The sequence below is a fragment of the Physcomitrium patens genome, chromosome 1 (genome assembly GCF_059467195.1).
Source record: "Physcomitrium patens ecotype Gransden chromosome 1, ASM5946719v1, whole genome shotgun sequence".
In the NCBI taxonomy this organism is placed as follows: domain Eukaryota; kingdom Viridiplantae; phylum Streptophyta; class Bryopsida; order Funariales; family Funariaceae; genus Physcomitrium; species Physcomitrium patens.
In genome coordinates, this window is record NC_143410.1 from 10,166,139 (window position 1) to 10,310,317 (window position 144,179).

The following is a 144,179-nucleotide window of genomic DNA, read 5'->3' on the forward strand; positions in this document are numbered from 1 at the left end:
CAAATCCTAAATTTTAAACAACTCTAAATAAATTCTATAGCAAATAGAACATCAAAAATTAATAATCAAACTATTGATGTCAATCCAAATTTTCATACTTCTTAATGTCTTAGTTAGAAATAATTACAAGAATAATGAAATCAATCACAGTTATCAATTGAAAGAAAAGTAAGATAATCTAATTAGGTATTAAGGAGCATCTTACTCCAATCTAAATGATGAACTTCTAGCACCAATATTTCCTTCTTGAACCATTGAATTACTCCAAAATTTTACCTTAAATATTAAAAATCAAGTTTAATATTTATACATAAAAAATTTCACTTCAATCCAATTGATAGTTTGCTGGAGATCTTAAAAATACTGACTAACCTACAAACTCCAATTTTTGAGACATCAACCCACAAAAACCTTTATATTTTTTGATCTAATTGTTTAATTGTCTTCAAAAAAATTCTACACATTAACAACTAAAAATCCAACACAATGCCTAAAATGAATCTATATATATACCAAAAAACTCAAGAACACTTCAAATTTATAAATATATTTTTATTTCTTAAAATCCAAACCAACTAAGAACATTACTAAATTTAAAAATCTCCCAAAAATTTAATATTGACTCGATTGATATAAAATCAATGCCTAAAAAACTTTCTTCAAGTTTTTTCTCAAATCCTACTCTTTAATATACCAGGAGCTTAGGAATCACCATAAACACATGGTTTTATGCCTCAAGGTCTGATTTCAATCTAGGTTGACAATTGGTTCTCTTTGGATATCAATCCCTGACTTCTTAAAGTAAATCTTGCTAAAAACTATTCTTAACTCTTTCTTACATATGCTTATATCATTTTTTATTTATTTACTTTGATTTGGCTTATTTATTTTTCTACTAAGTAAATAGAGGTTCTTTCTATAAAATGGCAGCATTAAGATTAAATCTTTTATGACCTTTCTATCATTTATCTTTATTTTTCTACTACATATTTCTACTAGATTCTTTTATAATAATATCCATATTTTTATATTTCACTATATAGTCATATTAACATATGACATCCATCCCCTCTAAACTTGTGCATCTTTTGATATGCACCAAATAATCCAAATCTTATATGATTCATATTATAATCTCCATATCTTTATTCAAATCTTCTTCATTATTTTTTTTATGTAAGACAAAATAATCTTCTTGTATTAAAAAAATTATCTCTTTAATAAAATCTTTTATATTTATTTTTATTTGTCTTTATTTGAATACCTTCACTCGCTTCTTTACAACTAATATTTTTAACCTTGTTCCATCTAGTTTTCATAATAAATAAGTTATATTATCATGTATAATTGTTATTATATATGATTCAAATCATTGTTTAAAAAACTTCTTTAAAATACTATATTGATTGCCCAAGCTACTATTATAGATTAAAATCCAATCATCTTCTTTAATTGCCTTAAGTCTCAATGAATGTTGCTTATCAAACCGTGTTTTATTTTATAACCTTGTTCTTTTTAACCTTTCTAATATTATTTGCACATCTTCTAATCTCTACTCAAGTTGTTGAATTCTAATAGCTAAAAGATCATCTCTTATCAATTTATCTTCCTATGGTAGCACACTCCAAGTAAGTATTTTTTTTTCAATTTTCATGATAGGTTTTTGATCTGTCATGAGCTCAATAAGCATATATCTTATTACAAAACTATAAATCATTCAATCAGCTTATAATGCAAATAGCAAAAGTTGGAGTTATTTTTTAACCTTTCTATTAAAAGCTTTAATTAATGCTTTTATAATTGGTAGATGATCATGTTTACTTTTTGCTTTTCCTTCATGATTATAAGTAGTAGTCAATGATAACTTAACTCCACATCTTTCAAAGAAATCATGAGCTTCTTAAATATTTAATTCTTCATGATCTGCAGTGATTTTTTCTACACATCTATAGCAACAAATAACATCTTCAAGTAAAAATCTACAAATCTCTTCTATAGACTTTGTTTTCAATGCTCTACCTTCTATTTTTTTTGATAAATTTTCATGAATTAAGACCAAATATCTCATTTTTTATAATCTAATTAGCATAATGATCAAATCAATAATCCATTTAAAGTAAATAATCAAATGATATATTAGAAGTAGACCATCTTGATGTCATACATTAGAATATGTTTGATAAGTTTCACATGATTCTATAAATAAAAACACATCTTTCATCAATATCGTTCTTTGAGTTTAGTAAAAGTAGCCCAAATTTTCCTTTTGCCTGCCTTTAAACTATTGTAAAAACTTTTTAGTAGTTGTTTTTGCTCTTTCTTATTTCCTATCACTTGTTATAGTATCTCAATTTCTTTCTTTCATCTCTTCTATAAAACCCTTCTTGAAGCAAAAATTCACATGTTTTTTTTCTTATTTGTTTAAATTTTTCTATAGAATAATTTTCTTATTTATTCAAAACACTCAAATAACAATCAATATCCAATAATTCTCATTTATAAAGCTCTTTAAAAAATATCTTATCTTCTTTACTAAGATTTGATATTAAATAGAATTTTGATTTTATATCATCAATGGCTTCAACCATCTTATTTGTTTCTTTTATATTTGGCTCAAGATAACATATCCACCACCAAATTGTCTTTTCTAACAATATGACTAAATTCTAAATTTAATGATTTTATATAAGTAATCCATCTTAATATTATAATATTTGGTATTGAATAATTGGTAATCATCTCAAGCAATGGCAAGAAATCTCTTTAAATTACTACCTCTATACCAATTAAATAATCTTTTTTTAACTTTCATAACTAAAACAACTTTCTATAGTTCTCTTTTGACTTGTAAATATGTACGTTGATGAGTACTTAAAAATTTAGCTCCAAATCAAACTGCAAATCTATTTCCACTTGAATTGTCTTGATCTACAATCCACCTAATAGCAATTGAACTAGTATCTACAATAAGTATTACTTGTCTATTACACTCATAATCAATTCTTCTTAAAATTGGAGGTGTCAATAATAACACCTTTAGTTTTTGTATTATTTTTTTATACTTTCTTTTCCATTTAAATCAACAACCTTTATATAATGATTCATACAATAGATATGTTATATGAGCATAATGAGGAATCCATATACAATAAAGTATACAGGCTCTTAAAAACCTACACACTTTCATTAAAAAATCATATATATCCTTCATCCTTTCAATTACATCAACTTTGCTTGGATCTGATATTCTTCCATAAAATCCACATAAATGTCTAACAATGATAATTTTTTGTAGTCCAAATATAAATTTTTCTTCCAAAAGTGTAAGATGAACTTCTTGAAGTCGAATTAAAATCTTTTCATAATCTTGTATATAATCAACAACATACTTATAATACCTCCTCTCATCTAAAGTCCCATCTTTTTCTTCTTCTTTATATCTTTTGATAGGAACATTATCTAAGAAAGGCATAGTTTTTTTAAAAATAAAATCTCTCAATATCTTATTCATCCCATTTATCATATGTACAATTGAGTTAGTAGCACGTTGTGGAAGAGTATGCATTTTAAGTAGTCTAAGTAGTGGTGTCATTGTTGTTAAATTTCTATTTCTATGTGCAAGTTGAAATTGATCATAGCTCAAATATAAATCACTCATTGAATAAATTGTCCTTCTAGCAAATACTTCTGTAAACTCATCTACTAAAGGTCCTATACTTACATTTCTAATAATTATTGCATTCATAGTTATTAGCTGCATATCTTGAATAAAACATAATAATATATTTTTTTTTAGGCATTTTAAACCAAAGACTAGAATAAAGAGAAAAAAAAGTCTCCAAAATCTTTATTTGCATCTTTTATTTAATAACTCTATCAATTTAGGTGACTGTATCTTTCGCACATGAATTGGCCTTAAGTTCCAAGGAACATATGGTATTGTGAAGATAACCACAGAAGTAATAATATTAAGATCTAAACACCTTATTTTATAAGATCTAAAAGCAAAATATTTATCTTACAAAGCAAGAATTTCTTTTAAATATTTAATTTTTATTGATAATAAGAAATCATCACAACTAACCTTCAATTCTTCAAAAGTCTCTTTTATAAATTGATGTCTAATATTCTTGGGATTCTTTAAACTCTCTTCTTTTGCTATTTCTTCCATTTGTTCTATAAAATCTTTTGATAAAGGTCTAGTAATCAATTTTATCTTCTTATCTATGGTTTTATATTTTGTCTCTATAATAACTTCAAGTACTTGAAAAGATTTAAGTATAGAATAAACTTACCTTGAATGAATTTTCACAATCTTATTATCATTCCTTAATCCAATAGATGCATTGAATCCAAAGAATATTTTAGTCTATTTTCTTTATAATATCTAAAATGCTTTCATCATCTTTTAATGTCTCTAACCTATATAACTCTTTTTCAATATTATATATTCTTTTTCTTTTCTTTTCTTTTCTTTTTTAAATCATCAATTTTTTCATATATAATACTTCTATATTCAAAAATGCTAATAAAACTTACATCAAAAGTACCTACATCTTGGAAGAATGTATCTTCTTTTGTACCTCTATAATCTTGCTTAATAGTGGTACTTTTTTAAAATCGTTAAATCCTTCAACAACTCTTAGCAACGGCTTTTTTCTCAACCTATCTTAATTTTATTCATGATTAGGAGGCACAATTAGAAATTGTAGTTCTTTCTTTCTATCTTTACTATGTATCTATGCATAGGCTCATCTATCATTAAGCACTTTTGTTTTGATCTGTGTTGCCATAATATATGGTTGTCATATAATCATTAGATAAGATGTTGTATCTTGAACAAAGAAATGTTGTTCTATTGCAATATCTTCAATCTAGATTTTAATATCTAGGTAAGTTCCATATAATTCACCTTATGTATTATTAGCTACTTATATTGTCCATCCATACTCTATATCAATTAGCTACCTCCGCCTCTTTTAAAAATCTTTAGACATAAGATTTATCTTAGAATTGTGGTTGGCTAAAGTAATAATTAGTTCTTTTATATCTCCCACCTTCACCAATACTTCTGTAATTGGCCTTGTTCAATGCTTTCAAATATAATGGCTTAAAGTTTTTATTTTCTTATTACTATAATCTTCGAAATATATCCCTTGATTATAACCATTCTTTTAATTTGGTGGATGCTTGTAATAATTATTAGCCTTTTCTTCATCCTTGTATATCTTTGCATCAATAGCATAGCTCATTCCAACTTCATCCATTAATTGTCTCTTTTTTTTAATATTGTCAATAATAATATCATAAAAATTCTTCTTTGCAATCTCCAAAATCTCTCTCAATGTGAACTCTACTTTAACATTTAATATATGTTCTTCCAATACTTCTTTTAAATCTATTATTACTCCAATATCAAAGAGTAATTTATAAGCTATTGATTTATTTTTAACTTTTTTTTCTTTGATTTTTTCTTCTAATACTGTTGAAATATCTTTTATAGGTAATTCTTGTGAAGCTGCCTCACAATATTATGTAGTAACATGACTACATGGTTAAAAATAAAAACATGGATGTTGTTATAGAAGAGCCTAATAAAAAGATATAGTAAAAAAATAAAGATAAATAATAGAAAGATAATAAAAGGTTTAGTATTATTTCTGCCTTTTAAAAAAAAAAAGCTTCTATTTGCTTCAAATGAGCATAAATACCTCAAATCAAAGTAAATGAGATAAGAAATTGATAGAAATATTTAAGAGAGAGTTGAAAATATATTTAAGTAAAAATTACCTCAAATTATCAAATATTGATATTCAGACAGAACCAATTGTCAACTTAGGTTGAAATCAGACCCTCAAACATAAAACTATGCACATATAGAGATTCCAAAGTTTTTGGAAGATCAAAGAGTAGGATTTGAAAGTAGATTTGCAAATAGATTTTTAAACATTAATTTTATTCAATCAAGTTAATATTTAATTTTTGAAAGACTTCAAAGTTAGTAATATTCTTGATTGATTTAGATTTTGAGAAATAAAACTATATTTATATATTTGAAGGTTTCTTGAGTTTTTTCATATGTATATATATAAATTTTGGAAAAAATATTGGTTTATTATTTGTGAATGTAAGTTCAAATTTTGAAGTCAATTAAACAATTAGATCAAAGTAAATGAAGGTTTTTGTAGGTTAAGGTGTCAAAAATTTGGAGTTTGAGGGTTAGTAAGTATTTTTAAGATCTTTAGCAATCTATAGATTGGATTGAAGTGAATTTTTTTGTATAGAAACAAGACTTCATTTTCAACAATTTAAGTAAATTTTAAAAGCTATTTAATGGTTTTAAAAGGAAATATTGGTATTGGAAGTCCAACATTCAGATTGAAGTTGGAGGTTAGCTCATATCCTAGTAGAGTTTAGGATTGATCTTCTAATTAGTAGGTTTGATCTTCTTCAAATTTTATGTGTTTCTTACCAACTTAGTTATTGAGAGGTATCTAAAATCTTAAGCATGATCAATAATATAATGAATAGATATTAAGGTTCTAAATTTTTTTAGAATTAGATTAATTTAATTAAGGTTTGGTTAGGATTTAGGATTTGGTTTAAGATTTAGGAATTGGTTAGAATTTAGGATTTATTTAATATTTAGGATTATTTGGGATTTAGTTAGGATTTGACTTAGGATTTAATTAAGGGCTACTAGGATTTTAACTAAGATTAAATTAATATTTGGTTGAAATTTATTTAAGATGTATTTAGGATTTTATTCTAAAACTTCTTTTGAATTTCTTTAGGATTTCTTCATACTTCTTCTATAATTTATTTAAGATTTCTTTGGATTTGATTAAAGCTTGATAAACATTATTAAGGTTTAATTGGAGTTATTTAAGATTCTATTAAAATTAAAAACTTATTAATATGATTTTCCTTCTATCTTCCACAATGAAGTGCTCGATGCATTCTCAAGCAAGTCTTCACATAATACAAGAATAAGCTTTATTTCCTCAAGTTTTCCTCTTGGAAGAATTATCTTCTCTTATATCATTAAAATTTATTTTGTTCTTTTCTTCTATTAAGTTTTTCATATTGCTTCTTAATAATATATGTATAAACTGAAAGAGCCTCTATATAATCTTTTCAACTTGTTACACCTCGTATTATAGTTGCAATTTTCAATAATGCTTCTCAAGATGTCTTTTCTTTTTACATTATGGAAATGGCCAAATTCCAAAATTTACTTGTCTTTATATTTCCGTCAAAGTCATCATCTATCTTAGCACCATAACTTACACTTTCTTGTATTGCTACTCCATATACTACTAAATAGTCTTGAATCAATGTTCTCATACTTTCCTTTTCAAAATTGGTTTGAAGAAGGTCTCTTGTATCTTTTAATTCTACCTTCCAATCTTTTCAAAAATAACTCTTTATTGTACCATATTATAAAATTCACTATAATCTTTTTAAGAATGAAAATCATCATGATACCAAATACAACTTTGTATGTATTCTTGCTTAGAAATAACCTTTGAATTTATTATAAAAGTCTTCTTTTTAAGCCTTGCAAGTTTGATTTGAAGATCTTGCATTCCATACATAATCTCTTCAAGTTGCATGTTTTTTTTTTGATGTAGCCCTTGGATGTTAGATAATAGATATTTTCAATTTTGAAGTAGATACTTCAATTTTAGATACTTGTCCAATTCCTTGAATTCCAATTGTATCCTTACTTCTTTCTTTTTTTTACAAGTAATTCTATAATATCTTCAATTTCTTTCTATTTTATTTTAAATCATTTATTTTTTTATTTATTCTCAAGAAAAATTTCCAACTTCTCTTAAAATTTTTTATCACCTACTTGAAGAAAATATTTAACCTTATTTAGCTTTATATTTAATTTTTCTATCATTAATAATTGAAAATATTACCTTTTAAACTCCATCAAAAACTTTACAATTTATAAATTCTTGTTAAGTTGCTCAAACCATTCCAAAAATAATTTCTTGATAATGCAATTAGTGTCATAAAAAATATTTTTTCTTTAATATATGTGAAAATATCTTCCATGAATCTCAAAAATGCTCCATAATTGATTTAACATATTTTCTTATCTCCAATATTGTAACAAGTCCGAATAGTTCAATCATTTTTTTTTTGAAAATCCAATTCAATTCTATTTTTCATACATAATATTTCAAATACTTTTAAATATCCCTTCCATCAAATTGGTCAATTTTGCTAACCATTGCTTGCAATGCTTTGGTTGTCAAAGCCTTTTTGTGATCATTGCCTTATTATTATTGCATAAACAATGTAAATACTTGAAACGTATTTGTAATATTTGGATCAAAGTATACACCTTATCTATCAATAGAAAATCTACTTGAAGCTCTACTTGAAGATCTACTTGAATCTCTATTCAAAGCTCCATCAAAATTCCAAATCCAATCTTCTTGCCTTCTTTGACCATCAATTTTAAATAACTAAAAATACAATCTAATACCTTCCACCTCAAACTTTCATGTTGGATTTACCATTTATGTTGTAATATGTATTTTCTTATTTAGAAATGCACCACGTACCTCGCTGTAGAAGGTGAAGTTGTGTTTTACAAATATCCAAGAAACTCTAATAGGTTTCATCTATATACAAAGATTGTAATTCGATTTTTAATTTGAAAGTACTTAAAGCTAATACAAAGTACTCAAAAATACTATTCTAATTAACTTCAACTATATATAAATTCTAATTGCCTTATTACTTTTAAAATTAGGCAATTTTGATTTCTCTTTGTAAGTCCTAATCCTAATCAGTGAGTTTTGGCAAGCTGTAACTTCTAATCTGACAATCTACTTCATACAAAATTTTGCATACAAATTTCACTATAAATCTTCTATATACTTAGAAAAATTTAGTCCAATCCAATAAACAAATTGTGAAAAAAAAATCCAAAAATTGCATTGATATTATTTAGTTGCCAACTTAAAAGTTGATGTAGTTGTATCAATAGCAATTTTTCCTTCTCCAACTATTAATTTCAACTCAAAATTGGTATATAGCTTGACCTTTAAGTCTTCTAATATTACATCAAATTTAACCTTCATCCAATAAGTAAATCTTCAAATATCATAGAAATCCTATCTAACTCTAAACTACCAACTTCTAATACCTTCTTGTACCAAAACCCAAATATCTTTCAATTACATAATTAGATTAACACAAAATTTTACATACACTTAGCACATCCAATCAGTCAAGTACTGTCAAATTTTGAACTATAGTTGTGACACCAATTGCATGAACTACTCAAGAGTGCTAACTCTATTTATATTGCATAAATCCTAAGTCATTGATACAAATCCTAATTTTGAATAATAGTTGCAAAGTCATTTTAAATCCTATGAAAAAAAACATTATATCTCTAAAATAAGCTTAATTTCTAATCTTTGAATTAATCCCTACTTTATCTTAGGCAATCATTTCAATTGCTAGAGATTTGATTTTGACCCTGTTCCATAAATGGTCGACACTTAAATATCAATCTAGCCTATCTTAGGAATTTTCTAGCTTGATTCTATCTTCAACTTAATCTTAGTATCAACTATATTAAAAAATATTTCTTCTATTCTATTTTTATTAATTTATGGCTTTTCTAAGGTACTAAAAGAAATTCTACAATCTAAAGGATAAAATTATTAATCAACTTTTAATCTATTAGCTATTAAGATAAAAAAAAATAACTAAAAGGCTTTTTATAAAAATCATGTTTAAATTTTTTAAATTATTATTAAATCAAGATGAATAAATATTAATTAAAATTTTATTTTTTATTTTATTTTTATCAAATAATTATATTATAATACAACAACAATTGTATTCAAAGAAGATAGTATATCAAAAAATAAGTATGTTGAACTACGATAGGGACCATGTACTTGGAATCTTGTATAATACCTAGTAAAGATTCTATTCTCTTTTGAGAAACCTCTCTTTGTTTTACAATAAATATTATTTTAGGACCTAAACATTATAAACTCTCTACCTTGTTAGATTCAAGAGCCTTAATATATTTTTTAGATGAAAAATTTGTTAAAAGAAATATCATATTTTTAATTAAAAAAAATAAATTTGTTTACGTAAAAGTCATAGATAGTCATCTATTATCTTCAAGAGATATTATTCATGAAACTCTTCTTATAGAAATAACAATTAATGATTATAGTAGCTTTATAATATTTAATATTATTAGATCTCTTTCTACTTCAGCCATTTTAGATTTATTATGGCTAAAAAAATATAATCCTAAAATAAATTAAATTTCTTAAAGTCTTGATTTTTTTAAAAAATATAATTAATATTATAATTAATTAAATAGAAATTTATAAGTCTAGTACAACTAAATCTATATTTGTAGATGCAAGAATTTTCATCCATGCTACAAAAGAAGAATTATTTTATGTCATTTATGTCGCATCTATTTCTAATGGTAGAAAGACTTCAAATAACATTCTAAGCCAATATCAAGATTTTTAAGATGTATTTGAGAAGAAGAATGTGAATACTCTTTCAAAATATTTTTTCTATGATTGCTCAATTAACCTTCAAAAAGGAGCTCAACCATCATTTGGACCAATCTAAAGTTAATTATAAAATGAGTTCACCAAACTTAAAAAATATATTGAAGAAAATCTAGCTAAGAACTTCATATGTTATTTCAAATCTCTAGAAAAAGCTCCAATTTTATTTTTAAAGATAAAAGATAGATCATTGTGGATGTGTATTAATTATCAAAGATTTAACAAAATTGCCATCAAGAATAAGTATTTGATATCTTTAATATCTAGACTTCTTGATCAATTGAATCAAGCTAAGATCTATACAAAAATAGTTCTACAAGGTGCATATAATTTAATACGCACCAAAAAAATAGATTAATGAAAGATTATATTTTGAACTAAGTATGGATATTTTGAATACAATGTCATGTCTTTTGAACTTATAAATGCAGCAACAGCTTTTCAACATCTTTTGAATAATGTCTTTTGAGATTTTTTAGATGACTTTATTATTTGTTAACTAGATAACATCATAATCTATTCTAAGAACACAAAAGAATATGAATTTTATATTTGTTGTGTGCTACAAAAATTAAAAGATACAAGATTCTATGCCAAGATAGAAAATTATATATTTTATATCACTCAAGTTGACTTCTTAAAATATATCATTTCAAATGATGAACTTAAGATGGATCCTAAAAATATTCAAACTATTATAGATTGAAAGATATTAAAAATGGTAAAAGAAATCTAATATTTTAAAGATTTATAAACTACTATTGGATCTTTATCAAAGATATTTCTTAGAATGAAATTCTATTTATTTGTTTTACTTATAAAAATAAACTTCAATGGAATTTAGAAATAGAAATAATATTTGAAGCTTTGAAAATAATCTTTATTTCAGCACTAATTTTATATTGCATTGACTTTTTTATACCACTCTTTATGGAAACAAATTGTCAAGGATATAATTTTTTTTTAAATCTTTAATAAATTCTTGTGTCATTTAGAAGAACTAAAAAGTCATTCAAGATGATATGATATTAAACTAGAATAGCTATCATCAAAGATAAAAAGACTAGAAAGTCTTGAAATAAGACTAAAAACTTGAAAGGCATTGATAAGAGTGAAAAGGCTTCACTCTTACTTCTATATATATTCTTAACTAGGAACTATATGACAATATCCTATAAGACCTTTAAAATATATTGACTTTGCAAGATATGTATCTTAACTTCTAAGGTAAGTTTTTTATATGTATGCCATATAATTAACTTATTTTGTAAGCTATCAATACGTGATTAACTAGGATTAATCTAAGATGTGGATAATAGTATTTTCCATATACTTTAATCTTTGTTCTCTTTAAAGATAGTTAATAGGTCCTCTTAGCCATCAATGATATTTCATACTATACTGAGAAGACTACCCTATTATTTGATTGTTGTTGAGGCCTTCATAACTTCCTTCAAATAAAACATTTAAAACAAGGTCAGGAGTTGTTTTTACCTCTAATAAAATTACCAAACATCAAGAGTCTCTTCTAAGGTCATGACACTAAACATGTTGTATTTTACCATCTATTTGAAGCAACACATGCTATTCTTGACGATCTTCATCTTGATTATGTTGTCTTATATGTTGTAACAATCACAATATCTCATTTAGTAAGGAGGAAAATAAAAGCTCTTAAGTTGACATCTGCAAATTGTTGATTCTCCATCTCTTTAACATCACAAATACATAGAAGTTACGAATAAGAGTAGAAGGTAGAATGCTATCTTTCTTGGATCTTATTTCTTTTATAGTAAAGATTTACTATCTTTTATCTTAATTTTGATGGATATTATCAATAAAAAGCCTCAATTTTCTTTATTGCATTTGCAAGATTCTTTTTTGGCTTCCATATATATTTGTTAATATTATATTTGCTCCAATAAATAAGATATTCTAATCTATTTTGGCATTTTCTTAAATCTAGGACTTCTTCCACCTCGAATGTTTGATTAATATATATTTCTATAAGAAGAGGTGGCATTTGTCTTCTTCTTGAGATATTTACTATCATATATGGCTCAAGAACAGACACTTGAAATACAAGATGGATCTTCATAGACTATAGTAGATGTAATCAATAAGCAATAAGATTAACATTATCGTATTGTAACATGATTATATGGTGAAAATATGATTAAAAATGATCTTTAATTAATACTCTATTATATTAGTTCAACAAGAATTTGAAATATTTTAATATTGTTTGGATTATTGGGTGTGCTTAAGGTATACAAAATTTTGTGATAATCTAATGGTGTGGTTTCGACATATCTGATTTTGAGTACAAGAGGATTTCAAAAGTTGGCACTTTGAGGTTGGATAGGGTTTCTATGTTATCTAGAGATATACTAGTTGGATCAAGGTAAAATTTGGCATGGTATTGAAGGACTTGAAGATCAAGTTGCACACCAATTTTAAATTGAAGTTAATAGTTGAAGAAGGAGAAATCACTATTGGAACTTTTGCTTCACCTTTTAAGTTGGCAGCCGAGTGATATCAATGTAGTTTTTTGGAAGTTCTCTCACAATCTATAAGTTGGATTGGGCTGAAATTTCTTAAGCATATAGAAGACTAACATTGACAATTGCATGCAAAATTTTACATTAAGTAGATAGTCAGATTGGAAGTTACAGCTTGTCAAAGCTCATTGATTAGGATTAGAACTTATAAGAAAAATTAAAATTGCTTAAATATGAATGTAATTAGATAATAAGGATTTATATATGATTAAAGCTACTAAAAAGACTATTTTTTAGTACTTTTGAATTAAAATTTGGATTATATTCTTCTGATGTGGATGAAATCTATTAAAGTTTCTTAGATACTTGTAAAACACAACCTCACCTTCTACAACTAGGTGCCCAAAGCATTCTTAAATAAGACAACACATAATATGACAACGTGTTCACAAATAAGAAAAGATTCATGCCTATGATAGTCCAACTTGTCATAAGGACAAATAATCTTAATATTATGATGGAATAATCTCATTATTTACTTAATGAATCTTAAGACTATGAATCAAACTTGTTTTGTTGGAGATTAAATTTTGACATTTTAGAAAACCTCCAATTTAATGGCATGGTTACCAATAACAAAAATATAATCTCTTTTGTACCAATATTTGTTGTCTTTGTGGTGTCAATGTTCTTTGTAGGGCATCAATCTCTATTGGCATTGATTATTATTTCATAGTATTAGTTAGCAGCATAGGACTTCGTTGTATAGGTAGTATCCCACAATTTTTGAAATCTATAGTATTGATCTTCTCTGCAATCCTAATTGCTTCTTCAAACATTTGTAGGTCCCTTAATTCTACTTCTTGCTTGATCCTAAGTTTCAAACCTTATAGAAATCAATCCATCATTTTGCCTCTAAATTATTGCCCTTACAAAGTAATTATTTGGCCTAAGAAGTACTATATTAAAGCCTCCATGTGGAATTACTTTGTCATATCTCTCATGTTGTAATTTCTTTACTGGACTCCACTATTATAATGCCTTTTCATCTTCTGGTTGACTTTTATAGTTCATAGTAGTCTCAACATAATATTTACTATAACCATAACAATTGACCTCAAATTAGATGATGGCTATTGATATACTCTGCAACTTCAAGACAAAAAATAGTTTAATACTTGGTCTAATAACAATGAAACATGACCAGTCTATCTTAAAAGTCTAAAACTCTTTTAATCCACACCAACATAAAACCTCATCACAAAGTAAGATAAAATGGATTAGAACAAAATTGAATAGAATTAAATAGAATAAGATATAAAAGACAAAATTGAGAAAACCAAAATAGAACAAAACATCATTGAACAAGAAGATGTAAAATCAAACTTTACTAAGATAGAAGGTCCAAAGTCATACTTGATCAAATGCCCCATAAGATCCTCACTACTCCTATTTATACATGTTCTATAATATTAGACTTTCTAAAATATTCCTAGATTATAGACTCTACTTAAATAACCGCCCTAAATTCCTTCTAGAAGGTTCCATGGTGGATCCTATATAGTCCACTTACTTAGCTCCAATTCTAAAAACTTCCATAATTTCTAAAATATAGTTTCAACTATCTATTCCTATATGTCAATAATACAAATATTTTATTTATATTTTTTTACAGTGGTTGTTTTAAAAAAGATAATAGCTGAAAAAGTTTATAAGATTGATGGCGAAGAATTTTGGATCTTGAATAAATATCACATGATTGTACAAAATCTTTCACTACCTTCTATATTTGAAGCTACTAAAAATATTTCAATATTAGCTCCAAAGTCTTTTTGTAACAAAAATATCTAGCTTCTAAAAAGTCATGACAAGCTTGAAGAATATGTAATTGTGTCCCTCTTTTTACAATGTATAATCATCCTTTGAAATAGAGTAGGTTGTTTTTGAACTCAAACTTAGAAGTATCATGAGATTTAAAAGAATTATTTTTGATATCATGGATAAGAAATCATAGGACATACTTGATTGAATTTGCTTGATAAAAGTTGAATCAATAGTCAATGTTGATTTTATTACTCTAAAGTAAAAATGATCCCGCTTCAAGAAAATTATTCTTTGTTGATTAAAAGATGCATCTTTTTTTTTGGTCCAAGATAAGAACATCTAAAAAGAACATTTGACAAATCCAATTATTTTTTGAATTGATAAGAGATCTTGAAAGCAAATCTCGATAAAAATATAGTCCAATGAGCTTAAAAATGATTCAAATTACATGTTCTTGTAATTTGTATATATGATAATTAGACCAAATGTGCCTTCTAAATAATAATATCATTCTTAAAATTAATCCATAATTACAAAGAACTCTTTGTTGTAGATTTCATAATTGATCTTGGCTAGTGAAAATAGAACAAAAAGCTATTAGATGGAGTTTGTCATATGCTCCTATTTACCACAATATTATAGCTAAGGAAAAGTTTGATGCATTTTTTTCCATGAAAAATGCCTTAAAAAAGCCAATATGATATAAGATTGGTACAAAAATAAACTCATTTTTTAAAGCATTGACCAATAATTTTACTTCTTTACTCCACTCAAGTTTTTTTTATAAGTCAAACGTGTAAGTGGAGCTATAAGTTGAAAAAAATTCTTGATGAAGATCTGATAGTAATTGACAAAGTCCAAAAAGCATTACAAATCCTTTACTATTCTTGAAATCTTTCAATCTATGAGAGTCTGAACCTTCTTTAGATCCATTATTAGTCCTTTGTTAGAAATGATGTATTCTAAGAAGTCAACTTGAGTAATGTAGAATATTCAATTTTCTAATTTGGCATATAATCTTACATTTCTAAGTTTTTATAATATACAACAAAAATTAACTTCATATTCTTTTATATTCTTTGAATAGATTAATCTATTCAATTTAAATAATTAATAAAAAAATTATCAAAAAATTCATAAAAGATATTATTTATTAGATGTTGAAAAGTAGCTAGAATATTTTTGAATCCAAAAGACATGGCATTATATTCAAAATGCCCATATCTAGTTTAAAACACAATTATCCACTCATTTCTTTCTTAAATGCATACCAGATTATATGCTCTTTGTAGATCTATTTTTTTATAGATCTTTGTTTGATTTAATTAATGAAAAAGTATTAAAATCAAAGATAGAGGATATTTATTCTTGATGGTAATCTTGTTCAGTCTCCAATAGTACACATACATTTACAAAGATTTGTCTTTTTTCTTCACAAATAAGATAAGAGCCCTAGTTGGAGATGTAGAATGGCGAATGAAATTTTTAGCCAAATTTTCATCAATGTATTCTTTTAAATATAGCTAATTAATTTTGTAATAGATTATAAATTGGTCCAAATGATAGTTGAGCTCTTTCTTGAAGATTGATGGAATAATCATAAAAAAAATGCTTTAGAAGAATATCTACATTTTTTTTTAAAAAAAATATCTTAGAAATCTTGATAATAGCTAGGAATATTACTTGACCTCTTTCTACCATCAAAAATAAGCATGGCATATAAAGCAAAAGATGACCCTTCTTTTGCGACATATATGAAAGCTCTCAAACCTACTAATAAAGATTTGGATGTATTAAACTTATATATTTTTACTTGACTAATGAGATTTTTGGATTAAACTATTAAAAAAATGAGATTACAAAAAATCCAATCTATTTGAGAATTATACTTTTTAAATCAAGATAATCCTAAAATAATAGGATTGAACAGAGGTCTTATTACATTAAATATTATTATGCTATTATGATCTTTAATTGCTACATCTAAAGGAATAGTCTCATGCATAACATCTTTGGAAGATAGCAAACAACCATCTATGACTTCTACATGTATGGATTTAGTTTTTTTGACTAATAATATCTCTTATTTTTTGACAAAATCTTTGTCTATAAAAGTCGCTGAGGCTTATAAGTCTAACAAAGCTAAGACTTTGTGATTTTTTGGTCCTAAATAAATTTCTATTGTAAAACAAGATAAAAGGTCCAAGGAGAGAATAAGACCCTTACTAGGAATTTTGCAAGCTTTTAGCTACATGGTCCTTATTGTAGCTAGAGAAACTTGTTTTCCAACATATCAACTTTTTTGGCAACCATGCTTCTCATTTTGTGGTTGCATTGTTTTTTTGGATAATGTTGGATAGTGTATTTAGCTTCTCTACAATATAAGTATAAACCTTCTTAACATCTTTGAATATTTTTCTACTTTGTGAGGAATTTAAAATGTATCATATCAATTTTTACTTGTTCTAGCTTTCATGAATAAAATTCTGAAAACTTACAAGCTACCATTATTATTTGTTCTTCTTTAGCCAAGTCTTTATTTTTGACATCTTTTAAATAATCTATTTTCATATGTAATGGCTTGAGCAATAAATTATTCTAAAGATTTTACATTTAGTATTATCAACAATAAATCTTTGATATTATCCTTCAACTCAAATTAAAATTTGTTGATAAGGGCTTTGTTATTTCAATCTATATCATAAGTAAGAGTTTGTAATTTAACATGTATGGTGGTTGACTGTGATGTTTGTCATAAAAATAAGAGTTTGATCTTTACTACTCTTTTTTATCACTTTTTTTAAATGTGATTATAAATAATTTTAAGAATAAATTCAAATTATAAAATAATTACAAATCCTTTTCTATTAAAGATAAAAACCAATACAAAGCACTTCCTAATAGAAGTGCACTTATAAATCCGACTTGAGTAAATCCATCAAAATATTGGAAGATATGCAACCTTAAATAGAGCTTGACATGTTGCAAAAATCTTCAAAATTTTGATCTTGTTTCATTAAATTTTTCAAGCATACTAATTCTTTTTTCTATGATACATGTAAAAACAAAACTTCATGGATTTAGTTGTAAGGTCGATCTACTTGTTTCTTTGAACTGTACAACTTCTTAATGCAGACTTTGAACTTCTTCCATAGGCATAGGAATAGTGCCTCCATGATTTATATTAGAAATATATGAGATTTCTATTCTTAGAGTACTAACAAGTTCATGAAGATTAGCAATAGTTATAAATCTATTCTCACTTCTATTGAAAGTAATATCTATAATCTTTCTTTCTATAGACAATTCAAAAAAAATCTTAACATTAAATTAGAGGAGGACAATTGTATCTCTAATATCAAATAAAAATTTCTAAAAAGAGGGATAATTCACTCTCTTTATAAAAAAAAATCAATGTAAGAAAACAAGATTGTTTGTTTAAAAGTAGATATTATTCACTACATAAAATCCGTTACCTTCGCCGAGCATCATTTGAACAAACTCATCGTGGAACGCAGCAACCGCCTCCAAAGGAATAAGTAAACCCTGTGGTATCGAAGCAATGCCGTCAATGTCGCTGCTTTGTCTACCGATATTGTTTAGTCTCAACTCGAAGCCCTTTCCGACAAGCACACTTTGCGCAGTAGCGCCACTCCTATGGAAGAAGATCCTGTGTGAACATTCTGCCTCCTGGAGTGACAGCGGCTTTAGAGATAGAAGGGGCGACGCTTGAATCGATCCGGTGGTGATCATAATAAACAGTGGGCGTATTAAATTTTCCTTGTGGTGAACCGAGTGGCTGTTTCCTCACAGGGTATATCAACGTTGAACCTGCTGCACTTTTTAGTAGTGTTTGGAGAGGAACATCGCGTGATCCGGACTCACGACTCAGAAGAGGAGCTAGAGGAACTTGCATCAACATAAGCTCTGGACCTGTGGCGGTGATAATGTGACAGGCGATCTGAGGGTTATTTGGGCGTCCAATCCTCTAATGTACTACGAGAATAGCGTGATGAATTTCCTGAGCTTCTCGAAGTCATTTCGTCATAAATCTCCTTTACAGGACATGATGTACATGCAAAATTTGTCACTGGGAATATGGCGGGAGGAAAACGACGAAAAAGACTTATTTTAACGCCCAAAAAAGTATGTCAACAATGAAGCTTGCCTGGGTTGTAATTAAGTGGTTGCGCACTGCACAACGTGAATAGCCATGCAAAGTGACTGAGCATTGTCGGCACGATCTGTATGACCATAGAAGCCTCCAGCATTTCTTCATTCCCCTACAAAGAGCCCGGTAACATTCAGATCCTCGTGGCACTCTAAAGAAGTTTCAAAATACCTCAACCAACTTGCACAAGACAACTCACTTTTGGCTTTTTTTCTATTGAAAAACTATCTTTATCTCCTTGGCACTATTGTGCTTCAATATCATAATATCTAATTTAATATGCTCACTCCTCCAAGTGATGATATCAATCTCTCATCCACAATTTTCTCCGTGATCAACATCAATCTCTCATCCACAATTTTCTCCGTGATCAACATCAATCTCTCATCCACAATTTTCTCCGTGATCAACACTGCTCACCTCAGAAATACTGTAGATAATTTTTCATCTGATCCATTGTAGCATCTAGACATTCTTAAAATTACTAATTTTTTGGTATTTCCTTCATTACAATAACTATTTCTTTTAATTGAGCATCCAATTTCGACTCTCAAACCCGACATTACTCCCTTAGCCACTTTGCAATTTGTCAAGGATATAAACTAGAAGAAGATGCATGAATCTGAAAAGTCTATGTTAAAAGAAAAGTAAAAAAATAGTAATATAGTAGTATATATATTAAAAAAAAAGTTGGATGCCAAAAGACAAGGAAACTAGAAATTCTTAAATCTAGACTAGAAGCAAGAAAGGAATTGACAAGAGGGAAGAAGGCTTCACTCTTACCTCTATATATACTATCTAACTAGTAGCTATGTGGCGATGTTCTATAGGACCTCTAATATGTGTTGACTTTGTAGAATACATGCTTTAGCTTACAAGGCAAGTTTTCTATGTGGTGGACCACATAATTAGCTTGTTCTTCAAGCTACCAACTTGTGTGGAACATGGCCAACTTGTTGACCATGTTTCTAACCTAAAAGGTCAATTATAGACACTTGTAAAGTAAAAATAATGTCTATAAAGCTTCTAAGAAGCTTCTATAGAAGATATTATGGAATCAACTTACTTTTATCTATTTTTATCTAATCATATAGATAATTATTGGTTTACAGGTATATGTTCATGACATTACCTCTCTTTCAAGGGACAAGTTCTACAAGAAGTGATTATCATATATTGAAAAAAATCCAAGATGCCGCAAATTATATTTGCTACATATTCTAATCTTTTTTTTCTTCAAAGATGATTAATAAGGCCTTTCAACCATCAATAATATCCAATACCAGGATAAAAAGACCATGCAGTTATTTGATCATTGATAAGGTCTTGATAACTTCCTTCAAATAAAACATTTGAAACACCGTTAAGAGTTATTTCTACCTCTAATAAAATCACCAAATATCAAAAGTCCTTTCTAAGGTCGTGATACCAAACATGTTGCATCTCGCCATCTATTTGAAGAAGAACATGTCGTTCTTGAGGATCTTCATTTTGATTGCATTGTCTTGAAGAATATGACAATTGTAATGTCTCATCTGACAATTCAGCAAATAAAGGCTCATGAGTCAAATCCATTGGTTGTTAATTCTCTATTTTCTTAATGTCACAAATATACAGAAACCATAAACAAAGATAGAAGATAGAATAAAATCTTTCGTATACCTTATTTCTTTTATAGCAAAGACTTATTATTCTTCATCTTAGTTTTGATGGATATCATTGATGAAAAGCCTCTACTGCCTTTGTTGCATTTACAAGATTCTTTACTCACTCCCATATACATTCACTAATATCTTATTTATACCAATGGATAAGATATTTTAATTTATTTTAGCATTGCTTTGAATCTAAAACTTCTTCTACTTTAAACTCTTTATTATTGTTCACTTCTATAGAAGAAGATGGAGCTTGTCTTCTACTTGGTATATTCATAGTCTTATATTATTCTAGAAGAGACACATGGAACATAGAATAGATCTTCATTGACTCCGAAAGATGTAATCAATAAGCAATTAGATTGATTTGTCCACAAATAAGAAAAGGTCTAAGTAGTCTATGGTAGTCCAATTTATTTCAAGAACAAGTAGTCTTAAAAATATGATGAAGTAACCATACAATGTCATTTACATTGAATTATGGTTGTTCCTTTTGATTGACATCCACGTTGATCTTTTGTCATTCTTGAGCTTTCTTAAATTGCATCTTCATTGTTGCATGTAGCTTTGACAAATAATTTGCCAAACATTCTACCACAAATTTATCAACTTTTAAAAAGTCAAAGGTATCAAATCATGGATGATAACCATATTTTATAAAAAAAAAGTGTTTATTGCATAGAAAAATGCATCATATTATTATAAGCATATTCTACCAATGGCAAGAAGATTTTCCAATCGTCTTATTGATAATTGATGGTACACCTTAAATATTACTCCAAAACTTGGTTTACGGGCTTTGTCTATCTATCAATTTGAAAATGAAAGATCGAAGAAAGCTTTATGTTCACCTTTAAAATTTTAAAAAGAATTCTCTAAAATCTTGATATAAATTGAATCTCCCTATCTAATATAATATCTTTTGATAATCTATAATATTAATAGATATTGTTAAGGAGAAGCTTAATAGTTTCTTCACTTGTAATAGATTTTATATATAATAAAAAATATGCTATTTTGGTAAAGCGATCTACTATTACGAATATAGAATCATACAATCCTGAGATTGAAAGATTCATAATAAAATTCATAGAAATAAAAAAAAACTATGGTTGTTTTGGAATAAGTAATGGTTGAAGAAGTCTATAAGGTCGATGACAAGGAATTTTTGACCTTGAACAAATGTCACATGATTGAACAAAGTCTTTTATAGCCTTCCACATTTGCGGCCACTTAAAATCTTTGAATATTAACTCTAAAGTCTTGTTGTATCCAAAATGTCTTGCTACTAGAAAGTCATGACATGCTTGAGGAATATGTAAATACGCTTCTTCTTCTCGTATATATAGGCATCTTTCAAAATAAAGTAGGTTGTTCTTGAATCCAAACTTAGAAGTATCACAAGACTGAGAAGAAGTATTTTTGATATTATGAAGAAGAGGATCAAAGAACATACTTGATTGAGTTTGTTTGAAAAAAATTGAATCAATGTTGATTTCACTACTCAAAAATGAAATTATTTTGGCTTCAATAAAATTTTCCTTTGTTGATCAAAAGGTACATCTCATTCTTTAGATACAAAATAATAACGTTTAAAAAGGGCATCAGACAAACCTTATTGATTTCTTGGCCAATAAGTGATATTAAACTCAAATCTTGACAAAAATATGCTCCAATAAGCTTGGCAACGATTCAAAATACAAGCTGACATGAAATACTTGAGGTTCTTGTGATCCATATATATGGTGACTAGACTGGAATCGTCTTCTAGATAATGACGCCATTCTTGAAAAGAATCCATAATTGTAAGAAGATCTTTGTCATGAATCTCATAATTTATCTCAATTATTGAAAATTTCTTAGAATAAAAAGTTATTGGATGAAATTTATCATCTATTCTTATTTGTGATGATACAACATCCAAAGCAAAGTTTGATGCACCCATTTCTATAAAGAATGCTTTAGAAAAGTCAAGGCCATAAAAGTTTGGTGTAAAAAAAAAGGCTATCTTTAAAGCTTCAATTGTTGCTTTTTCTTCTTGATTCCATTGAAGTTTATCTTTATAAGTCAAATATGTAAGTAGAGCTCCAATTCAAGAGAATTCTTTAATGAAGATCCGATAAAAGTTAGCAAATTCCAAAAAACATTAGACATCTCTGACTTTTTTTTAAATCTTCCAATTCATAATAGTTTGAACTTTGTTAAGATCTATCATAAGTCCATCATTTGAAATGATATAAGCTAAAAAGCCAATTTGAATAGTATAGAATACACACTTTTCTACCTTGGCATAGAGACCTTTATTTTTTAATTTTTGTAACACACAATGAATATGAAGTTCATATTCTTTTGTATTCTTAGATTAGATCAAGATGCCATCTAAATAACAAATAATAAAATTGTCCAAAAATTCTCAAAAAATATCATTCATAAGATATTGAAAAGCTGTTGGTACATTTGTAAGTCCAAAAGGCATGACATTATATTCAAAATTTCCATACTTTGTTCAAAATGTAGTCTTGTCACAGACATACTCATAATTATATATACAAATATGTAGAAGTAAGTAAAAGTAGGTAAAAGTAAGTTAATTCTATAGTATTTGATATGAAAGCTTCCTTGAAGCTTCATAGACACTGCTTTGACTTCATAGGTGTCTTTAATTGACTTTTTGGATTAGAAACATAGTCAACAAGTTGGCCATGTACCACACATGTTGTTAGCTTGAAGACCAAGCTAACTATGTGGCCTACACATAGAAAAACTTGCCTTGTAAGTCAAGGCATGTGTCCTACAAAGTCAACACATATTGAACGTCCTATAGAACGTCGCCACATAGCCACTAGTTAGATAGTATATATAGAGACAAGAGTGAAGCCTTCTTCACTCTTGTCAACTCATTTCTTGCTTCCAGTCTAGTTTCAAGGGTTTGTAGTTTCTTTGTCTTTTGGCAATAGCCATTCCAGTTTCTCTTTCAATATACATACTTATTTATTTATATTTTATTACCTTTCTTTGAGTGAAGGCACACTTGTTTGAATTATTTTTTCATCGAGTTCTTGTCCTTGATAAGTCTTCTGTTTATCTCCTTCTTTGATGCATACCAAATTATATGCTCTTTGTAGATCTATTTTTATATAGATCTTATCTTGATTTAACTGATGAAGAAGTCTAGATATTAAAGGTAGTGGATATTTATTTTTAATGGTCATCTTATTAAGTCTTCAATAATCAATACATATCTACAATGATCCATCTCTTTTCTTTACAAATAGAATTAGAGCTCATGCTAGAGATTTGGAATGGTGTATGAAGTTCTTGGCAAGATTTTCTTTAATTTACTTCTTGAATTCAGTCAATTCATTTTGTAATAAATTATAGATTAGTCCAAATGGTGGTTATGTTCCTTGAAGGTTAATTGAGAAGTCATAGGGACGATGTTTTAGAAAAGTATCTACATTCTTTTTCTCAAATACATTTTAAAATTCTTGATATTGAATTGGAATGTCACTTGAAGTCTTTATACTGTTAGAAACGAATGTGGAAAAAATGACACAAGGTGATCCTTCTTTTACAATATGCAAAAAAGCTCTAGCACTTACAAACATAGATTTAATTGTACTAGACTTGTGATTTTTTCTTTGATTAATTATACTCTTAATTATACTTTTAGAAAAGTTGAGAATACAAGAAATCTAATCTACTCAAGAATTTTATTTTTTTAAGCACAATAAATCTAAAATGATTAGATTAAAGAGAGATCTAATGATATTAAATACCATAAAGCTATTATGACCATTGGTTTTCTATAGGAAGGTTTTTGTGAGTAACATCTCTAAAAGTTAATGGACCACCATCTATAACTTCTACATGAACGGGTTTAGTTTTTCTTACTAAAAATATAGTAAGACTTTTAAGAAATTCTTCATCTAAGAAACATGTTGAGGCTTCTGAATCTAATAAGGCAGAGCGTTTGTAATATATAGGTTTTAAAATAATATTTAATTTTTTTTTAAAAAATGATTTTGAGGAGATAATAGGACCTTCATTAAGTATTGTACAAGGTTCCAGCCGCACGGTCCCTATTGTGGTTGGACAAACTTGTTTTTTTGATATATTATCTTCTTTGACATTTGTACTCCTCATTTTATAATTGTGTCACTTTTTTAGATAATATTGAGCAATGTGCTTAGGTTCTCTATAATATAAGTATAAGCCTTCTTAATGGCAATAAATCTTTTCTTGCTCAATACGAGATTTGAAACATACCACATCCATTTTCATATCCTCTTTTTTCAAATGTATGTGTTGAAGAGGCAATGGTGTTGCCATTGAATTATAGTAACGTTGAAGCCTACTTGTTTGACTCTCAAATCAACATTTAAGAAGTCAATTGTCACACTTTATAACAAAGTCAATTGCTTGACTTAATGTTTGAAGATCACATAAGTTAAGCATCAATTTTTTTACCTCATATTATAATCCATAGAAAAATTTGCTAATAAATGCAACATCATCCCACTTTATATCAATTGTAAGTTCTCAAAATTGTGAAGCATATAATATTACGGATTGATTGTCTTATCAAAAAATATGCATATTATTGGTTGTAATATGAGTTGCATCATGTTCTCCATACATAGATTAAAACTTTGTTAAAAAAGTCTCCAAATTATCTAATATTAAAATTGTTATTTAAGAAAAGATAAAAACCATGATAATACTGAATTTGAAAGAAGTGTACCAATGAATCTGACTTGTGATTCTAGAATTTGATAGCTTTGGAGTTGAAGTTCAATCTCAAGTTGTATTTGATTGATAAATCCTCAAAATTTGAATCTTGTGTCATCAAACTTCTCAAGCAAGGCAACTCTTTTTTTTTATAGTACCAAAAGGATGTTCTACTATAAGAGAAGGGACATGATTGGGTGTAGATGTTGAAGTAGCTCCAATCATATCTATATCTTCACTTCTTGCTATTCTTTTTACTTTTTGCAATGGTAAACTGAATTGATGTTACGGACACAGAATACAGACTTGATATCTACCAAGAAGTTCAAGAAGAACTGGCAAGAACTAGATTAATCAGATGAATACAAGAACAACACCAGAGAGGTGAGCTAGAGCTCCAAGAGATGTGTTGTCGAGACTGAAGAACTCTTCAGCCTCGATTCCAATATATATTCCTATTTAGGAAGCTTCTTAAGCAACTTCTACCAACTAAGAAGCTTCTAGAAGGTTCCAGAGACTTGCTTTTAGAAGGTTCTAGAAACTTATCTCTAGAAGGTTCTAAGGATTATGTCCCTAACATCTTCTACTAACTAAGAAGCTTCTAGAAGGTTCTAGAGACTTGCTTCTAGAAGGTTCTAGAAGCTTATCTCTAGAAGGTTCTAGAAACTTGTCTCTAGAAGGTTCTAAGGACTATGTCCCTAACATCACCCCCTCCTTTAGCTTCAAGGTCTCTGAGAAGCAATGTTCTTGTCAATCAGTACCAATGCAAGAAAATGAAGATCTGTCGCATAACGTCTGCTATGAACTCCAACTGTTGTTCACGAGGTAAGTGATTCATTGGCCCTTGAAGCCAACAGTAGTGGCCCACTCCTTCAACTTCTGACCAAGCATGAACTTCCGTGTCTTCATTGTGAAATTGTCCTACAAATATGCCTTCTGATTGACCATCGTAAGTAGGCTCGGACTCAAATACAATTACCAGTGATTGGTTACTTGGTATCCTCCGTCGTCGTCGTGGTGCAGGTAGTTCTTCATCTCGGGGTCGCCTTCGTGAACTAGTTGGTTGAGATAATCTGACTGGCATAGTATCTATCTCTTGGCTATCCATATCAGAAGACCAAACTATGGCTATTGAAAAAATTCTATTTTATCTTGGAGAAAATAACTACATCAACTACGAATTTTAGTGGTGCTCTCCTCCTTTCTTATATTCTTGGGTGAGCAAGCTTCAGAAAGAAGCTATTGTCGAACCGGCTTAGGTTTATGAGGATGTTGTTGATGAAACTCCTGTACCTTTTGTGGTGCATTGGTGAGATTTTTAGCTGGCTCCCACGTTCGCTCATTAATGTCGTAGCCGCACCAATAAACAAGATACTCCAACTTGCCCCACTTACGTCAAGAATCCAGCACCTTTTCAACCTCGTATTCCTCGTGGTTCTCGATCTCAATACTAAGTGGCGCACATTGCACTCTTCTAGAAAAAGACGACTCTCGATAAGGCTCCAACAAAGAAACATGAAAGACTGGATGTACCTTCATAGAAGTCGGTAATTCTAGACGGTATGCCACTGAATTGATTTGCTTTTGGATGATAAATGGTCTCAATCTTTCATAGTCCAACTTATCACATGGTCGCTTGGTCTTGATATTCCGTCGAAGAAGCCATACTTTATCTCCAATTTTGAAAGTAGGTGCTTGATTCCGAAATCTATCTACAGACGCCTTGTAGGATTCTTGAGTGGATTGTAATTGAAGCTTCAATGTATTTTAAAGCTCTGATAGTTGTTTCGCAAATCCTTGAGCTGTTGGATTATTATTTGTTAATGGACTCAATAAATCAAGCTTTGGATGGTACCCATAGTTGGAAAAGAATGGTGTGTATTGAGTCAACGCATGGAGGGTGTTGTTATATGCAAACTCGGCTAGCGACAGATATGTGGTCTAATCGTCTTGCTGATAATTGATGCTGCATGGTAAGTATTGTTCCAAGACTTGGTTCACCCGTTCCGTTTGACCTTCAGTTTGAGGATGAAAAGCCAAAGAAAGCTTGATATCCACCTTCAGTATCTCAAAGAGAGATCTCCAAAACTTTGATACGAATTGGGTTCCTCGATCTGATACGATATCATCTGGTAGTCCATGATATCAATACACATTATCGAGAAAGTGCCTTGCTGTGACTTCATTGGATGATGTCTTTTTGCAAAGGACGAAGTGTGCCATTTTTGTAAGCCGATCTACCACGACAAAGATGCTGTCAAATGAGTTCGATGATGGCAAGTCTGTGATGAAGTCCATGGAAATTGAAGACCATGGTCAACGTAGAATCGGCAATGGCTGTAGGAGTCCATAAGGGCGATGCCGAGGATTCTTGGATCTTGAACAGATGTCATAAGAGAGGACAAAATCTTTCACATCCTTCCACATTTGGGGCCACCAAAAATCTCGAGAAATAAGCTCCAAGGTCTTGTTGAATCCAAAATGTCCCGCAGCTGGAAAATCGTGGCGAGATTGAAGAACTCGGAGTCGTGCTGGTCTTTTTGGGATATATAACCGCTCTTCAAAGTATAAAAGATCTCCCTCCACCTTGAACTTGTTGTCATTAGCACGCTGCTTAATATCAATGGCTACTGAATCTTCAATGGTTACGGCACGTACTTGATTCAGGAAGTCAGCATCAATTGGCATAATAGTAGCGCAAAGTTGAAATTGCTCTGGTTTCAACAATGTCGTACATTGTTAATCAAATGCTGCTTCTCCAGCCTTTGGTACAAGATACAATCTCCTCGATAAGGCATCAGATAGTCCTTGCTGCTTTTCAGGTCAATAAGTGATAATAAAATTGAATCTAGATAGCAACATACTCCATCGAGCTTGACGTCGATTTAAAACTCGAGCCGACATGAAATACTCCAAATTCTTGTGATCTGTGTATATGGTTACTGGATGTGCAGCTCCTTCAAGAAAGTGATGCCATTCTTGGAAAGAATCCACTATATCAAGAAGTTCCTTATCGTGGATCTCATAATTGATTTCAGCAGCAGAGAACTTTTGAGAATAGAATGCAACCGGATGGAGCTTCTTGTCTTCTCCCACTTGTGAAAGTACAACTCCCAAAGCAAAATCCAAAGCATCAGTTTCTAAATAGAAGGCCTTTGTAAAGTCCGGATGTACCAAGATTGGAGCCGTAGTAAATGCGATCTTCAGGTTTTGAAATGTCTTCTCTGCTAGAGGTCCCCATTCCAGCTTATCTTTGCATGTCAACCGAGTGAGAGGAGCAGCAACTTGAGAGTAATTCTTGATAAAGATCCGATAGAAGTTGGCAAAACCAAGAAAGCATTGTACGTCTCTAACCGTCTTCGGAACCTCCCAAGATACGATTGCTTCCACCTTCTTGGGGTCCATCTTCAAGCCTTCCATAGTCGCAACGAACCCCAGAAACTCCATCTCTATTTAGTGAAATAAACACTTCTCCAACTTGGCATATAGTCCTCGCTCGCGTAATTTCTCCAATACCAAACGAATGTGTTTTTCATGCTCTTCCTCATTTTTTGAGAATATCAAAATATCATCCAAATAGATGACAACAAAATCATCAAGGTACTCTCGGAAAATGTCATTCATCATATGTTGAAAGACCGCTGGAGCATTGGTAAGACCAAAGGGTATGACATTATATTCAAAATGGCCATACCTTGTACGGAACGCTGTCTTCCATTCATCTCTTTCCTTGATTCGTACGAGGTTGTAAGCTCCCCTTAGATCAATTTTTGTAAAGATCCTTGCACGTCCAAGTTGTTCTGAGAGATCAGAAATCAAAGGTAACGAATAACGATTCTTCTTTGTTACCTTGTTGAGGCCTCGATAGTCCACGCACATCCGCAATGAGCCATCTTTCTTCTTCACAAATAAGATGGATGTTCCAGTTGACAATTTTGAATGACGGATGAAGTTCTTGGCTAGATTCTCGTCGATGTACTTCCGCAACTCCACCAACTCCATCTGCGATAGATTGTAGATAGGGCCAAAAGGTAGTTGTGCTCCTTCCTCTAAGTCTATGGCGCAATCATATGGTCTGTGTTCCGGTAGCATGTCGGCATTTTTCTTTTGAAACACGTCTTAAAAATCCTTATATTGCTCCGGTATACTTGCTGTCGAGATCTTCTCCCCGGTAGTTGAAGCCGCATAAATGACAAACGGTGTGTCTTTCTTGGACAATCTTATAAATGCTCTTGCTCCAATAAATAAAGATTTCTCTATTCGGGGTTTTCTACTAGGCTTGCTCTTGGGTGGTTTTGTGGAAAAGGTCATCTTCCGCAACTTCCAATCTATGGATGGGTTATGCTTTTCCAACCATGAAAGACCAAGAATAATAGGATTTGATGGAGTTCTAATAATATTGAAAATAATATGACTACTATGGTCCTTACTCGTCACTTCTATAGGTTCTGATTCATGGATGACACTACCAGACAATAAAGGTCATCCATCTATGACCTCAACGTGAACAGGTTTGGATTTTTATACTAAAGGGATCTTATGACGCTTTACAAATTCTTCGTCTAAGAAACAAGCAGATGCTCTTGAATCTAATAATGCTAAGGTTCTCAGTTTTTGAGGGCCAATAAGCAAAGGAATTGTAAAACAAAGGGCAGGTTGAGCGGAAAGAAAGGAACCTGGTTGTTATTGCGATATTTCACTGTCCAGCCGCACGGTTCCTATTGTGGCTGGGCATCCTCGTTTTTCTGAATAAACGTGCCCCTAGTCTTGATAATATGTCGATTTTGCTTCTTGGGACAGTTTCCAACTTTGTAGCCTTCTTCACCGCAATACAAGCATAGACCTTCCTCCATACGCCGCTTTATTTCTTCTAGAGTAAGAGATTTGACACGTACCGCATCAATTTACATATCTTCTACCTCTGAATGTGAATTCACGCTACTTGCCGACATAGTTGGGGTGTGGCGAACCATATGTTGTCTTGAACGTTGGTCTTGACGACGTTGGAATAGGTAATTATCGCACTTCACAGCTTGGCTAATAGCTTCGTTGAGCGTTTGCGGATCAGGAAGAGTTAACAGCAAATCCTTTACATCGTCCCTTAAACCCCAATAGAATTGACTCATCAACGCTTCTTCGTCCCAATTGATGTCACATGCTAATTGCCTGAAGTTCGATGCATAGACTGATGTAGAACGTATCCCTTATCGTAGTGACCGGATCTTTGTTGTAGCCCATCGAACCTTGTCGTGTTAACCAAATGCTTCCGCAAATGCTTCCAAAAAGGTTTCAAAGTTGTTTAGTATGGACGATCGTTTCTCGAACAAAGGAGCAAACCATGATAGACCTTGTCCTATAAGTAAGGTTCGAATAAGCCCAACACGTGACTCCTCCGTTAGATAGCGTTCGGGCTGTAAAACTGTTATCAACCTGATTTGGTTGACGAATCCTCAAAACTTGGAACGTGTACCATCGAACTTGTCCGGAAGGCTAACTCGGGGTTCCTTATGTTGTAGAACCAACGGTGCTTGTCGAACCTGAGGTAAAGTTGCTTCTCGAAGTGTAGAAGTTTGAGGCTGGTGCAACCTAGATTGTACCATCCCAGATGCTCCATCATTATGAAGCCTTGCCATGACTCCTTCAATCTCTGCAGTTCTTTGCGATAATGTAGCGAGGGCATTCATGATAGCATCTAACTTGGACTCTGAACTTTCCGTCATACTAATGTCTTGGCCCCCGACTATTCTAAGAGAAGGCCAGAAATGACTCTACAAGAAGACAATATTGGTTTAGAGGAGGGTACTCCGCAACCTCTAAAATGCCTTAAGAGCTTCAAGAAAAGGGGTAATCCACTCTCTCCAAGAAGAATAAGACTCCAATATTGTAACAAAAGAAGTATCAATTTAGAGGAGGGTAATCTGCAACCTCTAAAGTGCTAGTACACTTCCAAGCAGAGGGGTAATCCACACTCTAATAAAGAAGAAACTAGCTCTGATATCTGAGGTGAGTGAAGTCTCGACAAACTGTCACGGACACAGAATACAGACTTGATATCTACCAAGAAGTTCAAGAAGAACTGGCAAGAACTAGATTAATCAGATGAATACAAGAACAATACCAGAGAGGTGAGCTAGAGCTCCAAGAGATGTGTTGTCGAGACTAAAGAACTCTTCAGCCTCGATTCCAATATATACTTCTATTTAGGAAGCTTCTCAAGCAACTTCTACTAACTAGGAAGCTTCTAGAAGGTTCTAAAGACTATGTCCCCAACATCTTCTACCAACTAAGAAGCTTCTAGAAGGTTCCAGAGACTTGCTTCTAGAAGGTTCTAGAAGCTTGTCTCTAGAAGGTTCTAGAAACTTGTCTCTAGAAGGTTCTAAGGACTATGTCCCTAACAATTGATGCATTATAAGCATTAACTTCCTCAATTTCTCTTGTATTTGTATTATTGCGCTCTTTATTTCAAGAAGCTCTGCCATGATAATACTTAAAAAATAATTATCTAATATTGCTCAAGACAAGCAAAAAAGGGGACTTGAGAACAAAAAAGATACTAAGAACAAAATTTGTTTAGAAGAAGATAATCCACAACTTCTAATCTACTCTTAATCAAGAAAAGACAAAGCTCTAATATTGTAAATGTACTCTTGTCAATCTGTCAACAACATGAATTAGAAGAAGATGCATAAATCTAGGAAATTTGTGTCAAAAAAAAGTAATAAAATATCAATAAAGTAATATATATATATATATATATATATATATATATATATATATTAAAAAGAAACTAGAATAGCTATTGCCAAAAGACAAGGAAACTAGAGACTTTTAAATATAGATTAGAAGTAAGAAAGGAATTGACAAGAATGAAGAGGGCTTCACTCTTATGGCACATGGCCAACTTATTGACTATGTTTTTAATCTAAAAAGTCAAATATATACACTTATAAAGTCAAAGCAATATCTATGAAGCTTTTAGGATGCTTTTATAAAAGATATTATAGAATTAATCTATTTTTATCTATTTTTATTTAATAATATAGGTAATTATTGATTTACATGTATATGTCCATGACACAGCTTTATTTGGAGTTCACAACTACAACGGCCATGACATGACAACTATGGAAAACTTGGAGTCTCTAAGTCATTATAAATTTAACATGACTTCAAATATCTATGAAATATGTAATTCCAGTCATTAAGAACTCTAACATATGGCATTGCATATTGGACCATATTAGCACAAGCTACTTAAAACAACTAACTAAAAATCAAGCTATCATTGGCATACCTTCAACAACATGTTTTTTAATAAGTGTGTTCCACATGTACTCATGGCAAGCAAACGACAATTAAGTTTCCTAAAGTTGCTACAACTCATGCTACTCAACTCTTTAAAGTGGTACACTTTAGATCTAAGTGGCTATATTATAACATCAACTTTTTCAGGCTATGAATACTATATTACCTTTATAGATGATTTTTATCGCTATACCATGCTCCAACTTCTTTGTCCAAAAAGTAAGATCTTCCATGTATTTAAGATTTTTTATACTTACGCTAAAACTCAAATGAGATATAAACTTTGTATTCTCTACTCCATTCAAGTAAGAGAATATCTATCATTTGATTTTGACCAATATTTAGAGGCCTATGGCATACAACTTCAACTCACCACTGCTTACATTCCACATCAAATCTATGTTGTGGAATGAAAAAATTACACTCTTTTTAATGCTACCCAGTGTCTTCTTCATGAATCCAAGTTATCAAAATCTTATTGAGATGAAGCAGTCATTTGTTCAACTTATTTGCAAAATTGCTGCCCCACAAAAGCAATTCCACCCAATACAACTCCATTTGAACTTTGGCACAAACAGAAGCCCAACATTGCATTTGGCATGACCCATGTTTGGACTTGGAGTTAATGCCACATCTTGGCAAGCATCCTCAGCTTCCAAACCCTGCACCAACTCACCACAATACCCTCAGTTGATGTGGCCTATGTCCCTCTCCGCCAGTCTACCAGCACAACAAAAGGGGTTCCCCTCCAAGGGACCCCGATGAAAATTACAATCCAGAGACACTCAAGTCATGCTCTAAAAAATCAGGACGTCCTCCTCATGCTCTGATTTTAGTCAAAGAGGTCCCATTGGAACTCGCAACTTATGTGCAAGCACTCAATTCTCAGGAGGCTTCCAAATGGAAGATGGCTATTGCGAAAGAATTAAATTGTAGTAAATTCTACGTGGACCTTCACATATCCTCCTCCTTATCGGAAGCCAATTACTTGCCGATGGATTTTTAAAATCAAGTTAAAAATTTCAGGACCGTGGACCGCTTCAAAGCTCGACTTGTGGCTCGCAGCTTCAACCAAATTCAGGGTTTGGATTACACTGAAATATTTTCATCCGTTGTTCGGATTCAATCCATTCGCCTTATTTTGACTCTCGCTGTTCAACATGACCTCCATGTACTCCAAATGGATGTTAAAACCGCCTTTTTAAATGGCACTCTTTAAGAAGAATTTTACATGCAAGTTCCGGAAGGTGTCACTCCTCCACAACCCCGAATGGTGTGTCGTCTTCATAAAACAATCTATGGGCTAAAACAATCTCCCCGCAAATAGTTTAAGGTGATTAACACATACTTGGCTACTCTTGGATTTATCAATTCGACAGCCGATGGCAATGTATATTATCTCCATCGCAGTTCCGATTTTGCCATTCTCACATTATATGTGGATGATACTCTTATTGCAAGCAACAGCCTTCTGTTGCTTCACACTATTAAACAACAATTGCACTCTCGCTTTCTTCTCTCCGACCTTGGCGAAGTGCATCATATTCTTAGCCTTGAAACCACAAGAAATCGTCGACATGGTTGGATCAGGGTTTCACAACAACTTTATCTCACACAGAAGCTGCTGGAGTTTGGATTTTTGGATTCCAAACCAGTCTCTATTCCAATGGCTCCTGGAACCCGACTGTCCAGCGCGGACTGCCACTCCACGCAGGAAGACCGCCGCCCCAGCTCCGAATTCTTGTATGCAAATGCAGTGGGGTCCCTGAACTTGGCCGCAATTTGTACGCGGCATGATATATCTTTTGCCACAAGTGTTCTCGCACAATTCATGCACGGCCCGGGTTCTGCCCGTATCCGTGCATGTAAACATACGTTTCGCTATCTCCGCGGGACCTTGGCGCATTACATTGAATATCGACGCTCTGTTTCGACGCCCGCGCCGCTGTATGGGTTCAGCGACGCAGATTGGGCAGGGGAGCTCGATGAAAGACGGTCCACTTCGGGATACTGTTTTATTTTGTCGGAGGCCGTCATCGGCTGGAGTTCCACTCGACACCGATCGACGGCCCTCTCCAGCATAGAGACGGAGTACATGGCAATGGCGACGGCCGCCTCCGAACTAGACTGGCTTCGTCAACTGCTCCACGATCTACACCAAACTGAAACTTTGAAATACCCCACTGAGATCCACTGTGATAACCAGTCAGCGCTTGCGTTGGTAGACACAACCAAGTTCCATTCTCGTACGAAGCACATCGCGATTAGGTACCACTTTATTCGACAGCTCGCGAATCTTCAAAAATTTAAGCTTCGACACTGCTCCACTCACCATATGCGCGCCGATCTGTTCACAAAGTCTCTGTCTGGGCCGAAGCTTGCCCAGCACCTACCGTTACTTGGCATTCTTGGAGGAGAAACCCCAGCGACATCGTGATACAGTTAAGAGGGCGTATTAGATTATAGAGTTACTAATATAGTAACAGTAACTCTAATCAGATGAAACGGTATAATCATTCAGTCGTAGAGTTGTGTGTTCAGTAACAACCCCCTGGAATGGATAAACAATGTGCATACATTATTATCTATAATAAATTATGCAACTATGATAGCTCAGACCTTCATGTAATTCTATTAAGCCAATCTCATTTGCGAGTCCGACTTCAATCTCACGTCTTGAGTATAGCCATAATCAGTAGTAGACCCGACCTTTCTAAATCAAGTCTAAACCTCCTATTGCTGTAAGGCGTGCTCTCCGAGACTGAGGGTGATGTTCTCAACCCGGACTGACGTCTTGACGACGAGTCAAACTACAGATTCGGTACAACTTGTAGAGGAATCCTTCCCTAACGTGTTATTGCAAAATCCAATAACGGCAGTGATCCCTGAGACACTTCCAGTTCCTCAATTTCTAATATCAGACCCAGATGCGAACTCTTCCGGCATGATTCTGCACTTTATAATCAGATAAGTCCACCGACGCATACAAGCTTAGTGAGAGGTTCTGAATTTTACTTTAGAACGTCCCAAACTTCAATATCTGGTTCCAGATCTGGATCTAGATGCTGAATAATCAATACCCACATAGTTCCAGACGTCTGAGTAGCAACTACAAACTCCTCGGCGGAGGTTGCTCACGCGGGCTTGTACTAGAATCTCTGGAGACCATACGAAACTTCTACTCAAGAGACAATCAAGAGACAGTGTATTCCGCCCCTCAAGCACGCCATTTTTGGCTTAAAGCTCTCTTTTCTCCCAGCTTGTGTAATTCGAGTGATGTTCTACACTAAGTTGATCGACTAGCATCACTACTTCTTGAGTTCGGTGGCAGATGCCAGCCGACCGTAACCGTCGCTCATAATAATCAATATAGGCCTGTATTCTTCTTACAATACTAAAGTTCCGTACTGTATAAGTTTTCATTATATGTATACAATAAATTAGTACGAGTAAACATAGGTGAAACTATAAGTAGTAATCTCTATAAAGAAGAGTATAGTAAGTTTTCTTTTTCTCCAAGATGACCGGATTTTGTTTTGATAATTTATTGATAAATAAAGTTACATCCTTGAATTTTATTTTTAAAAATAATTTAATAAATATTAATATAAATTACATTATTTAAATTTTATTTTAATAAATAAAATAAAAGCCACAAATTTTGAATTTTTGTGCATAACACACAGTTACAATATAATTCACAATTATTATTAAAAGTCTAATACATTTTTCTGGATATTACAAAAAAAATCTAATGAGTGTATTTAAACCAAACAAACATAGCTTGAGTTGTAAACCTCCATTTTTCAAATAAAAAAAGGACACAATCCATGTAGAATTGGTTCATACGTCTTAAATTATTATTTTTTTGCTAAGACTCCACCTCCATATGTGGTCCCACGATCGAGCTTTGAAGTTACACAACCACGAACAATCCCACTATCATGATATCCACACATTCATCTACTTTGGTATCTAATCATCCACACTCCGTCCGTCGGTCCAACCGTCATTTCGTTCGTTCGTCCCTCTGTCCGTCCATCCTTGGTCCATGCAGCGGCATTGCAGGCCTTGCTGCCAACATGGACTGAGTGATTTGACTCCTTCAAAGGCGCCCCATCACTGTGGGCTCTGTCCCATCACCACGGAGTACGACAGGGAATGCCTTGAGCTCCATGGCCGTCCGGCCTTGAGCTGGTACAAATTAAGCAAGCCTCGTCTGTGCCGGTGTGAACGCGCTTCACCACCAATGGCATACACAGCCTTAGCATGCAGTGGGCCCCACGCAAAAATATATCGCAATGATTATGATGCTCGTTCAGGGTTCGGGCACCCTGCCCGGGGAAAATTTAACTTACAATGGAAGGAAAACAATATAATTTAACTGGGGGGAGGCATTTATGAAACGTGTAAAGGACACGTGTAAGCTCTAACTATTGAATGGGTACTTGATTCGCTGCATATATGTGGTTTTAATAATAATAAAATCAATAATCTCAAATTAAGCACTGCTTCGAAAATTTCAGTCAATATCAAATTCTTTTAATATATATATATATACTTCGAATCTGGGCTGATGTGAATAAGTAAGGTGATTGTATGTACAAGTGAAGGTGGTCGTTATTGTTCTTATTATTTATCAATTGATAATTAAAACAAAATGTTGCATAACGCCCACAGTTTGTATTATATTTTGTTTCGGCGGTGCATTTTGGAAGTGAAAAAGTTTTTACTGCTTTTTTTGGAATTCAAGCTGAATTAGTGTTGTTTTCTTCACGATTTATCTTCCAGCATTTCTAACCCACATTTCTAACGTCAACTTGGGTGGCATCTTTTAATTTATTTTTATTTTTATTTTTATCAAATAATATTGCATGCATGCTTTGCATGGCAATCTCATTGTTCATGCTGCTGCTGTGAGTGTTTATGTTGCTCCTTTTCCATTATTTTATTATTCAAAATTTAATATGTAATTTAATTCACTAGTATCTCTTGTTGCAAATGCAACACACAAAACACGAGCTTAATAAATTTTACTATGAGGGGGAAAAAGTAAAAAGAAAAAATAAGAAAAGAAAAAAAAAACGAGAAGCTAGATGACATGACGTATATTTGTCATCTATTACATCAGGAAAAAACATATAAAAAGTACAGATTTTCCACAATTCCACTGTCCATTATTTTTGCAGTCACTTATATATGTATATATATATATATATATAGATATATAGATATAACCTGCACAAGAAGTGAAGAACACATTCTATTCCCAAACTTTCACCTTCATCCCACAGAAAAATAAACCTGGAAAAATGGAATAATAAAAAAATCAAAATTATAATTATAATATAAAAAAGCAAACGGAGAGGGAAGCCAGAGAGCAAGACAGCAAGAAAGTAGAAAGAACTGAAAAGCTGATCAAATCTGAAACAGATCACGTGCAAATCTGAGCCACTGTGTTTTTAATGGGTATTTGCAACGAAAGAAGCATCCGCCATTTTCATATCACCATTACTCACCACACCCCCCAATAAAAAAGGAAAAAAAAAGTAAAGAAACGAAAAAGGAAGAAGAAAAAACACTCTCGCACTCTCTCTCACTCTCTCTCACTCTCACATACACACAAAAGCATACAAAAAATGGGACAGACATGGACAAGGAAAAGAACGCCACGGTAATAGGGACGCCACGGTGTGAAGGCGGAGGGGGCGGAGACGGAGGGTAACGAGAACGGAGGCGGGCCAACGGGGAACACGGGCTAGTGCTTATGGCAGAGTCCCCAGCCCTGGTGCACAGAAAGGGCCGGGCCGGGGCGGGCTGGGCGGGATCGCAGCGTCGTCATGAAGACCATCTGACTTCGAGAGAGAGCCCCACAGTGAGGGACCCCAGAGAGTGTGACACGAGTAGCCGCGCTTACAGCGACGGTGCGCTGATTTTTGCTCACGCTGCGTGCGCCTCGCTCGCTGTATGTGATTGCCAGCTTTCGAGCTGTGTTGTGGGCTTTTCTGCGGCATTTGATGACATTCGACAGCATTCGATGATGAGAATGAAGATGGAGATGGTGGTGGTGGTGGCTGTGGTGCTGCATTTTCTGGTGGTGCTTCCGGCTTGTGTTGCGTTCAATGCCACACTCGGGTGGCAGACAATCTCGAGTAAGTTTTCGCGCTGGAGTGTGGTGTGGTGTTGGTGAGGCAGCGTGAGCTGGTTATTTTGGGTCAATTTGGAATAGATGGAGGTTGTGAAGGTTGTGGGTTGTGAGGTTGGCGATAGGTTATGGAGCATGGGAGGGTGGAGGTGCAGGTGGAGGGGGCCGCTCCTTGTTGTTTATTTGGGTAGAGGTTCTGGACCTTCGAGGAGTTGGAAGAGCGGATAGTGTGTGTATTGGGTTTGGATTGGGGTGTGAGCTGCGGATTGGAGCAATACAGTTATGATTTGGTGGCGTGCTGTCGAGTGTGGGTGGTGCGAGGCAGTTAGTGTGAGAGGCGGGGTTGTGTTGTGATTGTGCGTAGTGGAGTGTGAAGTGATACAGGCAAAGGGGACGTCATATTTGCTCGGGAGTCGGTGTAGTAATGTATTTAAATGCAGAGCTAGCAGGCTTGTTGCTGGTTGGTAATGGCGAGCGCTTCACTTACCTGAACTGTTGTCACAGCTGAGGGAGCAGTCAGCGTATCATGTCTAACCTTAGTTTAGTTTAGGAGTACACTGGCCGAAGTTGTGTCTTCAACGAGCAGTTAATTTACTTACACTTTAAAAAATATATATTCTGCTCCCAACCACTGACACCTGTTGCTGCTAAAAAAAAAATATTTAATTGGAACAAGACCACTGTCTATGACGGATACGTTTAGGTCTGGAACTCGTTTTGCAGAAGGCCTTGGTTTCTACCCTTATTCAGTTGTCTCTCTTGTGGAAAGCATGTTAATCAAGTGTCCAAGGAGGACTGGATAAATTTTACTTGACAGCCACTTTCTTACTAAAGTTTTAGTTTTGGTTGAGTTTTCAGTAATCAAGGAAGATCTGTCACACCCGTTCACAGTCTGCCACGATATGAATGCTTCTTTCTCTCTTTCTCTTCGTAGAAATCAAGGAAGCTTACGGTTTCCAAGAATTATTAAACTAATAGTATTTTTCCACCTGGGATAACACTTGTAAACAGTTGAATTCTAAGTAATTTACAGTTTTGAACAATCTTCTGTATAACTTCCTCCTCTTCTTTTCTCAAGCGTAGCTGACCTTAATTTCTGACTTCGTCTGCTAAGGAGACTAATAAATATAAGTTATAGTGTCTGGTCAACCGTCCCCTGTCCTTCTCTTCCGACAATTAAATCCGCCTTTTGATGCGATGCAGAAGGACCTCCCTTGGTAATAGCGAATGGTGGTACATCAGGCCTTTTCCCAGATCAGACATTTTTAGCCAACGCGGATGCTGTCAACAGCACCAGTTTTCCCATGGCACTATTGTGTGACCTGCAGTTAACCAAGGACAATTTTGGTATTTGTCGCACTGGCTGGAATTTGAGTGATTCAACCGATCTAAAAAATATCGTGTCAAATGCAACCGTGATGAGCACTTATGCTATGAGAAGAGAATCAAGGACTGGGTATTTTTCAGTTGATTTCACTTCGATAGAACTTAACAAAACTACAGGTAAATCCCAAGCTTTTCAACTTAAGGTTTAGCCATTTTAAGTTGGAAACAGATGCTAATTAGTGTTTCTTTGCACCATTGAGTCCATGTGCTGCATAGACCCTGTATTTCTTCGCAGATTGAGCTATCATCTAGAGTCTCATCGTTTCATACGTCACCTGATATTTAGACATAATTATGCAAAGTTTACGGTAAAGGATTGATCAGTGTAGAGCTTTTTCTTGCACAACGTGCTTGAATTTGCCTCCATCATTATCGGTGCTTATCATTGTAGCAGTAATGGTTCTAATTAGTTTTCTTTTTGTTTGTCAGTGTGATACTTAAAATATATAAGCAATATTTAAAATTTTAATAAGAGCAAATTTCGTCATTGCTGGTATGATCTATCCAGTGTTCTAAGCTAACGTTCGTCTGTGCAGCGATTCAGTCTAACCCTTCGCGCACACCTGTTTTTGATGAAAATTTTACTCCCGAAACACCTGAAAGCACTGCGCTAAACTCCGCCAACGGAGCACAATATGGGCTTTTCTTTTGGTTAAATGTTGAGGTACAGCTTGACCCAGCTAAAGAAACATCTTCAACGTAAAAGTCTTTGTGATCGAGTTCTCGTCTTTCGTCCGTGAACTTAGCATTTTGAGTAATTATGTGAATCTGTTTATGATTATCTGTGCAAGAGAAGAGCTCATTGCTCCACAAATGGTGAATTGTCAACCAACACGAATCGTTAATTGTTTGCAGTATCCAACTTTCTATCAGCAACATCCAGGAAAGAACAGTCTTGCCAGTTATCTGACTACATTTTTGAAGGAATATGAACCAGAATATCTGTCTGCTACTGAGATCGGCATTTTGAAATTGCTCAAACCGACTGCCTTAAAAAGTGAAACAAATCTTGTCTTGAAGTTTTTAGACGCTGGCCTTGTCGAGGAGAGCACAAACACCACGTATGGAGAAATCATTAAAGATTTGCCCAGCATTGCTACTTATGCTCAAGGAATTTTAGTCCCTAAAGAATTCGTGTATCCAATAATCACGTTTACAAACGACACATCCTACGGTTACTATTCAGCACCTGCTACCACTCTTGTCCAAGATGCACACAAGGCGGGCTTGGAAGTTTTTGTTTATGGATTTGCTAACGATTTCTTTCCATCAAGTTATAACTACAGTTTTGATCCTATTCTTGAAGTTTTGAGCTACGTGGGGGACACCTTCACTGTGGATGGGGTCTTAACAGATTTCCCAACCACCGCTGCTGAAGCAATAAGTGAGTGCATTCACCTATAGACTTCCGGGACATTTGTATCGCAGAATATTATACTCAGTGAACCGAAGAATCGTAGGGGAACACAAATAACAAACTTAATAATCGAATTAGAATACAGAGCTCGTTTTGTAGGGTGATTAGTTTAAACTGTCAGCAGTGTATTGTAGACTCACCTAACTTCTGCTTATTGACTGGTTCTACTCATAATTGTTGCCGCAGATTGCTACCCCCGTGGTTATAAATCACCTTCAACTCTCAGAGGTAGATTATTCACTTTGTGTTTTGTCACATTGTCAAGGTTACCATCAATGTATTTGTTTTAAACGCGCCTTACATGAAGTTGCAACAGTGTGGGAGATTGTAGACTCTTAGCGTACCATCTTCACATATTTTTCACTATCAATTCGTTTTTAAATATTGTGTATACGCATTTGGTAAGATTTAAGCTACCTATTGCTAGCCTGAAGTGAAGCTTTGCAGTGTTAGTAGAGGACGAGACTGCCACCATAAGAGGCTTATTTCAAGAGTGCTCTTCTTGCTCAATTATGGTGTTAAACAGGTCCAGGGGTTTCAATTAGAGAGGAGTACTTCCCAATGGGCTGATTTAGTCAGAGCCTCGACCATATGTTTTCTGTTCCCAGGAGTTCATCATTCTCTATATTGAACATTTTCATTTTTTATTGCCGTTCCTTCAATTAGGTATGGTGTCATCAAACTAAGGTTGGGTTAGTACACCCAGCAGATTTCACATCCACTAGGCAGATTTCTAAAAGTGCAATATCTGTGATCTTTTTCATTTGTGCAGCTTCCACTATACCAGTGCAGAATCCTATTATTTTATCACACAATGGTGCAAGTGGAGACTTCCCCGGCAATACTTTGCCTGCATATGTGGCAGCTATTAATGATGGTGCGGATTACATCGATTGTACAGTGCAGATTACTAAAGATGGAGTGCCTGTGTGCCGAGAAGACGTCAACCTAATTAAGAGTACCAATATAGACAGTGTTTCAGTGTTGTATGAACAGTATTATGCATCCTATCCCGAGTTTGGATCAGGAGTGTTCACCTTCGATCTACCCTTGAAAGATATCAGGACATTGAAAGGTATGTAATATTCCAGCATGTTTTTTTTTTCCTTGTAACCCTGAAACCCATCTATGGTTCCAGCGGAAAGTTTGAGGCGTCATCTGTAATTTCTAGTTCAGTTTGTTATTGCAATTTGGAGGTATTGTGTCTGCAAACTTTTACTGCCAGTGTTCTCGTCCAGTTATGCTGGTTGTAAGGTCAGAGTCGCTTTGCCTTATGAGCTATTTGTGAACAATTAAGACAGGTGTGACATGCAATAATGCCGATCCAATGGTTTACTTGCATCATTTTTTTTATTTTTTTGAACCTAATTGAGGAGCTACGAAGTAGCACTTCTGATTGCCAATTAGGGAGTACATAAGTTTGCCATATTTATTTCTTATCAAAATTTTAGCACACAGTAATGTGAGTGGATGTAGATTTCAAGACGTAGATCAGTGTGAATAAAGTACTGATCTTGAACTTGTTACCAGATATTTGTACGCCATTTGATGTCATGAAACCTTCGTCAACGAAGGTAGTATATTTGTATTCATGTCACTTACATATTCAGCACTGTGATTGTTCGCAGCGAAGATGTACAGTCCTTGGTCTGAGTATTTTGTCAGACGCGACCCTTCAAACGATGGGAAGGAAGGCGTGCTGACTTTGGATGAGTTCTTGGTTTTCGCCAAAAAAAACTCAGGCGTTGGTGTGTATGTGAATCTTCAGGTGAGTCTTATATCAACCAATTCCTTGGCTTAGTAACTTCCAATGTAATTGTCAATATCTTGTGATTCTCTTCTGTTCTGAAGACTTCTCCACTGGGTTACTGGTTTAAACATAGATGCATTCACACCTGTTGCTTGAGAGATGTTTTGGTGTTGAACCTCAGAACGCCCACTATTTGCGCACTCAAAAGAATTTGGATATGGTTGATGCGGTTGTGGCCTCCCTCACCAAAGCGAATCTTACAAATGGCAGCCACAAAGTCTTCGTCGCTTCAGAAGACAGTTCAGCTTTGGCTGCAATTCAATCATCAATACCTGTAGTTAAGCGCGTGTATGTTGTTCAGTACGACGAAAAGTCTCCTGTTTCAATCACGACTTCTGTACTCACGGTGTGTTTTTCCAGCTGATCAAACGATATCGCCTTTGTCGCCTGTTTCCTGTACATGTTGCTTGAATTCAATATAGTCTTCTAAATTCCCAACTAGTTTTCCCCAGCAGTACTTTGTATCATGGTCCCCTTCATAAACTTTATCTTTTGAATTCTTGTATGGTTCCTCGATTAACTGTGCAGTCTTTGCAAACGTAACTAAGCTATAAAATTATTGGTTGAGGCTTTGTTTTTGAACTTGCCTCAATGTCATGGGCATACTCATCTCTTCTCCTGAAACACATCGTCTTAATGTTCGGATTGTTGCTTGTCCTGCAGGAAATCAAGAAGTTCGCAGATACCATTGCACTGGATGGTCGATTTGTCGATCCTCTTGACATATTCGGATCCTCTTTCCTGTCTTCAACGACATCCGTGGTGCGCTCCGCACAGTCACTCAACATGACAGTGTTTTATTACTTCCTGTCTAACGAATTCAATAGCCGCGCTATCGATTATAGATCGGACCCAATTCTGCATATTAATTCTCTTGTCGGAGAATACAATGTAAATGGCTTCATCACGGATCACCCGGCCACTTTGTACAATTTTCTTTACAGTAAGTGTCTTGTATAACATTCCATGTCGATGATTTGGTATGCAGGGTGTTAGATCTCTGTATAATCAAACTCAGTGTATAGCTTCAGTAGTTCCTAGCTTCTGATCGATGATCCAATTAACAGATATGACTCTAGCAGTTGAGGCTTTGTTCTTACGATAACCCTCATTGTATGATCAGATAACTACTGCTGGCAACCATTGGGAGGTGCAACAGATGTCAATTTATCGACGCAGCTATCTCCCATATTCCCTGTCGCTCCTCTACCAGGTGCACTCAGCTTACCACCCAGTCCTGCATTATCGGTTGCCGAGTCCCCAGTGTCGTATTCAGCCCCTCTTCAAAACGGTACCGGTCCCCTTACACCTTCGTCCAACTTCAATTCAGCAACAAAGCCTCGAGCGAGGCTTATCTCCTCAGTGGCTCTCATCTTCTGTCTAATCTTCTCACTTTACTAGAGATAGTGTGCGGATTTAAACGTGGAAGTCTACCATTGATTGCCAAAACTTGCAATATTTCTTCATGTTACAGTTTCTGGATTATTGTTCTCAGGTGGAAAGAATCACGTGATACAATAGGTCATATGCAGGATATCAGTCTCCACAATTCCAGAGATTGAGGTCATTTCTGAAGGGGTTTTCTTAAGGCTTTGTCCCACCATAAGTATGTTTGGTGTGTAATCATGTGTATAAACCGAATGCAACGGACCCCTCATCGAGGTCTTCATTGTTTGTAGCACCATCTGTGCAAAAGCATCCAATGTGAAGCCTCGACAGGTTCAACGTTCCAGACCTGGTGATGAAAGCTTGCTGTTGATTTTTTGTAAACTTGTAGCTTCCGGTGTGCAGACTTATGTCGATGCTCATGGATTTGTTTCACTGAATGGAAAACTTTTGCTTGGTCAGTGCCCAGTTTTCGCCCTCTTGTTAGTGTCTTCACTACCGACACCAACAACAAGGTCCTGCAGTGAGTCTGTTGGATTGTATACATTGATTGAATGTGTGTGGTATTTGTGGGTTATTCCTGCTGTTTTTTCTGACTGTTGCTGCATGGAAGAGCTTCACAGGAACCTTGGCTTCATGGCAACATAGCAACGTGTGCCTCTTGGAAACCAGATGGTGATGAAAAGTTGAGGCAAGCAAGGGAAGTGAATCTGGAGTGGGGTTGCTCTTGTGCTGTGCTGCCGTTAATGCCATGGAAAAAGCATTGCATTCAGTTGAATTTCATCACAACAAATACACATACATATATATATATATATATATATATATACACACATTTATAGATTTTCACTAGAGGGATTGTATGCATTTTCTGTTCAGGATTGTATTTTATTTTATTGAGCTTTCTAAGCATAGATTATTCAACTGCATCTAATTAGTTCAAGAATTCAACTTGTGTGGTTTAATTTTTAAGCTGGTAATTAACTTCATAATTTCTGAAATTTCAACGAGTAAAAAAAAGAGTTGGCAAAATATATATATATATATATATATATATATATTTAATTTTATGTTGTTTGATTTTATTCAAGAAAAATTCTTTTATATTTTAGACAAATTTTTAATGTTCACATGTGATGTGAATGTGAGTTGATTATTATTGTTTTATTATACAAGATGTTTTGAAATTCAACGAGATATTGAAAACTTCATTCATAGATAGTTGAATATTTCGGTTCATGGACACTCGATTTTATATTATGTATTATACATAAAAAAAATCAAAATAATGAAGGCACTAATTTACCAATGATAAATTTTTTTAAAAGTAATAAACATACTTTTTAAAAGAATCCATAGTACTTTAATGAACAACTTGAGTAAGGGAACCTATTGAAATGCTTTACACTAACAAATTTATCAAGTAACAACATTGTAACTTAAGACCATGATTATATTCTACAACCATATCTTAACAAGGACATTAAACACTTAGATGCAGAAGACACAATAAAGACCTCATAGCCACATTTAAAAGATAAATAGACAAGCCTTATTTATACTACTTTTTTTTTTCTATTTCATGTTATATCTTCCACATACCCAAATAGAAAACTAAAAAATTTAAAGCGTGCCAAAGATGGAAATTGCTTGTCTAAAATAAAACCCATTATACTGGTCTCCCCTTTAGATCGTGCCCACTGAACGGGTCAGCCGCCAGCGATGGATGCCAGCCGCGATGCAAACGCCGTAAAGTTTCCAAAGTAGCGTCAGGGGCCGCGATCAGACGCCGAACATGACCGCTACACCCCCAGAGGAGGGGGAGGGGGGGACTTGGGAATGGAGTCCTTGCTTCCGAAGAAAGCCCGCTTCCAGCTCCCTCGTGCAAGCCGCAGATCAGCTTCGATGGCGCCGGAACTCTTCTTAAATGGAAATGCCAGGACGCTGCCGAGATGAGGAAAACTTTGTGCTCCTGACCCACATCGTCACCCTTGAGCGGACGCACAGACGGACAAAGAATATGACTGTTTGAGCGTGACTCCAGTGTGCATGTTGCGCATGTTGTTGAGATCGCAATAGGCCGCAGTACCTGTGAAGAGATCACGTAAGATGAACAGTTCAAGTTTCGCTGAGGAGTCGTTACTGGTGTGATTGTTTGCGGGCACCGTTGTGGGAGGAATGGAGGGCAGGAATCCAGTGTGGTTTTAGGGAGAGATAGAATCGTTGCTGCGCCGTAGCATGGGAACTATCCGTATGAGAATGTGTGGGAATAGTCGATTCCTCCACTTGGTGCGAATGCCAGTGTTGGTGGCGCTGACAGGACTGCGAGCCAAGGTCGTTGAGCATGGATCTTTGCTTTCAGCGGACTCGGCGGCTATGTGGAATCACCAATTAAAGCATAGTTGCCAGGTGAGCAAGTCGGCTCTCCCCGGACCTCCGGTTAGGTGTCCTTATTTTTAGCCACCCAGTTGCAGATTGCGACATCCGAGCGCTCAACGAGCCAATTGCGTGGCTTCCGCAACCATTGTAGTTCGGGATCGTCCCATGACCCAAGGTACATGGGCTTCCGGGTGTCGGATTCGCAGCAATGACCTTTAGCATGCGGAAGGTCCGGTCCAGGGCTATTGCTGATTTGCTGCGCCACCCTGGACTCCGCAATCGGCACCGGCGGTTGGGTTGCAGGAACTGTTTCGCTTTGTGCACTCAATGCCGGCTTGATATCTGGTTTCTTGAGTGTTAAACAGAGATTTTGTTTAACGAGTGTGTGATTTGTGCCTCTCGCGAGGTGGTTGTCCCTGGATTGTGGTGGTTGATGTATGCGAAAAGCTCTTGCAATCTTTTTCAGTTGGGTGCGTAGATCGGAAGCACATCGGTCGTTCTCTCTCTTCTTTTTTTTTTTTTTTTTCTTTTTTTTTCATTTCCCCTTTTACGGTGGAGTCTTTGTAGAGACTGTAACTGTGGAGATCCACCTGAGAAAGGCAATGCTGAGGGAGAGGTTTCACGAATGTACCGCATTGTGCACCAGGAAGTATTCCTACTCCGCTTGCGGTATGGATTCTGGTGCAGTGGCTGTGGTCCCAGTTTGTCGGTGAGTGAATCATCGTTGACAAGCATCAGAGTGGACTAGGTTTGCTCTGCGCGCTTCCTTTTGAAGACGTTGTCGCCAAACACAATGATGGGGGCATTTGGAAGTTTAAGGTACACCGCTGTCTATTAAATTTGTGTAGAGTTGCATGTGTTGACACGGTGCTCTGATTATTCATGATGGCTAGTTAGTTTTCCTACAATTTCTCTATTGCAAGGTGTAAATCATTTACATCGTATGGCATAGGTCATGTAGAGGAGCAGCGATGGCAACCCAGTTTCCGAGGGGCAGGCGAAAGCAGAGGGACATGATCCTGAGTGTGGCTTTGATTGTGAGCCTCGCGCAAATAGTGGCTGGTAAAGATTATAATGCAGCTTTCCAGAGGAATCTGTGCGATGACAAAAATCAGCTGTGCTATCAAACTCGCGAGATGGCGCCCAACTTTTGGGGTTTGATTGTTACGCTTTTGAGTTTGACAACCGATGCTTGGGGGTTCGCATCTTCTTCGGAGTTTGCATGGCGGCTGCTTTTAGTGTTCGTCGCGGGCCCGATCATGCCCGTCTGGAGCTTAATCGAAGTTCTTGGAAAGGCATTTGTAGGCATGAATCTAACAAAGAAGCTCGGTAGATCCACGGTTACTGTGGCTAGAAGTAATTCCGCCAATATCATCGCACAATGCGACGTCTTGTTGGGAATGAGCGAGGACGCCGCCACAAGGTTTCCGGTAATGCACACGGAGCAAAACTACAGTATTGATGTATTGCTGACACCGCTTGAGGTGGGCAATCGGCGTGAAAGCGAGGCATTGGTGCTTCTCAACGACAGAGGCAAGGAAGCTCTTCTTCGAGCAAATGTGCTGCCCAAGTACGAACAACTACGGTTCTTGCACGGCTACAGTGGCCTCGCAATCGCCGTTACAGCATCGCAAGCAGTTGGATACATTTTTGGCGTCGTATCCCGCGCAAGTCAAAGCCTAAAAGTAACGCCCATCGAGAGAATCTGCATGGCTCTGAGCTTCATCGTCTTGGTGAAAGCTGGCTTGTACACGATCGCTAGCAGCTGCCACCACCCACTGCTCCTCCACGTATCCTCTGAGCATGAGGAAAGCGTTATTGAGGCTTGCAAGGACACCAAGTATAACGAAAACGATGAATTTACGGTGGAAATGAAAACCCTCCTTTGTACGGAACTGGTTCTCGCCATTCTCTTGGCTCTCTCCGTTGTGGCCATTTGGCATGTCATCCAGCAGAATGTTTTCGACTCCTTGCCTAGCTTTTTCTTCGCCATAGGCATTTTCTTGCAGATGGTTATCGCGCTCCTCATGTTCGGCAAGTCTATCCGCATTCCTAGTTTGCTGCGAACCAAGATCTGTTCCATTTTCATTGTTGCCATCTGCTCGCTGGTAAACCTTGCCGCCTACACGCTGGCCGTAGTTTCCACCATCAAGCATTGGCACAGTAGCGGCTTCAGCTACAAGAGCAACATGTCGGACGCATTGCCGCACATTGGTTAGGACCTCCATCGGATTTGCTGGTCTCAATTTTTTTATTTTATTTTTATTTTTTATTATCACATGTCAGCAAAATTTGAAATCCATGTGTAGTGATGTCCCTTGTAAAATGGTGGGACCTTGGTACGAGATTGAACCGTGTGCCTGCGAGGCTGCTTTCTAGCCAAGCTTCATGAAAAGTATTCATGTAGCGTTCAGCAGAGTGTAGAGACGGTGGTTCTTCATGAACAGATAGTCTAAAATTGTATCTTATGTCGAAGAGACTACAATTCATTAAATTTCACCTGATTTCTCTTGCCTAGCTGTGAATGTAGAATCGATCTTGAGTATATTGATTCTCCGTATTTTATTCAGATTGTAGTGGAATGTTTATGAAAAGGATACCTAGCATAAACCTATCTAGTGTGCATTTTTTTTTTTTTTTTTTTTTTTTTTTTTTGGCACAAGTGAAAATAAATTTTATTGCAGGAAGTAACCAATACAGATCCGGTCTAGAATAGAGTTAAAAAAGCCCAGACCAGCGGACTTGGACCAGTGATTCGAAATAAAAAGTAGTAATATAATCCTTGAATTTGGGTAGATAAGCTAACTTAGAAGCTGAGAACTAAAACTATGCTAACATATTCTAAATTTCATTGCAGGGAGTAACCAATACAAAACCAGTCTAGAATAGAGTTAAAAAATCCCAGACCAACGGACCTGGACTAGTGATTCGAAATAAAAGTAGTAACACAACCCTTGAATTTGGGTAGATAAGCTAATTTAGAAGCTGAGAACTAAAACTATGCTAACATATTCTATTCCTTATCCTGGTGCAGAGCACCTAGTTTATTTTTCCCAAGTATTATCAAAGTGTTTAAAAATGAATTCTATTGGGGCTTCATCACCCTTGTTCTCTAAACCTCTATTCAATACTACCATAATCATGTAGATGTTACCATATCCTAGATGTAGTTTGTTCCAAAGACCATTCTTTGGCATTAAATACCATTGTGTTTTGTTCAAATCAGAGTTCCTATAGGATAACCTTTCATAATAATGTCCAAATGATATTAAATTTTCCAAATTGCTTACATAGAGGTTTAGAGAACAAGCATTGCTGCCTACCAAATGTGAATGGATTCACAGGAGTACTTGGCTTCCTTTCTAGTGCATGAAGAAGAGAGCTACACCATTGTTATGTATGTATTGCCTTTGGACACTCACAAAATCTGTGCAAGATAGTCTTTAGGATGTTGGGGCAGAATAGACATGACATGTCTACATTGGACTTAATTTTGCCCTCCAATCATTGATTGCAATTGCTTTATGATAAATACTCCATATGAAGGCTCCTTCCTTTTATGCACAACGCTTGTGCGAGGTGTTTTTCCAATTAAATTTGATATTCAAGGAGAGTTGATTTTTCCATTTAGAAGCATGTAGATCCACCAGATTATTTGGCTTTGTTAGATTAGCCCTTATTGCATTAGTGGTAAAATCCAAAAAAGAGATTTTTTCTTGCCATTGGTACCATATAAGATCAAACTTGAGCCCATCAATCAAACCATAGAAGAAGTGAAGTTTTTTTTTTTTTTTTTTTTTTTTTTTAATGATGACCTCAAGCTAGACATTTGGCTTGCTTTTTCACTTGTCATGGAAAACATTGAAGGTGGAAGATTTCAATGTTTGTGGTTGCTTGTAGCCATTGTTCCATGATTGAGGTTTGAAACCATAGTCTAATGTTTTAGACTTTAGATAAGTGATGTCAGATTGTTGTAATAATAAATAGATCTCTCTAAATGTCTATTGCATGGAGCCTTATTTCTTGATCACATTGTGGAAAAAAAACTTTATCTTGTATGTAAGATTAAACGTGGAGTTAGATCCATCAAAGAAAAAAACAAACCCAACCATTTCTTAGCACTAGTTGCTATGACTCTAGCATTAAGTTGATTATCATATGAATTTTGGTTAGCTATGCAAATTATTTCTCAACTTGTTTTTTTGGGTTCAATGAGAAAAAAAATTATTTAGCTTCTTTCTATAAAAATAGACTTTTTGAGAGTTTGAACCAACAATCATTAATTCTTTGTAATCCACAATTAAATTGTCGTAAGGCTTAATGATAAGAAAAAGCAAGCCAAATGGATTGCTAAAACTCTTGATTGTATCAGAGTTCAATATTTAAAACATCTTCAAATATGGTTGGATATTTATTTTGAGATGTCTTACAATCTTTTTCCATGCTTGAGTAACTCAGTTCCAAATTTTGGAACTGGAAAAACTACAATGATTTTAATTTAAGGAACCATAAAGGATTAACTAGCCACTTGTCTTTGTGTCTTGGTTGGAATTAAGAAAGTTTATATTTCAAAAAAAATTGAAGATTAGAGTCTCTTGGCTCACAAGTACAAATGATCCATTTGTTAAGTAAAATATTCATTGCATTGACTTAATTTGTGAGACTTAATCTCCCTAAGGATTTGTTGTAAATCATATATAGCAAGCTACTCAAGTATAAATTTTGTGTTCATATCCAGTCTATAACTAATTTTGCAGGAGGCTTTTAATTTTCTTAATAATTTTTTTGGAACCCACTTATATTCTAATAAAATACCAAAGATTTAAAAGTAAGACTTGATTAACAATTAGTTATCCTTCATCTAAAAAAGCTTATCTATGCTCCAAAATGTAAGTTTTTTCTAAATACAATTAAGTAAAAATTCACCGACATCAAATTTTGATCCTATATAGTATCAATGACAAGAAATTTTCTTGGAGAAATTTCAAGGTAGACATAGTATTCAATAAAAGAAAATTTCTTAGTATAATTCTAAGATAGACATAGTATTAAATAAAAATTACCAATTAACTCTATTATATGCCTTAGAAAAGTCTAACTTAAGAAAATAGAATTTTATTTAGATTTCTTAGTCCATGTCAAAGTCTTGTGTGTTAATAAAATATTATCTAGTATAAAATGATTGAAAAGAAGGCACTTTGATCATGAGATATAATACTACTACAATAATCTTGAAGTTGCTTTTGTAATATTTTTGTACAAATTTTGTATGACACATTAAAGAAGGTAATAGGTCTCCAATTATCAAAGATATATTTATCTCTTGTTTTTGGAATAAGAATAATAAGGCCTTTAGTTACACACTTTAGAAATGACTCCTAATTAATTGCGATTGAGACCATTTGTACAAAATTTGAGTTGATGATTTGCCAATAGTCTATGAAAAATTGAAGTGTTATACCATCAAGTCCAAAAGCCCATTCTATAGCCATATAACTAATAGGTGAATAAAGTTCCATAGTTGACATGTATTTCTTTAATTCCTTAGTCAAAAGTAGAAAAATTTGTTTGGAAGAGCTTCCAAGATCTCTCCTTCAGTTGCTATTTCTATTGCAATTTGAGGCACTTCATAATATAATGTAGAGAAGTATTCTTTGTACTCCTATATTATTGTAATATGTCTTGTGATGCTAGTGCATGACTTCTTTAGCAATTCAGTAATATTGGATTTGATAGAACTTTTACAAATAATAATAAAAAAAAACTCTTTATTCATAGAATTGCCTATAAATTTCCATCAAAGTTTCAATCAAATCTATTTCCCTATATTCTTACAAGTTTCCATTGTAAAGAATTCTTCATTGCAAGATTATACCGAATTTTGTAATTTAGGGTTATAGGGATCTTTTTGTAATAATTCTTGGACTAAGTAGAAGGCTAAGCAGTAGGATTTTTCATGCCTATGAAATTCATCCATTTTTTATTTGCTAAAAGCTTTATATTTTTGTATAAATTGTCTAAGCCTAATAAAAAAAAGATTAATGAAGAACAACAATTGGCTTTCCAAATATGCTTTACTATTTCTTTTAAAGTTGGATCTTGTAAATAAGAAGTATTTATTTTGAAGAAGCTCTTGTTGCATACTACATCCTCTAAAATAAGCTCAATGCAAACTAATAAGTGATCAAAGAGTGTTGAGTCTTCCAAAATTTTGTAATTGCGCATAGCCTCCCATAAGCTAGGATTAATATGACTTAAGATATAATGTTTGTCTAGATGTGCCATAATTCTACTTCCATCTTTTCTTCTATTGTCCTATGAAAAACATAGCTTATCTTGGAATTGGGAGCAATCAACAAGATTAAATTGATTTCTGAGTTGTTCCTATAAAGCTTTTTCTTCCACCAACAAAATGCAACTACAATGGGAGGTTATATCAATTGTTTTTTCCACCATATTAAAATCACCACTTAATTGCCAACAACAGTTTAGTGGTAAAGAGAATGATATTTCATTCCAAAACATGGTTTGCTCATTGGGGCATACAAATTGAGAATGTCCAAATCACCCCTTGAAAGACCACTAAATTGGATCCAAAGTACTTGATTATTCATGATAACACCGCTGCTAGTGACTAGTGGGGCAAACTCCACCTCTTCCTAAGACCCTCCGAGCCATCTATATTATAGCCAGGAACTGCTTATGTAAACCATTGTCGTAGTGGGGCTATAGCAAGGTTGGCATTGAAATCAATGTGTGGTAGGTGATCCCACGTGAATGCTTGAGCTTGTTGTGCCGCTGAAAAAGAACTCGCTAGGTGCATGTCAACTGCGGTGATGGGAATTGGGCAGGAATCCTCGGCCTGTTGACCCTCTAGTCGTTGAAGCAGGAAGAGATGTACTGGGGATGCGGTCAGACCCATCAGTGGGGTCTGATCTTGAGTAACATTGACATGGTGGCTTGCAAATGGAGTGACCAGTGCAAGATGAAGGAAAGCTTGATCTTGAATAACGTTGATATAGGGGCTTATTGATGGAGAGACTATCGCTGGATGAAGGGAAGCCTGCTGTGGTGGTGGAGGCTGGCCTTCAAACGGCGCTGCTACGGCGGGTTCGGATTCAACAACGTCAAGAGAGCCGATAGGGGAGACCTGGGCAGAGGACATAGAGTTAGATGTAGAATTTGTAGGGGACATAGTATATAAGGGCTCATCCCGGAGTGGTAAGTTTGTAGTCAGTGTAGTAGCGGGATCTTCGAGTACCGTTGGTGGGGTATGAATGTTGACATTGCCTACATTGGATTGAACTTCGTTTGCAAGGCTGGGCAGAGTCGCTGTCGTGGGAAGCGGTTCCAAGGGAAGCTTGGCCTGTGGCGGTGTCCATGGCTTCCCTTCATGACCGCGGCCGCCGACTGTTATAAATCCGTCTTTATCAAGTTGTGCATGTCGTGGGTGCAGTCCTCTTCTAGCATATGTCGAGGAAGGACTTGGCTTGTGCTGAGGGCCTCCTGTATCGCAGTCTGGGGATCGCTCATCTCGTGGAATGTGTTGACCCGCTCCAGATCGGTGTGGGCAATCTCTAATTTTATAGGACACCGTGAGATAGAGTCTGCACCTGATTGGTAAATGGGTATAGTCTACCAGGATGGTAATTAACCTTTGATTAATGTGATCTTCAATTTCCAATTCTGTTTACCAGCCATTGGTTGTATCAAGGACTACACAAAAGCATTATTCAACAAAAAAAGTATTACCCGCATCAGCTGCAAGCACTTTGCCGAGACTGCTTGCAATGGTGGATGCAACATAGGTGAATTGCACGGGAAGTTTTTTCAAAGTTATCCAAGTAGGTACTAGCATACCTTTGTGCGTGGTAGAGTCGAAGGTGGCTGTCCATTGCTGAAATATACAGAGGACACCAACCAATCGATATGTAGTCAACACAAGCAATTGGCGTGCGACTTCCGAGCTGGAAGCTTTTAAGCAAAAAATCCCTTGCCTGAATCATCACTAGCCATGACTGAGCCTCCTCCCAGACTTGCGTTCAGAGTAGAGAGCCATTTCGCAAAGAGAGGCGGGGTGAGCTTTCCACCTACAAAAGTGGCCACCATCATATGGTCTTCGAGGTGCCGTGTTTCAGCAGCGACAACTTTCTGTAGTACCTATACTATGTGGGAAAAAGGTAAGCCGATCTCACCGCAGGATTGCTGGTGCTCCTGATTTCTGAACTGAGGGCACCCTCATAGAATTCCTCACTCAACAGGGAATGGTTGCGTCTTCGTTTTTATTTTTTAATATTATTATTGTGTGAACTTTTTGGCTCTTCCACTGAAGGATGCATGAATCCTACTTCCTGCTGGTACTCGATGATACCACTACTGTTGAGCTGCTGTGGGTTTATCCATCCGCCCACCTGTTTTGGGAGCTTGTCCTTGAGCCAAATTATCTTAAAATCTTTTTGACTGCATGCCGCGTCTGCTCGGTGGACACTGTTGACAATCTCATCAAAATTCCGCACTACATCCTGGTTGGACGGTAATGACTGGTCTACGCAGAACCAGGCAAACCACCAAAATTGCCATCTGGCAGTCCACTTCGAAAGACCGAGGAGCTCTGGACCAAGTAACACCTAAGATTCCTTATAAATTTGAAGCAAACACACTCACTGCGTAGGAATTCAATTTGTGAAGACAGATGTTGTACCAAAGCATTTCAAATTCCAGATCGTGTGAGGATTCTCTTGTGATTGGTGGTGTACAAATTCCAAATAACATGGAGCGGACGCCGTATCACACAATATGGCTGTTTTTAGTCGTTGCTGTGGTGGTTTGCTTCGCAGGGGGAGCTGACGCAAGGCGGTCACTTCTCCAGGCAAGTTATGCTTGGTTTTCATGTCGACACCTTTCTCCATAGAAATGTTTGGTGGTTTCCTCCTGCAAGTAGCGCTGCTTCGTTTTTCTTCAGTTCTTCTTTAAAACTGCTGTGAATGAAATAGTCGGGTGGAGCTTACCGACAAACGTTTCAGTGTGTCTAAGATGTGCTTGCCAATTCGTGGTTCACGAATTTCTAATTCCGTTTGCCTTTTAATTTTGATGAACTCTACCGACAACTTGGATGCTTCCTGTCGGGATTATGGGGATGGACGCCCTTTCCGCACTCTTTGAATCAGACTTTCTAGTATTGCTCACGACAGTGCAACACTCAAACCCGAATTCAACACCAAAGGGCACTGAAGGATTTGTTTAGAACAGTACATATGTGTCTATTTTTTCAGCGAAACACGCCATTCTAACCAAGACGGTGGACACAATTACACTATTTGCAGACCACCTGCGCTAATCCAGCCCTCCCCAACGTCGACCTACCGTCATACCTAGGCGTGTGGTACGAGATCGGAAGCACAGCTCTCATCAAGAGCTTCACAGAGCAAAACCTGGCATGCATAACCGCAAGATACTCTCTCATCGAAGCGAACACCATCCGCGTCCGTAACGAGGGCTACAACACGAGCTCAGGCGAATTCTCCACCATCCTCGGTACTGCCACCGTGACAAACCGCACCTTGACGGTCTCATTCGGCGGCCCCGTAGCCGACTACCGCATCATCTACGTGAGCGGCGAAGCAAGAGAAAAGTACGAGACCGCAATCGTGTACAGCTGCGACGGCGAAGCTGGTGGGTTCCAGTCCCTGTACGTGTTGTCCCGGAAGCCGCAATTGGACGACGACACGCCGTTGCCCGACCTCCTCACCTTCGCTGCATCGCAAGGGATCACTCTAGAGCCCAACAACCAGCTCGTTCTCACCCCACAAGACGCCATCACTTGCGGCAGAAACATCGACTGATCCATCATCATCATCGCAAACCCTAGCTCGCAATCCACTGTCGATCCCTCGCAACAACAGTGTAAGCCCTGCACACTCCTGCGGCGCTTGACACTATCGGTGTTGTTGTTGCGAGTCTCTCTCTCTCTCTCGCTGTGTGTGTGTGTGTGTATTCTTCATGCGACCCACATGTTGATGGTGAAGCAGATTCTGATCACCATGGATTGTTGGATTTGTTGAAGTCTAGCTTGCCATGGTGGCTGTAGAATAAGAAGACGATGACGGTGACGTTGCGGAGCAGGAACAGGAAGATGTTGAGATGAAGCAGTCTTCACCTTTTTGATTGATGGGTCATACTTTTCTTCTCTACCTGTTTCTATATATATATATATATATATCTATCTATCTATCTATCTATCTATCTATCTATATAGAAATATGCTGCACTTGTCTAAACTGGTGTTTCTTAAGCAATATTACCAGTTCCTGTAAAGCTCATTCACTTTTGTGGCTCGGAGATGTCGGTTGTGAGCTTCATGTCTGGATTTTCGCTGAAGTTTTGGTTGGTAAACGAAGAAATACAATTTTGGTTTATAAGAGAGAGAGTGTCCGTTGGCATCATTCTCTTTTTGTTTGTCTTGCGTGGAGTTTTTTATTTTTTATTTTTTATTTTTATTTTTTTATTGTTAACTTTATTTGATGGTGATGGGTAGAGGAGGAGAGTTTGGAGGGGAGGGGGAGGAATTGGTACTTGGGGATTTGGGATTTGGGATTTTAATCAATAAATAAATATAAGTGTCTTTATATAGTTATGATTGATTTTAGGTCAATTGGTGTTGAATTTCTAGAAAAATATGTATTACTTAGTGAAGATAATTATGTGAATTGTTTCTATGTTGTGTCTTTTATTGCAGTTCTTGATTTCCTTTATGATAGCAGATGAGTTATTATTACTTTTTGTCATTTTCTAAAATATGGTAATCTTTGATGAAAATTTGATTGTTTCCTTTTTCCTAGATTTTGCCTTTATGCAAACATTCTCAAATTTTGTCACCTCTTTTCATTGTATAATGTGTATCAATCAAATGGTAGTCAATAAAACATCTCAATCTAGAGCAAATTTTTTAATTGAAATAGTTAGTTTGAATGTGTTTTTAAAATTTATGCATCAAACCAAATATGTTTAAATCTATATCTTTTCAATTCATGGTTTATATTTATTGTTGTTTATAAGTAATTTAAGGTTTTAGTAATAATAAATTTAGAAGAAGAAAAATTGAAACTGTATAGAAAGTATACAAAGATTACAATATTTTAAATCAATCAAACAAAAGTACAATGCTCTTAAAATATACTAATACCAATAAATACAACCAACACAATTTACTCTTATTTCTTACAAAAACTCATGAAATCATACACTAGCAGCTAGTTTTGAAATACATTTTGGCTTATGCTTTAACAACTAAAGATCCTTCCATTTTTATTTCTATTTTAGATCAAATTATATTATGTATTGTATTTTTTTTATATATTTTTAAAAATTAATCTATAAATAATTATAATGATAATAGTAATATTATTAATACTAATAATCACTAAATCTAATGTATAATTGAATAATTTTAAACTTGACATGTACATTCTACTATATCTTGATCATATATTAAATCTTTATATTATATTTTTTAATATTTAAATAAGTATTTTATTTTATTTATTATTTTTTCTTTAACTTAAATCTATCTATTTTTTGTTATTAAAAGCAAAAATTTGACTAAATTGTAAATTAACAAGGTCAAAATTATATAAATCATCATAATTTCATGTTAAAATCAAACATGTTTATCTATGTATTTTACATGCACCTATTCAACCATTTATACATTTATTTATATAATAATATTTTTATTATCCAAGAATAGTAATCTAATCAAAAGATTAGTACTCGTTTTTATTTCAAGTGTTTCAAGCAAAAAGTATATTTAAATCGAAATAATAATATTATAATTCAATTTTTAGTAAAATAATGAATTTGGTGTAGTTTAAACCTTAACACAAATGTTTTAAGAATTAAATATATATATATATATATATATATATATATATATATTTCTCTTCAATAAATTGCATACTTAATAAATATTAAAAATAAAATATAATAAAATATATAAAATAATTAACAATAAATATTTGTTAAACACATTAAACATTACAAAGTTGACTTTTAAAAGTTTTAATCTACAAAATCTGTGTAATTTATAATATAAAAAATAGTTATCAATTTATTTAATATTTGAATATTTTATCATAAAATGTAAAATTAGTTTATAAATTCAAATACTTAATTAAAATAAAACTTTCATAAAATTATAATTTAATAAATCATCTATGATTTTAATTTCTAATCTGGAAAAAAATCTCAAAAATTACATAAATAGTTTAAATATTATTTTTAGATAAACAGTTATTAAAATGGTATAAAAAATTAAATATGTATATATATATATATATATATATATGCACATTTACATATGTTTATATGTGATATTTATGCAAGAATTGATGAAATTAAAACTTGATTGATTTTTTAAATTTTTTTTAAAAAAATAAAAAATATATATATTATAAATATCAATATTTTTAAGAATAAAATAATAAATTATATTTTCTTCACAAATAGAAAAAATTCAATTTTTTTTAATAATTCTTATCTTAAGTTATACATATTTTGTTTAATCACAGATAATTCTTGTTTTAATTTAAATTTACATTAATTCATATATTATTGTATTTATTTTTATATATAATAAATATAAATAATCATCATATATTAAATATTTCTGTACTTCTACAATTAACCACTATTAATCTAGATTTCTACTAAATACTTTTGATTTCTTTTATTTCCAAAGGCTTAACCTAACATGTTGTTTCTAAAGCAAAAGAATGGCTCTTAAAATAAAATAAAAAATCTTCTTATTTATAATATGGTATGACAATGAAATACAACCTTTATGAACATGACTAATAGATTGTAAAAATTTACATGAACACAATTCTAAGTAGAAATTAAAAAATCAACCATCCATGATGAAATTTTGATAAATATTGAACAAGTTTTATTTTATCAATAGTATTATAGGTCACAGAGAATATATTTTGGTTTAATAAATAATAGTACAATTTTTCAAAGTATATAATTTGTACAATTTCACAAAGTGAAAGGATCATTCTTGTAACAATTCGTCGTCATTTATTATCACAAGGACATTACCCTGTATTTTCTTTTTATCTCAAGTTTTATTCGCATTAGAACTGAAATTATTATTTTTTGAAATAGGTAGATGGTGATATCTATATCTCGCACTCTGCCTGCAAATAATATAAGGAAAAATTTGTCAGATACATGAAGCAAACAACAAAGACATAGATAATTCCCTCCTGGTCACAATTCTTCATTTTTAATAAGTTATTTGGACACACACACACACACACATATATATATATATATATATATATATTTGAAATCTTCTTTTAAAAAGAATTAAGTCCAAGGACATTGAATAGGGCATTAATTTATTTCACATAAATGATGTGAAAACAGAAAGATAGTAGCTAAAGTTTGAATGGAATTTTCTAAAACTAATCTGTAAGCAAGAGATTAAGAGTTCACAAAGACTTTCCATGCGCATACGCAAAGTAAAACTTCTACAAGAGAACATATACATATGTATCAATGAAGGCACATGTATCAATGAACAGTCACAGCCGAATAATCTGCACAGCTTGGGGAGTAGATAGCAAGAAATCACTTCGCATGAATTCAGATGAGTTAATTTAGTGCTCACAGGCCACATGCAGCAGACCAAAACGGAACAAAAGGATGAGAGAACAATATCACATTTAGGGTCCTAATTACGTTTTGTCACATTTTGCATAATATACAGTCAATGCCCATCCAGCTTCATAGTGGGGGGCGGGGGGAGCTACGAAATTGGCAGGACATGACTCCCAGCTACACAATCAAACTCGTTATGAATGGTCTGTCAACAAAAAAGACACCGTTCAACTACTATGTCCACAAGAGAGATAGATAGAGAGAGATAGAGAGCGAGAGAGAGAGAGAGAGAGTCCATCTAGCATAACCCCATCGACAGTGCACAGTTGCCATCAGAGAGCATGGAACTCCTCTGTGCAGGTTTGCACAACTGAATTCGATCTAGACATAGATCTTGAGCCGATGCTGGACTGTGCATCTTCAAACTTGTCGCTGTCTTCGCAGATAGTTTCAACATTCAGCAAGCATGAAGGTGTGTAGACTTCAATGATCTTGCGAAGAGGAGGAGACTCTTTCACGTCCTCAACAGCGATGGCAAGTGAAGTGACCCGGAATGAAGGATAATAGTTTATCCTGCACATGGTGGCGAAGATGATTGTAATCAGGGGCAAGAGGATCACCAGCACAGCATATGGAAATTTTTTGATGCCGAAGTAACCGATCATTGTGATTTGCCCCACGAACAGTGCTACAACAATCCGTGTGTGAATATGGGGCCACATACGTCCCCCACTCTCAAAGGCAGGGACATACACCTTCAAAGCCTGCAAGATCTCGAAGGCAGGCTTGTTAGTTGTTGTCAGTTCCAGAGACTAGTGTACGTCTGCGGCCACAAATTTTGACTCTTTTGACTTGGTCACCTTAAGGTGTCCACTACATATTTTGGATCTCTAGTCCATTAAACGTTTTGTACTTCGACACCTATTACAGTCAGAAACTGGTCAGCAGAGTCGAATGCATTCATGTGCAAATGTGTTTCAGACTGAAGCATGGGTTGAATTGGGAGTCAATCGAAGCCAACCTGGTTGCGGAGGACAACGTAGCCGATTGCAAAGTAGAGGAGAGCGAACACGAGAATGAGAGGGGCAATTACGGCGTAGGCCATTGAGATCATCAAGATAAGGATGTCAGTTGGGACCAAAGTGTGGTAAGTGAATGCTGGTGGGGCCCATGCTGCATCAAGCTCCTTCTGTGTTTTGATGAGAAACCTCCTCTTCAGGTGATAAATGGCCAGTGGAACAACACGTGACAATTCCAACCCATAGCCAATAAAATTCCTGGCACACAGTAAATGTCAGAAATATGAAAAGGTAGGGGGAGAGAGAGAGAGAGAGAGAGAGAGAGAGAGAGATCGTCAATAATTAATCAAACTTGAAATTCAGAAATTGAAGCCATGAAGGTCTTGGTATGCCAATATGAAAGAAATTGGGAGTTGAGGAAGGGACCTACTGAAGGGCAACGTATGTGATGAAGTATGCGGCCACAGGGGGCAGCCTGCTTCCAAAAAGAGTGACAACACTGCTCACCGAAAAGTTTTTGGAGTTTCTGAGTTCTTTGAATCCAGCTATAGAGGAGAAGACGGTCCCAAACAGTGTTACCCCGAGGAACACATTGAACACTATGAAGTAGAAGTACTTCCCAGAGGCTGCTCGTACCAAATGGCTCTGGGAGGGGATGCCTTCTAGCCGTGACAATAGCATCAATAGTGATGGCAGAAGGTTCATGAAAACGAGGAGGGCAAGCTGAGGCAAGTAGGCCTACATATTTCAAGCCAAAAAAGTCCACTATGAAATTCAAGTTTGAAATATTCACTAGTATCAACGACAGAATAAATCGATTTTAGAGTGGCTATCTGCTGCAAGTAATCATTGGATGAGGTTGGAGAAATTGTGGAATGCACTCACCTGCAGGACTGTGTTGATGGGGGGATAGTTGACAACGACTTTGAGGAAGGGGAGTACCCTGATAAGGTTTTCAAGAGAGGTGAAGGATGAAATGAGCGCAATAGGAATCATGTAGAACAAGACTGTCATGAATACCATGCAGTAGACCACACCCTGGCGGACCATTCGCTGGTAAACAGGAATGGCCAGGTTTTGCCAAACAACTTCACGGGGCTCTGGTGCCGGAAATACTTGCCACTGCATGGCATATGGCGCATGCACAGCCTGAAGGACCACATGTATGGTAACAATACAGTGATTCAGATGTACCAACTTTTGAAGTGCGTAGATGAATGCTGTGAGTATTAGATACAGGTGATGATCACACAATTCGAAGGAAGCATGAATTCACAACAAGTATTATTAACAAGTACCTGTGAAGCTTCAGCAGCAGCTCGCCGATTATTGAAGAATATGAAAGCGGCTCCAAGTTGCTCCTCCTTGAGCGTTCTCTGCTGTTCCACTTCAACAAGTCGTCCAAGCTCCCTCACTTTCTCTCTGTAAAAGTTGATGGAGTCTACTTCTGGACCAATCAGCCCAAAAAAATATAATTTGTGTTTTGGACGAGTAACTTCACGAGTGGCAGTCGACTTTGGTTCCTCGCACACCGCTTCAGCATGCTCCAAATTCTTCTTGGCCGCTTCATACTTCAACCAGATTTTCAGCAACTGTTGATTCCAAAAAACAAACCTGAGAACACCTTAAACCTCATTTGCGATTAAGAATGGCTCTGCTCGTGTCATGAACTAGGATCCGGTGAACCTTCGCAAACAATTGAGTGAATTCTGAATAAATTTAGTGAACCTAGATAGGATGAGACCATTTTACCCTCTTGATGTTCGTCACGACCATGCAGGTTTCATAAGTATCGGGATGAATTTTCTTGAAGAAACTGTTCACTTGCTCAAGCCGGGTCATGCCTTTCGGCACTGGCGGAATGTCTCGAACCAGACAAGTAAATTGTTGGGGTGCAGCTTTCTCATAAGCTTGCTCCTTACCCCGCAAATGAATCATCTTCTTGTAGTGCTTCGCAAGCACATAGTACGTCACAAAAGACACCCAATAGGTACCCACAAGAAACGCCCAAAGTTTCGTGGTTCCTTCCTGTTGAAAACCAAGTCATCATTCTACTTTCGTTTCTGGGAGTAAGAACCATAGCAATCATTTGATGAACACATTACATCCAGTACGTGACCTTACTGACCTCTACATTGCCCATAGCAAGATTGTCGAAGCCTGCATAAGTTTGATTAGGATCCAATCGGTAGGCTTCTTCATTGTGGTGGCTCTTGGCTGCGATCGGAATCAGGACGGGAATGCAAAACAGAGAAGAGTATGCGAAAATCTCCAGCACTGTTAGCCACACCACAGGTTGAAGGCCACATTGGTTCAAACCAGTATGAACAGTGTTAGTTTAACTTAAAATTTTGGCTAGAAATGAGTAATACACGCAACAGGAAGAAACACAAATTCAATGCGTCTATTATAGTGGACACCACTGCTTGAATCTCCAGAATGAGTGTGGCCGATTTGCTGAATTTCTACAACAGAAATGCGTACTTTTGGATGACTTTATCCAAAGGTTCTCACCAATAGGCAAGAAATCTAATAATCATTTCTCAAAATTAAAATTAATGTTACCGAGAACAGGCACTATGACATGCGCATCAAGAAAAGCCTCACGCTGACTGGAACGGATCTTCTCCCAGAAAAAAGAAAGAGAAAGGGAGCACAAAATGACCTGGCAAACAGTCTAATGCCATGGAACCAATTCATATAAAGAATAGCCTTGTTATTTAGTGGCTAACACAGACGAGAGCCCCTTTTGATAACAAACAGATACGCAGAGTTTCGTTTTTCATTACAAATGACTCAGTTATGGCGCTTTTGGACAGAGCCGAACAGATAGCTACGAGGAGTGGCACTAATGCTCAGGTTCCTTTATCATCCGCCTCGTTGTATGTAGAAATAGTGTATTTTGAAGAAAGCACATAATTCTGCACAGCACTCGAATTCCAGGCAATCATTGTGACTCCCAATTTTAATCCAACAAACTCGTCAGGAACCCACCTGCAACGAAGAAGTTGAGGTAGATGGTTGCGTCAAGGCCGGCGATCCGAACAAGTTCCTCCTCGGACGTCATGATAGCCTCCTTCATCCACTCAAGCGGATTCTGCTTTTTAGCGAATCCTGTAGGTCCGAGGCCCGAAATCATCCGCGACGGATAGTAGATGTTGTAGTTAACCTTCAATTTAGACAAAACAGCAAACGCTGCCAATAGTCCGCAGAAGACAGCGAACGAGGTCAAGAGCGAGGTAATGAAAGCCCCAGTTGCCGTCATGGTGCCAGATTCTTCACACAGTCCAACTTGTAGAACCTCTTAGCTTACCTGAACCCTGAAACCTGCCCAAAAGAAACCCTTCCTACATCTCCTAGGTGACCCACATCGCCAACCCGCACATCATACCCTCAAACACATAGAAAAAGTCTTCCCGGTGCCGAATTCGCATGAAGACAACCTTGTTCCGCTACCATTCCCTTCAGTGGTTTGAGTTCATGAGCTTGGTGGTAAACAGCTTGAAAACACGAAGGGTTTGACGAACACAGAAAAATTTGCAAAACGACGAGGTAAACGCATTAGGGGCCTCAACTTAATTCATGTTCACAACAGCATCTACTCTATGAGTGGAGTCATTACACTCTAACCCAAACTTCAGCACAGATTATGCTGCACAGACACACAAACTTACAAACCCACCAGCCGCATCATGTGCCAAAAACAGAATGCGGCGATGGAGCTCTAGCAGCCCGAGGGGAGCATGACGAGCTGCAGCGACAACGAGCTCATCACACCAGTGAAGCAAAAGTACTTCCAGTGCAGCAGGACTGGCAGGGGACGAGGATTAAACAAACACACGGACACCGAAGCTGCTTACATATAGATCAGACCCCACACTCATGCCTGTCTACGAAACTCCCCCCCCCCCTTTCTACCGAACGTGGCAGCTTCAACCGGACGTCGGTGTCGACCTGAAACCTCATCGCCACATGATGATGATGATGAGCTCTTCTACCAGATTTTCCTGCAACAACCGTCAACGGTTGTACCCAATTCTTTTTTTAGCTGCTGCTAATTCAAACCTCGAGAATGAAACGTTCGCTGCCTCGGGAGTGTCAGCCCAGTGTTCAGTCACCGGGAGGAGTTAAAACTCCCTGATTCTGCTTTTGTGTTTTTTTTTAAAGTCTACAAGCAAATCAGCGATGGTGTGGACAGTTTTTACAGCTATTGAATGGCCAGGATAAATGAGGGTGTGATCCAATAAAGTGATGATATGAAGGGTTATGATCAGGAAAGCCGTGGTACGTGACGCCTTAAGAGTGGCCATGCACTGGCATCAGATGGAGGTAAATGCTGCGCTCTCCTTCCACGCCGTCATTCGCCGTGAAACTTATCCTCTCTCGCTCTCTCTATCTTCCAGAAGCTCATTCATTCATTTACTCATTCATAGGAACCAGGAGCTTCCACTGTAATGTACTTTATTGGAAATCACCAAACGGGTCATTTCTGGTGTTATGTGAATTCACTGAAGCCTGGCTCCACGCTGTCAAGGTCATGGCTTTTCATGGTCGCAGTCTTGAGTCACGAGCCTTTACAAAAACTGATTCCAACTCACTTTGCAAAGTGACTACAAGTAAAGCAAAGAATTTCAAAATTAACTGAAAGGAATCAAGACAGAGCTCATGTAAACGATAACATTCGTGTGTGTGTGTGTGTGTGTGTGTGTGTGTGATGGAGGAGTCTGCGATTGATGTGTGAAGTGTGTTTTAATAGGTGAGGAACATTCATTTTCAACAGTCGACTACCAATTTTGATTAAAAAAATTTAATGTGTTTTCGATGATGAAATGAGGTTTCTGTGAGTGAATGATGCGGAAAAGAAAAGCATTAAATGCACGACTGACCTCCTATCGGTTATAGGCACAACTTCATGTCTGCCTCCTGCGTAAAAGAGTATTTAAGGCCAGCTTGTGACTTGGCATTGTCAAACATAGGACACGAAGCTTGCAATCCTATTTTATTTAGAAAAATAAGATTACCATGTTCTTGGTATTAAAAGTTTCACTTGGAGGTTTTTAACATTTACTTTCTTCTCTTTTTATTTCTTTTTTGGTTTTTTTTTTGTTTTATTTTATTTTATTTTTGACATGTGTGGATACAAAACTGCTCTATTGCATAGTATTAATAATAACATGTAATACATGCTATCATCATCTTACACCCAAATACTTAGAGAGATAATAGAAAAATATAACATACAAAATTAGATATTTGCAAAAAATAATACCCATCTTGTACTTTGATCTTTTTACTTCATTTACTAATCATTTTTATGTAAAAAAAAGAATAGGTGCTTGATAATTGTCTTAGGTTTTGTAGGTAGCTCAATAATAAGCAACCAATTGTTAGATTATTCTAAAATATTGGCAATAGAGGTTCAAGATTTAAGTTTTAGAATTTATTTTAAAATTTAATGCAAAGTTTAAGAATTTCCTATCTAATTTGATTAAATATTCTATTAATTCATGTTTTATTTTCTAACTATAACTTAAAAGATCATAATTAATGATTTCAATTAAATTATAGAATAATTCAAGATATTTTGAATTTTCTTGATATTTTTATAAAACACTTAAAATCATAATTTTAGGTACAAATTCTTCAAATTTGTACCTATTTTGTCTGATACCACCATTTGGTCCTTCTTTCAACTTTCCAGAAGACTTTTTTATTCTAATATAATACCTAAGATTGAGCTCCTAATTGATGTAGAGTAATGGCCATGGATTGTGATGGATTGGTCTATTTGTACAATTAGACCTAGTTTGTAGAGCAAAGAGGTTATTGTTGTTGGCTCTCTATTGCATCATATAGACCTATCTACTCATCTTTCTTAAGTGCACTAGTTAAACTTTAATTAGAGCTTTACATAAAAAATTAATTAAGAATAAGATTATATATATATATATATATATATATATATATATATATATAACAATCTTTTATCCAAATTGTTTAAATAAATATTTATTTTTGAAAAAAAGAAAGAAAATTCCACTTGGAATGTAAGCAATAAAAGAAAAATAAAGCAATGCATGTATATATATATATATATATATATATATATACAAATATATGACTTATAAACCTATTTTTCTGGTCAAGATTGCACTTTTATTTGACTTCCGTATATAAAAATTAAGGAAAAAAAAAAAAAAAAAAAAAAAAAAAAAAAACTTTGTTGATAAGAAATGTTTTCTAAATATCAGATGAACGAAGATTCACAAGAATCAACTTTGTACTCACTAGTGCAAGTTTCCATTCAGCAGTATGCATATATACGTATATACATACAAGCACACACACACACTTGAAGCAACATCAACACAGTGTTTGCAGGGGACAGTCCCAGCAATGAAAAAACATCACCCCATTGCAGTAAATACGAAGGTAGGATTGTTGATCCAGTAACATTCCACGCAGGTTTGGCAGAAAAAAAGGAATCTACAACCTTGGAGTGAGCGAGAGAGAGGGAGAAAGATGAAGTAGAATACACCCATGTTTCGTGCTATGGAGAAATAAGGATGTTATGCAAAGACTCTACACCACATTGCACTGTGAAATGTCATGGGGTTTGGTGAGGTGGGTGTCGAAAGAAACTGGGTAGAATTATGAAGAGCCAAGGGAAGGAGTTGAATTTGTGTCAATCACTCTCAACAAGGTTTTGATTTGTGTGGTAAATGGAATTTGTGAGACAGAGAGCGAGTGGAGTGTGGCTTCGTGTTTGAGAAATCGGTATTGGAATTCTGCAGAATTGTGAAGCTGGTCGGTGGCTGTAGATCAGTGAGATGTACTTGCTTCGCGATTTTCTGAAACGCTTAAGAGCTGATTCTAATGTTCATGCTTTGTGATCTTTGTTCATGCCAACACGAAGAAGGCCCGAACGCCTTTCTGTCTCACCTTTATCGTCAACGATGTGTAAGAAAGTGCATGTTTTGCCCTTTTTGTAGACATTTGTATGAACACGTTGTACCCCATTGTACAAGCAAATCTGTGCACACCAAGTTCGCTCTGACCGCTACAATTGCACAAGTATTCGTGGTTGCGAACGATATGGTGACTCTCTAGCAACCGATAAGGATGGACCACAACACGGATGACCAGCTCCCCGAATACGTTTTCACACTCGGGTTTGGTCTGCTTTAAATTACAAGTGACGTATTCGTGCTTCGGAAGCAATTGTGTTGTAGCCTTTTTCTGCTCTTTTTCTTTGCTTTTAGTATCGGTAGCAAAATGGATTCGACCTGGCCCAACGACTGTCATCAATCACATGAGCTGATTTATTTTTCATCTGTGACATGATAAATTTCATGTGGACGTCAACGCGGGAACAACATCCACCTCTAATTGGTGCGCTTGAAGACGAACTTCAGATGTCAGGGCATGCCTCAGAGTTTAGTTATTCCAACAAATTTTCCATGTCAGACAAAGCGATAATTGCAGATTCCTTATTGGACGTTTCTGGAGTTATGGACGTAGAAATTTGTCTTTAGTTTCCATAATAACAATGTACTTCGGGGATTTTACACCACAGACTTAAATGAATTTTTTTGAAGCTGCTTCCATTCATTAAGGGCTCCGTTCATCAAATAAGTGGTCCCACGTCTGATGGTGTGAACAAGCCAATAAATGAGGGAAATATGAGGGCTTTTGAAAATTGCAGCACAGTAAGTTAGACTGCATATTACTCCAACCAATCAAATCGAATTGATGTACATGAAAAGCTTGTATGGTACTGGACTATAGACCCGATTTTGTGAACTGCGTTGTGCAAAGCAAAATAGTCGAAATCCACCACCAGTCTTCGAGATAAGTTCATTCCTATACATATGTATTTGTATACTCACACACAGAAATGTGTGTACCGTAGAAGTTTAAAATTCTACACATCCGAGGTCTTCAGCAGCGCTGATTATCATACAAAGAATAGAAACCTGTGATTGGAACTCTTATCTAATTGTTCCTAATGAATACTGTAGTTATTTACAACTGACGTAACCGTGAGAGTGACATTTTGTTTCATTTGGTTAGTTGAAGCTTGTGGAGGTTGTGTCCCAGAGCGTCGTGAAAATCAACCCGAAGTTCATGAACAGCCATGGACACCGAAATGAATCCCTGCCCATCCATAGCAAACTGAAGCCCGTCTTCAGGTGTGGCCTCGTGGATCCCCTGAAATGACTTGGAACCTGCTCCACTCGTGATAAAATGCACCGAACTGCACAGACGGGTAGCAATGCACTCTTTAGGGGACAAAAGCACATTCAAAAATCTTCATTTCTACGAAAAATACACAAAATTGGAAACAGATTTATAAGTTTTAGCTGTGACATGTGAATCAGGAAAGTTGAGTGATACAGAGCAATAGACACGATTTGACAGGGTGGGTTTTTTCTTGTTCAAACCTAGTGTAAGTTACTCACTGTTTTGATGTTTGGTTTTGTCAGAGGGGTCAATCTACTCTGTTCATGCGGCACTTCAACTTCACGAGACAGGTTTTGAGATTTTGATGAACCGAGTCCACTAAGGCCAGAACGAGGGGAGAAGGTTGATTACCTGTCCTGCCGTTTAATATGCTCCAAGCAATGATCATGGCCATTTATGTACAGGTCCACGCTATGCTTCTGCAGAATTCACAACAGAGCAAGAAACAGTTGATTAACTCAAGTTAGGAGAAGAACTGTCTCTGCGAGTAGACTTTAGATGTTGCCAATCAAAAATTCTTCAGCAGTCAGGCGAGCAATGGTCCAAGCCCTGTAATACAATGAAGAGAGAGGAGTTACAAGAGAGATGAAAAATAAACCTCCAGAATTGGAAGCACTTGCCGAACAAGCTCGTGGGTGTCACCGTGGCGACCAAGACTGCTTATCGTATGATGTCCCACTACAATCTTCCATGTTGCTACAGATGACTCCAATTTTGAGTTCAAAGTCTGGTACACGGCAGTAAAGACGCGGTACTACAAATGAGACTTGGCATAGAAGGTTGAAGTGAACTAATCTTATAATTGAGTCCGGGGTTTACTTCTGGCCATAAAATGAGAATATGACGTGTTCGATAAAAAGTGATTAAGACATACTTCTAGTTGGGAGTCCAAATACTCTTGTCGCCCACCAATTCCTCTCCAGTCGAATTTTCTGTGCTCCTCCTTACTCCAGTATTTGTCTACGAAAGGCGTTGTGTCGATGAAGAAGAATTCCACAAACTTGTCACAAGAACCTGCAAAATAAAATCAAGAGCGCTAACAATGAAGCCCCAATTATGTGAATTCGATAGGGATCTAGCCAAGTTGAGGATCTGAAGGAAAAGAATGTCTTCTGCCGAGTATCGCATGAGACAAAATTGGTGTGGTGTGCGATGTGTGGTCAGCGGATGCGAATCCGAATAGCATTGAAGGTCGTACAAAATCCAATCACAACAAGGTCTGCAGTTGAAAAGCATTTGTCGGTGTGAGAAGGTTGCCGGGGTGCGAAGGGTCGCAGAGAGAGTATTTCAGTTGAAAGGATCGCTGACAAAACCACCTCTTGTCTTTCTGGGTTAGGAGGTCCCCAATTTGCAACAATGTATCGCCCAAGTAGTCGTGGTTTCCCAACACTGCAATAGGACGGAATTTGAACAGGTCATCAATTGCCAAAATTGTTACGACGATCATATCAAATTAAACGAAATTCTATTCTCTGATCAAAAAGTTACCAACAATGACGAAGGATGAGGGCTTTTCTCTGTGATGGAGCGCATCTGTACCTGCGAACCATTGTGTTTGCAAACTTCGTGCGGTGTAAACCTCGGAGGAGTTGTCAAACTTTGCATCATGGGGGCCTTTCAACCCAGCTTGGTAGAAATTGTCACCCACAGAAATCACGAAATCGATCCCTAGGTGGTGCCCTACTCGACCCATCTGCAAGCCGCAGCAGAAAATATAAATTTAAACATCAACGCTTCCTGAAAGAAAGTTACTGATGGACCTTTCTAACGGACGTGGCATCTCAACAATAGTATTCTTTACTCTCCCTGTTGCTACCACTCGCGGATAAGTGCTCTCATCTTCTTCCTTCCTCATAATCTACGGAAGGAAGCCTTGACAATGATTGTGCTACTTCAGAGTAGATCATGCCCGAGGCCTTGCGTGAACTGTAAGACTTGAGAACTGACGAAAGCTAAGGAATAATCCTTTGTGGTCAGTCTTTGCCAGTCCAGCATGATTCAATCACAGCACTAATAAGTTGACGTCACGAGGCTACTTTTAAACAGTTTTTTGTTATTCACGTGTTTATAAAATACTTCGGTAACAGAAGTTTGTCAGAGAAGGCAAGCATCAGAATAAAGCTTACTTGCTCAGCAACCAAAGTCTGGTTGTATGCGCCTTCTCGACCCCAATCGCCAACCACCAAGAAATTCAATGGATAAGTCGGCCGATGGGAAAGAACTTCCAAGCGGGGTGACTCAGTCCTGCTTTAGCTGTGCGTGTATAATGAGACCATGCATCCAGATAGTAAGAAAACCGTCAACACGGCAGCGACAGCCTTGGCCACTAATCTTTGGTCCTTCGGCCTTTCTATCACTTCCTTAGATCCCTGCATTGCACAGAAATCAGCAATTCAGACGGAGATTCGCATTTTTCCAGATCTCAGCTGTATCGTCCAAGACTATCCATTAGTCCATGAATTCTTGATATGAGGCATTTACTGATCTCAAGGGGTGAGAGATTGCAGTATAAAAAACAGTCATAATCGAAAATATGACTGCATAAGTGCCGTTGAAGAGAAAAGATTTCAATGACTTATGCCGGGGTAATAACTGATTAGAAACACAATCTAAAAAAACTGAGACGTATGAAATGAAAGTCACTAGCCCCCAACCCCTCCCCCAACCCCTCCCCCCCCCTATCTCTTTGGCCATTACCTCTGCATGGGAAGGCAAGAGCGCCTCCTCCACATCCCAAGTTGGCTTAGTCCCCCAGATCGCCATCTTGTCTTGCCTGCAATCGCGGCAGCAAAATCTTCATAGATCCCTGCCCATTCACAGTAGGAAGCAGAAACCGATTCCTTCACGACACACTTGATCAGCTGTTCGTACCAAACGGGACCCTTGTTTGTAGAAAGACTTTTTTCCCAAGCGATGTGCCGCCTGTTCACGAGCAGTATGCCGCCTACACAAAGAGAAGACCAGACACAGACCTCTCTCTAGTGGACTTGACAGGCAAGGAGTGGAAACTAGAGGAGGTTATCTGAAGCAGTTTTGTGAGAAGTTCAAAACCCAACACATCTAGACGCTGCTCGTTTGGCACAGGAATCCATGAGATGCTTGCTACACATAAAGTACAAGCCTTTACAAAAGGAAGAGCAATTGTTTAAGGAACAGAAGGGCTGATCCAAACCTGAGAGTTCGAAAGAGGGCCTAGGAGCTTCTAACTGCAGCAAAATGTTCCCACATAGGCGGCGACGAGGAGCAGACTGCATCTGCCATGGAAGGTCCGGATATTTTAAGGCATAAACAAATGATACCGAGTTCCAACAGACCAGCCTGCAACCTGGAGGGCCAGCATCTAATCCCCACATCCAGGCCCGGTACCAAATCAATGCCCAGCTCCCCTGACAAAGCACGTTCGTCAGTTTGTTTACACCATCTTCTCCTCCATACTTACAAGGCGATCCACCTCCAAGACTCACACCATCTCTGCTGCACCAGCTGATCCGCACAGCAGGATCGAATCTCAAGTGTTGTGCTCAAGTAACAACTCCAGTCGCAGTCGACCTTATGCACCTGACGTGTTCCGTAGGTTACTGCCTGGAAATCAATGTGATGAAGTGAAACAACAAACATCCTCCGACTTTTACTTTACCTCGAACATGATTCAATGAACGCAACTTCAGTTGTAGCTCGCCAGGTGAAGTTTGCTCTTTTAAGTTATGAGAGCTAATTTGGGTGGTTTCTAGTCGTTTGACACAGGTTTTCCTACTCTCGCTAAGATGGTCATTCCTGTTGCACGGATTGGAATCAAAATTGTGGCTGCGTGGCAGTAAAGAGTGAGCGACAAGTGGCGATAAATCGGGGCGCTGCTTGCCAGCCCTGCCATCGCTCGTCGGAGCCACGGCGGCGAAGCTACCGTCACGGAAGAGGTTCGCGGGCCACAGTGGCAGGGGGTCATGCTGACGTGGTCTGTCCAGCTTGGCATGCGAGTGCCTCCCTCCCTCGGGCAGCTCGGGTCCTGCCCGCTGGCTCTGGAGCGTAACATGCACGACATCTCAATTATATTGTTCGTAAAATTTCACTTACTGGTGATATTTTTTTAAAAACCATTTCCGATTGACACGTGAATTAGTTTTGAGTAATACTTTGCTACACTTAACAAGTTGTATTATTCCAATGTAAGAGTTGGGGTGTTTGCGTTCTTAAGAATTGGTAATACTGAATATTATTTTAAGCAATAAAACGTTTAAAACATTACAATTGTACACACAAGTAACACGTATAAATATATAAAAAGATATGGCATGTCATTTATTGTCATACTATTGATGTAATAGTATGTGCATATATATATACATATATATATATATATATATATATATATATTTGTCAAAATTGTAATATGAGTAGTTTGTTGAGGTCTAAAAACATTTGCAAGAGGTTAAGACACATATATAATTTTTGACATGAAAAATGATTAAAGGAAGCGCATTTTTAAAAAATAAAGAAATAAAATAATCACTGATTTTGTTATTTCTAGTACGTTTTTCAATTATGTATGGTGTATATTAAAAAATAATAGAATTAATTTAATCATAATAAATTTTTAAGAATATTGTTAATGGAACCACAATTTTTGCTATCACCATCACAATTTGCCATCTACCACATGTCATCACATTTTTTGCTATTGTCTCTACAACTTATCACCTACTTGGCATATTTCTTAAATTATATAAATATATATATATATATATATTTATTTATATAGAAAGTAAATTTATCTCTAATAAAAAAATAATTAAATTTTTAATTAGAATTGGTTGTAGTAGTAATAGCAAAAATTGTAATGGTCCTATGATGGTATTAAAGAATGTTATTTATATTAAAAAAATTTAGATATATTTTTTTGATTTTTGATAATCTTTGAGTTAACTTTGAATAAGCAGATTTTTACTTAATGTTTTTTGATATAAAACATTAATTTTTGATCTCAAATTTTTTTTATTGGATTCTACACAAATTTTGTTTTTCAGTTCAAGAATTTTTCAATAGTTTTCAATTTAACCACCATTTCTTTTTGATTCTCTTTGGCATCTTGTCTCCCCCTTCCATGTGTGGGCAACTATTTGCATTCACCCTCAAAAAAACCAAAAGAACTCACATTCACTACAACGTCCTTTAGATTGTATCCTCGGCACACTAAAAAAATAAGTTTTGCCTTGCAATGCTTTTGGTCCCTTCAACGTATAATATTTCTTCATTTTGATTCCAGTTCTATCTTTGCTGAATTGAATTGCTTACCTCTCTGACTTATGTTGCCCTTGAATAGTCGACTTCACTATAGATGTTTAATGTTTTTTGATAAATCTAGTTCTCTCCCCTTTCTACTTTGCTGCTATGTCTCTTAGGTCTTTGCTTTGTATGTTGTGCATCCAAAATACATCCTAGAACCAAGTAGAATAGAAGGATGATTGATGGATTCCTTTGGAAGTTGTTGGCTTTGCATTCTCCTAGTCAACAAAATTCATTCATCTTGTAGCTTACCTTCATCTTAGGACACATGTCTCTTCTCCATCGGAGAACTTCATGTATATGTATCAAGTATTGGTTCATGTATATGTATCTTAGTATAATACTTTTTTAATTGAATATAAACTTAGAATGTAATATTACTATTCAACATGATATCAAAACAATGGTATAATAGAGTTCTTGCTCAACTCTAATGAGCAGTATTCTTAAAAGTATTGAATAGATTGAGATAGATGATTCCTTGTTCTACAAATTACACTAAACAACAAGTGAGCCTTGATCTTATCATATGCACCATAAGCTAGTATAGAAGTCATGGATGAAAGTTAGGAAAATCATGGTAGTTTGTTAGTAGGAGAAGCACTAAAATAAGTAAGCATTAGCAACTGCTACAAGTAAAAATTCAAAATGAAAGCAATACTAACAAGAAAGAATATGTGGGATCTCACAAAAAATCATATACAACTTGCTAATTATCCAACAATAGTATTAGACACTTATTACACTAAAGAAACAATAAGAAAAACCAAGAATATAGCATTATCCATGATACAACTCATAATAGTTAATAACTTATTAGATTTTGTTGCAAACTTAATAGATCTAGGTCTTGCTTAGGAGGATCTATGCCAAAAGTTTTCATCTGAAAATTAGCCTCAACTATTGATGCTAATTAATCAACTTCATACACTAAAAATGTCAAAAGGAAGCTCAATATAAGAGTATGTCAACAAACATAAGAAACCAACTTCTATCTATAGAAAAACCTATTTACAACAAAATCATCTATTGACTTCTATTCAATTGTTTACCAAGAAGTTTTTAAGGAGGAATTCAAACCTTAAACAATCTAGATACCACCTTCACCTTCAATCAACTAACATCAAAATTACTCATGGAAGGGACATGACAAACAGAGAGAGCTGTACAACTTAGGAATAAAGAAGTACTAGCAATACACTTCAATCTTGCAACTCACTTACTAATACATTTCTAAACACACAATATAGCATAATATCAGGGAGCAAGAATTTCAAATTGAGGTTATAAAAAAAATAGAGAATATTGAAGAAGAAACATCCAATTCAAAAAAATTGAAGTACACCAAGACAAAGTTTTTTTATACATTCAATAACTTACTATAATGGTAGCAACTCATCTATATTGTAGTAGATTGCTTTGCCTTGCAAAATTAATCAACACAAAGTAACTTAAGCCTAGTTCAATTCAATTGATCAATATATGCCAATGTAGTAAAAAATCTTAATGTAATTCTAGCATATATATTAGGACTTGTAAATTTTTTTCAACAATGGTAGATAGATAGTGGTGTAACTATATACATTATAGGTATAAAAAATAATATTAGCCAGCTCACAACAACTAGCTTAGAAAAAAAACATCAAAATTGTAAGGAAAGAAATTCATATATTGGAAGTATTAGAAGTTTTATTGTACAAATTAGTTTTAGAGAAATAAATATGACCAATGTTTTATACATACCAAATCTTAAGAAAAACTTACTATTTTTTATAACTATAGCTAATATATGTCATACCATTATTATTTTCAACTTTTAAAATTGGCTTTTAGATAGATTGAGAAATATTGTCTTAGTGGAATATTGTAATTCAATAAATGGTTTGTATATGTTTGAATCTAAGAATAAAATCAATAGCTCTAATTATATATATAATATTTTTAATTATATATATTTGAAGTAAATAGATTATATATATATATATATATATATACATATATTATAGCAATGTAAATTTTTATTAAATTGATCCATTTGTTTGTACCATCATTGCACCTTTGTCCTTATTTCCTCCATTTTTGACGTTTCTAACTTCATCTCCGTTCCCTCGTTTTCAACCCTTGTCCCCTATCTTAACCTCCTTGTACTCAGTTCCAATCTCATGCCCTCTATCTTGACGCTCTTTCTACCATCTAATAGATGAAATCAAAGAATGATCTTGAAGATATAGATAGCAAAAAGAGAGCGGCTGGAGGTGGATGTTGTCGATGCAAAGTATGTACAATTCAACCTTTGCTTCTAGCTACAATTAGCTGCTTCCTTTCTAGGACTTATATAAATAGCTTGCTTGCCTGAATCTTTTCTATGAGATTTTGGTGTTTTCTATAAGAAAAAATAAATTGGTGCTTTGATGGAAGAATGAAAGAAAGTTTTGATTATATCCACAAAGCTTCTTCTGCCTTTGCTAAGGTCTTAGAAGTCTTTGTTTGTGTTGTTATTGTAGTAGTGATAGGTAGCTTAATTTAAAAAGTATAGTAAAGCTACAATCACAAAAATTTATGGCAAAGTTTGGATTTCTATGATTATTAAAAAAAAAATAAAAAAAAATAGAGCTTACATTTATTTGAACAAATAGAATTGAAGTCACTAACAAGAGCATTTCAAAACAAGTGGTTGCAAAGTAATTTTCTTTTATTTATTTATTTATTTTCTTTGTGTTTGTTTTTTCAGGTTATCCTAATTGTTGTCACAAGTTATTTGGTTTTTCTTTACTTTTTTCTTGATGATATACTACAATCTTTTGTGATAACAATGTTGGATAATGATACTAGGATTGTGTTATGTATTCATGTTACTTAATTTAACAAAGTTGCTGCTTAAATAGGTTCCCAATAGAATTTGCAAAGTAGATTAAGTGAAGGTAATAATGACAATAGAGGATTTGAAGACTTGCACACTGATTTACGACCTCCAACCACCCTCTTGTTGCTATCTATATCTTCAAGACCATCTTCCAATTTTATCTACCGGACGATGGAAAGGTGGTCAAGATGGGGACTGGAGGTCGGAACTAATCAAAAGGAGGTCACGATGGAGGACAAGAATTGAGAACAGGGGAAATAAGGATGGAGATATGAGTAGCAAAAATAGGGGGAATTAAGATGAAAGTACAATGATGGATCAATTTATTAAAAATTTGGGTTATTTTAATATATATATATAAGAAACAAAATTCAAAACTTCTGAGTTACTTTAAAAAATTTGAAAGAAGAAAATAAGATCTTATGTAATATTTGTTAATTTTGTCAAATTGTAAAAGAATTAAAATTTAATAGTTTTTTTTTTTTTTTTATTATTTTTAAATTCAATATTTTTATGTTAATATATATGTATATATATATATATATATATATATATAGACATCTAAAAAAATCAATATAAATATCTGCATAAATAGATTTTTTTATAAATTAAATATATTTAAAAAATTAATTAAAAAATCTTATGTATACTTATGGTTTGTATTACTCATTTGTATTTGTATATATATATATATATATATTTATATAATTTTATATAATTTTAGTTTTTCATAATTATATAATTGATTAAACGATGTAATGAAAGTTTGACCAAGATATTGATTGTTGATGAATTTTTTAAGTGATTTATTGAATAAAATGAATATTTTTTTATACAATTTTTTTAATTTAAGAAATAAAAGAAAAATAATATTATTAATGGCTTGTATAAATATTTTACCAAGATCTTACATTTGATGAATTTATAATTATATATTTTACCTATCTTTTGTAGACAAAATATGAATAAAACAAAGTATAAATTTATGATTTTTTAGATAAAGCAATTGTTTGGACATAAATCTATATTCTTAAAGAACATAATATCTAATAATAGATAATAAATATATAATATATAGTAATATATAATAATAATATAATAAATATATATTATATATAACTTAAAATTAATTTTAACTATTTACAATCTAAGAATTTTTAGAATTTTTAGACTAAATTTAAATTATAAATATTTAATTTATATTCTTCATTGTATAGAAATTTAATCTTAAAAGTCACACTTTAATTATAAAATTCGAAATTTGTCATTATTTCTAAGAAAAATACTATAATAGATCTTATATAATGATAAATTAAAAAAAACATTTCAATGTAGTTATTTTTATGTAGTTATTTTTATTATCTACAAAATTCATAAATAATCAAACATAACATAATTTTCATGCAATTATTTGTTTAGATCCGAAATCAAGTTCCAGTAGAATACTAAAACAATATCAAAATAACTCTAATTCCAAAACTAAATTAATCATCTTCCAAAACAAACGAGAATGAGAACAAGTAAACTTTAAGTTCAAAACTTATATACTCTACAAAACTAGTAATCAAATAGAAAATAGAATTAATGGATAAATAGAATGGCAGCTAAGTGAACAAGAACAGCTTTTTCTTCTATCAACAGAGTGTGTTTCTTCTACTTGGCAGCCTTGGAAGCAAGAGCAATGCCAACCATACCAATGGGAGCAATAACAGAAGGAGGCAGAGTGACAGTCTTTAACTTATTGTCACTGGCAAGCAACCACCTCTGTAGAGCTGTCATGATTAACCATGTACTACCGTTCACTTTCTCTTTGATCATGAGCATGAGAGCAGCAGATAAAACAGTCTTGACAATCTGCGCATGTAGTCCCTTGAAATAGCCTCTCACCCCTTCTTCTTGTCCTATCTGCTGAAAAGCTTCCAACATATTTCTGGCACGCTTCCTCACATTAGGGTTTTCTCCACCGTTCAAGCGAATTGCCTTGTCTTCCTCAGATTCGGCTGCTTGAAGCATAATCTTTGCCCTGTGGAAAAAAAAAGAAAAAAGAAAAACACAAGTAATGGGTCGAAGTGAATATTTTAGTTTCTAAGTTTTGTGGGAAATAGAGAACTGTAGAATCCATGTTTTTTATATCCTGGGCTTTCACTACAGGTTTTAATAAGTGAAAAGGAGATAATACCTGATGGCTGGGTATGTGAGAATAGTAGCAGTAGTCTTTGACAATGCACCAACCAGGAATGCTTGAAAGGCTGTTAATACTTTGGGAGATATCCTCCGGATTTTCTTGTCTGTGTCCACAGCCTCTACAACTACGGTAGGTCGCAGTAAGAAATCCTTCAGTTGCTCAAATACTGTGTACTGCAACACAATTATTCAAGTTTACAAAAAAAAAAAAAAAAAAAAAAAAAAAGAAAAAAAGAAAGAAAGAAGAAGTCAGTGAAGATAATCGGTAGCTCCGATTCTGTAAAAGTTCCCAGCGAGAAATTGAGAAAAGGAAGCGAGCATAAACACGTAAAAAGAAATATAAGTAGTAGAATTTTCTTGAGATTGAAGCCTAGTGCAAGTATTTAGAACCTGAATTGCAGGATTAGAAACAAGGACAAGTGATGCTCCAAAGCCAGTGTAGGCCTCAGACCAACTACCCTCCGTCAATGTTGCCCACAAACCCTTCGACTTTCCAAATGCGCTCGTCTGCATCCTTGTTGATGCAGTATCAAGAGGCTGTAATCAATCACCCCCCCCCCCCCCCCAAAAGATAAAAAAACAAATTATTTTCCAAGGTACAATATACACAAAATGACATTTTAAATGTTCTCGAAATGGATATTGCAGATTTAGATTTGTCGCTTGTAACTGGCACGAAGGGTTCTATGTTCTGATTAAATAAGATGGTTACTAACCTGAGTCAATACTGCAGTGCATGTGCCAGCTGCTGCAGCTACAAGTAGATTAGTTCCGGTACCCATTTTTGATACTTTAGCCTTGGCTAAGTACCATTGCTTGAAAAGGCTGTAGCTATAAAAATAGATGAATTGCGAAATGACGGATTGCAAATTCTTCGTGCCAAGGCCTTGGTACAATGACAAAACCTTGCCAGCTCTCACCGATTCCCAGAATACATCGAAGAGAGATCTGAATGTAAAGTCGAACACTCTTTCGGTAAGTAACCACACGAGCATTACATCGAAAATGTCCATGAACACCACTTAAAACCTAGTGAAGAAGCCTAAGCAATGTAACCATTTCCTTAATAATTGGCTGATTCAAATCAAATAGGTGAATACAGTGTTACACAAAGTGAGTTTCTGTTCAAGCTACAGCTTCTTCACACATCTTTTAAAGTAAAAATCCATTGGCGTACTTGTATTTCCGTGCCACGCCAGCTTTAGCTTCGGCTTGATACTTGGATTTGCAAGTGTCCAACGGGTAGAGAAGAGTAGTACTAAGAAGCCCCCCAACAGCACCCGAGGTCGCTTCCGTCAATGATTTAAAATCTACCGCCATCGCGTACGACCATCAATTCACCTTCGAACAAAAAATCTTAGGTATCTGTGAAAATGAGATTATGTGCTGCTTTAAGTCGTAGGTAAAATTATAAGAGAGAAATCAACACAGACCTATTGTAACAGCAGCAGAACATTTTCCCCTCCAAGCATGTAGAAAAGATCTAATTTCTCCCATGCACGCCAAATGTCACAATTATCAGTCGGCAAATCAAAAAGACTCCACCACATTTCTGCACTCCTCATCATGTAACCACAACCAACGCAAACCTCACTTTCGATACAGCGATCCTGTTTGTCTGCAAGAAGGACTCCAACCTAAACAAAATACATACATGAGTAACTGAAAACTCGAAAGAAGTTCGCTACTCACCAACGAATCAACCTTCAAGAGATCACCGACCCTCTCACAAAGGCAACTCGCACAAGTACAGAGCCTAAAACAAACTGCAAAGACCACAAAATTGAAAAATATAAGGGAAAAGTAGTAAAAAAATAGAAATCAGCAAGAAGGAAATAGTAACTATTAAAAAATCAAACGCACATAAACGGTGCCATCTCACAGCGAACTTAAGCTGCACTCAAATTAATCCTACTACACAAAATCTCAAACTCGAATGTTACTCGGAAATAGCCCTCTTCATGAGAAGATAAAAAAACTTAAAAAACATATATAAAAATGAACAAACGATTCTCTCGAAAACTCACCCAACGCCACAACTGCGACGTGGCTTGAGTGACTGTATTACAACAACCTGGCGGTGGAGGAATACCAAAGAGGAGAAGGACCAGGTTCAAAATAACACGAACTTAGTTAACAAACGATCGTCAACAATCGCCATTAACCTCCCGAGTTGTGAATCGAAACAAGTGGAAACTGTGAGCAAGTTAACACTCTTGAGGCGGAGCCACGGTCACCCATTCTGCTCTCGTCCCCGGCCAGCCAGCGACCGCGACCGCGACAATTGACCTCCCACGTCGTTCCGCCGCCTGTCTTCCCGGGATCGCATCCCCATTCCTCGGCCTAACCGCGAGACCAAGCTGCAACAATCTGGCCTTATCGTCCACTCCAGCAGCTGGAGAATCCGTAGTCCAATTACAGCAGCTGGAGAATCTGTAGTCCAATTATAGCAGCTGCTCCTTGACGAGCATGGGAATAAACTTGGAGACCTGTCGGCGACACAGCAGATACAGTAGGGCTGCCCACGATTGTCGACGCCCCTGGAGGTGCGATAGAAACTTCGACCTCCGACAGAAATTGGTGTCCAAGCGGGATGATATGGTGGTGTTCCAAGTGTGCTCAGTGCCTGGAATTCGGTGCTGGAATTCGCCATCTGGATGGCGATGCAGTGTAAGTAGTAACCAGCATCCATCCACGTGCCGTTCTAGGTCAAGAAACCTTCAGAGAGCTCACTGTCTCTCTCGCGACTGAAGCGGCCAAGCGTCGATGGCACCTTCCCTTCGACCTTTGGATGTTTGCGAAGAATGGAGTTATGGGTTGTTGATAGAGTGATGGGGTCATGGAAGACTTCTATTGCGACCAAGACAACTTGGAGTAAATTTCTCCCAAGCTTGCGATGCGTTTTGAAACGCGGACTAAGTTAGAGAAAACTCATCACGTGAATCTAGACAGAAAGGAAAAACACGACGGTGGTGCTCGTCTAGCTCTGAACTGCTCACTAGGCGCAGCTGGACTGCAACACATATGCTTCGCGACGCGAAACTCACAAGACAAGCTGAAAAAATCACATGCAGTCACAAATTGTTTCAGAGGAAGTGACTGCAAGAGACTATGCACGCATCCAATTGAAGGATCTTCTAGATATCCACTGTTCAGTTAGGAACCATCTCCTGGTTCGTCGTAAGAACACACGGTGCATGAAAGGCTTCGATGTTGTATACTGTCAAATCTCAGTCATCTGCCTGCACTGAATTTGACTCACTCGTTGCATGGTGACACGTTGCGACGTTCGGAACGAAGCTGAGCTCGGTCGAAGATTGATGACAAGCTAGTAACGATGTTGATTGAAAGAAAAGTGAATGCAAGCGGACCTACAAGGAATGATACATTCTAGTAAAGATCACTGCTTCAGATCATGACAGAAAAAATAAAAATTACAAATTACAAATTAAAAAATGTTTCTTTCGCGCTAGTGCTTGTGTTTCGGTGGACATGTTGATGCTGTTTGAAATGGCAAAACGTGCATCAACTTAGCTTCCGGAACCCACACGGATGTTCATTTTAGATACCATGGCTTTTGTTGAGAAATGCAACATGTTGAGTATATATATATATATATATATAAAGAGAGTGCAAAGTTTAATGTAAGGAACACGATAATAGTTTCATTTTCATATTGTATTTTAGGATTCTTCCATGAAGTGCATATTAGTTAGGATGGTTAAATAGTAACTCAGTAATAGTCTAATAATATCAAATAACCATTTTAACATAATATTTGGTCAATTTAATACAATAATAGATTTTCATTGGAAAATAAAAGTACAAACCATAGATCCTTAAGGTTAAGCTTTAGTTACATTTCTTTTGTTTTTCCACTGCTTCACCAATATAGTTCTCAAAATAAAGCAAGAGATTTTCACATATATTTCAAATCTATAGTATTATTCTTATATAAAATCTAAGGCTCTCTAATCACTGTTCTATGAAAATCTTAATTCATTCAAATAAATTATATTGTTACAAATTAGATTTTTTTTATATAATTGTTAAAATTTGATAGTATTATTATATTTTCAAAATATCAAAATAAATTAATATAAATATATATACATAATTAATTTATTTAATTATATAAAAAATTGAATTAATATAAATATAAAAAATTCATATAATTATATATATATATATATATATATATATATATATATATTTGAAAATAAATAAACTAAAAAGATTAGTGCAGCATGTATATAATATTATATATTTTAGCTGAAATCAAACTATAGATTGATTGATATAGTATTTTAATTTTTATTTATTTTTACATAATTTTTTAATACAAATATTTGAATTCTATTTTATTTAATTAATATAATATATATAGAATGAATTAAATCAAGAGAATTTTATTAATGTTTTTAATCATATATAATTAATTCTTAGTATTTATTATAAAGTACCTTAAATTTTATCAAAATACCTATTTATTAAAAAAAATATATTTTGCTGTTTATTATAAACTTATTGCTGAATTTTAATAATTAGATTTGATTTTATCTCTTTCTAAATTTCATTCTTAATTTCCTTGTTTTGTATTACTCTGATATAATTAGAAATAATAATTTTAGAATATTAAAAAGAGAATTTAAAAGTTGTGAAATCATAATTTTTTAGAAACCACTAGGCAAACAACCTTTTTTTATTGCATGGCCATCCCCTTGTATACACACGCCTCCAAAACAAAATTGGTTGTGATTTTTAAGTTATCTTTCTTAAATTATAAATCTTGTTATATTTAATATTTTAATACCAAAACTTAATATTCCCTTATCTATTCATAATATATAGTTCTACGTTGTTTCAACCTTCAATTCTTTTGTCTTCACAAACCTTTGTCAAATTAATTTTTAAATAATGAAAATATAAAACTATTATTTTACAATTATATGATAATTTTTGAAATAAATAGAAAAATATCTAAATATTCTTAAATATATAATTAAATAAATAAATACTTATAAATTATCTTAAACAATATTATAATATGCATAAATATTAGACATTACTTAAATTTCTTTAAAAGATAAATAATAATATTTATAAGAAGCTTATAGTTTTTAAATTAGTTATCTTTTTAAAGAAAATTGATATAGATAAATGTTTATTTGATATAAAAAGAAAAAATATATTTATTGGAAGGTATAGATTTCTACTTATTAGAAGATATTTTTGACTATTATACTTATAAAAACATATGAAAAAATGTAATGTGAAAAATAAAAGAAATAAAAAGAAATGAGATGTACAAATTAAAACTTATAATTATCTTAAAATTATAATCAAATATATTTAATAAAGAAAATTAGAAGTAACTACTCAAATAAAGTAAATTTTTTTATAACAATAAATAAAGTTACAAAACAACCATGCATCTAAAAATAATTTAGAAAAAAAATCGATATAATATTGAAGTCTTTAAAGTATATAAAAACTATTTAAAAAAATATTAATATTTATAAAGAACAAAATCATTATATTTTAAAGAAATTTAACAAATAAACAACTAATTTTTAAGGAATAGAAAATGGAATTCTAAAAAAGACTTCTAATTATAATAGACATCCATCTAAAGAAGATTTAAGAAGGTTTTAGAAGAATTTAGAAAATTCCAAAAAGATTTTAAACTATTTGAAAGGTCTTAGAAGAATATAAAAGATCTTAAAAGATTGTATAAGGTTCTAAAAGGTTGTTAGAGGAGGTTCTTTATATTGCTTAGTTCCAAAGTAATATAAGAAGTCATAAGAGAAGGTTTTTAAGGTTTTGTCATATTAAAGCAACCTAATGTCATGAACATACATATTTATTCTAATATTTATCTATATGATTAAATAAAAATAGGTAAATATAAATTTATTTTATAATATTTTTTGAAAAAGCTTCCTAGAAGCTTCATAGATATTACTTTGACTTAACATCTATTTTTAGTTGATTGATAGGTTAAAAACATAATCAACAAGTTAATCACATATTGGTAGCTTGTGGAACAAGCCAATTATGTGGCGCACATATAGAAAATTGACCTTGCAAGTTAAGATATGTATCTTGTAAAGTCAACACATTTTAGAGGTCTTATAGAACATTGCCATATTGCTCCTAGTTAAGAGTATAAATGGAAGCAAGAGTCAAACCTTCTTCACTCTTGTCAATGCCTTTCTAGTCCTTAGTCTTGTTTCAAGACTTTCTAGTCTTTTTGTCTTTGGCAATAGCCATTCTAATTTAATACTATATCATCTTTGAATGATTTTTTAGTTTTTTCAAGTAACATAAGGGTGTATTGATATTTTAGTTGTTTGAGATGCATGTCCTTGATTATTTGACAAGAGTGCTAACTTATAATTTTTGTCTTTTTTAGAAGTGGGTAGATGATGCCACTTCTATTGTTATATTTTGAAGGTTGTAGATTATCCACCTTTAAACAAATTGTTTAGTTTTCTAACACTAATATCTTTCTTAAAGAGAGAAAATTATCCCACTTTGTAGAAATTTTTATTCGGTATTAGAAGTTGCAAATTATCTTCTTCTAATTTGACTTGTGGATTTGTTAAGTTGTTTGAAAGAAAACGAAACATCATGGATGCTATTCTTGGTAGAAGTGAGAATAGATTTGCAACTATTGCTGATCTTCAAGAACTTCTTAATATTCTTAGGATAAAAATTTCATGCATCACAAGTGTAAATCATGGAAATAATAATCTTATGCCTAAAGAAGAAGTTCAAAGTCTACTTCAAGAAGTTGTGCAATTGAAAGAAAAAAGTAAATCAATCTCACAACTAAATCTGAGAAGTTTTGGTTTTTCAAGAATGAGAAGGATAAGGATTAGTATGCTCAAGAAGTTTGATGGAATAAAATCAAAATTTTGAGGATTTTTGCAACAAATCAAGCTCTATGTAAGGTTGCATCCCTTCCAATATCTTGATGGATTTATTCAAGTTGGATTTATAGATGTACTTTTATCTGGAAGTGCTCTCTATTGATTTGTATTTTTGATGGAAAAGGATTTACAACTCTTTTATGATTTGAATTCATTCTTAAAAGTATTTGTGGCTACATTCAAAGAAAGTGATTAAAAAAGAGTAGCAAAGATCAAACTCTTTTTTTTACAATAAGCATCACTATCGTCCACCATATATGTTGCTGAATTCCAAAACCTCACTTACAACATGGATTAGAATGACAAAGCCTTCATCAATTAATTTTGACATGGATTGAATGATAATGTCAAAGATTTATCATTGACAATACTAAAAAAAAACTTTAAAACAAAATTATTACTTAAGCCATTACATGCGACAATCAATTATTCAAAAGGCATCAAGAACAAAGACTTAGCTTAAAAAGAATAAGTGAAGTAATAATGGTAGCTCCAAAGTTTTCAAAAAATTATTTATCAAGGCCAAACTCAATGCAATTTGATATAGTACATTTTAAATCCCTCATTGAGCAAGAAAAAACTTAATATGGTCAAGAAGGTTTGTACTTATATTGTAGAAAAGCTAAGCATATTGCTCAACATTATCCAAAGAAGCAATGCAATTATAAAATACGGAGCATGATTGCTAAAAAAAAATGTATCAAAAAACAAGTTTCTCTAATTAGAATAGAAATTGTTTCATTGGAATCATGTGCATTACCTAGTAAAGGTTCTATTCTTTCCTCAAATCCCTTATCTTATTTTATAATAGATGCATGTTTAGGAATTAAAAATCACAAAGTCTTTGCATAATTAGATTCAAGAACCTTAGTCTATTTCATAGACAAAGACTTTGTCAAGAAACAAGGAATTTCTTTAATCAAGAAAACTAAATCTGTACATGTAGAAGTCATAGATGGTCATTTGTTGTCTTCTAAAGACGTTATTTATGAGTTTATTCTTTTAGATATAGTAATTAAAGATCATAATAGTATAATAATATTTAATACAAAAAGATCTCCCTCCAATCTAATTATTTTAGGATTATTGTAGTTAAAAAAATACAATCTTTAGATAGATTGGATTTCTTATAATCTTAATTTTTTTTTTTATAATTTAATATAAAATTTTGATAGTAAAATAAAAATAGATAAGCCTATTACATCCAAATCCTTATTGGTAAGTACAAGAGATTTTATGCATGTGGCAAAAGAAGAGCCATCTTTTGCTATATATGCCACACCCATTTCTAATGGTAGAAAGACGTCAAGTGATATTCCTAGAAAATATCAAGATATTTGTAGACTATTAAGGACTTAATAAAATCACCATAAAAAATATGTATCTCTTATTTTTGATTTAGGACTTTTTGACCAATTCAATTGAGCAAAGATTTATACAAAAGTAGATTTATAAAGAGCATACAACCTGATCCACATTAAAAAAAGAGATTGATAGAAGATTGTTTTTCAAACTAGGTATGAAAATTCTGAATATAATATCATGCCTTTTGTACTCAAAAATACACAAGCTACTTTTCAACATGTCATGAATGATGTCTTTGGTGAATTTTTTGATAATTTTATTATTTATTATTTAGACAACATTCTAATCTACTCTAAGAATGTAAAAGAATAAAAATTTCATGTTTGTTGTGTATTACAAAAATTCAAAGATGTAAGATTATATGTAAAGATGGAAAAGTATGTATTTCATAGTACTCAAGTTGGTTTTTTAGGATATATCATTTCCAACAAAGAATTAATAATGGACCCTAAGAAGGTCTAAGCTATCATGAATTGGAAGGTCTCAAAAATAATTAAAGATGTTGAAACAATACTAGATTCTTTAAGGTCTAAAATCTTATTAATTTCATAATAATAAAGATCTCGATATAATGTAAGATTAAGGAATCAGAATAAAATTGAAAATAACTTAACTAAATAGAATAAGAAAGATAAGATTGAATAAAAGAGAATAGAATTATATAGAACCAAATAAAACAAAATAAGAAAAAACAACCAAATTTTATTGAGAAAAAGAATTTGAAGCCATACTTGACCAAATGTCCAAATGGCCTTAGCTAATTGTTTTTATATTTTTTTAAATCATCTTTGGAACTTTCTAGAATGTCTCTAATACTAGGCCCTTGAAGATAATTATCTTTTTAGAAGATTTTAAAAGTAGATTCTATAATGATAACTGTCCTAAGCCTTTCTAAAAGGTTCTATAGTAGATCCTATATGAACCACCATTCTAACTTCAATCCTAAAAACTTTCCAAAAATGACTCCAATTACAAAGTTGTTTCCAAAAATGATTCCAATTACAAAGTTGTTTCCAAAAATGACTCCAACTTAGTATTTTCATCATTGAGTAATAAAATTAACATTGATTATTGGTACAACCTTTGTCAACCAAATTCAATCAAGTATGTCTCTTGATCCTTTTATTCATGATATTAAGAGTAATTCTTATAAGTCTCTTGATACTTCTAAGTTTGAGTTTAAAATTAATCTACTTCTTCAACGATTACTTATCATTAATAGTCTTTTATTTATATAGATTTTATCATAGATCTTTCAATGTCAAGTTTGTATGATTTTACATTTGTGATAGTTGATAATTTTAAAAATATGGCACCTTTTGTACCATGTACAAAATCTATCATAGGTGGAGAAAAAACTAAGTATTTTTTTGACAACATCTATTGTTATTAAGGATTATCTAAGTATATTATATTCAATAGGGAGACTCAATTTATATCATGATTTTAAAGAATCTTTTTCCATATATTAAAGATGGATGTAAAGCTTTCTTTTGTTTTTCATCTTCAAATTGATGGCCAAAAAGAATGAGTGAATCAAGTTTTCGAGCAATATTTGAGATATACCATTAATTATTGTCAAGATGATTGGACAATTCTTTTGCCATTGGTAGAATTTATATACATTAATGTGATAGATTCTTCAACTGAATAAGTATCTTTCTTTGCCAATTATGGTTATTATCCATGACTTGATACTTTTAACTTTTTAAAAATTGATAATTCTATGACAGAAGATTTCACAAATTATTTATTTGAATTACATACAATAATGAAGGCATAGTTAAAGAAAGCTCAAGAAGAATATAAGATCAATGCAAATATCTATTGCAAAGAATAACAACAATTCAACATGGGTGATGAGATATGGCTACTTTGTTGCAATATCATGAATACTCATCTTTGTGACAAGTTGGACTATTATAAGCTTGAATCTTTTCTTAATAATAAATAAGTCAATTCTATTACTTATTGATTATATCTACCAAAGTCTATGAAGATCCATCCCATATTCCATGTATCTCTTTTTAAGCCTTGTAAGATAATGAATATCTCAAGAAGAAGACAAATGCCATCTTCTCCTGTAAAAGTGAATAATAATCAAGAACTAGATATAGAAGAAGTCTTAAATTCAAGACGACACCAAAATAGGTTAGAATATCTTATTCATTAGTAAAAATATGATATTAATAAATATATATGGGAGCAAGTAAAGAATCTTATAAATATAATAAAAAAGGTTGACGTTTTTCATTGACGATATCCATCAAAATTAAGATGAAAAATAAAAAAATTTTGCTATAAAAAAATAAGATCTAAAGAAGATAGCATTCTATCTTCTACTCTTATTTCATACTTTTGTACATTTGTGATAGTAAGAAAATAGAAAATCAACAATTAGCAAATTCAATTGAAGAGCTATCACTTGCTAATTTACTGAACAAAATATTATGATTGTGACAACCTTCAAGATGATGTAAACAAAATGAAGATCCTCAAGAATGACAAGTCCTTCTTCAAATATATGATAAGATATAATATATTTGATATTACAACCTTAGAAGAGACTCTTGATATTTGATGATTTTATTAAAGGTTGGAATGATTGGTAAAGGTATTTCAAATGTTTTATTTGAAAGAAGTTATGAAGGCTTCAATAACAATCAAATAACAATATAGTCCTCTTGTCTTAATATGAAATACTATTGATGATTGAGAGGACCTATCAACTATCTTCGAACAGAATAAAGATCAAAATATGTGATAAATATAATTTGTCGTATCTTGGATTTTTTCAATATATAATGATCATTTCTCATGGAGATTATCTCTAAAAAGGAGGATAATATCACAAATATATATATTCTAATATTTACTTATATGATTAAATTGAAGTAAGTAAAATTAGATTAATTTTATAATATTTTTTAAAAAAGCTTCTTAGAAGCTTCACAAATGTTGCTTTGGCTTTACATGTATCTGTAGTTGATTGACAGGTTAGAAACTTAGTCAAAAAATTAATCATATATTGATAGCTTGTAAAATAAATTATCTATATAATCCACATATAGAAAATTTGCCTTGCAAGTTAAGATACGTGTCTTACAAAGTCAACATGTTTTGGAGGTCTTATAAGATACTACCACATAGCTCTTAGTTAAGAATATATATGGAAGCAAGAAAGAAGTCTTCTTCATGCTTGTCAATGCCTTTTTAGTCTTTAGTCTTATTTCAAGTCTTTCTAGACTTTTTACTTTTCGAAGTAGCTATTCTAGTTTAATACTATTCTATTTTTGTATAATTATTTAATCTATTTGAGTAATATAAGAGTTTATTGAGGTTTTTTTTTTTCAAGATTCATGTCTTTGATATCTAAAAGCTATTAAAGAAGTATTATGAAATGACTTTAGGATAAAGCCTTCTATAAGAAGTTATCTTGAAGCTATGTAATTTTTTATATATAAATATTGGAATTGAAGAGTTTCTAAGTGTCAAAAATACATATCTTGTATTGTAATTTGGACATTTTGGTCTTATTTTTGTTCTTATATTCTATATATTTGTAGGAAGACTTATATATTCTATTATCTTATTAAAGTCATATATAAATTCTTTGATTTAATTTGTAATAATAATATAAATGCTTGAAGAAAAAATATGAAATATTGATAATTTTATATTGGAGAGAAGTTGGTGAATTATTGAAAAAGTTCAATAAAATAAATATGGCTAGAATAAAAGTTTTTAAAGCTATCAAAGGATGAAAATAATTAAAAAATATTTTGATAAAGACATCAATTGAATTTTTTTCTAAAAATGAATTAATTTAAGATTTAAAAATATTATTTTAATAATCTTTTAAATAAAAATTCAATAAATCTTTTTATAGACTTTACAAAAAAATTGATTGTATGAGATTGGATTCAATAAAAAATCTTATTAGATTAATATTTATTTATTAAAATAAGTAATTTTTAATTTTTAATCTTTATTATTATAAAATTTTATATCAAATACTTTCTTATTATAAACTTTATTTTATAAAAAAAATAATTTCTTTTAATTCCAAAGTTATAAATTATATTTTTCTATTTATCTTTTTGTCATGGATATATATAGGTGTTCTAGTAAATACCTATATGATTAGATAGAAGTAGATAAAAATAGATTAATTTTATAATACCTTCTAAAAAAGCTTCCTAAAAGCTTCATAGATGTTGCTTTGACTTTACATGTATTTGTAATTGATTAATGAATTAAAAACTTAGTTAATAAATTAATCACATGTTGGTAGCTTACAAAAAAAGCTAATTATGTGGCACATATATAGAAAACTTGCCTTAAAAATTAAAATATAAGTCTTTCAAAGTCAACATGTTTTAGAGGTCCTATAAGACATCGCTACATAGCTCCTAGTTAAGAGTATATATGGAAATAAGAATAAAGTCTTATTTATCCTTGTCAATGCTTTTTTAGTCCTTAGTCCTGTTTCAAGACTTTCTAGTCTTCTTGTTTTTGGCAATAGCCATTCTAATTCAATAATATATCATCTTTGACTGACTTTCTATTTCTTTTCAGTGATACAAGATTGTATTGACAATTTTCTTTCTTTGAAATTCAAATCCTTTATAGTTTGAGAAGAATGCTAATTTATTATTTTTGTTTTGTTTTAGAAGTCAATGGATTATTCTACTTCTATTATTATATTTTAAAGATTAAAAATTATCTACCTTTAAAAAAAATCTTATTTTCTAAGATTGACCTTTTTTTTTTAAAGAAAGTGGATTATTTCTCTTTGTAGAAATTTTCATTTGATATTAGAAGTTGTGGATTATCATCCTTTAATTTAATTTTTTAAATTTGTTTGAATTGTGTATACAAGAAAAGATTATGGATGCTACTCTTAGTGAAGTGAAAATAGATTTGTAACTGTTGTAGATCTTCATAAGTTTGTCTGCACTCTAAGAGTAGAAATCTCATGTATTTCTAATGTGAATCATGGAGGTACTATGCCTATGCCTATAGAAGAAGTTCAAAGTCTGCGATAAGAAGTTGTGTAGTTGAAGGAAGTAAATAGATCAACCTTACAACCAAATCTTAGGAATTTTGCTTCTATAAGTATGATGGAAATAAGAATTATTATGCTTGAGAAGTTTCATGGAATAAGATCAAGTTTTTAGAAGTTTTGCAATAAATCATGTTTTATTTAAGATTGCATGTTTTTCAATATTCCAATAGATTTATTCAAGTCAGATTCTTAGATGCACTTCTATTAAGAAGTACTCTCTCTTAGTTTGTACCTTTAATAAAAAAAGATTTACGATTCTTTTATGATTTGAATTCATTCTTAGATGTGTTTATGGCCACATTTGAAAAAAATGATCAAAAAAGAGTAGCAAATTCTAAGCTCTTATCTTTATGGTAAGGTCTTACAAATATATACATGTAAATCAATAATTACTTATATGATTTAGATAATAGTAGATAAAAGTAGGTCAATTCCATAATATCTTCTATAGTAGCTTCTTAGAAGCTTCATAGATACTGCTTTGACTTTATAAGTGTCTTTAATTGATTTTTTAGATTAAAACATGGTTAACAAATTAGCCATGTGCCACACATATTGATAGCTTAAAGAACAAGCTAATTATGTGGCCCACACGTAGAAAACTTGTCTTATAAGCTAAAGCATGTATCTTGCAAAGTCAACACATATTAGAGGTCTTATAGAACATTGCCATGTAATTCTTAGTTAGATAGTATATATAAAGGTAATAGTGAAGCCTTCTTCACTCTTGTCAACTCCTTTCTTGCTTCTAATCTAGTTTCAAGAGTCTTAAGTTTTCTTGTCTTTTGGCAATAAGCCATTCCAGTTTCTTTTTAATATGCATACTTCCTTATTTCTATTTTGTCATTTTTTTTTAACACAAATTTTATTTGTTTATGTATCATCTTCCAATTCATGTCCTTGATAAATTGACAAGAGTACACTTAAAATATCATAGCTTTGTCTTATCTTGATTAAGAGTAGATTATTCTTTTTTCATGATAAGACATAATTATATTAGAAGTTGTAGATTACCCTCTTCTAAATTGATATTATTTTTAATATTTTCTTCATTTTCAAGTCCTTTCTTCTACTTGTCTTGAGCACTATTAGATATTTTTTTGAGTATTATTATAGCAAAGGTTGTTGAAATGAAGAGTGTAATGGCACAAATATAAGAGCAATTGAAAGAGTTGATGCTTATGATGCATCAACTTAGCTTACCATGACAAGGATCAACAAGAATGGTAGGAAGTGAAGATATAGAGATGATTAGAGGTGCCTCGACATCTGCACCAAATCATGTCTTTCCATCTATAGTGGAACATCTTTCAAGTATTAAAGAACTAAGAGTTGCCTTGCTCAAGAATTTTGATGGTATAAGATCCAAATTTTGAGGATATATCAATCAATTACAACTTATGATTGAATTTCAATCTCAAAGCTATCCAATTTCAAGATCACAAGTTAGATTCATTGGAACTTTTCTTTCAAGTTCAAAACTATTGTGGTTTTCATTTTTTTCTAAATGATAAGATCAAATATTGAATAATTTAGAGGCATTTTTGGTGGAATTTTGGTCCATGTATGGAGAACATGATGTAACTTGTATTGCAACCAACAAGATTCATATTTTGTGATAAGACAATCAATCTATAATATTATATGCTTCATAGTTTTAATAACTTGCAACTGATATTAAGTAAAATGATACTGCACTTATTAGCCAATTTTTCTATAGATTATAATATGAAGTAAAGAAATTAATGCTCAACTTACTTGATCTTCAAATATTGAGTCAAACAATTGACTTTGTTGTGAAGTGTGACAATCAACTTTTTAAATTTCAATCTAAGAGTCGCACAAGTGGGCATCAACGTTACTACAATTTGATGGCAACACTAACATCTCCTCAATACATACATTTAAAAGTAGAAGATATGCAAATTGATACTATACATTTTAAACGTCTTACCAAGTAAGAAAAGACTTGTCGCCATCAAGAAGGATTGTGCTTATAATATAGAGAATCTAAATACACTGCTCAACATTATTCACAGAAGTGACGAAATCACAAAATGATGAGCATAGCTATCAAAGAAGATAATATATCAGAAAACGAATTTGCCTAGCTGTAATAGGGACTGTGCGGCTAGAATCTTGTACAATTTCTAATGAAGGTCCTATCTTTTCTTCAAAACCCTCTCCTTGTTTTATAATAGATATTTATTTAGGACCTAATAATTATAAAATCTTCGCTTTGATAGATTCAAGAGCCTCTGCTTATTTCTTAGATGTAAAATTTGTTAAAAGTCATAAAATATCATTAGTACAAAAAACTAAATCTATTCATGTAAAAATCATAAATGATCATCTGTTATCTTTTAGAGATATTACTCATAAAACACTTCCTATAGATGTAGCAATAAATAGACATAATAGTTGCGTAATCTTTAATATAATTAGATCTCTCTCTAATCCAATTATTTTAGGTTTATTGTGGTTAGAAAAATATAATCTTTACATAGATTAGATTTTTCATATTTTTTATTTTTCTAAAAGTATAACTAAGAGTGAAATTAATCCAATAGAAAGTCATAAGTCTAACATAATAAAATATGTATTTGTAGATGTAAGAGCTTTCTTGTATGCTATAAAAGAAGGATCACCTTGTGCCATTTACCCCACACCTATTTCTAATAATGCAAAGACTTCAAGTGGCATTTCAAGCCAATATTAAGACTTTTAAGATGTACTTGAAAAAAATAATGTAGATCCTCTTCCAGAACATTGTCCCTATAACTGCTCAATTAACCTTTAAGAAAGAACACAACGGCCATTTGGACCAATCTATAGTTTATTACAAAATGAATTAGCTAAATTCAAAGAATATATTGAAGAAAATCTGGCAAAGAATTTCATACACCATTTCAAATTGCCGGCAAAAGCTCCAATCTTATTTATGAAAAAAAAGATAGATCATTATGGATGTGAGTTGAATATTGAGGACTCAACAAGATCACCATTAAGAATAGGAATTCTTTATCTTTGATATCCGGTGTCGTGATATAATACGACTATATAGTAAAATTATAATCAAAACTAAATTTCTAATTAATATCTAATTATCTTAGTTCAATTATAATTTGAGGCATCTAAACATGGCTTTTATAAAAGCCTCTTAGGTTATTTTCTTATCTTAATAGTTAATAGGGTTGAAGGTTAGTTAATAATTTTACCTTCTAGGTTGTAGAGACTCTTCTACTATTTTAGAAAGACCATAAACTGATAAAATTAGATTAAAAGAGATAAATAAATAGTATAATTGGTACTAGAGTTAAGTTGAGAGTAGGATTGGGCTAAAAAATCCTTATGATAGGTTAGATTGATATCCGAGGGTCGACTATTTGTGAGACAGGGTCGAAATCAAACCTTTGGCCACTAAAACGATAACTTAGGACAAAATAGAGATTTATTCGAAGATCAAAGGATAGGATTTGAGAGTTAGCTTGAATTTATTTCTAAAGGCATAAGGATTTTTTTTGAAGGGTTTTTGAAGACTTAGCAATTGTTGTTCAAAGTCAGAATTTGTATTGGTGATTTGGATTTTATATAATATAATTAAAGCTAGTAATTTTGGCTAGTTCATGCAATTGGTGTAACATCTATGGTTAATAATTTGAAACTATTTGGATTATTAGGTGTGCTAAGTGTATAATTTTTTTTGTTATAATCTAATAGTGTGGTTTAGAGATATGTGGTTTTTAGCACAAGAGGGTTTTGAAAGTTGGCAGTTTGAGGTTAGATAGACTTTTTGTGATATCTGGAGATCTATTAGTCAGATCAAGGTGAAATTTGGCATGGTCTTGAAGGACTTGAAGATCAAGATGCACACAAATTTTGAGTCAAAGTTAGTGGTTGGAAAGGAAGAAATTACTACTGGGATTTCTACTTCACTTTTTAAATTGGCGGCTGAGTGACATCAATGCAATTTTTGGAGGTTTTTTTACAATTTGTAAGTTGAATTGGGCTAAAAATTCTTGAACATATAGAAGACTTATATTAAAAATTTCATGCAAAATTTTACATCAAGTGGATGGTTGGATTGAATGTTATAACTTGTTAAAATTTACTAATTAGGATTGGAGCTTATAAGAAAAATCTAAATTCCTTAAATATGAAAGTAACAAAGTAATTGGGATTTATGTATAGTTAAGGCTACTATGAAGAGTATTTTTAGCACTTTTGAATTGAAATTCAGATTATATTCTTCTCGTATGGATGAAACTTATTAGGATTTCTTGAATACTTGTGAAACACAACCTCACCTTCTACAGCTAGGTGCCTGATGCATTCCTGAGCAAGATAACATATAACATGACACCACACTTCTCCATCAACTAAATCAAACTAAGATCTATTCAAAAATAGATTTAAGAAGAGCATACAATCTAATACTTATTAAAAAAAAAAATGAATGCAAGATTACATTTTGAGCTAGGTATGTATATTTTAAATACAAAGTCATGCCTTTTGGACTTACAAATGCATCGACAACTTTTCAACATCTTATAAATGATATTTTTTGAGAATTTTTAGATGATTTTGTTGTCTGTTGTCTGGACGACATCTTGATTTATTCTAAGAATACAGATGAACATGAACTTCATGTTTGTTGTGTGTTATAAAAATTAAGAGATGCGAGATTCTATGCCAAGATAGAAAAGTATGTATTCCACACTACTTAAGTCAACTTCTTAGAATATATCATTTCAAATGATGGACTTATAATAGATCCTAAGAAAGTTCAAACTATTATAGATTAGAAGATTTCAAAAATGATAAAAAATATTTAATGCCTTTTAGGCTTTGCCAACTATTATCAGATCTTTGTCAAAGACTTCTCTCAAGTTGCAGTCCCACTTACACATTTGACTTGCAAAGACAAACTTGAGTGGAGCAAAGAAGCTGAATCATCTTTTGAAGCTTTGAAGTCACTCTTTATTTTTGCACCAATCTTTTGTTGCTTCGACTTTTCTAAGGCATTTTTTTATGGAAAGGGATGCATTAGACTTTGCTTTAGGTGCTGTATTATCACAAATGGAAATAGATAATAAACTTCACATAGTAGCTTTTCATTCCAAAAAATATTTAGCAGTTGAGTTAACTATGAAATCCACAACAAAGAATTCTTACAATCGTGGATTCATTTCAAGAATGGTATCATCATCTAGAAGGCACTTCCAATCCAATCACCATGTATACGGACCATATGAATCTTGAGTACTTCATATTAGCATATATTTTGAATTGTCACCAAGCTCGTTAGAATATGTCTTTATCAAGATTTGATTTTAAGATCATGTATTGATCCAACAAACAACAAGGTTTATCAGATACCCTTTCTAAACATTTTTATCTTATACCAAAAAAAAAAGATGCATCTTTTGATCAACAAAAAATGATTTTCTTGAAGCTAGAGCATTTTCATCTTTGAGTAATGAAATCAACATTGACTATTGATTCAATCCTTGATAAACAAATCCAATCAAGTATGTCTTCTGATCTTCTTCTTCACAATATCAAGAATCCTTCTTCTAAGTTCCAAGATACTTCTAAGTTTGAATTCAAAAATAACTTACTCTATTTCAAAGGTTGATTATATGTTTTAAAAAGAGAAGCATGATTACGTATTCTTTAAGCATGTCACAACTTTTCAGTAGTAGGATATTTTGAATACAATAAAACTTTGGAGTTTATATCCAAAGATTTTTAGTGGCCACAAATGTGGAATTGTGTGAAAGATTATATTAGTCATGCGACATTTGTTCAAGATCAAAAACTCTCCATCATTGAGCTTATAGACTTCTTCAATCATTACCCATTCTAGAACAACCATAGTCTTTTGTTTCTATGGATTTCATCATAGATCTTTGAATCTCACGTTCTTATGACTATATATTCATGATAGTAGATCATTTTACTAAGATAGCATATTTTGTATTATGTACAAAATCTATCACGTGTGAAGAAACAGCTAAGCTCTTTCTTGACAATATCTATTGCTATCATGGATTACCCAAGGATATTATATTAGATAAGGAAACTTAGTTTGTATTAAGATTTTGGCAGATTCTTTTCAAGATTCTAAAAGTGGATATAAAACTAACTTTGGCATTCCATCCTCAAATTGATGGATAAACGGAGCATATTAATTAAGTTTTGGAATAGTATTTAAAATATACCATCAACTATTAATAAGATGATTTAAAATCTCTTTTGTCATTGGTAGAATTTGCTTATATTACATAGTACATTCTTCTACACAACAAATATCTTTTTTTTTACCAATTATGGTTATCATCCATGACTTGATGCTTTTGACTTTTCAGAAGCTAATAATCATGTAGCAAAATATTTGAAAAATTATTTGTCAAAATTATATACAACAATAAAGGCACAGTTAAAAGAAGCTCAAAAATAACAAAAAATCTATGCGGATGTCTATCGAAAGGAATAACTACCATTTGATATGAGTAACAAGGTATGGTTACTTTGTCGCAATATCAAGTCTACATGTTTTTGTAACAAATTGGACTATCATAGGCTTAGACCATTTCCTAATTCTACACAAATTAATCCAATTGCATATCGTTTATACTTATTGGGTTCAATGAAAATCCATCCAATATTCCACGTATCTCTTCTTGAACCATAGAAGATAGTAGACATACCAAGAAGAAGATAAGTGAAACCTCCTCCTATAGAGGTGGACAATAATAAAGAATTTGAAGTGGAAGAAGTTTTAGATTCAAGGCGGTGCCAAAATAAGTTAGAATATCTTGTTCATTTGTGCGGATACAATATTAGTGAATGCACATAAGAGCCAATAAAGAAACTTGCAAAGACAACAAAGAAGGTGGAGGCTTTTCATTCACAATATCCATCAAAATCAAGATGAAGACCTTCCTTATAAAAAAAATAAGTTCTAGGAATGATAACATTTTACTTTCAATCCATGTTTGTAGCTTCTTTGTATTTGTAACATTAAAGAGATAGAGAACCAACAACCAGTGGATTCAACTAGAGAGCCTTTGTTTGTTGACCCGTTGAATGAGACATTGCGATTGTTACAACCTTCAAGATGATGCAATTGAGATGAAGATCTTCAAGAATGACATGTTCTCTCTTCAATAGATGGTGAGATACAATGCATTTGATATCACAACCTTAAAATAGACTCCTAATGTTTGATAATTTTATTAGATGTAGGAACAATTCTTGATGGTGTTCCAAATGTTTTATTTGAAAGAAGTTATGAATGCTTCAACGATAATCAAATAACATGATTGTCTTTCTGCCTTAATATGAGACACTATCAATGGTTGAGAGGGCTTATCAACTATCTTTGAAGAGAACAAAGATTGGAATATGTGGCAAATATAATTTAACGCATCTTAGATTTCTTCAATATATGAAGATCGCTCCTCATAGAACTTGTCTCTAGAAAGGGAGATAATGTCACAAACATATACATGTAAACTAAGAATTACTTATATGATTTAGATAATAGTTGGTAAAAGTAGGTCAATTCCATAATATCTTCTATAGTAGCTTTCTAGAAGCTTCATAGACGCTACTTTGACTTTATAGGTATCTTTAATTGATTTTTTAGGTTAAAAAATGGTCAACAAGTTGGCCATGTATGATACATGTTGATAGCTTGAAGAATAAGTTAATTATGTGGTCAACATGTAGAAAACTCACCTTGTAAGTTAAGGCATGTATCTTATAAAGTCAACCCATATTAGAAGTCTTATAGAACATTGCTACGTAGTTTTTAGTTAGATAGTATTTATAGAGGTAAGATTGAAGCCCTCTTCACTTTTATCAATTCCTTTCTTATTTTTATTCTAGTTTCAAGAGTCTCAAGTTTTCTTATCTTTTGACAATAAGCCATTCCAGTTCTTTTTTAATATATGTACTTCCTTATTTCTATTTTTTTATTTTTTTTTTAACACAAATTTCATTGGTTTATGCATCATCTTCTAGTTCATGTCTTTGTTATAAGGATTATGATTAGCCTCCAAATATTTTGTTGAATTCTAAAACTTGACTTGTGATGTGAATTAGAATGACAAAGCCCATATCAATAAATTTTGATATGAATTGAAAGATAATATCAAAGATTAAGTATTGACAATATCAAATGTAAATTCTTTGAAAGATTTTAGCTGCATAGTCTCAAGCCATTGCATGTGACAATAATTTATTTGAAAGATATTAAGAATAAATATTTGATTAGAGAGAAATAAATCAAATAATAACGGCAATCTTCAAGTTTTTAGAAACTTATTTATCAAGGCCAGAATCAATGTAAATTGATATGGTATATTTCAAATCTCTTACAAAACAAAAAAAGATTCAATGATGTGAAGAGCGCTTATGCTTATATTGTAGAGAAACTAAATACATTGCTCAACATTATCAACAGAAACAACACAATCAAAAAATAAGAAGCATGGTTGCCCAAAAAGATGAAGTGTCAAAAAACAAGTTTCTCTAGCTATAATAGAGACCATGCAGCTAAAATCTTGCATAACTCTTAGTAAAGGTCTTATTCTCTCTTTAGACTCCTCATCTTATTTTACAATAGAAATTTATTTTATTTTAGGATCAAAAAATCACAAAGTCTTAGCTTTGTTAGATTCAAGAGCCTCAACCTATTTTATAGACAAAGATTTTATCAAAAAATAAGAAATTTCATTAGTCAAAAAAACTAAACTTATGCATATAAAAGTCATAGATACTCATTCGCTATCTTTTGGAGATGATACGCATGAGAATATTCTTTTAAATATAAAAAATTAAAGATCCTAATAGCATAATAATATTTAACATAATAAGATCTTTGTTCAATCCAATTATTTTAAGATTATCTTCATTAAAAAAATATAATCCTCAAATAGATTCAATTTTTTATAACTTTAATTTTATTTGATAGTTTAATCTAAAATCTTATCAATCAAGTAAAAATACATAAGTCTAGTATATCTAAACCCTTATTTGTAGGTGCGAGAGCTTTTATGCATACCGCAAAAGAAGGATTATCTTTTGTTTTATATGTCATGCTCATTTTTGATGGTGAGAAGATTCTAAGTGGTATTCCTAGTCAATATCAAGATTTCTAAGATGTTTTTGAAAAAAAAAATACAGATATTCTTCTAGAGCATTGTCCTTATGATTGTTCTATCGATCTTCATGAAAGAATTCAACCACCATTTGGACCAATCTATAACCTATCACAAAACAAGTTGCTTGTACTCAAAGAATACATTGATAAAAACTTAGCTAAGAATTTCATACATCATTCTAAATTTCCAACCAAAGCTCCTATCTTATTTGTGAAGAAAAAAGACAGATCTCTGCAGATGTGTGTAGATTATTAAAGACTCAATAAGATCACCATCAAAAATAAGTATCTTCTATCTTTGATTTCAAGGCTTCTTGCTCAACTGAATCAAGCAAAGATCTATACAAAAATAGATCTATTAAAATCATGTAATCTAATATGCATTAAAGAATGATATGAATAGACATCAATATTTTGAACTAGGTATGGATATTTTGAATATAATGTCATGCCTTTTAGACTCATGAATGCATCAACTGCTTTTTAATATTTAATAAATAATATGTTTTGTGAATTTCTTGATGATTTTATTATGAGTTATTTAGATGATATCTTAATCTACTCTAAGAATATAAAAGAAATAAAGTTCATGTTTGTCGTCTCTTATAAAAGCTTAAAGATGTAGGATTATATACTAAGTTTAAAAAATGTGTATTCTATACTATTCAAGTTGACTTCCTAGAATACATCATTTCCAATAAAGGACTAATTATAGATACAAAGAAGATCCAGACTATCATAGATTGGAAGATTTCATGAATAATTAAGGATGTGCAATCCTTTTTGAGCTTTGTAAATAACTATTGGATCTTTATCAAGAATTTTTCTCAAGTTGCAGCTCTATTTATATATTTGACTTGTAAAGATAAACTTGAGTAGAATAAAGAAGACAAAGCATTGTTTGATGCTTTAATAAAAAATTTACTTATGTACTAATCTTATATCATGTTGACTTCTCTAAGATATTTTTTATGGAAACAAATGCATGTGTCACGGCCATAATCATGTAAGCTAATAATTATATATAGAAATAGGTAGAAATAAGTAAAAGTAGGTAAAAGTAAGTTAATTCTATAATATTTAATATGAAAGCTTCTTAGAAACTTCTTAGATACTGCTTTGACTTCATAGGTATCTTTAATTGACTTTTTGGATTAGAAACGTGGTCAACAAGTTGGCCATGTGCCACACATGTTATTAGCTTGAAAATCAAGCTATCTATGTGGCCCACACGTAGAAAAACTTGCCTTGTAAGTCAAGGCATGTGCCCTACAAAGTCAACACATATTGGAGGTCCTATAGAACGTCGCCACGTAGCTCCTAGTTAGATAGTATATAAAGAGACAAGAATGAAGGCTTCTTCACTCTTGTCAACTCCTTTCTTGCTTCTAGTCTAGTTTCAAGGGTCTCTAATTTTCTTGTCTTTTGGCAATAGCCATTCCAGTTCCTCTTTCAATATATATACTTGTTTATATATATTTTGTTACCTCTCTTTGAGTAAAGGCTCACTTGTTTGAATTATTTTTTCATCGAGTTCTTGTCCTTGATAGATTGACAAGAGTACACCTACAATATCAAAGCTTTGTCTAATCTTGATTAAGAGTGGATTACCCCTTTTTCTTGATAAGATATAAGCGTATTAGAAGTTACGGATTACCCTCTTCTAAACTGATATTATTCTTAGTATTTTCTTTGTCCGCAAGTCATCTCTTCTATTTGTCTTGAGCGATATTAGACATCTTCTCACTTCTAAGTCTTATCATGGCAGAACTTCTTGAAATGAAGAGTGCAATGGCACAAATGCAAGAGCAATTGAGGGAGTTAATGCTTGCAATGCATCAACTCAATTTACCACTACAAGGAGCAACAAGATTAGCAAGAAGTGAAGATATAGAAATGGTTGGAGCTGCTTCAACATCTGCACCAAACCATGTCCTTTCTACTATGGTGGAATGCCCTTCAAATGTTAGAAAACCAAGAATTGCCCTACCCGAGAAGTTTGATGGAACCAGATGCAAGTTTCGAGGATTTATCAATCAAGTGCAACTTGTGATTGAACTTCAACCCCAAAGCTATCCAACTCCAGGATCATAAGTTAGATTCATTGGTATGCTTCTTTCAGGTTCGGCACTATCGTGGTTTTCATCTTTTTTTAAATGACGAGATCCAATATTGGATAATCTAGAGGCTTTTTTGACGGAGTTTCGATCCATGTATGGAGAACATGATGCAATTCGTGTTGCAACCAATAAGATCCATATTTTACGATAAGACAATCAATCAGTAATTATCACGGCCATAATCATGTAAGCTAATAATTACATATAGAAATAGGTAGAAGTAAGTAAAAGTAGATAAAAGTAAGTTAATTCTATAATATTTAATATAAAAGCTTCCTAGAAACTTCCTATACGCTGCTTTGACTTCATAGGTGTCTTTAATTGACTTTTTGGATTAGAAACGTGGTCAATAAGTTGGCCCTGTGCCACACATGTTGTTAGCTTGAAGATCAAGCTAAATATGTGGCCCACAAGTAGAAAAACTTGCCTTGTAAGTCAAGGCATGTATCCTACAAAGTCAACACATATTGGAGGTCCTATAGAACGTCGCCACGTAGCCCCTAGTTAGATAGTATATATAGAGACAAGAGTGAAGGCTTCTTCACTCTTGTCAACTTCTTTCTTGCTTCTAGTCCAGGTTCAAGAGTCTTTAATTTCTTGTCTTGTGGCAATAGCCATTCCAGTTTCCTTTTAATATACATACTTGTTTATATTTTGACTTATTATATCGAGATAGCCTTTTTGTGTATATTTTCCCTCATCGATTCTTTGTCCTTGACAGATTGACAAGAGTGCACTTATAATATCAGAGCTTTGTTTTTCTTGAGTAAGAGTGGATTACCCCTTTCTCTTGACAAGACATAAGCATATTAGAAGTTTGCGGATTACCCACTTCTAAACTGATATTGTTCTTAGTATCTTCTTTGTTATCAACTCTTTCTTTTCTTTTGTCTTGAGCAGTATCAAACAAATTTTTCTTCTTAGTGTCATTATAGCAGAGCTTGTTGAAATGAAGAGTATAATGGCACAAATGCAAGAGCAAATGACGGAGTAAATGCTTGCGATGCATCAACTCAATTCACCAACTCATGAAAGAACAAGAATAGTAGAAAGTGGGGATATAGAGATGATTGGAGGTGCTTCAACATCTACAACAAATCACGTTCCTTCCCCAATTGTACAACACCCTGTAAGTACTAGAGAACCAAGAATTGCCTTACTTGAGAAATTTGATGGTACGAGATCAAAGTTTCGAGGGTTCATCAATCAAGTACAATTGGCAATTGAACTTCAACCGCAAGCTATCCAGCTCCAGGATCACAAGTCAGGTTTATTGACACTCTACTTTTTGGTTCTGCATTATTGTGGTTTTCGTCTTTTCTTGAACAATGAAATCCAATATTGGACAATTTGGAAGCTTTTTTGGCGGAGTTTCGATCTATGTATGGTGAACACGATGCAACTCGTGTCGCAACAAATAAGATCCAAATTCTGCGACAAGAAAATCGCTCAGTAACAGTATATGCTTCACAATTTCGACAACTTGCAATTGACATCAAGTGGGATGATGCTGCACTCATCAGTCAATTTCTTTATGGATTGCAATACGAAGTAAAGAAATTGATGCTCAACTTACCTGATCCTCAAACTTTGAGTCAAGCAATCGATTTTGGGGTAAAATGTGATAATCGACTTTTCGGATTTCAATTCGAGAATCATTCAAGAGAACCTCAACGTTATTACTCAATGGCAACATCAACATCTTTGCCAAACGTATATTCGGAAGTAGAAGACATGCAAATTGATGCGGTACGTTTTAAACCCCTAACTGAGCAAGAAAAGATTCGTCGTCGTCAAGAAGGATTATATTTATATTGTGGAGAACCTAAGCACACTGCTCAACATTGTCCAAAGAAACGACGCAACTATAAAATGAAGGGTTCGTCGGTCAAAGAAAACAACATGTCGGAAAACGGATTCGTCCAGCTACAATAGGGACTATGTAGCTGGAACCTTGTACAATTCTTAATGAAGGTCCTATCCTCTCCTCAGAACCCTCTCCTTATTTTATAATAGACTTATATTTAGGACCTAAGAATTACAAAGCCTCTGCTTTATTAGATTCGGGAGCCTCAGCATGTTTTTTAGATGAACAATTTGTTAAAAGTCGTAAAATACCTTTTGTACAGAAACCTAAACTAGTACATGTAGAAGTCATAGATGGTCGTCCCTTGTCTTCTGGAGATGTCACTCATGAAACTCATCCTATAAAAGTAACAATAGACGGTCATGATAGCTACATAGCTTTTAACATAATTAAATCCCTGTCTAATCCAGTTATTTTAGGTTTATCTTGGCTAGAAAAATATAACCCTCAAATAGATTGGAATTTGCGTAAACTTGACTTTTTCGAGAGCGTTATTAATAGTTCTACCAACCAAGTAAAAAATTATAAGTCTAGTATAGTAAAACCCGTACTGATAGGTGCAAAAGCATTTATACACGCAGTAAAAGAAGGATCAACTTTTGCTATTTATGCTGCACCTATTTTTGAAAAGATAAAGACTTCAAGTGGCATTCCAAGTCAATATCAGGAGTACCAAGACGTTTTTGAGAAAAAGAATGTAGATATTCTTCCTGAGCATCGCCCATATGATTGTTCAATCGACCTCAAGGAAGGAACTCAGCCACCATTTGGACCAAATTACAATTTATCGCAAGATGAGATGGCTGAATTCAAGACATATATTGACGAGAATTTAGCGAAGAATTTCATATGCCATTCAAAATCTCCAGCAGGAGCTCCAATTCTATTCGTAAAGAAAAAAGATGGATCTTTACGAATGTGTGTTGATTATCGAGGACTCAACAAGATCACAATCAAGAACAGGTATCCATTACCTTTGATATCAGGACTCCTTGACCAGTTGAATCAAGCTAAGATCTATACAAAAATAGATCTAAGAGGAGCATATAATCTAGTACGGATCAAAGAAGGAGATGAATGGAAGACTGTGTTTCGAACCAGGTATGGACATTTTGAATATAATGTCATGCCCTTTAGACTCACGAATGCACCAGCTGCTTTTCAACATCTCATGAATGATGTATTTCGTGAATTCTTAGACAATTTTGTCGTCTGCTATCTAGACGATATCCTAATCTATTCTAAGAACATCGAAGAACATGAAATACATGTTCGTCAAGTATTACAAAAACTTAGAGATGCAGGATTGTACGCCAAGATGGAAAAGTGTGTATTTCACACTACTCAAGTTGACTTTTTAGGATACATCATTTCAAATGATGGTCTCATGATGGATTCTAAAAAAGTCCAAACAATCATGGATTGGAAGATTCCAAGGACATAAGAGATGTCCAATGTTTCTTGGGATTTGCCAATTACTATCGGATCTTCATCAAAGATTTCTCACGAGTTGCAGCTCCACTTACACGCTTGACTAGTAAAGATAAATTCCAATGGAATCAAGAAGCGGAAGCAGCATTTGAAGCCTTGAAGACATCGTTTGTCTCTGCACCAGTCTTATATCGTGTTGATTTTTCCAAGGCATTTTTTATGGAAACAAATGCATCAGATTTTGCCTTGGGTGCAGTTTTATCACAAATGGGAACAGATGACAAACTTCATCCGATAGCTTTTCATTCAAGAAAATTCTCAGCAGCCGAGATCAATTATGAGATCCACGATAAAGAACTTCTTGCGATCGTGGATTCCTTTCAAGAATGGCGTCATTATCTAGAAGGCGCTTCTAGTCTAGTCACTGTGTATACAGATCACAAGAACCTCGAGTATTTCATGTTAGCACGCGTATTGAATCGTCGTCAAGCTCGTTGGAGTATGTCTTTGTCAAGATTCGAGTTCATTATCACTTATCGGCCAAGAAAACAACAAGGTTTGTCCGATGCCCTATCTAGACGTTCTTATTTTGCACCAAAAGAAGGAGATGCAGCTTTTCAGCAACAAAGAACGGTCCTCTTGAAACCGGAGCAATTTCATCTCCGAGCAATGAAATCAACATTGACTGTTGATTCAACTTTTCTCAAGCAAATCCAGTCCAGTATAACCTCTGACCCTCTTATTCATGATATCGAGAATAATTCTTTCAAGTCTCATGATCCTTCTAAGTTCGAGTTCAAGAATAATCTATTATAGTTTGAAGGACGCCTATATGTTCTAGAAGGAGAAGCACGTTTACGTGTTCTTCAAGCACGTCATGACTTTCCAGCAGCAGGGCACTTTGGATATAATAAGACTTTAGAACTCATATCAGGAGATTTTTGGTGGCCACAAATGTGGAAGTCAGTCAAAGACTTTGTACAATCATGTGATATTTGTTCAAGATCAAAAATTCCTTGTCATCGACCTTACGGACTTCTTCAGCCATTACCTATACCAGAACAACCATGGTTTTCTGTTTCTATGGATTTCATCACAGATCTTCTAAGCTCAAGATCTTATGATTCTATATTTGTGATAGTAGATCGTTTTACCAAGATGGCACATTTTGTGCCATGTACAAAATCTATCACAGGTGAAGAAACAACTAAGCTTTTCATTGATAATATGTATCGCTATCATGGATTACCTAAAGATATCATATCGGATAGGAAAACTCAATTTGTGTCAAGATTTTAGAGGACCCTTTTCAAGATTTTAAAAGTGGACATAAAGCTATCTTCGGCTTTCCATCCTCAAACTGATGGACAAACAGAGCACGTAAACCAAGTCTTGGAGCAATATTTAAGGTGTACTATCAACTACCAACAAGATGATTGGACAACCCTTCTGCCATTGGCAGAGTTTGCTTATAATAATACGGTACATTCTTCCACACAACAAACACCTTTCTTTTCCAATTATGGCTATCATCCACGACTTGATACTTTTGATTTTTCAAAAGTTGATAATCCTGCAGCAGAAGATATGGCAAATCGATTGTCAGAGTTACATGCAATAATAAAGACGCAATTGAAGGAAGCTCAAGAACGACAAAAGATAAACGTAGATGTATATCGTAAGGAGAACCCACAAATCAACGTGGGTGATAAGGTATGGCTACTTCGTCGCAATATCAAGACTACTCGACCTTATGACAAGTTGGACTATCGTAGGCTTGGCCCCTTTTCTATTTCTGAATAGATCAACCCAGTTGCATATCGGTTACATCTACCGGAGTCAATGAAGATCCTGTCACGGACACAAAATACAGACTTGAAATCTAACAAGAAGTTCAAGAAGAAGTGGCAGAACTAGATTAAACAGATGAGTACAAGAACAACACCAGAAAGGTGAGCTAGAACTCCAAGAGATGTGTTGTCGAGACTGAAGAACTCTTCAGCCTCGACTCCTATATATACTACTGGTCTATGGTTCTAAAGAAGCGCATCAAGAAGCTTCCCAAGAACTATGAAGCTTCTCGAGCAACTACCCAAGAGCTAGGAAGCTTCTCAAGTAACTTCCTAGAATCTACTAGAATATTCTAAGAATCTTCTAGAGCCTTTTAAGGAAATCTTTAGGGAATCTTCAAAGAATCTTTAGGGAATCTTTGGAGAATATTCTAAGAGAATATTCAAGGAATCTTCTGGAAGTTTCTAGAGACTTCTTTCTAGAAGGTTCTAGAAACTTGTCTCTAGAAAGGTCTAAGGACTATGTCCCTAACATCACCTCTTCCTTTAGCTTTGAGGTCTCCGAGAATCAATGTTATCGTCAGTCAATACCAACGCAAGAAAATGAAGATCTGTCGCATAACCTCTGCTATGAACTCCAATTGTTGTTCACGAGGCAAGTGATTCAATGGTCCTTGAAACCAACGGTAGTGGCCCACGCCTTCAACTTCTGACCAAGCATGAACCTCCGTGTCTTCATTGTGAAATTGTCCTGCAAACACTTCTTCTGGCTGACCATTGTAGGCAAGCTCGACCTCAAATACAATCACCAGCGATCTGTTGCTCGGAATCCTTCGACGTCGTCGTGGTGCAGGCGGTTCTTCATCTCGCGGTCGTCTTCGTGAGCTAGTTGCTTGAGATGACATGACAAGTGTAGTATCTTGGGTATCCATATTCAAAGGCTAAAACAATAAGAACAAACTGGGGCTACTAACAAAGTTCTACGCTATCTTGGAGAGAATGACTACATCAACTATGGATTTTGGTGGTGCTCTCTCCTCTTTTCTGTTTTCTGGATGAGCAAGCTTTAGTAAGAAGCTATCGTCGAACCGGCTTGGGTTTCTCAGGATATCGTCGATGAAACTCCTGTACCTTTTGCGGCGCATTCGCGAGATTTTTGGCCGGCTCCCATGTTCGTTCATTAATATCGTAACCGCTCTAATGCACAAAGTATTCTAATTTACCCCGTCTTTGCCGTGAATCTAGGACCTTTTCTACCTCGTATTCTTCATGATTCTCTATTTCTATGCTAGGTGGTGGACATTGTACTCTTCCAGGAAAAGACGATTCTCGATAAGGCTCCAACAAAGAAACATGAAAGACAGGATGTACCTTCATAGTAGCTGGTAACTCCAGACGATACGCTACAGGATTGATCTGCTTCTAGATAACAAATGGTCCCAATCTCCGATAGTCCAATTTGTCACATGGCCGCTTGGTCTTAATATTTCGTCGAAGCAGCCAAACTTGTCTCCAATCGTGAATTTAGGTGCCTGATTCCGAAATTTGTCCGCGGACGCCTTGTAAGATTCTTGGGCAGTTTGCAATTGAAGCTTCAATATAGTTTGAAGTTGCAAAAGCTCCTTCACTAATCCTTCAGCTGCCGGATTGTTAATCGTTGACGAACTCCATAAGTCAAGCTTCGGATGGTATCCATAATTGGAAAAGAATGGCGTTTGTTGAGTTGACGCATGAAGGGTGTTGTTATATGCGAACTCGGCTAGCGGTAGATATGCGGCACAATCATCTTGTTGATAGTTGATGGTGTAACGTAAATATTGCTCTAAAACTTGATTCACTCGTTCTGTTTGGCCATCCGTTTGAGGATGAAATGTTGAAGAAAGCTTGATATCCACCTTCAATATCTCAAAAAGAGATTTCCAAAACTTTGACACAAACTAGGTTCATCGATTCAATACGATATCATCTGGTAGACCATGATATCGATACACATTATCAAGAAAGAGTCTTGCTGTGTCTTCTCTTGACGATGTCTTCTTGCAAGGGACAAAATGTGCCATCTTTGTAAGCCGATCTACGACAACAAAAATGCTGTCAAATGAATCCGATGGTGGTAGATCCGTAATAAAGTCCATGGAAACCAAAGACCATGGTCGGCGCGGAATAGGCAATGGCTATAGAAGTCCATAAGGCCGATGTCGAGGGTTTTTGGATCTTGAACAAATGTCACAAGATACAACAAAATCTTTTACATCCTTCCACATTTGAGGCCACCAGAAATCGCGGGAAATAAGTTCCAAGGTCTTATTGAATCCAAAATGTCCCACAGCTGGAAAGTCATGACGAGATTGAAGAACTCGGAGTCGTGTTGGCCCTTTTGGGATATACAACCGCTCTTCGAAATATACTAGATCTCCTTCCATCTTGAATTAATCATCACTAGCATGTTGCTTGATATCAAGGGCTAGAGAATCTTCAATGGTTGCGGCCCGTACCTGGTCGAGGAAGTCAGCATCAATTGGTACAATAGCTGCGTTGAGTCGAAATTTCTCTGGCTTCAACAATGTCGTGCACTGTTGATCAAATGCTGCATCTCCAGCCTTTGGCGCGAGATATGATCTCCTTGATAATGCATCGGACAATCCTTGTTGCTTCCCAGGCCGATAAGTAATAACAAAGTCGAACCTGGATAGCGACATACTCCACCGAGCTTGACGCTGATTCAAAACCCGAGCCGACATAAAATACTCCAAATTCTTGTGATCCGTATATACGGTCACTGGATGTGCAGTTCCTTCGAGAAAGTGGCGCCACTCTATGAAAGAATCTACTATAGCGCGGAGTTCCTTATCGTGGATCTCATAGTTGATCTCAGCAGCAGAGAATTTTCGAGAATAGAACGCAACTGGATGGAGCTTCTCATCTACGCCCATCTGTGAAAGTACAGCTCCCAAAGCAAAATCCGAAGCATCTGTCTCCAAATAAAAGGCCTTTGTAAAGTCCGGATGTACCAAGATTGGAGCTGTAGTAAATACCATCTTCAAGTCTTGGAATGCTTTTTCTGCGATAAGTCCCCATTCGAGCTTGTCCTTACACGTTAACCGAGTGAGGGGGCAGTAACTTGAGAATAATTCTTGATGAAGATCCGACAGTAGTTTGCAAATCCAAGAAAACATTGTACGTCCCTAACCGTCTTCGGAACTTCCCAAGACATGATTGCTTCCACCTTCTTTGGATCCATCTTCAATCCTTCCATAGTCGCGATGAATCCCAAAAACTCCATCTCAGTTTGGTGAAATAAGCACTTCTCCAATTTGGCATAGAGTCCTCGCTCCCGTAGTTTTTTGAGTACGAGACGAACGTGCTTCTCATGTTCTTCCTCGTTCTTAGAAAATATCAAAATATCATCTAGATAGATGACAACAAAATCGTCTAGATGCTCTCGAAAGATGTCATTCATCATGTGTTGAAAGACCGCTGGAGCATTAGTAAGACCAAATGGCATGACATTGTATTCAAAATGGCCATACCTTGTTCGAAAAGCTGTCTTCCATTCATCTCCTTCCTTGATTCGCACAAGGTTGTAAGCTCCCCTTAGGTCAATCTTTGTAAAGATCCTTGTACGCCCAAGTTGTTCTAGAAGACCAGAGATCAAAGGCAGTGGGTAGCGATTCTTTTTTGTCACCTTGTTGAGACCTCGATAGTCTACGCACATCCGTAGTGAGCCATCTTTCTTCTTCACAAATAAGATTGGTGCCCCAGCTGGCGACTTCGAATGATGGATGAAGTTCTTGGCTAGATTCTCGTCAATGTACTTTCGCAACTCAGTCAACTCCGTCTGCGACAAATTGTAGATTGGTCCAAAAGGTGGTTGTGCTCCTTCTTGCAGTTCAATGGCACAGTCATAGGGTCGATGCTCTGGCAGCATATCAGCATTCTTCTTTTCAAAGACATCTTTGAATTCTTCATACTGCTTTGGAATAACCAAAGTCGGATGCACCCGAGTCTAATAAAGCATCGACTTGTAGTTCTTAAATACCCAGATGTAAAGGTACTATAAAACAATCTGAAGGTTGAGCTGAGAGAAAGGGACCTTGATTAATTTTGGATGTTGAGATGTCCAGCCGCACGGTCCCTATTGTGGCTGGGCGTCCTTGTTTTCCTACATGCTTGTACTCTTGAGTCTTGTTGTTTGAGGCTTCTGTTTCTTCCGACAATCTACAGCTTTATGGCCCGCTTCTCCGCAATATAAATACAAGTTTTGTTCAAACCGTCGCTTCCTTTCCTCAGCTGTGAGGGGTTTGAAACGTACCGCATCAATTTGCATGGGTTCAGGATCTGTGGAGTGATTCTCTGGACCTTTTGAAAATGTAGCAAATGCTCCATCATTTCTCCAGCCTGATCGTCTTTCTTGTCGTAATTCAAAGAGGCGGTTGTCACAAATAATTGCCTGAGATATAAGTTCTTCTAAAGTATCCGCCTTAGGCATGGTGATCAATAAGTTCTTGACATCATCTCTCAGTCCATATCGAAATCGTTTCATGAACGCCTTATCATTCCAATCAAGGTCACATGTAAGCTGTTGAAATTCTGCAGCATAGATTGCAGTAGAACGTGATCCTTGTCGAAGATTTTGTATCTTTCTTTCAGCCACTCTTTCTCGATCGCTATCTCCAAACGCAGCAGTAAGTCTCTCTATGAAAGCCTCTAGGTCGTACAATATTGGAGAATCCTTCTCCAATAGTGGAGCAAACCAAGAGCGAGCATTTCCTGATAGAAGAGTACTTATGAAAGCAACCTGGGTAAATCCATTCGGATAACGAGAAGGGTATAGGCGTAGGTAAAGCCGTACTTGTTGCACAAAACCTCGAAAGTTGGCTCTTGTTCCGTCAAACTTGTCTGGCATACTCGCTTTTGGTTCTTTCGTACTAATCCTTGAAGTATCTATAGGGGTCGTATGTGACACATGTCTTGCTTCTCTCAGTCGAATAATCTCTTGTTGTAGACTACAAATTTTGCGTCTAGCTTCTTCGGTCACTAGAACAATTTGAGGTTCTTTACTTGGATTGCAAAGAAATGCAATCTCCTTTCATACACTATTCATAAGAGCTTGAAGATCTGCAAGAGTTGCCACTCTATTGTCTACTTGTGGAGATGCACTGTCTATGACCTGGTCTACTTCCATATTTAGAGAATAGATGGATTAAAATTTTGAGAGAAGAAGAAATTGCTAAGTCTCTTGGAGAAAATTGTAGCACTACCTGTCACTAAAACCTACTCGGAGAAAAGGAAAAAAAAAACACTAAACGATTTCAGTTTTAGAGGAGGGTAATCCGCAACCTCTAAAAATGCCTCAATGCTTTCGAGAAGAGGGGTAATCCGCACTCTTACAAGAAGGCAAAGCTCTGAAATCGATGTTAACAGTCTTTTCTACTAGCTATGCTAAACAAAAAGAAGGAATTAATATCAGTCCAAGAGAGGGTAATCCGCAACCCTTAGAACGCTCAAGTATCTCCAAGGAAAGGGGTAGTCCACTCTCTGCCTCAAAGAACTAAGCTCTGATATTGTGATTGAGAAAATATCAGTTTAGAGGAAGGTAATCCGCAACCCCTAAAGCGCTAGAATACCTTCAAGAAGAGGGGTAATCCGCTCTCAAACAAGAAGGATTCAGCTCTGATATTAAGATAAAGGTAGTCTCGACAAACTGTCACGGACACAAAATACAAACTTGAAATCTAATAAGAAGTTCAAGAAGAAATGACAGAACTAGATTAAACAGATGAGTACAAGAACAACACCAGAAAGGTGAGCTAGAACTCCAAGAGATGTGTTGTCGAGACTGAAGAACTCTTCAGCCTCGACTCCTATATATACTACCGGCCTATGGTTCTAAGGAAGCGCATCAAGAAGCTTCCCAAGAACTATGAAGCTTCTCGAGCAACTACCCAAGAGCTAGGAAGCTTCTCAAGTAACTTCCTAGAATCTACTAAAATATTCTAAGAATCTTCTAGAGCCTTCTAAGGAAATCTTTAGGGAATCTTCAAAGAATCTTTAGGGAATCTTTGAAGAATATTCTAAGAGAATATTCAAGGAATCTTCTGGAAGTTTCTAGAGACTTCTTTCTAGAAGGTTCTAGAAACTTGTCTCTAGTAAGGTCTAAGGACTATGTCCCTAACAGATCCATCCTGTATTTCATGTGTCTCTTCTTGAACCATATAAGACAGTGGATATACAAGGAAGAAGACAAATGCCACCGCCTCCTATAGAAGTAGATAATAATGAAGAATTTGAGGTGGAAGAGATATTAGACTCAAGGCGGCGCCAAAATAAGCTGGAATATCTTGTTCATTGGCGCGGATATGATATTAGAGAATGCATATGGGAGCCATCGAAGAATCTAGCAAATACATCAGCTAAAGTCAAAGTTTTTCATCAACGACATCCATCAAAACCAAGATGAAAATCTTTCTTATAAAAGAGACAAGATTGAGGCAAGATAACATTCGATTTTCTATCCTTGTTTGTAACTTCTTTGCATTTGTGACGCTAATTAGATGGAGAGCCAACAACGAGTGGATTCAACTCAAGAACCTTCGTTTGCTGACTTGCTAGACGAGACATTACGATTGTCTTAACCTTCAAGACGACGCAATCGAGATGAAGATCTTCAAGAACGACATATTCTTCCTCGATTAGATGGTGAGATACAACGCGTTTAGTATCACGATTTGGGAAGGGACTCCCGATGTTTGGTGATTTTGCTAGAGGTAGGAACAACTCCTGATGGTGTTCCAAATATTCTATTCGAAGGAAGTTACGAAGGCCTCAACAATGATCAAATAACTGGGTGGTCTTCCCGCCCTGGTATGGGAAACTACCGATGGTTGAGAGGCCCTATCAATCATCTTCGAAGAAAATAGAGATCAAAGTATGTGGCGAATACAATTCGTCGCATCATAGATTTCTTCAACATATGATGACCGCTACTCGTGGAACTCATCTCTAGAACGGGGGGTAATGTCATGGCCATAATCATGTAAGCTAATAATTACATATAAAAATAGGTAGAAGTAAGTAAAAGTAGATAAAAGTAAGTTAATTCTATAATATTTAATATAGAAGCTTCCTAGAAACTTCCTAGACGCTTCTTTGACTTCATAGGTGTCTTTAATTCACTTTTTGGATTAGATACGTGGTCAACAAGTTGGCCATGTGCCACACATGTTGTTAGCTTGAAGATCAAGCTAACTATGTGGCCCACACGTAGAAAAACTTGCCTTGTAAGTCAAGGCATGTGTCCTACAAAGTCAACACATATTGGAGGTCCTATAGAACGTCGCCACGTAGCCCCTAGTTAGATAGTATATATAGAGACAAGAGTGAAGGCTTCTTCACTCTTGTCAACTTCTTTCTTGCTTCTAGTCTAGGTTCAAGAGTCTTTAGTTTCTTGTCTTGTGGCAATAGCCATTCCAGTTTCCTTTTAATATACATACTTGTTTATATTTTGACTTATTATATCGAGATAGCCTTTTTGTGTATATTTTCTCTCATCGAGTCTTTGTTCTTGACACTAAGGTTATATGCTTCACAATTTCGACAACTTGCAACTGATATCAAGTGGGATGATGCTGCACTTATTAGCCAATTTCTCTATGGATTACAATATGAGGTAAAAAAATTAATGCTCAACTTACCTGATCCTCAAACATTGAGTCAAGCAATTGATTTTGCTGTGAAGTGCGACAATCGCTTTTTTGAATTCCGATCTAAGAACCGTACAAGTAGACCTCAACGTTACTATAATTCAATGACAACACCAACATCTCTTCAACACATACATTCGGAAGTAGAAGATATACAAATTGATGCAGTACATTTCAAACTTCTTACTGAGCAAGAAAAGACTCGTCGTCATCAAGAAGGATTATATTTATATTATGGAGAACCAAAGCACACTGCACAACATTGTCCAAAGAAATGACGCAATCACAAAATGAGGAGTATGGCTATAAAAGAAGATAATATGTCGGAAAACGAGTTTGTCCAGCTACAATAGGGACCGTGCGGTTGGAACCTTGCACAACTTCTAGTAAAGGTCCTATTCTCTCCTCAGAGCCCTCTCCTTGTTTTACATTAAATATTATTTTAGGACCTAAACATTACAAAGTCTCTGCCTTGTTAGATTCAGGAGCCTCAGCATGTTTTTTAGATGAAGAATTTACTAAAAGACAAAGCATATGTTTAGTAAAGAAAACTAAACCTGTTCATGTAGAAGTCATAGATGGTCGTCCATTGTCTTTTGGAGATATTACTCACGAAATCCTTCCTATAGAAGTAATAATCAATGGTCATAATAGTTTTGTAGTATTTAATATCATTAGATCTCCCTCTAATCCAATCATTTTAGGTTTATCGTGGTTAGAAAAATACAACCCTCAAATAGATTGGATTTCTCAAACTCTTACTTTCTCTAAAAGTATAACTAACAGTGTAGTTAAGCAAGTAGAGAGTCATAAGTCCACTTCAATTAAACCCATATTTATAGGTGCAAAAGCTTTCTTGCATGCTGCTATAAAAGAATCACCATATATTATTTATGCTACACCCATTTCTACTGGTGAAAAGACTTCAAGTGGCATTCCAAGTCAATATCAAGAATTTCAAGATGTATTTGAAAAAAAGAATGCAGATACACTCCCGAAACATCGTCCCTATGATTGCTCAATTGACCTTCAAGAAGGAGCACAACTGCCATTCGGACCAATCTATAGTTTATCACAAAATGAGTTGGCTGAACTCAAGGAGTATATTGAAGAAAATCTAGCCAAGAATTTCATACGCCATTCTAAATCTCCGGCACGAGTTCCAATTCTATTTGTGAAGAAAAAAGATGGATCATTGCAAATGTATGTTGATTATTGAGGACTCAACAAGATTACCATCAAAATCAGGTATCCACTACCTTTAATATCCGGACTTCTTGACCAGCTGAATGAAGCTAAGATCTATACAAAAATAGATCTTCGGATAGCATACAATCTAGTCCGCATTAAAGAAGGAGATGAATGGAAGACTGCGTTTCGAACTAAGTATGGACATTTTGAATACAACGTCATACCTTTTGGACTTACAAATGCACCAACAGCTTTTCAACATCTAATGAATGATGTTTTTTGAGAGTTTTTGGACGATTTTGTGGTATGTTATCTGGACGACATCTTGATCTATTCTAAGAATCCAAAAGAATATGAACTTCATATTCATCGTGTGTTACAAAAATTAAGAGATGCAGGATTCTATGCCAAGATAGAAAAGTGTATATTCTATACTACTCAAGTCAATTTCTTAGGTTACATCATTTCAAATGATGGACTTATGATGGATCCTAAGAAAGTTCAAACTATTATAGACTGAAAGATCCCAAAAACGGTAAGAGATGTCCAATGTTTTTTGGGATTTGCTAACTACTATCGGATCTTCATCAAAGACTTCTCTCGAGTTGCAGCTCCACTTACACGTTTGACTTGTAAAGACAAACTCCAATAGAATCAAGAAGCGGAAGTTGCTTTTGAATCTTTGAAGACAACGTTTGTTTCTGCATCAATCTTGTATCGTGTTGATTTTTCCAAAGCATTCTTTATGGAAATATATGCATCGGATTTTGCTCTGGGTGCAGTTTTATCACAAATGGGAACAGATGACAAACTTCATCCAGTAGCCTTTCATTCAAAAAAATTCTCAGCAGCAGAAATCAATTATCAGATCTACGACAAAGAACTTCTTGCAATTGTGGATTCTTTTCAAGAATGGCATCATTATCTAGAAGGCGCTTCTAGTCCAGTCACCGTGTATACGGATCACAAGAACCTCAAATATTTTATGTCAGCACACGTATTAAATCATCGCCAAGCTCGTTGGAACATGTCTTTATCAAGATTCGAATTCATCATCATTTATCGGCTAGAAAAACAATAAGGTTTATCTGATGCCTTATCTAGACGTTCTTATCTTGCACCAAAAGAAGGAGATGCAGCTTTTGAGCAACAAAGAATGGTTTTCTTGAAGCCGAAATAATTTTATCTTCGAGCAATAAAATCAACATTGACTGTTGATTTAACTTTACTTAAGCAAGTCCAGTTAAATATGTCTTTAGACCCTCTTGTTCATGATATCAAGAACAATTCTTCTAAATCTCATGATCCATCTAAATTTGAATTCAAGAACAACCTAATCTATTTTGAAGGACGCCTATATGTTCCAGAAGGAGAAGCACGTTTATGTGTTCTTCAAGCTCGTCACGACTTCTCAGCAGCAAGATATTTCGGATATAATAAGACTTTGGAGCTGATATCTAGGGATTTTTGGTGGCCTCAAATGTGGAAGGTAGTTAAAGATTTTGTACAATCATGTGATGTTTGCTCAAGATCGAAAACTCCTCGTCATCGACCTTTTGGACTTCTTCAACCATTACCCATTCCAGAACAACCATGGTCTTTTGTTTCTATGGACTTCATCACGGATCTTCCAATCCCAGGTTCTTATGACTCTATATTCGTGATAGTAGATCATTTTACCAAAATGGCACATTTTGTACCATGTACAAAATCTATCACAGGTGAAGAAACAGCTAAGCTCTTTCTTGAAAATATCTATCACTATCATGGATTATCCAAGGATATTATATCAGATAGGGGAACTCAATTTGTATCAAGATTTTGGCGGACTCTTTTCAAGATTCTTAAAGTGGATATAAAACTATCTTCAGCATTCCATCCTCAAACTGATGGACAAACGGAGCGTGTTAATCAAGTTTTGGAGCAATATTTAAGATGTACCATTAATTACCAACAAGATGATTGGACAACTCTTTTGCCATTGGCAGAGTTTGCTTACAATAATACGGTACACTCTTCTACAAAACAAACACCTTTCTTTGCTAATTATGGTTATCATCTATGACTTGATACTTTTGATTTTTCAAAAGTTAATAATCCTACTGCGAAAGATTTGGCAATTCATTTATCAGAGCTACATGCAACGATGAAGGCGCAGTTAAAAGAGGCTCAAGAACAATAAAAGGCCAATACGGATGTCTATTGAAAGGAACAACCATCATTTATCTTGGGTGATAAAGTATGGCTACTTCGTCGTAATATCAAGACCACTCGTCTTTGTGACAAGTTGGACTATCAAAGGCTGGGACTATTTTCTATTTCTACACAAATCAATCCAGTTGCATATCGTTTATATCTACTGGAATCAATGAAAATCCATCCAATATTCCATGTGTCTCTTCTTGAACCATACAAGACAGTGGACATACCAAGAAGATGACAAGATCCACCTCTTCCTATAGAAGTAGACAATAATGAAGAGTTTGAAGTAGAAGAAGTCTTAGATTCAAGGCGACGCCGAAATAAATTAGAATATCTTGTCCATTGGCACGGATATGGTATTAGTGAACGCACATGGGAGCCAATAAAGAATCTTGCAAATGTAGCAAAGGCGGTGGAGGCTTTTCATTGACGACATCCATCAAAATCAAGATGAAAACCTTCTTTATAAAAGAAACAATATCTAGGCAAGATAACATTCTACTTTCAATTCTTGTTCGTAGCTTCGTTGTAGTAGTGGTGCTCAGGAGATGGAGAACCAACAACCAGCGGATTTAACTCAAAAGCCTTCATTTGCTGACCTGCCGGATGAGACATTACGATTGTCACAACCTTCAAGACGACGCAATCGAGATGAAGATCTTCATGAACGACATATTCTTCCTTGAATAGATGGTGAGATACAACGTGTTTGGTATCACGATTTGGGAAGGGACTCCCGATGTTTGGTGATTTTGCTAGAGGTAGGAACAACTCCTGATGGTGTTCCAAATATTCTATTCGAAGGAAGTTACGAAGGCCTCAACAATGATCAAATAACTGGGTGGTCTTCCCGCCCTGGTATGGGAAACTACCGATGGTTGAGAGGCCCTATCAATCATCTTCGAAGAGAACAGAGATCAGAGTATGTTGCAAATATAATTCGTCGCATCATAGATTTTCTCAACATATGATGACCGCTCCTTGTGGAACTCGTCCTTAGAAGGGGGGGTAATGTCACGGCCATAATCATATAAGCTAATAATTACATATAGAAATAGGTAGAAATAAGTAAAAGTAGGTAAAACTAAGTTAATTCTATTATATTTAATATGAAAGCTTCCTAAAAACTTCCTAGATGCTGCTTTTACTTCATAGGTGTCTTTAATTGACTTTTTGGATTAGAAACGTGGTCAACAAGTTGGCCATGTGCCACACATGTTGTTAGCTTGAAGATCAAGCTAACTATGTGGCCCACACATAGAAAAACTTGCCTTGTAAGTCAAGGCATGTGTCCTACAAAGTCAACACATATAGAACGTTGCCATGTAGCCCCTAGTTAGATAGTATATATAGAGACAAGAATGAAGGCTTCTTCACTCTTGTCAACTCTTTCTTTGTTTCTAGTCTAATTTCAAGGGTCTCTAGTTTTCTTATCTTTTGGCAATAGCCATTCCAGTTCCTCTTTCAATATATATACTTGTTTATATATATTTTGTTACCTCTCTTTGAGTAAAGGCTCACTTGTCTGAATTATTTTTTCATCGAGTTCTTGTCCTTGACAGCATGAGACTTTGCTTTAGATGCAATATTATTACAAATGGGAGTAGATGACATACTCCATCTAATAACTTTTCATTCCAAAATAATTTTAGTAGAAAAGATTAATTATAAGATCAACAATAAAAAAACTTCTTGGAATTATAAATTCATTTTAAAAATAGCGTCATTATTTAGAAGATGCCTTGAGTCGAATCATGGTGTATATAGATCAAAAGAACCTTGAATATTTCATGTCAATATATGTTTTAAATTGTTGCCAAGCTCATTAGAGTATGCTATTTTTTAGATCAATAAGATTACTTATTGATCTAAAAAATAATAAGGTTTGTCAAATGTCTTTTCTTACACCAAAAAAAGAAGATGAGTCTTTTGATCAATAAAGAACAATTCTCTTGAAGCCAGAGTATTTTCACCTTTGAGCAATAAATCAACATTGATTATTGAGTCAATATTTATTAAGCAAATTCAATGAATTATGTCCTGTAATCTTTTTGTCCATAATATCAAGAATAATTCTTCTAAGTCTCATCATATTTCTAAGTTTGAATTAAAAAAAAACCTACTCTGTTTTGAGGGGTAATTATACATTCCAAAAGGTAGGGCACAATTATATGTTCTTTAAACTTATCATGACTTCTCAACAGCTCGATATTTTGGATACAACAAGACTTTGGAGCTAATATCTAAAGATTTTTGGTGGCCTCAAAAATAGAAGGTAGTCAAAGAATTTATACAATCATGCAACATTTGTTCAAGATTCAAAACTCTTCACCATTGACCTTATGGACTTCTTTAGCAATTATTTATTCCAAAACAACCAAGGTCTTCTGTTTCTATGGATTTTATCAAAGATCTTTGAATCTGAGGTTCATATGATTATATATTTGTGGTATTAGATTTTTTTATAAAAATAATATATTTTATACTATATATAAAATCTATCACATGTAAAGAAATGAATAAGTTTTTTTTTAACAACATTTATTGCTATCACGGATTGCATAAAGATATTATATTAGATAGAGGAACTCAATTTATATCAAAATTTTGGAGAATCCTTTTTAAGATTTTAAAGGTAAATAAAAAGCTATCTTTGGCTTTTCATCCTCAAATTGATGGACAAAGAAAATGGGGGAATCAAATTTTGGAGCAATACTTGAGATATACTATCAACTATTATCAAGATAATTGGACAATTTTTTTAATCATTGATAGAGTTTGCATACAATAATTTGATACATTCTTCTACTCAACAAACACATTTTTTTGCCAACTATGGTTATCATTAACGACTTGATACTTTTGACTTTTTAAAAGTTAATAATCTTGAGGCAAAAGATGTGATAAATCGTTTATCAAAGCTACATACAACAATAAAGGCATAGTTAAAAGGAGCTTGAGAACAATAAAAAAGTTAATGTAGATGCATATCACAAGGAATAATGACAATTGAATGTAAGTCATAAAGTATGATTACTTCATCACAATATCAAGACTACTCATCTTTGTGACAAGTTGGACTATTGTAGGCTTGAACCTTTTTTTTATTAATGAACAAATTAATCTTGTTGCTTATCAATTATATCTACCAAAGTCTATGAAGATCCATCCCATATTTCACATATCTCTTTTTGAGCCATATAAGACAATGAATATCTCAAGAAAAAAATCAATGCCATCTCCTCATATAAAAGTGGATAATAATCAAGAGTTCAAGGTGGAAAAAGTCTTAGATTTAAGACAGTGCCAAAATAGGTTAAAATATCTTATTCATTGGAATAGATATGATATTAGTGAACGCACATAGTAGCTAGCAAAGAATCTTGCAAATGCAGCAAAGAGAGTTGAAGTTTTTCATTAACAACATCCATCAAAACCAAGATGAAAAGTAACAAATCTTTATTATAAAAAAAATAAGATAAAAGGAAAATAACACTCTATCTTTCTATCTTTCTTTTTAGCTTCTTTGTATTTGAGATATTAAGAAGATGGAGAACCAACAACCAACAGATTCAACTTAAGAACTTTCATTTGCGGACTTATCAAATAAGACATTATAATTGTTATAACCTTCAAGATGAAAAAATCAAGATGAAGATCCTGAAGAATGACATGTCTTTCCTTGAATAGATGGCAAGATACAACGTATTTGGTATCACAATCTTGGAAAGAACCTTCCAATGTTTGGTAATTTTATTAGAGGTAGGAAGAATTCTTGACGGTGTCTCAAATGTTTTATTTGAAGGAAGTTATAAAGGCCTCAATAATGACCAAATAACAAGATGGTCTTCTTGCCCTGATATAGGATACTATTGATGGTTGAGAGGACCTATCAATTATCTTTGAAGAGAACAAAGATCAAAGTATGTGGCAAATATAATATGCTGTATCTTAGATCTCCTCAATATATGAAGACCGCTTCTCATAGAACTTGTCTCTAAAAAAAGGAGTAATGTCATGGATATACATGGATTTTATAATAAATATCTATATGATTAGATAGAAATAGATAAAAATAGATATAAATAGATTAATTTTATAATGCCTTCTAAAAAAGCTTCCTTGAAGCTTTATAGATATTGCTTTGACTTTACATGTGTTTGTAGTTGATTGGTAGGTTAAAAACTTAGTCAACAAATTAACCACATGTTGGTAGCTTACAAAACAAGATAATTATGTAGCATACATATAGAAAACTTGCATTGCAAATTAAAATATGTGTCTTACAAAGTCAACACATTTTGGAGGTTTTATAGGACATAACTATGTAGCTCCTAGTTAAGAGAATATATAGAGGCAAGAGTGAAGCCTTCTTCACTCTTGTCAACACCTTTTTAGTTCTTAGTCTTGTTTTTGGCAACAGCCATTCTATCATCTTTTAGTGACTTTCTAATTTTTTTTAGGGATACAAGAGTGTATTGAGGATTTTCTTTCTTTGAGATTCATGTGCTTGACACTTTCAAGGTATTTGATTTATTTTAATTAATAGTAATTTCTTACAAAAATAATTAAATTATAGAAAGAAACTAAAATGCAAGCCATATCTTTATAGTTGTTTCTTAATTTATAACTTATTTTTTTAGTATACTAAATTTTTTAAGATAAAATCTTGTTTGATTTATTGATTGAAAGTCCTATCAATCTTTTTATCACTTTTGTTCTACGTTTAATTTAGATTAGTAGCAATTTTAATATATCTAGTCTTGTTAACTATCTAACTTATATATCTTTTATAATATTTTTACTTAGATATAACATGACATATTCTAAAATACATATGTTTTTATATTTTAATTTTTAAAATTAAAATGCCAAATAAAATATAAATATATTGGTATAAATTGTATTAAATATTTGAATTAAAGTACTAATAATCTAAATTAGACTATTTTTTTTTATAAATAATTTTATGAATTTAAAAATAGTAAGGTATATCAATACAATATTTCTATAAATTAGAGTACAATGTATTTATTAAAGCTATAAGTAAAACCATATATATATATATATATATATATATATATATATATATTAGACTTAAATTCAATAACAAAAAATTCTATAATATAATAAAATATTAAGTTTTTCAAAATTTTAGTATTTTTTTAATAAAATAAAAGATTTCAAAGTAGTCTTATATTTAATAATAGTAAAATAGGCATTAAGTTAATTGAAGTTAAAATTATTCTTTCAAATAATAGCTTGCCAATATTCTTAATATATTATATGAAGTTAAATCTCATGAGGTCTTTATATTTAAGAAATAAGATGAATGGCTACTATTTTTAAATTTATTTTGTGGTTGAAATTAAGAATCTTTATTTCATTGTCTTTTTATTTAAATGCATTAATCTAACAACCTCAACATTGCAATTAATGATTTTAATGTAGAATGGAATGTAATATTTTTACATGACATAAATAATGTTGTTGTTTTTTATTATTATTATTATTATTGGATCTATATGAAGAGATGATTTTTTAGAAAGTTTAAAGAGCTATATTGTAACAGGGCATGGATAGGATATTTGTATTATTTGCACATAGAGATGTATAGGTGAAATTGTTTTTGGAAAATTTCTAGAATTGAGGTTAGGATGATAATTCATGTGGGATTGACCATGGAGCATTCTAAAAAAGCTTAGGACGGTTATCATGGTGGGATCCACTATTAGGGACATTCTAGAAAGTTCCAAGATAGTTGAAACAAGTATAAATAGGACTAAGTAAGACCATTTGGGCATTTATTTAGATATGGCTTCAGATTCTTTTTCTTAGTAAAGTTTGGTTTTCTTATTCTGTTCTATTTGGTTCTATTTAATTTTGTTTGGTTCTATTCTCTTCTACCTAATCCTATATTTCAGGTTCTATTCGTTTTAGTTACTTTTAGTTTTATTTTGGTGTCTTTAGTTTTACGTTGTATCAAGATCTTTATTGTTATGGATTTGGTAAGGTTTTTGACCTTAGAAGATTTGGTCCTATTTCATGTATTAAAAATGCTAAAAAATATTTAAAAATGAGAATTTGATTAATTTGTACTTTTCACAATTATTAGAATTGTTATGAATTGACATTTTAGATTTGCAATTTAAAAAAATCATTTGGTTCATTTTTTGACCTCTTACTTTATACAATATTTAAAAGGCTTCCAAAAGAACACCTTTGTCACCTAACAAAAAACCTTGATAGGGATTTTAAACCATGATTCGTCAAAGTAGGTATTTACATATAAAAACCCCCTTATTAAAATAAAATATAGGACAAAACATGAATCAACCTGGTGGTCTTGGTGAGTCAATAATATCTCCAACAAACCGCTCTGTAAACGAAAAAAAAAATCTTGGTCAACTAATTCCCTCTCCACTTGCATTAGAATCTGGATGTTGTACCAATAAACTTTCCACAGTGACATCCTGCAAAATAAAAGCAAAGAATATCAGTGCAATATAAACAAATTATCAACCACTTGTCATATCTTTTGATGACACATGTAGAAGATGAACCACTAATGAATCTTCACCATTCCCAACTCACAAGCATCAGTGGAAGAACAACCCCAAATTCAAGTTGAGTATCTGAAAGTGATGCATCCAACATATGGACACTGAATCAATGATACATACTTAACTTCATGACCAGTTTAGGTCACACGAATTCCTGAATAAAATAGAACGGGAGCTGTGGGAGCAAAGCTTCCAACTCACATCAAACTATTAAACTCAACTCTAATCTGTTGAACAGTTAAGGTAAAAATGTTACTCCTAAATGGCCAAGAAAATGTCACCTACAGTATCTATATTCACTGAAATGACTAGAAAGAAAGTAGAAACCAAGTAGACTCAGTGCATGGGATGATGTTAGACACCCACGACTGTACCGAGGTCCCAAAAACAAACACAAATCAGAAAACGAAGTCGAAAACTTCGTGAATCGAAACTGTGATTGAAACAGAACCAGCATCCATTGAAGTACACAAGAGTTTAACAAGAGTTAACCAAAAACGATGAAGAAAAAGAGTTTCATGAATCCGCGAGAATGGGGGTCTGTGGAAGATACGCCTCATTGTGGGGGATATTTGCCGACATATGTCCAACAAGTGCATGCCACATGGGAAGTGCGTGGCACATCGCAATGTATTTGACTCAGCCCTATCTGCTCAATGGAACACTCTGAAAAAGCTGTTGTTCTTCTGTATCGATGTGATATACCCTGTTCGAGGTTTCAGTTGCAGGGTAATACTTGAAGATTAGTGCAAAGTTGATTGTGTTGTGGGGATCACAGGATTTTCGATTGAGCCTATTCGTGCGCTAGGTGGTGGCTTGAGTCGCATCATTTAGGTAATGGTTGTCATTGTATTGATTTGGGTGAAGTTGAGCGTGGTCGGTGGTTTTCAGGTGTAGAGGACCGATCGCCATTACTTTGTGTAGTTTCGCATCCCTTGTGATTTTACAGAGATGGTTACCATGGTAGGAATTGGTATCAATTTCTGGAACATTTCGATCTGGTCTAGATTGTAACTTTTGAGGATTAATTGGTGGCTTTGAGATTGATGCTTTCATGGTAAGGAAGGTGTTTTGAATGATTCTAATTTGTTCAATTTGCAAGTTCAGTTGATTGTTCGCGAGGTTTGAGAAAATGGGGTTAGACGTGGAAGCTATGGTGCACGGGCAAACAGAGTTTACAATAGACTTGTATAAGGCTGTTGTTAAAGGTAAGGAAACAGAGAATGCGGTTCTGTCACCTGTTTGCATTAGCCTAGCATTAGCGATGGTATCGGCTGGGGCTAAAGGACCGACACGGGAGCAAATTGCGAAGTGCATCAAGCTCCCAGAAGGCGAACCCATGCACAATTTCTCGTCGCAAGTGAAGATTGCCTTGCTGGCTGACGGGAGCGGTGCTGGGGGTCCGCAACTCTCACTTGCTAATCGTATCTGGGTGGAGCAATCCGTGAAACTGAAACTAGAGTTCCAAAAAGTCCTCAAGGATAGCTACGGATCTGAAGCTGCATCAGTTGATTTTCGTACCAAGGTACCCTAATTAATTCCATTTCAGGAACAACACGTCTTGCTGTAGTTTTTTGTGAAGATGGATTATACCTTATACAATTGTGCCTCCTTTCTCATGGTTTTAATAGGACTTTTTCCGTGTTATAGTTTCCTGTTTCTGTGCTTTGTTGAAGACTTGCAGCTGGAGTTCAGATTTCTTGTTGCAATTTAACAATCTCTTAATGATCTCATGCTTAATAGTTACTTGTTTGTCAAGTCCCTACATTCCAGAAAGTGGAGTCTTGATGAGCTTCTTATGATATGAGTAGTGTTGATAGGAGGCGTTAGACACAGATTTTAATTGTAATACTGGCGTAGTACAATCTTAACGTATTATAGTTTCCGAAGGTTATATTTTGAGCCTAGAACTTATTCAAAAGATTATGTGAATCTTCTTAAATTCACAGTATCTGAATGCTGTTGTATGGCAACATTCCTCAGTATGTGAATTGGATTCTTTTGACTCAATTCCGTCATTTGTATTGGTTAAGTGCAGGCTGACGAAGCTCGGGGTAAAGTAAATGAATGGGCTAAAGAAGAGACACATGGAAAAATTGAGGATCTGCTTCCTCCAGGTTCAGTGGATCAAGGAACGCACATTGTGTTAGCAAACGCCCTTTATTTCAAGGGAGCATGGAAGAAGCCATTTGAGGAGAAAGACACAAAAGACGGCGAATTCTTTTTGCTGGATGGAAAGAGCATTAAAGTGCCTATGATGCACACAACCAAGAAGCAATACGTGAAAGATTTCTCCACCTTTAAGGCTCTTCGCTTGCCTTACTCCAGTGGCCATGACCGACGTTCCTTTTCAATGTTCATCCTGCTGCCCCATGAGAAGAACGGCATCACTGAGTTTGAGAAGTCACTTGACTTCAAAACTCTGGCAGAAGACCTCAGCAAGGTCAATCAAGAAGCGCCAATGAATCAGTTCGCACTGCCCAAGTTCAAGATCTCTTTCAGTTTTGAGGTCCCTGAAGCTCTTCAGACACTTGGCTTATCTTTACCGTTTGGTGAAGAGGCAGATCTTACAGAGATGGTGGATTCTTCCTTGGCTGACAAACTCTTCGTTTCAAATCTGTATCATAAAACTTTTGTAGACGTAAATGAGAAGGGTACAGAGGCTGCGGCAGCCACGGCTGCCACAATTACTTTAAAAGGCATCTCCATGTTCCAAGACCCTATAGACTTCATCTGCGACCACCCCTTTCTTTTCGTCATCAAAGAAGAAGTGACCAATGTGATTATATTCACTGGCCGCATCACTGATCCCTCTGTAGAAAAGTAGAGTTTTTGTAAAAAGCAGATGTATTATATTCCAGCAGCTTGATGTTTCATTTTCGAGGGCGCAAGTACCAGCTTGGCTTAACATGGCCTTGATTTGGTGCCTTCTTACAGATACAATGATAACCGTTGAAGGGTCAAATTGGTTACCTCAGCATGTTCTGGTATTTTTCTACAGAGTTAAGCTTGAGTTTGGCGTGCTGTTACTGCAATTAAGTGGTGGCACTGCGTTGTCGGACGCAGCTGATGCTTTCAACTGGATTGCAGTGTAATGAAATCCTAGAATTGATACTAAATAGTGATCGTGTTTAAGGGTGTGAGACACTGAAAAACGCAGGGTATAATCAGCAACCATGTGAAGAAAGTCTAGCTGCCCCTTGACTGTTTCTATAAAAAAAATTGTTTTCAACTTTTGCTTCCGTGTGATAGCTAAGTTAGTAGTGTTCGCAAGATTAGGAGCTTTTAATTGACTAGTTGCATATTTTGTTGCAACATATAGATCGTGCTTCCAAATTGCATCGTAGTTCGACACATAACACTCGTGTTGGGACACGTAACGTTCCTGTTGGATACTTGAAACTTGTGATCTCCTATGTTCCAGGAACAGGGATTGATAAGAGTCAAGATTAGTTGTAGCAAGTTAAGCAAGAAAAATGGTAGATATTTTTTGTGAATGGAAATGTGGTCCCAGTATCATGAAGTGGGATGAAAGGCAAGCTAAAGAATTTCAAGAGCAACTTTTCTATGGGGTGGATTTAAAAAATGCTCATACGGATGTCTGCTGCATTTGAGGGCAATGGAACTCGAAAGCTTTGCGTAAAGCTCCGACCTACTTACAACTGTTCACATAGCACGAATACCCTTAGATGGCCACTTTTACGATGGGTCTCCTTGGAAAAGTTTCTGATAACGCCAAAAAGTAGAGTTGACAATCTCTACATTTGACTCGAATGTCTGCAAATAAATAATTTCTCGTTGAGTTGCAAAGCAGCCACTTGAACTCAATAAATGCTCTTCGTCTTCTTAGTTTATGATTTGGTGTTGACACGTCGTGGAGAGAAATGGGTACAGTAGGTTTATCCAGACATCGAACATAAACATCACATCGGGGTTTTTGAGGAGACAACAACCCATTCAAGACAGACAAATAAAAAATACAGACAGACGCTCTCTAAGGTTTAATGCGGAAAAAAGATTTCATGCTGTGACAATAAATACGTCAAGAAAATTGAGCAATCCAAAAAGAACTTTTTTTTTCTCAGACATCCAGATCTGTCTCAAGCGGCGACTTCGCTGCTTCGAGTTCTAGGACCGACCCACAATTCAGAGCGATGTTCAGTTCTCTTTGAACAGTTGCAAACTTGCTGATCAAGCAGAAATTTTACTCTTCACACGCTTTAGAGCCATCAGTAACTGTGAACGAGAGGAAGACGACATTCTCAAAGTCCACATGCCAGCTCAAACTTAAGTTTATCTTGTATTCAGAGAGGTTTGTAGGGACAATAGCTGTCAGGAACTGATATTCAATACTACTTTGATTTCTCGAACCCAAGATGACGCCTTGTGCCTACTTGCGTGCAGACTGCCACCTTCGCGAGACATTCGCAGAGGCAATAATTTGTCAACTTCGGAGATTCTGGTGCAAGTGGCGTCAGAGGAACGAAAAGTATCACTCTAGAGCTAGCGCTGGATAAAGCACTATTCTTCATATTTTTAAATTCATATTGAACAACACAGAGTAGCTCAAAGAGCAGCTCACGACTCTAGCCCCTAATCTATGAAGTCCACTGAGTCAACACGTGGCCTGTACTAGGTTGATCTGTAGACTTACTTAAGTTGAAAATCAATTCAGTCAAGCAACACATTTTATTATAAATCAGAACGTGCAATGAATCGAAGTAGGTTTATCAGTCATATCGCTGCATGTGACGTTTGGGAGCCGGACCGACCTGCACTTTGAATTGGGTTCGGTTGCTCTCAGCTTTTCATTGTCGAGTTGTATGAATTTCTACATAACAATGTTCTGATCGATCATGATACTTCACGTTCACAATTCCACGGTTTCAGATCTTACAGGACCAGAGATAAGAGTAAGCGTCGCTCTGGGTGAGCAGCAGGATCCAAGGGACGTTAATATCATTCAATTCCGCCTCTCAAGTGATCCAGTATGGAGTTCCTCACTGAACCTAAACAGGCCTTGGTCACAATCACGGTGCTCCTTCTGACTTTGTTGGCGCAGGCGAAGTATTCGATTGCTGAGACGCACTTTCTGTATTGGGAGGTGAGTACTCTTGACTTAAATTCTTTTCATGAAGTGGTGAAATCCTAGGTGGTACTAGATTTGGATCCTGCTCTGCGATTTTGTTAGATATTCAGAAGCTGCTCACTGAACCGCACACTGATCACTCGTCAGAAACGGATTCCCTCATTTGAACTGATTAGAAAACTAATCACTCAGCATTCGTTTCAGACTCCTATAAGTTCTACCCGGTATTGACGCTGCTGATGATGGCCAATGATGTTTTCTGTGAGCGCAGGTTGTGACAAAAGAATTTACACGTAACTGCGGTTCTGTGAACATTACGACTGTAAATGGCATGTACCCAGGTCCCGTCGTCAATATTACCGAGGGTGACACTGTGGTAGTCAATGTCACCAACATGCAAGAGTATCCGGTGACTATTCATTGGTAAATCTCGACACAAATGTTTTTACCTGACCCGTCTTGCGTACAATTCCCCCACTTTGGAAGTCAAGTATAATGCTAATCTTCACCACAACTTTGGCTGGGCAGGCACGGCATATTTCAGTTTATGACCAATTGGGCCGACGGGCCAGCTCATTTCACGCAGTGCTCTCTGAAGACTGGAAACTCTCAGATCTATGAGTTTATAGTATCAGGTCAGAGTGGTACATTTTTCTGGCATGCTCACAACAACTGGTTGAGAGCAACGATGTTCGGTGCCTTCATTGTGCACCCCAGAGATCCCCCACCGAATTACGGCGTCGAAGTAGCTGGAGAATTTTCGATGATTTCCGGTAAGATTGAAGTGATTTATTACACTAAATATGCTTACATGTCTGCTGTCTGCCCATACATCCACTGCATGAAATCAGTGTCGGAAACTTGACGCCGCAAATGGTTGCGAGCATCTTGTGTTTGATTCTAACCGGGCCATTTTAATGCAGGAGAATGGTTCGACACACAGCCAAATGATGTTGAAATGGGTTATTTGTACAGACCAATTCCAGTTGACACTTCGAAAACCGCCAACACTCTAAATGGCTTGACAGGGCCCTTGTATAATTGTACTCCAGGTTGGTGATTATGTCCTCTAATTACTACGTATCTAGTGTTCTAAACGTTATGCACAAATGAATTCAATCAGTTTCCCATTGAAGCAAACGTCGCCTTCATTACATGCTACAGCGAAATTGAATTTGATGTAAACCCGAATATGGCTCTAATCGAATATACGTCAATGAAATTATTGCAGATGACGTTCCAGAGACTCAGGTCTTCCGAGTACAGAATGGGTCAACATACTTGCTACGGCTGACTAACGCAGGGTTGAATAACAATCACTGGTTCACAGTTGCAAACCACACACTGACAGTTGTTTCAGTTGATGGTAACTATGTCAAGCCCTTCGCAACAGACGCGGTCTTGATCGCACCTGGACAGACCACCGACGTTCTCTTGACAGCCAACCAAACTATAGGTGAAATAAACCAGCCTCTTCACATTTTCAAATAAAACTCTTCAAGTTAAGTACTACACCTTTACTGAACATGAAGATGTAAACTGGTTGCCATCCATGCAGGATCGTATTACGGTGGTGTGGGCCTTGCACAGATCCCCCAAGTTGGGCCACCCTTAGAGGCAAGAGAAGCACTAGCAATTATTGAATATGAAGGAGCTCCTGCAGACTTTCCACTGAGTACACCACCTTTTCCAGCCCCATCCGACCCCATGGTGGTGGACGATTACACTGCAAAGGTCCTTGGCTACACGGACATGGACCTTCCAGAGACTATGGACCACAACTTAGTATACGTCGTTGGAATAGCCCTTGTTGACTGCATCCCTAGCGAGCCCTGCACATCAACACAAAAGCTTGCAGGAACAGTTCAGAATTTCACCTTCGATGAACCCCAGAACAGCTCAGTCTTGGAGGCCTACTTTTACAACATTTCAGGAGTATACGAGACGGGATTCCCCGAACTCCCTCCAGAGTTTATTGATTTCACTGGACGGCCCAGTCCCGAGTACGGAATCGGTTCCAGGGCAACACTTGTGAAGGAGCTGGAGTTCAACCAGACGGTGGAGCTTGTGCTGCAGAACGTGAATGCCGCTGTGATGTTGGACCACCCGTTCCACCTACATGGCCACGATTTTTACGTCGTAGGGCGAAACTATGGCAACTTCAACCAGACCACCGATCCAGCCACTTTCAATCTAAGGGACCCACCCAGGTTCAACACCATCTCGGTCCACAGTGGTGGCTGGGTTGCGCTGCGGTTCCGAGCTAACAATCCTGGTGAGTGAATATCGACAGCCTCCTTGGTTACATTTCTGGTGCATAATTTGTCTAGACACACAATGAAACAGTTTGAATGGGTTGTGGGAAGTGTGCTGAGAGGGGTATGAATGTTCTTTCCAGGTGTGTGGCTGCTTCACTGTCACTTCGAAAGGCATAAAACTTGGGGCATGGAAGCGGCGTTCATCACGAAAAATGGGACCCAGCTCAATGAAACGCTACCTGGTCCCAAACACCCATTGCCACCATGCATCTAGATGAGAAGCAGTGGATGGTAGCTCAGCTCACTATGGCTCACCATGTGCGGTGCTGCAGCAGCAAGTAAGCAACATACATGGCTGCACATACACAAACACACATACAGACAGACAGACTGCCCATCCCCCCTCCCCCATGACAACTTGCCAGCCTTTTTCATGTTCAATCTTCGTTGTTTCTGGATAGTCATACCAGTACTCATTGTTTGTTTTCTTCTTTTTGTAAAAATAGATTTATTACCATAGTTGTGGATTTCTCACTGTGCTGATGGATAGATATTTATTACAAAAGTTTGAATCAATGAATTTTTTATTTGCCTTTGAATTTTCATGTATGGTTTTTTTTTTTTTTTTTTTTTTTTTTTTTGGAAAAAAAAGGGACTCTAATTCTGTTGTGGTTTTTTATACCTTGACCCATGGTTTTATTTTATGGTATGATACGATGGCTGCTAGAATGAGAAAATAGTAATTGCACACTTATAAACCACAATATTTCAAGGAGTTGAGACAATAGTGATATAATATATTTGAAACAATAGTGATATACAAAATAATATTTGGTTAATAATAATATCACAATTGTCTCAACTCTCCCTACAACAAAAAATAGTGATTTTGGCTCTCATTTAGTGCAATAAATAAATATCAATCTAAAGTTGCAAAATTACATTTTGATATTATAATCTTTTCTTATGACATAAGATAAAAGTGCCTTAAGCTTTAGAAACTAAAAAACAATAAAATATTTATGCACGATTAATAGGACAAATTAAAATTCTAATAGCAAAAATATAAATGGCATGGCTTTTTAAGAGAATATGCAAATTAAGAAGCCCCAACTATATATATTGGCTTAAAAATTATAAAAGAGACTATAGATATCTATTCTCAGCTTTGTCATATTACAACAACCATAGTGTAATGAAGTGATAATATTTTGGCTATAAATAACTAAGTGCTAAAATCATAAATAAATATGATAGTTCAAATAATTTTGATATTATTCTATTATAATATTTTAATTTTATAGAATGAAAATTCTTGAAAATCTACTAGCATAAGCAACAATGGTACATTTTTTTGTTTCTATTATGAGATTTTATATTATCTTTATCTCAATTGTCATTCTCTTATACAGTACCTATCTTCATTAATTACATGTAGTCCTAAAATCTCAAGACTTTTTATGTATGTATTCTTGTACTTAAACTTGTTACTTACACTCTTCTATTCTACACCATATCCTTAGTTTCTTACATAATATCAAAGCAAATTATAAGCCTTTTAATATTATATAGTAGGTATGTACTATATTCATAAAAGATATTAGAGTCAAAAGTAAGCAATATCCAAACAAGATAGGTAAGGAGTAGTATTTAAGGCACCATGAATTTTTCAACCCCTTGGATATCCTAAAGCAAGGAAATTATGGTATTTAATCAAGTTAGCAATCACACTTCAATTCTAAATATGTATTATTTGGCCAACATTGAGAACTATGGTATTTAGGCATTCTACATGACAAATATTTTATAAAGAGATAGGTTGTATAAGTATTTTTTACATTATCAATTAACCCATTGCTTGAATTAAAATAAAAGAGCATGTAGCAACTATTGAATGTGATCACTATTGACATGAACAAAGGAGTTGTACTTAAGCTTATTAAATGCTATACAAAGTTGTATGTATGATAGATATCTTTAAAGACTTGTTTTAATATAAAAAATTTATTTATGAAGTTATATTAATTCACAAAACTTTTAGTATTAAAAATTTGAATTAATTTATATTACTTGATAAATTATTTAATATTAGAAAGATGAATAAAATAGATAAATTTCTAATTAATATGTAATTTATAGATTTGCTAAATAAAGTTGATATATCTTTATCAAAGAAGATTATTATTTTTTATGTTTTCAAAAATTTTCCTAAAAAATATGATGTTAAATAAATTATACTTAATAAAAAAAATTACCTATGATATCTTAAATTAGAGTCTACATTATTGAATGAAGAGATAACAAACAAACTGAATGATTATATTAAAAAGATATACAAGGCCTTGCTTTGTTATTAATCAGGTTTTAGACAACCTCACAACTATAAGCTAGTTAATCAAGGAGGCAAGACAAAAGCTTATAACTGTCGAAACTCTTACCATTTCAAAGGTTATTTAAGTTCTTATGGAGGATGTTACAATTCTAGCTCAAGAAGATGATACTTGCATAATTTATGAGAAGATTATTTGAATTATTAATATGGAGGCAATTGATATGATCAAGTTTGAAGTGAGTGTTATGATCAACTTGAACAACTCTTGAACTTTGATACTTGATTCAAGTTGGCATTAATAAAAAATCCAAGCTCTAAGTGTTTATGAATCAAATAAAAAATGTTGATCCAAGATTTTAAGAGGAAGAGTGAGAGCATCAAAGATGAATTATTAATGATTAAATTTAGAATGTTGATACTAATTAAAATGACAAGAACCACTAAGAGCTTAAAAATAATGTTAAAAATGTAAACCTTGGTCATGAAATTGGCTTTGCATTACAAAAGTAAATTCTTTAAATATAAAACTTTCCATAAAAATAAAAAAGCTATTAGACCAAAAATAATGACCTATAGATCTAATAAAATTAAAATTTTATTTTACATGCATTTGATAGTTATTGTGCAAAAAATGACATCAAAAGGAAATTCATTTAATTATACATTCTTCATTACAATAGAATAGCTAAAATGAAGAATTTCAAAGCAATACAAGTATCAAGAATAAAAATCAAAGCAATGTCTATAAAGCTTTTAAGAAGCTTTTATAGAAGATATAACTTATTTTTACCTACTTTTATTTAATCATATAGTTAATTATTGGTTTACATGTGTATGTCTATGACATTATCCCTCCTTCTAGGGATAAGTTCTATAAGGAGCAGTCATCATATATTGAGAAAATCTAACATGTGGCAAATTATATTTACTATATGTTTTGATTTTTGTTCTCTTTGAAGATAGTTGATAGGGCCTCTCAACCATCAATAGCATCCCATACTAAGACAAGAAGATCATCTAATTATTTGATCATTGTTGTGGCCTTTGTAGCTTCTTTCAAATAAAATATTTGAAACATTGTTAGGAATTATTCCTACCTCTAGTAAAATTACCAAACATCAAGAGTCCCTTCCAAGGTTAATATATCAAACGAGTTATATCTTGCCATCTATTAAAGGACAAACATGTCATTCTTGAGGATTTTCATTTCGATTGCATCATCTTGAAGGTTGTGACAATTATTATGTCTCATTTGATAAGTTAGTAAACAAATGCTCATGAGTTGAATCCGCTGGTTGTTGGTTCTCTATTTTTTTAGTGTCATAAATACAAAGTATCTATAATAAGGGTAGAAAATAGAATATTATCTTATCTACATTTTTTTTTATTTTTATAGATAAGGTCTTCATCTTGGTTTTGATAGATGTCATTGATGAAAAGTCTCTATCTTCTTTGTTGCATTTTTAAGATTCTTTGTTGGCTTCCATGTGATTCACTAAAATAATATCTATAACAATGAATAAGATATTCCAACTTATCTTGGTAATGCCTTGAATCTAAGACTTCTTCCAATTAAAATTCTTTATTATTGCCTACTTCTATATGAGAAGGTGGTACTTGTCTTCTTCTTAATATTTTCACTATCTTGTATGGTTCAAGAAGAGATACATGGAATATAGGAAGGAGCTTCATTGATTTTGGTAGGAATAATCAATATGCAATTGAATTGATTTTTTTAAAAATAGAAAAAGATCTAAACCTATAATAGTCCAACTTAACACAAAGATGAGTAGTCTTGATATTGTGACAAAGTAATCATACCTTGTCACTTATGTTAAATTGTGGTTGTTCTTTCCAATAGACATCTGCATTGAACTTTTGTTACTCTTAAACTTCTTTTAATTGCACCTTCATTATTGCATGTAGCTTTGACAAATGATTTGCTAAATCTTCTATTGTAGGATTATTATCTATTGAAAAGTTAAAAGTATTAAGTCATTGATGATAATCACAATTAGCAAAGAAAGGTGTTTGTTGCATAGAAGAATATATCATATTATTATAAGCAAACTTTGCCAATAGCAAAAGAATTTTCTAATTTTTTTATTGATAATTAATCGTATACCTTGAATATTACTTCAAAATTGGATTTATATGCTCTATCTATCTATCAATTTGAGGGTAAAAGGTTGAAGATAGTTTTATGTCTACTTTTAGAATCTTGAAAAGATTTTTTTAAAATCTTAATATGAATTGAGTTCTCCTATCTAATATAATATCTTGGGCAATCCATAATATTAATAGATATTATCAAAAAAAAAGCTTGGTTGTTTCTTCACTTCTGATAGATTTTGTATATAATACAAAATATGCCATCTTTGTAAAATAATCTACTATCAAAAATATAGAATCATATAAACTTCAGATTAAAAGATCCATAGTAAAATCTATAGAAATAGAAGACCATAATTGTTCTAGAATAGGTAATGGTTGAAGAAGTCCATAAGATAGATGATAAAGAGTTTTTGATCTTAAGCAAATATCACATAATTAAAAAAAATCTTTGACAACCTTCTACATTTGCAGCCACTAAAAATCTTGAGATATCAATTCTAAAGCCTTATTATATTCAAAATATTCAACTGTTGAAAAATTACAGCATGCTCAAAAAACATGTAAATATACTTCTTCTTTTGGAACATATAGGTGTCCTTCAAAATAGAATAGGTTGTTTTTTAATTCGAATTTGGAAGCATCATAAGACTAAGAAGAAGGATTCTTGATATCATGAACAAGAAAATCAGAAGACATACTTGATTGAATTTGTTTGACAAAGGTTGAATCAACAATCAATATTGATTTCATTACTCGAAGATGAAAATACTTCGAGTAATGAAATCAATAAATAATTATTCTTGAAAATAATTATTCTTTGTTGATTAAAAGATGCATCTCTTTCTTTTGGTGTAAGATAAGAATATTTAGAAAGGACGTTTGACAAACCTTGTTATTTTTTAGGTTGATATGTAATTTTGAAATTAAATCTTGATAAAGACATACTTCAATGAGCTTGGCGACAATTCAAAATACATATTGACATGAAATATTTAAGATTCTTTTGATCTATATATACAATGATTAGACTAGAAGCACATTCTAAATAATGATGCCATTCTTGAAAAGCTTCTATAATTACAAGAAGCTCTTTGTTATGGATCCCATAGTTAATCTCAGTTGTTAAAAATTTCTTGAAATGAAAAGCTATTGAGTAAAGTTTATCACCTATTCCCATTTGTGATAATACGGCATCCAAAGCAAAATTTGATGCATTTTTTTCCATAAAGAATGCGTTAAAGAAGTCAAAGCAATACAAGATTGGTGTAAAACAAAGGCTGTCTTTAAAGCTTCAAATGCTATTTTTGCTTCTTGATTCTACTGAAGTTTGTCTTTATAAGTCAAATGTATAAGTGGAGCTACAAATTAAGAGAAGTCCTTGATGAAGATTTGATAGTAATTGGCGAATTCTAAAAAACATTGGACATCTCATATCATTTTTGAAATCTTTCAATCTATAACAGTTTGAATTTTTTAGGATCCATCATAAGTCTATCATTTGAAATGATATAACCTAAGAAGTCAACTTGAGTAGAGAGGAATATACACTTTTGTATCTTAGCATAAAATCTCGCATTATCAAAGACACAAACTAGTAGAAGATGCATAAACCTAAAAAATTTGTATTAAAAGAAAAGTTAAAAAATAATAATAAAATACTATGTATATTAAAAAGAAACTGAAATAGCTATTGCTAAAAGACAAGGAAATTAAACTCTCTTAAATTTAGACTTAAAGAAAGAAAAGAATTGACAAGAGTGAAGAAGGCTTCACTCTTGCTTCTATATATACTATCTAATTAGGAGCTACATGGAGATGTTCTATAGGACCTTTAATATGTATTGACTTTGCAGGATACATGCCTTTACTTACAAGACAAGTTTTTTGCATGTGGACCACATAGTGTCATGGACATACATATAATTACCTATATGAATAGATAAAAGTATGAAAAAGTAGGTTAATTGTGTAATATCTTCTAGAGAAGCTTCTTAGAAGCTTCATAGATGCTGCTTTGACTTTATAGGAGTCTATAGTTGACTTTTAGGTTAGAAACTTGGTCAACAAGTTAGCCATGTGCCACGCATGTTGGAAGCTTAAAGAACAAGCTAACTACGTGGTCCATCCATAGAAAACTTGCCTTGCAAGCAAAGGCATGTGGCCTAGAAAGTCAACATATATTGGAGGTCTTATAGAACATCGCCACGTGGCTTCTAGTTAGATAGTATATATAGAGGCAAGAGTGAAGCCCTCTTCACTCTTGTCAACTCCTTTCTTGCTTCTAGTCTAGGTTCAAGAGTCTTTAGTTTCTTGTCTTGTGGCAATAGCCATTCCAGTTTCCTTTTAATATACCTACTTGTTTATATTTTGACTTATTATATCGAGATAGCCTTTTGGTGTATATTTTTCCTCATCGAGTCTTTGTCCTTGACAGATTGACAAGAGTACACTTACAATATCAGAGCTTTGTCTTTTCTTGATTAAGAGTGGATTACCCCTTTTTTCTTGATAAGACATAAGCGCATTAGAAGTTGCGGATTACCCTCTTTTAAACTGATATTGTTCTTAGTATTTTCTTTGTTATCAATTCCTCTCTTCTATTTGTTTTGAGCGTTGTTAGACATCTTCTCTTTTCTAAGTGCTACTATGGCAGAGCTTGTTGAAATGAAGAGTGCAATGGCACAGATACAAGAACAATTGAGGGAGTTAATGCTTGCGATGCATCAACTCAATTTACCACCACAAGGAGCAACAAGAATGGTAGGAAGTGAAGATATAGAGATGATTGGGGCTGCTTCAACATCTGCACCAAACCATGTCCCTTCTCCCAGAATGGAACACCCTTCGAGTGTTAGAGAACCGAGAGTTGCCTTGCCCGAGAAGTTTGATGGTACCAGATCCAAGTTTCGAGGATTCATCAATCAGGTCCAACTAGTGATTGAACTTCAACCCCAGAGCTACCCAACTCCAGGGTCACAAGTAAGATTCATTGATACACTTCTTTCAGGTTCAGCATTGTCATGGTTTTCATCTTTTCTTGAACGACGAGATCCAATATTGGATAATCTGGAGGCTTTCTTGGCGGAGTTTCGATCCATGTTTGGAGAACATGATGCAATTCGTGTTGCAACCAACAAGATCCGTATTTTGCGACAAGGCAATCGATCAGTAACATTATATGCTTCGCAATTTCGACAACTTGTAACTGATATCAAGTGGGATGATGCCGCACTTGTGAGTCAATTTCTCTACGGATTACAATATGAGGTAAAGAAATTGATGCTTAATTTACCTGATCCTCAAACATTGAGTCAAGCAATTGACTTTGCTGTGAAGTGCGACAATCGACTTTTCGAATTTCGATCCGAGAGTCGCACAAGTGGGCCTCAACGTTACTACAATTCAATGGCAACACCGACGTCTCCTCAACACATACCTTCGGAAGTAGAGGATATGCAAATTGATGCGGTACGTTTCAAACCTCTTACTGAGCAAGAAAAGTCTCGTCGTCGACAAGAAGGATTGTGCTTATATTGTGGAGAACCTAAGCACACTGCTCAACATTGTCCAAAGAAGCGACGTAACTACAAAATGAGGAGTACGGCTGTCAAAGAAGACAGTATGTCGAAAAACGAGTACGTCCAGCTACAATAGGGACCGTGCGGCTGGAATCTTGTACAACTTCTAATAAAGGTCCTATCCTCTCCTCAAAACCATCTCCTTGTTTTATAATAGATGTGCGTTTAGGACCTAATAATTACAAAGCCTCTGCCTTGGTAGATTCAGGAGCCTCATCTTGTTTTTTAGATGAAGAATTTGCTAGATGTCATAGAATATCATTAATACAAAAAACTAAACCTGTACACGTAGAAGTCATAGATGGTCGTCCATTGTCTTCTGGAGATGTAACTCACGAAACACTTCCTGTAGATGTAGTAATAAATGGTCATAGTAGTTGCGTAATTTTTAATATAATTAGATCTCCCTCTAATCCAGTAATTTTAGGCTTATCATGGTTAGAAAAGTATAATCCTCGAATAGATTGGATTTCTCGTAAACTTGATTTTCCTCAGAGCATTAGTAACAGTTCTATTAACCAAGTAAAAAACCATGAGTCTAGTATAGTAAAACTCACACCTATAGGTGCAAAAGCATTTATACACGCAGCAAAAGAAGGATCAACTTTTGCTATTTATGCTGCACCTATTTTTGAAAGCGTAAAGACTTCAAGTGGCATTCCAAGTCAATATCAGGATTATCAAGACGTTTTTGAGAAAAAGAATGCAGATATTCCTCCTGAGCATCGCCCATACGATTGTTCAATCGATCTCAAGGAAGGAACTCAGCCACCATTTGGACCAATTTACAGTTTATCGCAAGATGAGTTGGCTGAACTCAAGACATATATTGACGAGAATTTAGCGAAGAATTTCATACGC

General features: G+C 34.3%; 9 protein-coding genes, 1 long non-coding RNA gene and 1 pseudogene across 20 annotated transcripts; 7 read left to right on the top strand and 4 right to left on the bottom strand.

The window, feature by feature from the left end:
- The first annotated feature begins 34,430 nt into the window (after positions 1-34,430).
- Positions 34,431-35,201, top strand: LOC141045774 (secreted RxLR effector protein 161 pseudogene; annotated as a pseudogene).
- Positions 35,202-38,531: 3,330 nt separating this feature from the next.
- LOC112292393 (glycerophosphodiester phosphodiesterase GDPDL7) lies at positions 38,532-45,254 on the top strand. Its single transcript, XM_024540826.3, has 10 exons — positions 38,532-38,916; positions 40,113-40,412; positions 40,832-40,959; positions 41,151-41,679; positions 41,899-41,940; positions 42,485-42,787; positions 43,341-43,480; positions 43,644-43,868; positions 44,186-44,465; positions 44,646-45,254. Exons 1-10 carry the CDS (start codon positions 38,532-38,534, stop codon positions 44,921-44,923), a joined length of 2,610 nt encoding a protein of 869 aa, XP_024396594.2. The 3' UTR covers positions 44,924-45,254.
- Positions 45,255-47,673: 2,419 nt separating this feature from the next.
- Positions 47,674-49,804, top strand: LOC112280255 (uncharacterized). Its single transcript, XM_090249666.1, has 2 exons — positions 47,674-48,106; positions 48,240-49,804. Exons 1-2 carry the CDS (start codon positions 48,081-48,083, stop codon positions 49,504-49,506), a joined length of 1,293 nt encoding a protein of 430 aa, XP_090105792.1. The 5' UTR covers positions 47,674-48,080; the 3' UTR covers positions 49,507-49,804.
- Positions 49,805-55,251: 5,447 nt separating this feature from the next.
- On the top strand, positions 55,252-55,921 carry LOC149989864 (uncharacterized). Its single transcript, XR_016502591.1, has 2 exons — positions 55,252-55,467; positions 55,841-55,921. It is a non-coding gene; the product is annotated as an uncharacterized LOC149989864 (long non-coding RNA).
- Positions 55,922-55,968: 47 nt separating this feature from the next.
- On the top strand, positions 55,969-57,606 carry LOC112288626 (uncharacterized). Of its 3 annotated transcripts, none has more exons than XR_002971633.3 (3): positions 55,969-56,156; positions 56,611-57,190; positions 57,351-57,606. XR_002971633.3 is itself a non-coding variant. In XM_024533022.3 (2 exons), exons 1-2 carry the CDS (start codon positions 55,980-55,982, stop codon positions 57,127-57,129), a joined length of 696 nt encoding a protein of 231 aa, XP_024388790.1. In that variant the 5' UTR covers positions 55,969-55,979; the 3' UTR covers positions 57,130-57,606. The 3 variants fall into 3 exon arrangements, 1 of the variants encoding a protein (XP_024388790.1); XR_002971634.3 differs by having other exon boundaries at positions 57,356-57,606; XM_024533022.3 differs by having other exon boundaries at positions 56,611-57,606.
- Positions 57,607-60,995: 3,389 nt separating this feature from the next.
- On the bottom strand, positions 60,996-66,060 carry LOC112279031 (hyperosmolality-gated Ca2+ permeable channel 3.1). The gene is made up of 8 exons (XM_024513075.3): positions 64,963-66,060; positions 64,097-64,245; positions 63,721-63,996; positions 63,267-63,560; positions 62,854-63,117; positions 62,399-62,706; positions 61,971-62,226; positions 60,996-61,713 (listed from the first exon to the last, which is right to left on the bottom strand). Exons 1-8 carry the CDS (start codon positions 65,231-65,233, stop codon positions 61,282-61,284), a joined length of 2,250 nt encoding a protein of 749 aa, XP_024368843.1. The 5' UTR covers positions 65,234-66,060; the 3' UTR covers positions 60,996-61,281.
- Positions 66,061-69,776: 3,716 nt separating this feature from the next.
- Positions 69,777-71,905, bottom strand: LOC112279222 (purple acid phosphatase 8). The gene is given in 7 exon segments (XM_024513458.3): positions 69,777-70,225; positions 70,564-70,631; positions 70,811-70,939; positions 71,087-71,226; positions 71,411-71,549; positions 71,552-71,601; positions 71,752-71,905. Coding segments are annotated over 7 exon segments (876 nt in total). The 3' UTR covers positions 69,777-70,029.
- A 518-nt stretch (positions 71,906-72,423) lies between these two features.
- On the bottom strand, positions 72,424-73,715 carry LOC149989865 (uncharacterized). The gene is made up of 3 exons (XM_090249692.1): positions 73,385-73,715; positions 72,910-73,018; positions 72,424-72,581 (listed from the first exon to the last, which is right to left on the bottom strand). Exons 1-3 carry the CDS (start codon positions 73,563-73,565, stop codon positions 72,566-72,568), a joined length of 306 nt encoding a protein of 101 aa, XP_090105818.1. The 5' UTR covers positions 73,566-73,715; the 3' UTR covers positions 72,424-72,565.
- Positions 73,716-79,895: 6,180 nt separating this feature from the next.
- Positions 79,896-83,237, bottom strand: LOC112280188 (peroxisomal adenine nucleotide carrier 1). Of its 8 annotated transcripts, none has more exons than XM_024515379.3 (7): positions 82,567-83,237; positions 82,232-82,305; positions 81,717-81,904; positions 81,256-81,487; positions 80,930-81,076; positions 80,535-80,713; positions 79,896-80,378 (listed from the first exon to the last, which is right to left on the bottom strand). In XM_024515379.3, exons 3-7 carry the CDS (start codon positions 81,857-81,859, stop codon positions 80,009-80,011), a joined length of 1,071 nt encoding a protein of 356 aa, XP_024371147.1. In that variant the 5' UTR covers positions 81,860-81,904; positions 82,232-82,305; positions 82,567-83,237; the 3' UTR covers positions 79,896-80,008. The 8 variants fall into 8 exon arrangements, with proteins under 8 accessions (XP_024371147.1, XP_024371193.1, XP_024371166.1 ...); XM_024515425.3 differs by having other exon boundaries at positions 81,717-81,880; positions 82,632-82,726; XM_024515398.3 differs by having other exon boundaries at positions 82,632-82,726.
- A 45,447-nt stretch (positions 83,238-128,684) lies between these two features.
- On the top strand, positions 128,685-131,178 carry LOC112289357 (serpin-ZXA). The gene is made up of 3 exons (XM_024534518.3): positions 128,685-128,780; positions 129,054-129,471; positions 129,985-131,178. The coding sequence occupies exons 2-3, from the start codon at positions 129,079-129,081 to the stop codon at positions 130,771-130,773; spliced, it is 1,182 nt and encodes a 393-aa protein (XP_024390286.1). The 5' UTR covers positions 128,685-128,780; positions 129,054-129,078; the 3' UTR covers positions 130,774-131,178.
- A 1,503-nt stretch (positions 131,179-132,681) lies between these two features.
- On the top strand, positions 132,682-135,892 carry LOC112292171 (laccase-11). 2 transcript variants are annotated; one of them, XM_024540394.3, is made up of 8 exons: positions 132,682-132,734; positions 132,837-133,050; positions 133,307-133,458; positions 133,564-133,808; positions 133,959-134,087; positions 134,267-134,491; positions 134,594-135,310; positions 135,434-135,892. In XM_024540394.3, exons 2-8 carry the CDS (start codon positions 132,937-132,939, stop codon positions 135,565-135,567), a joined length of 1,716 nt encoding a protein of 571 aa, XP_024396162.1. In that variant the 5' UTR covers positions 132,682-132,734; positions 132,837-132,936; the 3' UTR covers positions 135,568-135,892. The 2 variants fall into 2 exon arrangements, with proteins under 2 accessions (XP_024396162.1, XP_090105838.1); XM_090249712.1 differs by having other exon boundaries at positions 132,682-133,050.
- Positions 135,893-144,179: the final 8,287 nt, after the last annotated feature.

Coding starts and splice junctions, on each gene's coding strand:
- LOC112292393 (XM_024540826.3), top strand. CDS start 38,532: ATGGCAGAGTCCCCAGCCCTGGTGCACAGAAAGGGCCGGGCCGGGGCG. Junction 40,960..41,150: donor TCTTTTGGTTAAATGTTGAG/GTACAGCTTGAC, acceptor AATTGTTTGCAG/TATCCAACTTTCTATCAGCA. Junction 43,481..43,643: donor GTGTGTATGTGAATCTTCAG/GTGAGTCTTATA, acceptor GTTGAACCTCAG/AACGCCCACTATTTGCGCAC.
- LOC112280255 (XM_090249666.1), top strand. CDS start 48,081: ATGATGGGGGCATTTGGAAGTTTAAG. Junction 48,107..48,239: donor GGGGCATTTGGAAGTTTAAG/GTACACCGCTGT, acceptor CGTATGGCATAG/GTCATGTAGAGGAGCAGCGA.
- LOC112288626 (XM_024533022.3), top strand. CDS start 55,980: ATGTTGTACCAAAGCATTTCAAATTCCAGATCGTGTGAGGATTCTCTT. Junction 56,157..56,610: donor CAAGGCGGTCACTTCTCCAG/GCAAGTTATGCT, acceptor CACTATTTGCAG/ACCACCTGCGCTAATCCAGC.
- LOC112279031 (XM_024513075.3), bottom strand. CDS start 65,233: ATGACGGCAACTGGGGCTTTCATTACCTCGCTCTTGACCTCGTTCGCT. Junction 64,246..64,962: donor CCTCAACTTCTTCGTTGCAG/GTGGGTTCCTGA, acceptor TGTGGCTAACAG/TGCTGGAGATTTTCGCATAC. Junction 62,227..62,398: donor ATCACATACGTTGCCCTTCA/GTAGGTCCCTTC, acceptor ACTGTGTGCCAG/GAATTTTATTGGCTATGGGT.
- LOC149989865 (XM_090249692.1), bottom strand. CDS start 73,565: ATGTGGGGATTAGATGCTGGCCCTCCAGGTTGCAGGCTGGTCTGTTGG. Junction 73,019..73,384: donor GCCCTCTTTCGAACTCTCAG/GTTTGGATCAGC, acceptor GTGAATGGGCAG/GGATCTATGAAGATTTTGCT.
- LOC112280188 (XM_024515379.3), bottom strand. CDS start 81,859: ATGGCGGTAGATTTTAAATCATTGACGGAAGCGACCTCGGGTGCTGTT. Junction 81,077..81,255: donor GCACTGCAGTATTGACTCAG/GTTAGTAACCAT, acceptor GATTGATTACAG/CCTCTTGATACTGCATCAAC. Junction 80,714..80,929: donor TTTCTAATCCTGCAATTCAG/GTTCTAAATACT, acceptor ATTGTGTTGCAG/TACACAGTATTTGAGCAACT.
- LOC112289357 (XM_024534518.3), top strand. CDS start 129,079: ATGGGGTTAGACGTGGAAGCTATGGTGCACGGGCAAACAGAGTTTACA. Junction 129,472..129,984: donor CAGTTGATTTTCGTACCAAG/GTACCCTAATTA, acceptor GGTTAAGTGCAG/GCTGACGAAGCTCGGGGTAA.
- LOC112292171 (XM_090249712.1), top strand. CDS start 132,937: ATGGAGTTCCTCACTGAACCTAAACAGGCCTTGGTCACAATCACGGTG. Junction 133,051..133,306: donor CGCACTTTCTGTATTGGGAG/GTGAGTACTCTT, acceptor CTGTGAGCGCAG/GTTGTGACAAAAGAATTTAC. Junction 134,492..134,593: donor GACAGCCAACCAAACTATAG/GTGAAATAAACC, acceptor CCATCCATGCAG/GATCGTATTACGGTGGTGTG.